Source organism: Ambystoma mexicanum, chromosome 7p, assembly GCF_040938575.1.
Source record: "Ambystoma mexicanum isolate Mex_15411 chromosome 7p, UKY_AmexF1_1, whole genome shotgun sequence".
NCBI lineage: Eukaryota > Metazoa > Chordata > Amphibia > Caudata > Ambystomatidae > Ambystoma > Ambystoma mexicanum.
Genome location: NC_090939.1, coordinates 618994207 through 619138385, shown reverse-complemented (window position 1 = coordinate 619138385; position 144179 = coordinate 618994207).

Sequence of the window (144179 nt, the reverse complement as noted above, 5' to 3'; positions counted from 1 at the left end):
TCTTTTAAAACAACCATTCAATGTGGATAGCCCTAGGCGGGTTCAATCTTGTCAACACACTGTATAAGGGGTATCACTGTTCACCCCAATTCGCAGGCATCCCTCAGTCAGGTTCACATTTGCCAATATCACAGTTTCACAATCTTTTCAGAAAGCGGGGCTCCTTTTCCCTAACTTTCTCTCTGCATTTCTCAGTCATTGGGTTCACATAGCCATTCTAACACAGTTCATGATTTTCTAACACAGTTCATGATTTGCTAATCTCATTAGAAAGCAGGGTTCCCTTGCCCTAGCTTTCTCTTGGGCTCCATACGTCGGGTTCACACTGCCAAGGTTCACAAGGCAGTCCTTTTAGAACCTTTATGTTATTCCTTTACTGAAGTCTGGGTCTCAGCCCCCATCAGGATTTCCTTAAAGCCCCCTGCCAGGCTTCATACAGTTCTATTCATATTACAATGTTCTTGGGTGTGTTACTGGTTACCCAACGTGTCAAAGACTTTCGAGTTTACGGGAGGTTTTGCTGGACCCTCGTATCACCACTTTGACACCTCGCAGCGGCCGCTTCCAAGGCCTCTTGGTTCTCATAGTTTCAACAAAACAAAACATAAAGGATCCAGTCAGAGTCCTTCGAATGAGCGCCCCCGCAACGCCGGATCACTCTGGACCTTTAGTGGGGTTTCTTTTAAAGTTCAAATACACAAGTTCTTTGTTCAACAATGTTGCAGCTTGTTGGAGTTTCTTGTCTCTGGAGTCAAGAACGGCACCAAGGCGGCAAATGCTTCTCACCGCTTTGGCTATCAGCGCGGGGGGGCTCTGTGTGCCACTGACACCTGTCACACCACATGCCAGCTGGACTTCCCATTCTTAGTTTTCCCTTTCGGAGGCTTCACGGGTCTGAGTTGAAAAGGGCAAGGGCAATTCCCTCCTCGCCACCTTTCTCCTCCATTTGAACAGCCGGTCTGGAATAGCTGCTTCCTCGTGCGTTCGGCCTTGCTCAAAGTGTGCTCTCTTGCTCCGCCCTTTATCCCTGTGGGGAAGGGAAAGGGCTGTCAGGTGTTCATAATTATTGTCAATTGCCTGACTCTGCCTGACCCTTGTGTTGGGACATTTCAGGTGGACGGCTTTGGTGTTAGTCCGTTGTCTGTCACTGTGTGAGAAGTGTTTGTGTAGGAAAAGGGGGGCAGAACTTCTGAATATCAGACAGGGTAGGATGGGGAAGAGCTGTTATAAAAAAGGGGGTACTGCATCTCACCCTTTGGTGTCCCATTTCCACTTTCCGTAGACCCACAATCCAGGTGATCTTCCCCCACTGGTCCACCCACAGGAACTGGATCCAATAGTGATGGCCATGTCCTGGCCACCTGGATGACGGAGACTAGTAAGTGAGACACCTTTAGGTTTCTCACAGTGGATAGAGACTTTATGACCTTGGAACCCCAGAAGATGCCATGTCAGCCCACCTCACCTCCTGACATGTATGAGTCTGATCTACTTGATGGCCCGGACCAATTTGGAAAAATCCAATTTCGATACTGCCATCGATTTTGCATAATTCAGCAGAATCATCCCACCAACCATCAGAAGTAGTGGTGGCCCCTGCAGATGGCATGGGTGGTCCTCAAGCAAGCATATATGATTGTTTGCTGATGGCGCCTCAATCTTGCAGACCTAAAATAGGGATGAATAACATTACAGCTTATTTTTCAAAGACATCAGTTATGGTACTAAATGAAACATCAGCAAAAGCTGTGGCTGGTGAGGAGATATCAGATGACTAGATATTATAGAGCACTGCTACGATTGAGGCCCAGGAGCACTCACCTGTGCCTAGCACCTCAGCTGATACTGCTGACACTATATAATTGGTCCCTCAAGCCCCTCAAACATCTAACCTGGTAGATCTCTTAGCCCGGGATATTGCACGTATTATAAACATGATAGCCAATGATGAAAAAGAGGCACACTCTGAGAGACCAAGTAAATCAAAGGAATTGGGTGTGGAATCTGTGGCTGTGGTGACAACATCCACTCCCCATTTTGGACAAAGTGTGTCTCAAAATCAAAAGGTTCCTCGAAGTAATTTGATGGAAAGAGCACTTGGGAGCAGGTGCTGGTGGATGATGTGGAGCCCACAACGGATAGGGCACAACATTGCATTCACTTTAAAAACAGGAAAGTCTTGGAATGTTCTTCCAGCTCTGTGTCCATGGATGACACAACCCCTGAAGCTAGGAAAGGACTCCATAGTGAACAGAGTAGAGAAAGGTTTAACCCTATTAGACGAGGTACCTTTTATATAATGTGTGCATTAACTATTACGTTGGCACCATTCTTAAAATTATATGAAATCATAAATAAGAATCTCAAGGATCATGCAATCTTGCTTGCAATGTTACACTAAAAATTTCTCTTTATTGAAGGGTTTGTTACTGCGGTCCAAGCTAATTCTGATACTCCTGCGTCATTACTTGAGGTACTACTCCTGATAATAAGTGAAAGAGCTGAAAAGATAAACCAGAAAACCCACACTGATTTGAGTTTAGAGAGAAGTATGGGAAAAAAAGATCTGACATATTTCTTTTTCTTTTTATGTGGGAAATAAAAGATCTGATGTGATAAGGGAGGGGACAAATCGCATGCAGTCGCCAACCAAGTCTGAACCACCAAATGTATTTGAGCAGATAGGCCCTATTCTGACCCCATCACAAACTCCATTACAGAGGGAAGCTGCCATGGATGTAGAGGAACATCCTCTGGGTGAGCTGGAGCATGCGATTGGGCTTGACTCTGAATGTCCAAATGCTGTAGAAAATGACTTGGCCTCTCAAAGAGATTAATGCATTTTCTCACATACGAAAAAAAAAAACAAGGGCCAAAGGCACAGTAAAAGAAGTCCAAAAATGTGTGCCAGAGAAAAAAGCCTAGAACTAATTACTCCAGGAAATTCCTAAGAGGCTTTGACATAACATTGTCTAGAAAAGAACTAGCAAAGTCTTCTTCAAGAGTAGCAAAAGTAACTGTTGACAAAATTCAGCTAGGAACAGTGCCTCAGGCATCAAATAGAAACCAGCCTCCATTTGCTCAAGCAAATATAAGAATGTCTCAAGATGTTCCTACTGAGGAACCTATGAACATGATAGTGTATTCTGTTGAGGACAACCCCATTTTTTTACACCAAAGAGCTAAGGAACCAGCAGCATTTTGTGAATCTCTAAGATCAAAATTCCAAGATGGTGTTGCTTTAGATTGGACTGTGAAGGGCTTATTGTCAGCCAACGAGCAGAAATCCTCCCAAAACCTCTTGACCTTGGAACAAAAAGGACTGGTGGCCGATATAAAAAATAAGGTAAAGACAAGAGAGAAGACCAAAGAAAAACCTGAAGGAATGTTTTCTAGTTATTGGGAGGGCAAACTGGTGTTGTTCAGATTGAACTGTAAAGTCGGTCTGGATAAATGCTTGTTGCTAGAAAGAGTGCTCTGTAAGGACGATGTACTAATTGTGAAACACACTAATTTCCTCAAGATTTTACACTGTATCCCAAAATTAAGAGCAATTAGATCAGATGATATTGCACCAGTGGAGTTCCTAAATAAGAAAAGGCTTAACAGAGTATTGATCCATTTAAATTCAACACTGATTAAACAAATACTATTAGAAGCAGCACCGTGGATGTGGCCTCTATGCTTTCATTTAACTGAGCCAACTCGAGAAAACCTATTTGCAGCTAAATCTGTAGGGGGCCCTAAGGCACACTTCTCGAATCAGGATAAAAATTGGAAAAACCTGCAAATCCAGAGAAGGCTTGCTCCGCTGTTTGGGAGGGGATACAGCGGAGAGGAGAGGAGAGTTCAAATTTTTTCTCCCACTTTTGTACGTCTAGTGTCACATTGAAAGGTCAGGGAAGTCCAGAAAGAAAAATCATGATGCAGAGGAGGGTTACAACTATGATATCGAAGAGCGCTCATGGTGCTGTGTTTCTAAAGCCTTGGTATTCGAAAATAAAGGACACTAACTAAATCTAGAAACTAGACCAAGGTCCATATCAATAGGTTTCTGGACCACTAGAGTTTTTTCTCACCTGTTTGGTATCGACCAGTCTAAATTTTAGGGGTTTGACATATTCTGCTTAAGAGAGACTTGGTTGCGCTCTGTCCCAAGTTTGGATGGATATTCAATTTATCTGAACTTGGCAGTAAAAGGACTTGGAGGACGACCAGCGCCGGGCCTCTTGATAGCCCCTAAAAGTGGGATAGGAATAGACGTTTAAGAGATGTACAATCGCAAGTGAAACATTCCAACGCTAATATTAAATTGAATTAAGAAACAAATTAGTGGGATGTGTTATGGATCTGGTTGACGAGTGCTATGTACATTTAGAAAACCCAATCATTCTAATCTGTGGGGCCTTAGACATCACCTGCTTGGATAAAATGGGCCAGCCCCTGTATGAAGAGAGGTCTCTATCTAAACACACTTTGCTCTGTCTTGTAATTATCACCCTGGGCACATTACCAGACCGGCAATACCCCCCCTTGGGTTCTATTGTGGTGTTCATTCCCCATGGGATAATGGCCCAGCAGCCCAAGTAATTGGCCTGACCGAAGAAAGGACGCATAACAAGGGCTCTGAAGGCCATTAGCAACCGGGGTTACCAAAGCACCGTCCCGCTGTAGGAAGTTAAATCCTTTCCCAACATAGCTGCCATGGAAAGGGAAGGCGGGGCTCCATATGGAGCCCCTCTTCCCTATTCATGGTGGACTGCTAGAGGTGAAGGGAAGGAGTGGAAGTGTCGGCAGCAGGGTATGGGATTAAAAAAATGGGACAGAGAGTGGGGGGGAAGATGGTGGCTGGGGAGCTGGCCGTCAGGCAGCTTGGAATGCGGGCTTGTACCTGTGGTTCAAGCCGCTTTCCTAGCCATTTGATTGGCTGGCTCCCCCCATCCGCGTGCTAACGCTTCATCATAACATTGGAATCTTGAGGTGGTCATTTTGAACAATGGATATGTAGAGGAACTTAACCACTGTTACAAAGCTTCATGTTTCTCCATGCTCATTGTCTCCCTTAGCCAACATTCCACCAGGTCAATGCTTACAACAAGATTCAGAACGCCTTCTTAAAATGGTTTATTTTGTTTCTAACCTGCTTTTAACCTGTTTTTTTTTGAGTCAGCCATATTATAATGGCATTAAAGCCCTAGGGGAGAGGGCTGTAGCAGGTGTTATAGCCCCTAGCCCTTGTTGTGTGCCCTTGGCTTCCCATGTGGACCATAACGTTGGTATGTTCCTAAAGCACATTAAAGCCCTCTCCCAAGGGCTGGAATCTCTCAGTAGAATGTGGAAAATTGTGTAATTTGCCATGGCATCAAAACAACATACACCAACAAGGACTGTACACTGGTATAATCAAAGCACATCATCTGGTCTAGTGGAAACAATTACAGATTAAGTCAATCTTCGTCAATGACTAGCCTTTGACACTTCTATATGACTTATGTACTTTAGTAACAGCAGAATTGAATCATTAAGAGACAGCTAGCTGTCATTTTTGCAGCCACAGTAGGCGCTAAAACAGCATTAAAAGACATACTACACAGGGCAATGGCAAAGCCGTACTCTATACAAAATATAATTGCTGAAAAAATGATTTTTTTCTCCATTCCAGGACTCAGAATGACTATAGAAATCAGTCAGAAACCATCAGAAAATTACCGCTGTTTATACATACATATGTATTTTCACAGGAACAATTTCCATGCAGAAGCAGTGCCCCCCTCACTGCAGGAGCAGTGGCAGCCCTCGCAGCTATATGGAGTGGCTTTAAGTAAGCCATCATTCTTATTGCTACCTCAGCTGATCTTCAGCTACTATTTCTAATACTTGCAGAAAACAGACAAACTTTGTCGCAATTACCAGACTAGACGCCGCATCAACTGCGTTCACCCTGAGTGCAACAACACGCCATTGCACACCATGAAGGCAGCTACATGCTAAGATGGCCGCCAATATTCACCCAAGCTGCGTCTGAACTGCAGCTACACACCCTCATCAACATTTGACTCTGGATTGGCTGAGTGAACCCTCATCAGCTCCAATCCAATGCCGGTAGGCATAGCCGGTCCACCGCTCCATGGACCAAGATCTAAGGATATCTCCTGTCCTGAGCCTGTCCGATGCCGTCCGGGCCGTGGGCCAGACCCCCCTGGTTAAGCAAGCTCAGCGCACCTATCAGTACGGCCCCAAGCTAAAGCCCTCTCCTCGCGTCACACAGCCTATCTCTCTGTCACTACCACCCACAAGCCCCCCATATGAGCAATATCTCTGTTACCAGCCCAACTACCCTAAACATGGCTCCCCACAGCAAGGGCCAGCCACTTCTGCTGTCACCTATTCTGGTATCTGCTGTGGCCACTCTTTCCCATATCTAGAATCACGGAGCAACCACCTCCCCACAGGACCCATTCTCTAAAATGAACTAAAGTATATTCCACGCACCTGAATTGAGCCATCGCCTGATACTTTGAACTGCCTACCCTAGCACTATATGCACATACTTCTCGCACGTACGGCACTATAGAAATGTCCTGTGTTACTCTATTGTCTTGTTGTAATTAGCCTTTTACCTGAGTGTATCAACCTACCTTGCCCCAGGGCTTACTCTTGTATTGTATTACCATGAATGCACTGACCCACTTTGTCTAAGAACTCACGCCCGTATTAGCCCTCTCTTGGCCTACATGTACCCTGCGTGATTCCTGTTATCGTCCTGGCATAATAGCCACTGTGCCCTGACTTGCACCAGCACATTTTGCTCATATGATTACTGTAATAGTCTATTTGCATATATCATGTACTAGCTCCCGGAATAGCCACTGTGCCCTGACCTGCGCCAGCACATTTTGCTCATATGATTACTGTAATAGTCTATTTGCATATCTCATGTACTAGCCCCCAGAATAGCCACTGTGCCCTGACCTGCGCCAGCACATTTTGCTCATATGATTAATGTAATAGTCTATTTGCATCTCTCATGTACTAGCCCCCAGAATAGCCACTGTGCCCTGACCTGCACCAGCACATTTTGCTCACTTCTTTTCTGTAACAGTCTACTTTTGCTTGATTATATCAGCCCTCCATGCCCACGGGATCAGTGCTGAAACCTACTCTACCTTGAATCCGTATTAACCATCCGAGACTACCTTGTTGAAGACACCATCTTGACAACTACCCATCTATTGCAGCTAGCAGCCCCATCATGACCAGCACCTCCTACATCATCCCGCTGATACTCACCATTATTAGTTACATTACTAGCGCACCTCCCTGCCTCACGATGGAACCCCTTGGCAACCCCAGCCCAAGGGATCACTCTAGATCCCGCCCCACATCCATTCACACCATCAAGTCCACTATGTTCCTCCCAGCAATAAACCCTACCTACTGGGACTCTAAGATCAAGCTTGCCCCTTTTCTCCCCCCTCTTCTCTCCTGCACCCTTCCACAAACAAAACATGGTGCACCCAGCCTCCCTCTTACTGCCCCTCTACTGCCTCACTCACACACTAACACTCTCACATAAATCCCAGACACCACTGCTCGCAACAGCAGAATAGCCACCAGACTCCCAATATGCAGCAACATACCTAATACAGGCAACCCCAACACGACCAGCATGCACTACACCAACTCCACCTGTAATAAACAAACATTCAAAAGATCTTACCTTGGCCAGACTAATAAACCTGTCGCCAATACCCCAACCCACGGCTACAAAGACACCCAGAAGCCTTCGCTTAAAGGAGCCCTTCTAAATGCTAGATCCCTCGTTGCCCATGCAACTGAGATCGCAGACCTCATTCTGACCAATTACCTTGACTTTCTTGCTCTGACAGAAACATGGCTGCACGACGCTGCAGGCCCTTCCGTCACTTTAGCGGTTCCAGACAACTACTCTATCATTAGAGCCGATAGACTTAATGCTCGAGGAGGAGGAATTGCCATCATTTTCAAAGCCACACTTGACATAAGAGCTGTCACCTCCCCCTCTCTGACATCCTGTGAACTCCTCTCAGTCAAGCTCCAAACTTCTCCCAAAAGTACCATCAACATCCACCTCATATACAGGCCCCCAGGTCCTCCCGGAGCCTTTGAGGAGGATATCTCTTCACTAGCAGCCAATAATTCAAAACTAACAACGCAAAACATCATTTTAGGGAATTTCAACCTTGGCTATAATGACCCCATTGACATACCGGCCACCTCCTTAGCCATTGCATTATCCGAACTAGGCTTCACTCAAACTAGCACTCTACCCACCCATGCGAAGGGCAGAATACTTGACTGGATAGCAGCCATTAACTGCAACATTACCCTCAAGGGTACTACTCCTCTTGTATGGTCGGACCATCACCTGCGATCCTTTGAACTCAATGCCAACAGCCCTATCATACGAAACTTTTCAGAGGCAATATGTTGTCTCACTAGAAACAAACGAAATATCACAGCTGAGACAATAGTACCACTGGTCATCCCCACTCTTAATGCTCTACCAGGCACAGCTGATCTCAACCTAATGGTTGACACCTACAATAACATTATGTCGAAAGCTATAAACACCCTTGCCCCCCTCAAACTACGTAAAGCCAAACCTAAAGCAAACCTGAACTCCTGGTTCACCCCTGAACTTAAACTGCTTTGACAGAAAAAAGAAAACTTGAGGCACTCTGGAAACTACTTCCCTCCCCAGAAAACAAAACCAACCTCATTAATATCACCGCGCTATACAAAAGTGAGATCATTCGAACGAAAAAAGACACTTACAATGCTCGAATTAATCAAGCAGGAACTAACACTAAGGAACTTTTCACCATCCTTAGAGAGTTAGAAATAGAAAACCCCAACCCACTATAGATCCGAGCAAAAAGGACAAACCATGGTGCACCAGCATCCAAAACGCACTTGCAAATAAAATCTCTGGCCTCCAGACCAAAATAACCAACAAACGGCATCAACTGCCATCAGCTAATCCATCTACCCCGACCTTGCCTCCTTCTACATACCTCAGCTCTGTTTTCAAATTTAACAAGGTATCCATTCCTGAAGTTCAACAAATCATAACTTCACTTAAACCTTCCAATTGCAAAAGCGACAGCTGTCCAAAGCAGATCATAAAAGATGCAGCTAGAGACCTAGCTCTCTTTATTACCAACCTCATAAACTCCTCATTAACTAATAATCTAGTCCCAAGTAACCTCAAACACTCATGGGTCCTCCCATTACTCAAAAAAACAGACTCTCGACCCAGCCATTCCCACAAACTATAGGCCTATTACCACAGTCCCCTTTTTACTAAAAATCTTAGATAGAGTAGCCCACAAGGCTCATGTGTATCACATACTTTGTACAATATTTTTACAAAGCCCCTTTTCAACAAACTGGACCATCTGGGTGTCACCTACACTAATTACGCAGATGACACCCAGATACTCCTACCTCTATTAGGCTCCTATGACTCCGACGTCCTCCGTATCAACGAAGTCTATTCCATTAATCAGGCATGGATGGCCACTAATGGCTTATGCCTAAATGATGATAAGACAGAACTGCTCCTGGTCGGCTCACCCAATAACCTACTCAAACTAAACCCCAAATACTCAAGCATCCAAATAGATGGGAACAACATTCCTATTGCCAAAGTTGTTAAAACATTAGGGTTTTACCTTGATGCCAACTGCAACCTCACTAAACAGGTTAACATGACAGCATCAGCCACCGCCTACAGAGGCAAGCTGATTAGGGCCTGTAGACCACTCTCATCCCCAACAGATGCCTCATACTGACCAGAGCATTGATACAATCCAAACTGGATTACTGCAACAGCCTGTACCTCGTCCAAACTGGATAACTGCAACAGCCTGTAACTCAGCGCCAATAAAGCCATAAACAATAAACTGCAAATTCTGCAAAATAATGCGCTCAGAGCAGCATTACACATACCCAAAAGAGAACACATATTGGCTACTAGAAAACACTGCAAATGGCTCTCCATCCAAGAAAAAATCGACTTAAAAACCCTCTGCCTCACCCACAAAGCGCCCAATCACCAAGCCCCACCTTACATTACTGACACATTCACCTTAAAACTGTCTTCAAGAACCAATAGATCCTCGAACACATCCTGCCTCCTAGTACCGCGTTATAATCTTAAAAGGGCAGGTGGAACCAGTCAATTATGTCAACTCACTCCCGTTGAATACCAAATCTACCCAGTCATTCACAGCATTCGGAAGTCTGGTCATCTCCTGGCTTCTCAACAGAACATAATCCAGAACCTGCCTAACTTGCTGCCCTAGCTAAGCTTTTACACACTATACTGAACACGGATTTTCTGCTTATTAGCCTTCTCTACTGTAGCATGTATTGTTTACATTTCTGTACTTTGCATTTGCTGTTTACCTGGAACCACAAACTATACTGTAAGCGCCCAAATACCTCCGGGTCGGGAGCGCTATATAAATAAATAAACAAACAAACAAACTGGATTTACTTTCATGAACTGTCCTATTCTGCCATCCAACTCTGTTGTCCTTCCTCCCAGCATACAACGTTTTGAGTTGTTGAACCTGTGCATGCTTAGGGTAACTGCCCGCGAAGGCAGCACCCGTTGTTCTTATCTCCTTGATGAAATCACAAAATTCCGCAGCCTCACAGCAGCCGCCTCTGAAAAATAGCACACACTGTTTTTCGGGGTATTTTTTGACAAATCTGCACCAGTTTACCAAGTCAGGGCCCAGCTTTAAAAGTACATGTACATTATTAAAATAATCAAACTAATAAAAAGGATTTGTTTTATATACCGACACAGAATCAAAGAATAAAGTGAACAGATCAAAATGAATGTTATTCTTCATAGGTGATTGGCTGGGGGACATATGGTAAACAAAGAACGTTTCAGATAATCAAATGAAACTCATTTGAACGGTAGAAACTCCCTGAAGATAAAGGTCAACTTGGAATAAGTGTAACATTGTGTAATGTCCTCAAACCCTTACCCATGTCAAAGAAAGCCAGATCCCTCTCTGACCTACTCTACAAGCAAGCTGCCATTTTGGACTTTCACACAATACATACCTCCTGCCCACATTTGGGAAATGCAGAATTATGTCTTTTTTAGTAACCATGACAATGAAAAACTAAGTACAGTTATACTTGCATGACCCAAAACAACTGAATATCTAAACATAACAAGGCATAGAAGCTATGACTGCATCATTTGTGGCACAGACAAAGAATACAATGGGAAGGAAAGGACAGCACATATGACTCTCATTTCGAAGTAAATGCAAGAGCAAGTATGCATTGGAGAAAAAAAACAGATGTGCCGTGAATTGTTGTTTTAGCTCTTTCACATAAATACCTGACTTTATTTCTTTTTAACAAGGGCTTAGCTTAGCAGACAGTCTGGGTTAACCTCAAGAGTGGACCTTAAAGTGCGCTGCAGTGCAGAGATCTGCTCCACGGGGATAAAGTGCCCGCCCCCACGGCAGCGGAAGCCATCTAAGACCAGCTTTGCATCTATTGGTTTCAAATTATTTACAGCATTTGGTATCCCTCCCCCTTCTTTTGTATTCTGTGCGGTCTATGCACCCCAGACAGTGTGAAAAGGCAGGTTAAAAGCAGTGTAACTGTGACATCATTTAATTGGTATTTCCTGTATGTCTGTGTGCTTGAAATGTATACAACGCGCTAAAGACTAAAGTGCTATTCCCTGTACATTATTGTTGCGTCCTTCTAATAGAAATAGGCTACAGGCAGAAGGTTTTCAGCCCTACATTTGCCACCTGGTTTAGGAGTCAAGGATCAGACTAGTGGTTCATCCTGTCGCACTGCTTGTTTCCAACACAGAAATCGTCGCCTATGTAGTGTGGGGCAGGTTGTCACCTGAGGGTTGGCAAGAGCAAGTCACCTCATTAGGCCTCACTCTGAGTTTGGCGATAATTTGATGGTAATTCCGCCGAATTACCAGCAAAATCTGATACTGTTGGTCCTGTGGGTTCACCACAATATTACAAGTGGTGGTACAGTGGTGTAAGTCCCCATCCGTTGGGGATTTCTGGTGGAATGACCACTTGTGGAATTAGTCAGCGGTAATTCACCGATTTCTAGAGGAAAAGTGGATGATTTAACCCATCGTTTTCCCCCTGAAAATCGTTGGAATTACCACTCAGTAATTCTGCCAGTGGCAATTCTGCCAAAACTTGTAATCTGGCAGTGCGGGAAAAGCTGAGGTACATCCGTTACCACAAAAAAAGTGACAGTAACAAAATTACCTGCACTTTTTTCCTTCACAACCAAACTCGGAATGAGGCGCCTACATTTTCTCTGCATAAGGGGCTTGCACACCCCAAAAGGGGCTACATAGCATACCTGTCACTCTGGGACTCAGTAAGAATAATTAGTGGGGGCTAGGACAAGCATGCAGCTTTTCAAGTCCTAGTTGCCTTAACTTAACCTTCCAACATCTACTGCACACCTCTAAGTCTGCACAGGATGTGTAGGCGGTGCGCGGCACTACCAACAATAAAACCAAATAAATCTCCACCTCTACCCAGTACTCAATCATCCCGCCAGGCTGGGCTTGGCGGTAGAGCGGTGATTCCACTAACCAAGTTGTTAAACAGACACTTTTGGACCAACCGAGCAATATCTTGTTTTTTTTTTCACTTTCATAAATTAGTGACAGTTGGGGGACCTAGAGTATAATCAGTGCACCATAAGAAATGTTACTATGCCCCCACACCATTGTGCACAGCCAGCTGTTTGAGTCCCTGCGGATACATTTTGCATACAATAATTTGGTTCCATGGAGTAGGCCATCATGTGCCGTGTGCAAAAGGAAAACCTGTGGCACAGAAAAAGTTGGGCAGAATGTGGGGGCGAGCATCAAAAGAAAGTGCATAAAAACACAACTTTTCCATGGGTCCAAGTAAACACCACACCAACAGGCACAGAACAATCTGCCTTCACTGCTCTGTAAGCAGCTAACTCATTTTCAATGCGCTATTCGCGTGCTCAAGAGCGGAAAGTGCACACCACAACAATAATCACCATTATTTTATTTGTGTTTTATTTGAATTTCTTGTTTAGCGCTGGCACTACCCAGAGGGTCTCGGAACGCCTTACAATGTTCGAATTTGAAAAGGTGGGAGCTGAAAGTAGAAGTTACCTAATGTTTTCATGAAAGGATAAGTGCATTAGGATAGACAAGTGATAGCAGTGGAGGAGAGAAGAGTACTGTGTGGGGGCACAGGTATGTTTTGATGCTCTTTCTGAAAGTGGTATGGAGGGTGCAGTGTGTACGTGGAGAGGTACAGTATTCCTTGCCGTGGGTGACCGGTGGGTAAACTTGTTTTTGTGTGCGTGTGAGCTTGCAGAGTGGAATGGGTGGACAGTGTTGGCTGGATTGTCTGCAGACTATATACACTAACATCAACCCCCAAGAGGGGGGTTCATGACCTCCCGGGTAGAAGAATGCCAAATGCGGGCAGTTAAGATTGGTTGCTGAGTTAGTATCTGAGCAGAGAGAGAGGCACTGTATGGTGTGGCACCAATGAAGCCCATTTGCCATGTGTTGATAACATTTCCCAATGATCAGGTCCTCTTTGTGTGCATTGAAGAAATCTGCATCTGGGGTATCTTTACTCCACTGGGCTGTCGAGAGTTTGCTGTTAGCCTGAGTTTGTGACCTGGCGATAGCTACCATTTGTATTTCACCCAGCAGGAATTCTGTTTCTATGAAATCCCCCTGCAGAGCTCTGGGTTTAGCCGGCTGGTCAGCCAAGTCATTCTTAGTCTTATCTGGCCCCTCTATCTTGGAATGACCTCTTATCTTCCTACAATAGATGGTCATCTCATTGGTGGTCACCAGATCGTTGATTGACTGGATCCGTTTGGCATGCTTTAGGGGTTTGTTGTTGTCACAAAGCATGCCTCGACTCTTTCAGTTAATCAGGTGCTCCACAAACCCATTCCTGACATAATCAAAGTCAGTGATTATGACCAGTTCATTGAGTTGGTGGTGCACTGCAGTGAGGATTGCTTGATAAACAGCCATCAACTCTGCAACCTGACTACTTCAGGGTCCTATTTTATAAACAGCATAGAGTTTCAGAGTATCGTTCACCTAGGCATTCCCAATGCCAGCCACCAGCTATTTTTCCCCATTGTTATCAACATTGGAAGAGCACCCATCCATATAAACTGTGAGTATACCTTGACACGTGTCCTTTTCAGAGACCTTGTGTGGGGAAGTTAAGTTTGCCTCCATGCTCTTGTTGGTCATTAGACTTTCGTCCCTCAGACCATTTTCGTGAGCACAATCATGCAAGTCTGTCATCCCTTGCAGTAGGGGACTCTTCTTGTTTTGCCTATATCTGATCACCACAGAAAAGCCTTCCATGGACAGAATCCAGGAAGTAATTTTGGAATTACTAACATTCCCCGCCCGGATTCTGTCACTTTGTAGATATTGCAAGGGTTGGTAAGGAGTCTAGACAATACTGTGCTCCCCCTGTATGAACGGGCAGTCATTTCTCAGCACCCGCACCGTTGCTACAAGTGCCTTCTAGCAGTCATTTAATTTTTCCTCCAAAGAAGACAAAGTCTTGCTTGCGTATGAAATGACTATGTTGACCTTGTCATGCTTTTGGTACAATACCGCTGTTAGACAAGTATCTGAGAACCCTGTCTCCAAAAAGAACTTGTTGTTTATGGGGTAAGAAAAACAAGGAGCCAGGGAAATGGTTCTTTTCAGTTGTTTAATTGCCTCAGATTGTTCTGGACCCCACTCCCACTTGACTCCGGCTTTCGAGTGACCTCTGGGTAGTCTTCAATGAACTTTCGACTATAATTAGTAAGTCCAAGTAGGCTTCTTAATTCTCACAGAGTGGTAGGGTCTTTAAATTTCAATAAACCTTCCACCTTCTTTGCCTTGGGATTAAGACCCTCAGGGGAGATCTCGTGCCCTAAGACGTTCACTCGGGTCTTTCACCACCGTGGCTTCTGAAAGGACAGTTTTGCTCCAGCTTTCAACAACTGTGTTAGAACATAGCAGATTTCTGCTATATGTTCCTCCACAGTTGAGCTATGTGGATGATCAAAACATCATCCACATAGGCCAGGTTTCCCCTTTTGCCCAAATCTGGCATAGCCTTACGTAGGAAGATGTTGAACTCTTTGCCAGAGTTTATGTATCCAAAGCGGGTTTGGGTCCACGTGTACTGCTGCCCACCAAAGGTAAGGGCAAGCTTGTACTGGTCTTCCCTACTCACAGGTACTGCCCAGTAACCGTTGGTCAGGTCAATGGTGGTGTACGCCTTTGACCCTTGAATCTCGGCCAGTCCCTGATTGATGTAGGGAAGGGTCCATCTTGACATGTGGACCCGTTTGTTCAACTCCCTCGGGTCTGCACATAATCTCCATTGGCTGTTTGGTTAGAGGATCACCAGTACCAGGTTGTTGAAGGTACTGTGGATAGGATGAATTATATCACAGGATTCTAAATTATTAATAATCTCTGTGAGTGACTACATGGACGTGAGAGGTAACCAGTATTGTTTCACAAATACTGGAGCCATCTCAGGGTCCCTGGGAATGGTGGTTGAATGAATGGATGTGCATCCATGGTCATACGAGTCCACTGAAAAGATATCTTGGAATTCCAGGAAGACCTGTTTAAGCTTTTGTCTTTTCTCCTCCGTCTCACAGGCATCAGCAAGATTGATCCTTTCCTCGACCATCTGCTTGAAACCTGGAAAAACCTTGGGCTTGGCAATTTCAGCAGTATCCTCCAGTTGGGTTGAGAGATCTCTTTTAGTGGGGTTGACCCGGACAGGGGATTCGAGGTAGTGATCCAGACTCTCAACACTACATCATCTCTTCTAATATCACAGGTCCCCTATTCCACACGCAGGGGCAGGAAGAGTACACCAGGAGTTTACTACCATGTCTAGTAAAAATCTTTTCTGGAGAAATACCATCACTGATGTCAAAACAGTCCTTTGGGATTGGTCCCATGATTTCATTACTAAATCAAAAGAATAATGTTGGGCATCAACCGCCATTCCAATAAAGGTGTCTGCGGCCCAAAGTGATACTTCGAGGATCGCTGTTATCCACCTATATTCAAATGGTGTTGTGTTCTAGGTCTACTAGAGGTGTCGGATTTAAATGCAAACCTTGTTGTTGGAGATGGGAATTAGATTTATATATGTGCCCTGGTGTTTGAGGTTCTGTCCTCGCTTAATTTTGAGGGGGAGAGTACATTGTTGGACCTGCACTGGGTTGTAAACTCTTTTTGCACTTGAACTTCAACAGCATAAAGCAGCAATTGAGCTGACAGAATGCTTTTTCAATGTTGTCAAAGTCCATGGGGTTACCCTCCAGTCAGGTCCAAGCTTTATGGTTAATTATGTCCAAATTGATTGCAAATCGGTTGAGAATGTCACTTTCCAGATAAAAGGCAGAAGGGACTTCTCCTACGACCCTTCAATTATGGTCTATGCTTTAATTGGCAATGGAACTTTTTAGCATATACATGCTAGGCAGGAGATGTTTGGAATTTTCCAGAACTACTTCCCATTTGCCAATCAATTTAAATGTGGGAATTGTCTGATCTTTTGGGAGTTTCCTGAATAATTCTTCACTGATAAAGCTCCTTTCCATTATTCAGGCATGCTCACTCTACATTCTCAGAGCGTTGATCAATTACGTGAAAGCTACTATTCAGGCTTACATAAATGGTACACATTTTTTACTTAATGGGGCAGTTAGTCTGAGTCCAGAGGACCTTGGTTACACAGTCTATCAGAGGTGAAAACCTTGTAAGGAGATCGATCCCCAGTAAACAAGGTGTGTTCTCAGGAGTCCCAACCATCATTGGATGTTTCAGACGGTGCTGTCCAATTTTTATGTCCAGATTTGCAGACCCCTCGGCGAAAATATCATGCCCGTCGACATTTTGGAGTTGTCCGGGAAGTGGTGTGGGTAGAATTTGGTGGCCCTCCCCCCATGCAGCGATTAGTTGGTCAAAGGCCCTTGTTGACAGGAGGGTGGCTTGGGATCCAGTATCCACAAGAGCTGATAATTCACACTGTCCCTGCACGGTGCATAAAATGGGCCTTCTTTCTCCTCAAAGGTGCAAAGAAAGTGTGAGTTATTTGACAGCCCAAGGGTAATTTTCTTAATTTTGAACTTCAACACTGTGTGATCTTGGTCATTTTTCTGTGTCGGAGTTTGGGGATCTGTAAAAAAATAGCAACTCGCAATGGGAGTTGGGGAATCTTCCTTTTCCCCCGGATACTTTGCTGTCCCCTGTTACCTGGCCACAGTTCTCAGTACCTGTTTGGAGAAAGGGCACTACCTCAGTTTCACTTCTGTCTGGCTCACGTGTTTGGGGTCAAATAAATTCTGGTTCTGAGTGAGTCGGTCTTCATACTTACACTGACCCACTCAGGGTCTTTTGGGACCCATTTTTCTTTGGGAGGGATCCACCTGTTTTCATAAAAGAAGGTCTGCTTACCTGAATCCTCCAGGGATTATCCTGTTTCAAAGGGGATAATCCAGAGTTCCTCCACACAGTGGTTTTTTTCATTGGCCTCTCCTTCTTACCCTTTGCTCTTTGGGTTTGAACATTTGGTGGGTAGACAAGACTCTTTCAGGCTAAGATGTTTTTAGGAGTTCTGTTTGAGTGAGAAAGATATCTTCCTCTAGGGCTTGGCATCTCCCCTCCACCTGGGCCCCCCTCCTCCGGAATCTATGGTTTTTCAGAGGTTTCCTCCTGTCATTTCTCCCCTGGGGAATCGGACCTGGGTATTGGGGAATTCTGGGAAGCGTGGTTAGGTTGAGAATTGGACTGAGCCCTCAGCATGCACCCCAGATCATTGGTGGTTGCTGGACCTGTCACTCCAGTTACAAGACCTTGTCTGGGTGGTAGGGGGCTCTCAAGTCATACATCTGCTGCTCCTGAAAAGGGTAACTGTCCCTTCTCCCGGAGTAGCTTGGGTCCAGGAAATTCCCCTCATAGTTTTCCATCCTGAATATTTCTTCTCCAGGGTTCAGGGATCTATTGTCCTGGAACCAAAGAAAGAAAGGAGGATTGTTTTGGAAGATCTGATTCGGAGGATATGTGGGGAAAAAGTTCAGATTGGGAGGTTGAGTGATACTTCTCTATTGAGGGAAGTTTGTGGGGAAGTTTCCTGGGGCAGTACTTACCTGATTAGTGCCCCCCCTTGTGCTGGGGGGGTGTATACATATACCAGGATTGGTTTAGTACCCTTGTATCTAGAATCTATATAGGTGGCAGGGTCAGAGGGATCATTGTTCTGGGCCCCCACCTTACTACCATTCGATTGGCCCAGGTTAAGGGGTGCCTTCTGCTTTCCATTTTGCTTGTTGGCAGGAGTGTTACTTTTAGGCCCCCCGTCTCTGGATCCAATGGAGGGGTTGTTTTTACCTCTGCCACCTTTGCAGCAGCAGGGGTGTTAGATGGCTTGGGGGTTTGGGCAGTATTTCTACCCTCAGCAGGCTTTTGGACCTCATAAATCCTGGTGGCCTATTCAATCACCCAATCCAGGGTCCTATGCTTGTGAAAGTCGGGCACCAACTGAGTCATTATGTATTTGGGGAACGCATGGAAATATGTAGTTATGAACTCCCTACTATTGGTATTCACCTGCTGGGTGTTACACTCACCTGGTCTCTGCAGAGGCATTGGGGCACGGTTGCAGCCCTCCCGGGGGTGAGGGCGCTTGGGTCCGACTTCGCCCTATACGCTTATGTGGTGACTGGTGGTCATAGGTGATGCTTCTCAGAACTGCTCCAGTGTGGAGAATAGGGGGTGTGAGTATGCCAGCTTGTGCGCCTGATCCCCTTCCAGACCTTTCTCCCAAATTGTGGTACCCGTGGGATGAGCTGTCCCTGGAAAGCTCACCTGTTGATTAGTTTTGGCGAGCACTCCATCCTGCTGCTTCTGGCAGGGGTGCTTGTATGATCTGGACCGAGTTCCTTCACTAGTCCCTTGCACGTGGTAGTCCAGTCCTGCTACGACTAAGCCACTATACTTCAGGTAAGTGTTCCTGTTTGCCTTTGTCTTTCCTCATCTGTTTTTGTTGTATTGTAAATTGTGTTGTCTTGTATTGCTGTCCGTTCCGCTTTTGATGTTTGCTCTTTTGCTTTCTTCCCTTGCAGGTGATGTTGCCTGCCCGGCAGAAGCTGCGGAGCTGGAGGCGGCAGCTGGAGGGAACGAGGAACGAAGCTGCAGCGGTACACTAGCTGGTAAATTGTTAACCAGCGGGCGCGCAGGGTTCAAATGCGGCATGGCCCTAGGACGGATGTTCTAACATTGTCTTTCTTCTTCTTCACAGGGTCCGAGTTTGTGGATGTGGAGCACGGTGCTGCAGCGTCGGGATCAAGATCACTGGATGTCAGGAGATGAGTCTGCAGGTGAAGCGATGAAGCACCGTTTTCCTGGAGGTGAGTATGCAGGAGAACGCCTGGTTTCAAAGGTAAGTAAACTGGTCCAAGCGGCGATGAGCATCACGTTGCACGCGAGTGCACAGTAATGCGAAGCACCAGCCTTAAGGATGGAGCAGCTTATATAGCTGAGCTTCTGAAGGCATGCCCACCAGGTTTAGCCTGCCTGCCACACCCTGCCACACCCGATGAGTCAGCATATGAAGACCAGGCCTAGGGAGCCACACCCGATGAGTTAGCACATGAGGATGTTCTCTGGAATAAAGTCTTTCAGCTCCTGGAAAGTTCTTGTAAAATAAAAGCACTCCTGCACTGAAATAAAGTAAAAGCACTCCTGCACTGAAATAAAGTGTTCCTGCTCACACCTCTATATGAGTCCAGCCAGGGCCCCTGTGTTTATGGGTCCCAAAGGGACATAAGTGAGTCAAGTGACCCATTGCCCCCATCACTAGATGGTGTGGTTTTTGTGTTCTGGGGCCTGTGGCCATGACACTGGGAAGTCTGAGCAAATGCCAGCTTTAACTCCTGCGCAAACTCCCTAGGGGCCTGATCTTCCCCACATTGCAAATTATATGCAGCCATACGTGCCTCTGGTGGGTTTCGGTCGGTGGACATTTTTTTTCAATATGGCCACCTTATAAATCGACCATTTATGATGTTCCTGGTCCTCCAGTCCGGCAAAGAAAATATAATACTCAGGTGAGAAAGTCCAGTTAGCAAATGCTATACTATTCACATCATTCCTGATATGCAATTATGCCATCATCTGCTTCTAAAGTTCCAGGTGCTCCCATACTGAATACTTGGCATTCTTGTGGTATGGGGTCAGGAAGCTCTTTATGGCCTTGATCTGTCTGATTGGATCTTTGCCAAAACCCTTTCTTTGTTTCCCTGTATTTTTCTTATTCTGCACCAGCGTCCATTCAACTTCTGATTCAGAACTGCTACTAGTACTCCCTTCCCTGTCTTCTAGGCGCTCTTATCTTTCTGAGACTGGGAATATCTCCCAGAACCACAGGGTCTGGACTCCTCTCACCTGGACAGAAGTGAACTCTCATAGTCACTCTCCCTGCAGCTCCTTTCTGGCCCAGGGTAGAACTCAGTTTCCTCATCCCTCCTACCAGGGAGTCTGGGGAATTCCCCCCTTTCCCCTGAATATACAGAGGTTTTTAGAATGCCCTTCCTAGGCTGAGGGTCTGGATTTTCTCCTTCAGTGAAGCAAGCAAGGTGTTCTCTGTGTAGTGACATATTCAGCCAAATTAACTCCCTGACCTTCTCCTCATAAGAGTTCTCATGGTCTGAAGTATTTACAGTATTGTTCCTTACTACACAGGACACATTGGTCCGACCACTTTCCCTTCTGGGTGGTAGAGATGAATATTCATTAATATAAGACAGGAACTGGCCTTCTTGATCAATTGGCCTTAGCCTAGGAAAATCTAACTGCCTCATGTCACCCTATTCTTGATAGGTGGCATGCATGAGGTTGGTTCCCATTTGTGCATGAGAGGTTGTAAATGACTGGCATGAGGCCCCTGTTGGGATGGGCGCCTCACCTAGATCCATGAGCCTTGTTCCATATCCTGATTCTCCATGGTGCCTCATGGCCTGTTTATCATTTTCAATTTTCTTGGTGAGGCTCTGACACCTGTGTCTCTCTTTATTTATTAGCTGTTGGTAGCCAGAGAGCTGGCTTTTCTATTCTGACACTAAGGCCTGCTCTGAGCTGCCATCCAGTCCTTTGTTTGGTGCACCTCATAGTGAAGTGATTCATTCTCCCTCTGTGAGCCTTGTATGCTAGGTGCATATTCAAGATGGTTTTTCCTTCAGAAGACGAACGTCTCTCTTATTCATCCCTACCATTCACTGCCTCTGATAGTTCAGCTTCTATTTGTCTCGCATGCCTTTCTAGCTCCTTCCTTTCTTCTCTCATTCTGGTCAGTTCCTGAGGCCCTGACTGCCTCTTTTCTACCTCCATTTCCAACTGATTTATCCGCTATAATAGGACCCTGTTATCCTGATTCAAGATGTCTTTTTACTGAGCCAGCTGCGTCCTCTGTTATTTCAGAGTACTTACCTGCTGATGTATCTGATCAAAGTCATTTTGGGAATCAACCCCTTTGATAATAAATTGACTATTTTCAGTTTTGAATTGTTTTATTTCTGATTGGAATGCGATAATGTCCTTCAAAAAGACTCTTTTATGAGCATCCTGGTCATTTAGCTTGTGTCGCAGTGTGCTCAGATTTTCTACACACTCTTCGTGTGCATTTATCAGTGCATACAACTGTGTTACACACTCTGCACTCTCTTGCTGCTGGGGTTGTAACTCATTTTTGAGCTGTTCAATGAAATCCTGGGCCTGTGACAGGTCTCCAGCCAGATTCATCCTCACTATTTTGCCAACGCTCTTCCAATAACAGCAAGTGAAAATATAACTGAGCAGTTAGCTGATCCATTTCTATCTGTTCATCACACGCAGTTGTGGTCATATAAAATGCCTGTAGTGCTTTGTGCAATAGTCCACCTTCAAACCAAATATCATTGCTACTGAGGTAACGTCTCACACAATTCTGGTTTGCCAGTTTCCTGCATCGTCCTCAACCCATTCTACTTTAGGAATAATTTAGCTAGGAGATGCTTCCTGACTTCTCCAATTTGTACAGTAGTCTTTTCCAAAATTGTCTTTTTGCACCTTAGTAAAACTTTCTTTAAGTGGTGGCAGAAATCACCCTGTTCCTGCTTGACTTCCTCACACGAATACATTCTTACACACTCTTAATTTGTTACCTATACATCTCCCTGTAACTCAGGGCTCAAGTCCCTGTGGCACTTTCACAAAACAAAGATGACTTTCCCTCCACCTTAATGCAATTGCATCAAAATGAATAGTCTGTCACAATTTACTGGTCATGGGTCAGAAATAGGCAGCTAAATCCCGGGCACGAACCCCCAATTTGTAACAGTTTATTGAGCAAGCACCATCAACACAGGGATTTCCTTCGTCCCCACTCGAGGTGTCACGCATCAAACTATTTAACTGATTACTTTCTTCAGCCCTTCTTTAGACGCATATCATGCCCCTAGGATCCCTCCCCCTGAGCTAACAATGAGACAAGAACCAGGCCGGTGTACAGGAAATATATTGGTATTTATTTCAATTAAAAGTTAAAGAAATTAGCACAAAACTGTCAAACACCACTTTATCCATGGCACAGCACAATCAAATGCTCTCACCATAAATAAATCACAAAAGTGAGTTGAAAAGAACACAATCACAATTATTCACATTCTGCACATTTTACTTGAAGAAATAACGAAAGCAATTATAATGTAGTGTTGTGTCATTTTAATTTTCCTACGAGCTTAAAAGTTTAGCAGTAGGATTTCAAGGTTGGTACAATACATATTGCAATTGTGATTTTTCCCACACTTTTCCCTTAAAATAAATGCAGGGTGATTAAGCGGTTTGTTTTTAAGACCCCTCCTACTTTGGTCTGTTTTGAGGAAGTCGGACATAAAAATTGGAATGATTTGGGGAATTCTGGATTTCAAACCCACCTCCCCTGAAAGGCCTGCTTTGGGAAAGCTGGGTATAAAATTAGGAATGATTTAAGAACAAAGAAAACCCTTGTCCTTAAAGAAGTCAGGGTCGGGGGGAAAAAAAGGATAACGCAATTAAATTATAGGCTATAGTTTTCAGCGCACACTGGGAAGTGAGCTTTGTTAATTTCAAATTTTAACAAAATTCACCCTGTAGTGTTCAGCCAAATGGGAATTAATTCAATTTATAGTTTTAGTTAAATAAGCTTAGGATCTGCACATTTCCCTCCCACCTGCCTACTATAAAGGGAAAGGGTTCAAGGTAAGCACACTCCCCCACCTTTTGGTTTTCCAGGGCTCAGTTCTACTTATATATAAATCTTTGTTTACAGTTCAGGGGCCAGATTGCAGAAACCTTGCACCAGTACAAGTGTAAAGTTTGCATGGTATTAGCACTAGGCCAAAAACTGCCCTATTAAAAAAAAAAAAAACTAGGACACATTAAAAAACCATTGCACCTCGATAAATTCAGTTTGACATATTAAAAGCACCAAGGCAAAAATTGGCCTAGTGCAAAAAAAAAGCATGTTGACTACATTTTTGTACCAGGGCAAAGTTTGCCCTAGTGCTAATACGGAATGGTATTAGAACTAGGGGGAACTTTGCCCTGATGCAAAAATGCATCAAAAAAGGTTTTTTTTTGCACTGAGACAATTTCGGCCCTGGTGCTTTTAATATGCCAAACTGCACTTGCCGAGGCACAATTGTTTTTTAATGTGTCTAAGTGTTTTTTAAAATAGGGAAAACTTTGCCCTAGTGCTAATACTGTGCAAACCTTGCACTTGCACTGGTGCAAAGTTTCTGTAATCTGGCCCCAGGAAAGCCAGCTGCATTTCAGAACTCTCTAGAAAGATAGGGCAGGGGTCTGGTCACTCCACTCTCACAGATGGCCTCCCACTCTCCACCATAGGACCCAGTCAGCTTTGAGGCCTTCCTAGAAATAGCTCCACCCAAATGTACTCTCAGCAATCTCCTCTGTTGTTTCCTTAAAGATGTCAGATGTTAGGTTTCAACAGCCCTCTTTGTCTCTCTGTCTGTCTGTTCCTGTGTCTCTTCCTCCCAGTGCAGTCTCCCTTATATAGCAGCGATGACACCACCAATTTTACAATCTTGGGGAAGTACCCTGCAATAATTCCTGCAACTAGGATTGGACAGTTACCCTTCTCTCTCCTCCCAAACCCAGTCTCCAAATCAGGATTGGTTTTAGGGGTCTGGAGCAACATATGGCAATTCCCAAATGGTAATCGGGATTTGTTCTCCTTTCAACTTTTTGGAAAAAACGAGTTGCGTATCACAACTTCATAATTTTACTAGCAACTGCCATAATATACCTATTTTCTGATTCAGCTAATCATGGGGTATTAGATAAGCTGACCACCAGGTCCGTACCATGAAACATGGCCATGTGGCACCTTTCTGCCATTTCCATAAAAAGCATATCAGTGTTACGCTCACCTGGTATCCACAGGGACGCCACCCAGCCAATTGGTCGTTGGTGCCTTTCCCCATGATTCCCTGTGGTGGTCTCGGTGTCGATGGGATTCCGCCTGGAAATGAAGACTATATTAGGACTGGGCGACCAAGGTAAGTTTCCCCCCACCTCCCTTGTGTTTCCAGCCCCTCCAGATTCTCTTCTCACCTGGTTGTCGGAATCGGTGGGCTTTCCATCCTGCTCTCTGGGCAGGGGCGCGTTGTCTTTTGTGGGCGCGGGCGGTCCAGTTACTTCACTGACTGCTGCCCTTGTAGTGTCTTTCAACTAGGTCTTCTTGCGATTGATGGCGTCGTAATTCTTGCATGCCTTTCCTCTGTTCTAAATGTCTCTTTTTTTATCTCCCTAGGAGCGTGGATTGTCCGCTTGGAGAACTGGATATGCTGGTTCTCACCAGGAGATGATAGCTCGCTATAGCGCTATGATGCGGTAAGGAGGCGCTTTGCGTAGCGCAGTGATGTCTTGTCCTCACTGACCTGTGCTTTTCTCTTTTCATAGGTCGCGGTGAGTTCCCAGCGCAGATGGAGTTCCGGAGCTATGCCGGGCGAAAAGCAACCAACCAGGTAAGTCTTTAAGCGCTTTGTGGTTGTAATGTCTCCACTACTTCCTTTAATTATGTCTTTCTCCTTTTCTCAGGTCCTTCGATCCGGGCGGTGAACTCCACCAACAGAGCTGCCCAGGAGCTGCGAGCAGTGAAGGATGATGAATGCTGGTAAGATTCTGCTGCTAACGATGTTCTTGTTTTTTCTGCAGGTCCGGAATTCACCAGGCTCGTGAGAAAGCTGGACACGGTGAACGTCACGTTGCTAGAAGCAAAGTAACGCAAAGTGTGTTGTCTTGTTCGGGTGTGGTTTAAATAGCCACTGTAAAGTAGTCCAGGTAAAGTAGTCCCTAGGCCACCACACCCAAAACACTAGACCGCATAGCTTGGTTCTAGGAACCAGCTATGTGGATGCCTCCATGTTGGCTGAAAGCCTAAATAAAGTAGTTCCTCAAGCAGATGTCTTTCCTTACTGATGAGCCTGGCACCAAAGGCGCCAGGACTGGCCCCAAGAGGGCCTGAGAAGTGGATGCCAGGCCTTATTAGTGATCCGAGCCCTGATTCCACCTGGCCAATGGGCTTGCCAGTGGGGATCAGGGCTGAGGGTCGTGACAATCAGTTATGAATATGTAAGTTATTACCCATATCCTTAATACTATTCTCCACCACCTCACCAACACTCATATTTGAAACATGTTCAGATCAGCAGGAACCATAGTGTAACTGGCTATTGCAGTTCCCTGAGTCACAGGTGGAGGAATTGTATATCACTACAATCACCTGGAAATTGCATACACAATGGTGTACAAATGAAGACAATCCACCCTTTGGTTGCTGAGAAAAATGCCTAAATGATCATTGTAATTTTAAATTAATTGTGAATCTTCATGTTGGACAAATGGCCATCCTCTTGCCTTTCAGCCATTTGTTTTCACTGGGTCAGTCTGTAACCAGAGTTTTTTTTATAAGTCTCTTTGTATTGTTGTAGTGGAAGCTTGCTCTTTGAAGTTGCTGCCCCCATTTTTACACATATTGGTCATGCTCCAGCCAAGAGGAACTTCTCCTGCAGTCAATGCCTTCAGAGCCAGCAGGTCTGTAAAACACTGAAATTGGACACCTGTAGCAGGACACTTTACAGCCGTTGGTAATTAGATGGGAAATGTGACATCCAGACTGGCATAGGGGAATTTCTTTGTGAAGTGACCCACAGCCACCAAAAGGGTTTGTCTTTGGCTGGCATGTTTCCATGAAAACAAAGCGGATTTTCAAATGTCACTGGTGTTTTGTATGTGAAGCATAATATACATTGTTTTTTGTAAACCCACACATCCTGTCTTTTCCCTGAACATTTTCTGTGAGCAGTGATACATTTTCACATTTAAACTGCTTTAACTTGCACACACCTACGCAAGCGGCTTTTGTGTCACTGTTTAAAAATCCTGTTTTCCATGTGAAAGGGATCTTTGATTCCTCCTTCTTTTGTGAATTAAAATGCTGCTTTTACTTTGGTAGGCCCATTTTCCACATGGCTATTCAATTTTACATGAGGAAAAAAAAACAAGGCTTTTTTGTTTCAGTATTTAAAATCCTGTATTCATTTGAAAGGAACTTCTGTTTGGGGCCTTTGAATGCATGTCACAGTATGGCTACTTTATACATAGTTTAACAAATGCCCACAACATCAGTTTCTATCTAGACCTGGGCAACCACACTTCAGACACCCAAAAACACAATTCTGGCTTTACTATACTGAACCAGCCCGGGGCCAGTGTCCTACAGGAGAGAGTGGTAGAGGCTAGATACAAGTGGGCATATAGGGCCTCATTACACGGACGGCGGTGGAGCAAGGTGCTATGCCAGTAAAATACCGGCACCGCCTTGGTGGAAAGGGGAATTACCGCCCTATTCCAAGGTTGGTGGGGCAGTAATTCCACCTTCCCCCATAGGGCATAATGGGAATGGGGAAGGTGCTAATTATGGCACCGCAAATTGCGGTGCTGTAATCAGCTCCCTGGTCCCTTTGCGGGTTGGTTTTTAATGCCTGCAAAAAACAGGCGTTAAATTCTCCAACCCGCAAAGGGACCTCGTAGTAAGGCGGTAAGGGTTTACCGGTACCGGTATTTTACCGGTACCGGTAAACACTTACCGCCGTCCGTGTAATGAGGCCCATAGTGCCACTTGCACAATCTAGTGGCACTTGCACAATCCAGGCATATATTAAGTGCAAGTCACCTAAACATAAACAGGGATTCTGTCACCGCTAAACTTCCTTGAAATCGTAAGATGACAGGGTTTCCTGAAGCAGGTGCAGTAAAGCTAGCAAACTCAGGGTGGTCAATAGCCATAGGCATTTACACTGGGCTGCTATCATATGCCACCATTACTGAACACAGTACTATGTCCTCCCTTCGTAGACAGGCTTCAAAAAAGGTCCTCTCTAGCACATCTATAAAATCCTGTCAGACACATATAGCAAACATTGTCAAATTAATGTAGGGAACTCCATATCATATATGCGCTCAATGCCGTGGAACAGCTTAATTGATCCCTCATTTGACCACTGACAAGAGAAAGAATGGGTTCCCTTATGGGCTCTTCCCTCCTCAGAGCCAAGCTTCGTATGGAAGAGAACATCTAAGCACTCCATTATACAGAAACGATTCCAGAGGTTTGCCAACTCATCGGGGGTGATAGCAATGTTCACCTTCCAGAGGCATGGCCCCCCACAGAAGACCGATTATGGAAGAGCTGGACGTGTTTCAGGTCAGCATCAAGTAGATGGATTATGTGTTGGGCCCCTGTTTTAGCACTTGATGGGTTCACATCCTTGTAGAACAATCTTGGGGAAATAGAGCAACATCATGGAGCCCAGCACATGCCGCATGATGGCATGTCCACATTCCAGGATTTGTTACCATGTTGGGTAATGTGAACATGGTAACCCTGATGCCTGACTCCACTAGTATTGTTGAGTCAGGCCAAAGACACCCCTCTTTTCCAGAAAAGTAAATACAAAAATATGGTATTGTGAGTTCTACTTTTTCTATATTTTAAATGGTGATGAAATATATTGATGTCTTGTACATTAACTAATCTCTGTTCATTTTATTGAAGATGTTAGTGCTCTTAAATTGAGATTCTAACAATTGTTCTGTAGGAATAAAGCAATGCCATATTATATATATTTTTTTACTTTGTGAGCATTCGTTTATGACATGTCTGGGGATTTTCCAGAAGCCCCCATGTTTTAATGAGAATAACACTGCTTTAGGTAAAGGTGTTTGAAAATATGTATGGGTAGACCCTACAGCCCTATTCTGTTTGTTGATAAAGTTACCCCGGTGCAGTTGGGGCTAGAGCTCTGGGACCACCCCTGTGTGTTTTGAAGATCATGGGTATTGGCAATGAGTTGGGGAGCCACCAAGCTTCAGTGTGACGCATCTTCCGTCACCACCTTCAGCTCACAAAACCATACTTGCAGCTTGCTCCCTAATAGTAATTATCCCCCCCCCCCGCCCCCCGCAAGTCAGGATCACTATGAAGGCCTCTAATTCAGTTGTACCTGCACAGTGGATCCCAGAGTGCTAGATCACACACTTTCAAGTGTGGAATTAACTCCAACTATGCCATTACCACAGTGAGCACTTTAACTGTGATTGGTGAGAAAAGATACAGTCTGGCAATTGACACGAGCAGTTATAATCCAATCTATATTAATAGGATGCATCTAGGTGGAACCATTTGCCCATTTATAGAAATTGAGATAAAGAGAAAGTTGGTTATGTCCACACTAGAATACTGAGCTCCTGGATGCAGAGGATTTTCACTGAACTATGAAGACAGAAATGGAATTCACAGCAACATTTGTGGCTGTCAAGAAAGATGGTACGTGGAGCAGGCTGCAGAGGTTAAGCTGCAATACGAGGCACTCAGGGACGTCATTTGGGGGTCGCCAGGGGTCGCAACTGCGACCTCTGTGGTGTCCCTTGCGACCTCTGTGGTGTCCCTTGCGACCTCTACTAAAAAAAAAAAAAATTTTTTTTTTTTTTTTTTTTTTTTTTAAGTTATGCAAGCTCCTGGGCTGTGGCTCTTTACTTCTGGGGTGGCTGGCTTTCTTGTTCAGGCCCCTTAAAAAAAAAGACTTGAGGCACTTGTTCTTATTTTTCTTCTAACACTTTCAGCACTGACCCTAAATAAGAAAGAATAGGAATACCAAATAATGTGTCTTTCTGGAATTCTATACAGTAATTGCTGGCCTCATTAAATGTTTATTTCAGGCACACTTCAGGGGGTGAGTCACTGATTTAGTCTGTTCTTAAACGCCTCACTAAGCCTAAGCCGTTCATCCTTCTGAGGTCGATAAATGAGTACCAACACAGGTTGGGTGATATTGGGTGTATATTTTTTCTATATAAAGCGCTTAATGATGTGTTATTATATAGCACTTACGCTTATCATTTGGTCATGGACGTCTGCTTGCATACACAGTCATTTGGTAATACGGGCCAATAAACACTGAACTTAATGATACATATGGCGATCCATTCTTGTATGAATGTACATCATATAGTGATATCATAACTATATTTTTCATAGTGTACAATGCTATGTGATGCCACTTCCTGTTTTGTCAACGGGTGAAATGTCGTGTTCCATCGCTACCCGCTATATCACTTTGGGGCGGGGTCTAATGACATCACTTCCTGTGATGTCATCAGAGGGTCAAGGGTCGGGTGATGTCACTTCCGCTACCCCTGGCATTTTGGTGAAATGACGTCCCTGGAGGCACTGCCAAGGCGTTTTGATATGCATTGCATCACTGAGGAAGAACATTAAGAGGAAGAGCCCATGACCATAACCTGAACTTTTCCAGCACTTACATGTCATTCCCAGTGCTCTCTACGCTTTTAGCAGTCATCCGAGTGATCTTCTCCTCGAAAACCTGATCATGTAAGATGGATGCTGATCCCTCATCAAATGTACCCTGCCCACCTGACATGTCTGCTGACTCCTCTGCTACAATAATTACCCTGACAGCATTGACCAAAACAGCTTTATCCATACCACTGCTTCCTTGTGCACTGTATAGTGGTGCCCCAGTTACCAGGGTCCCTTCTTAAACGCCGCAACTTGGTATCCAAACTCAATGGTTTAAACACACAGAAGAGCACAAGTGTCCCATTTATGATTAACAATTTTGAGCCGTTGCTGTGGAATATGATTAGGTCATTCTTAATCATTGCCCAATCTGAGGACTACAGTCCTGTCATGTGTACACACACGCTTCATAGGAAATCACAACCAGCATTGCAAGTAAACGGTGCATTAGTTCTCGAGTAGGCAGTACCAGCATGCCTGCCCAGAATTGTGTCACCCCCCCTCCCCAACCTTTTCAGCTATCCTTCTCCCCCTAGTCTGGCAAGGTCTCTCCCATCCACCTCGGACGAACACACAACATTACTTGAACTTCTAGTGACTCCCCTGGACATACCACAACATCCCCACTCTGACTGAACACCACCTCAATAAATGCAGCCTTACACATATATTTATGACAACATTCCTTTTGAATCAATATACAGAAATAACGAACAGTTTACAACTATGTGTGTGTACTCTCCTTGTCCATCTGTGAGCATAAGCACAGGGCTTCAGAGCTGCAGGAAGTAAAACGAATAAAGTCACTTGACAATACTAAGCACCAGGGTACGCTAGACAACATGTGGTAAAACGATTATCTGTGGCTGGAGGATCGAATACAACTTGCCACCAAGAGAAATTAGGTCTGCAACCCGAGTCTCGCCAGATGTTTACGACTACAATTCCCACAATTCCTCTGCCTTTCCTATTCTGTTCTGGGTAGGCTGATGTCAGTTGAGGGTAAAAACTGTTGGTTAGCCAAAGATTGTGCAGAATGCTCCCATAACTAGCAGCCATTATCATCAATGGTGAGGGAATATGGGAGTTGTAGCCTAAACATAGAGTAAAGCTATTTTTTACAGTGGCTGAATGACTGCACATGGAAAGGTAAATACCCACAGGGCACTGGAAGTACAGTGGACAGGGTGAAGCCCTAACAGGCTAATTTTGTAACACAGTAAAGAAGGGCATCACACAACTGTATGTTATTAAAAGAAGGCAGCATGGGGAATCCCATTGTGAACATACCAGAGGCGCTACATAAAAGAGTGGCCGAGGCGATGCAGGGTCAGTTTTTGAAAGACAGCAGGATAGGGGGAAAATCACTCTATGTCCCTATCCTATCCCAACAAGTGTGGAAAAAACTTTCCTTAGAAAGCACTGATGTGCCGCGTACAAAAACGAAGACAGGAAAAGAGATCACAGAGAAATCATTTTTGAAGAACAGTAACAACATCAAGGTTGTTAGACTCCTGCATGTCCTAGGTCAATGTACAACCCCTAAGGGGGAATAAAAGCAGAAATATATAAAAGTAAAGTTTACACCTTGGACTGAGAATACATATACAAATACACAGGTAACTAGTCCGAACTGTCTATTATGGGTACATATTATTTTTACTATCCCATAGACCGCACGAGACTTCCCAAGGTGACTCTACACTTAAAAACAACTTCAAAAGTTTTTTGGAAGAGAAAGGCTTGAACCAGTGTTGTTGTACTGCTGCACTATAGGTTTTTTAGTATAATAGATTCTCCACATGGGAATGGGCCAACTTTCCAGACACATGAAAACTAACATGTAGGCGACATAGCCCTGTCCAATGGAGTGTTAGATAGTAGGACGGGGCATAGGGCTACAAATCAAAACATATAAAAAAGACATATGTGGGGTTGTTCATGATAAGGTAGAAGGTATTTTAGTTCTCCATCATGTAACAACCACTGTCTACCGGTTTCAGCGGTGTATTTTTGGTGTAACCACTTTCATCAGGACAGTCTTCTAAAACAAAGGGGGAAGAGAATCATACAGTGATGCTTATAAACCGTATTTCTGCCACAGGGTTTAAACTTTACCCCGTTTTCAAGCGCCAATGCAGGAAAGTTCAGAGGAGGAACCTATGGAAAAACAAATTCATAATCCAAGGTCAAAAATCCTCAAAGACTGCCATGTGTTCTAATGCTAGGAGACAGCCAGCTCAAATCACTGCGTCTCCTCATGAAGACCAAAGACAACAAAGAGAATCCATTGTGCTCATTTTAGATACATTAGGATACAGATTGAGTTATCATCAGAATAAAGAGATATATTATGATTATGTTTGTAATCACAAGTGCCAAAACATTATTGATTGTTAATTACTAAACCCCACTATATCTAGAATGCCCACCGAAAAAGGGTGGCCAAATAGCCATTCTTCAGGGGGTACACGCCAGACACTGACCTTATTCACTGCAATGGGTGTATGCCATTATAGATTGTGTTGAAGGCAGAGAAACCAAAGTGATCCAGGGCGGAGCCGCTAAGCAGAATGATGTGCTGTAAAAATTGGAAAAGCCGTCATCACTGAAGCATATGAGGTATGTATATCAGATGTATACTACCCTCCTTTAAGTGAGTTAAAACGAGGTCAGGACAGGCTATCTATAACATCAAGCCGATAGAAAGGGACCCATTGGGGAACTATATATTTTGTAGTTCATGGGGCAGGCCGAGAAACAGCAACAATCGCAACAATCAAACAGAGGGGGGAGGCACATCTACAGCTACGGCACTCAGCGCGCGCGCAAACATCATGTTTGGACAGAAAATGCAAAAGAATGCAAAAAAGATGCACACGCGTGCTCGTGTCACGGTCGGACATTGTCTCCCTAGTCGTGGTGGGCATAATATAGTTTACTTACTTGTCATTACTGGCTCCGACACACAGCTATCACCCCCGAAGATCCGGGTGATTGTGGCCGAACCGGAAGCTAAATGCAAAAGCTTCACAGAGTCACGTGTTCCCAGTCACGTGTGCGTTTTTTTTCTTTTCTTTTTACGTGTCAGGCGTGCCAGGAACGGAAGTACAAGTCCCAGCGCTCTACAGCCTAAAGCATAGACTGCAAAGTCAGGCAAAAGCAGGCGCCTCATACCCGCGAGGAAAAGAGGCGTCGTAGTTACCATTGTCAAATGTTTAAACCAGTTTGAAAAAGCATGTGCCTCGTGGACACAGGGAATTTTAGCGTCATAGTTACCAATATCAAGTGTTTAAATCTGTCGTATTTAGGGTACATATTTCAAAGTGGTGCACAGGCGTGGCCACTACTCACAACTGAGCAAAAAGACCCATATTTATTTTATGTAATTTTGAAATGTAATGTTTTTTATGGATGTAACGCGGGGATAGAGAGCAGAAAGCTTGGAGCAGAGTCAATTACCCATAATGTGGATGTTCAATCGAGCTATGTAGGCACAACACTAACGGGGGCGAATGTTATACCCACATGAGTGGGAGGTGTTAACCCTTACAGTACTTAATACTACTTCAACATTTCTAGCACCCAGGGTAGAGCTCCTGGGTGTGTGGGACTCAAACCAATTCACAATGTGGTATCCATAGTGGCCAGGCTTGCATGCTAAGTTAATTAAACATGGACCCACTAGAGATTAGGAAATATGTAAGCCATGCTGACAACCCAAGACTACACGGTGTCCGGGCACAGATCGGGCTAGCAAACTGTTAGGTCATCATATTATAACCGAAAGGGCTTGCCAGGGAATGGATTCATTGAAGCCCCTTGTATCGGTCATAAGGCGAAAAATCCAGTTTTGCTCTCGTTTGAGAAGCATTCTTGCAATGTCGCCTCCTCTTCTGGGGCACTTGACCCTTTCTAATATGTTCCATTTGATGTCCTCAGGTTTGTGTTTTAAAGCCCCAAAATGAGCTACCAACGGTGCATTTTCCCGTCTCGTCCTGATACATGACATGTGTTCCTGTATCCGTTTTTTATGGGTCTACTAGTCATACCTATATACATAAGTTTGCAGGGACACATAATCATGTAGATAGCATGTGCTGTGTTACAATTCGTCAGGGTGTTTTGTCTCCAGGGGGTACGAAGACCCAATTCTAAGGTTTTCGTCCGTGTTGTCAAATTGCACACATTGCATTGGCCACAAGGTGTGTGTCCGGTGGCCGGTGTGGTGTTCCATAGGGTGGTAGATGTTTCATTGGCCTGTTCACTCTAGGAGTGCACTAGAATCTCTCTTATGTTTTTTCTTTTTTTAAAAGCAAAACGGGGGGGAGGAAGGTCTACAGGCCCCACGTTAAGAATGGGCCAGAGTTTAAGGATTTCCCTTTTAATTTGATTCATTTTGGAGGAATATCCAAACATCGCTGTTATCATTTGACGTCCCTCAGGGCGTTTAGTCTGTTGTAATGTAACTTCGCGAGGGATGTTTTTGGCCCGTTTTCTAGCTTGCCTAATGATCTTATTAGGGTAGCCTCTTTCCAAGAGCCGTTCTTTCAGGATTAGGGATTGGGTATCATACTCCTGCACACTGGAGCAGTTCCTCCTATATCTGAGAAACTGCCCAAAGGGCAGGTTGTCCCGCAGGCTTTTCGGGTAGAAGCTTGAGTATTGTAACAAAGAGTTACGGTCTGTCGGTTTTCTGAAGACACTGGTGGTCAAGGATCCAAGATTCGCTTTTATTTCCACATCAAGGAATTGTGTGGTCTTTTTGGCCGCACTGTAAGCGAATTTAAGGTATCTGTTTTTGGAATTAATCCAGTTGATGAAGCCATTGAGAGTGGCTTCATCCCCTGTAAAGACTAAGAGGATGTCATCAATGTATCGAGCCCATACTGTGATGTTATTCAAGTATGGGTTCGTATGAGGATATATGTGTGTTTCCTCAAAATCGGCCATGTATAGACTAGCCAGGGATGGGGCACTCTTTTATGTAGCGCCTCTGGTATGTTCACAATGGGATTGCACATGGAAAGGTCCAATAGGGTGCACCCAGGGTCTGCTTCCTGCAAAAAGCTTAGCCTAGCCCCAGAACCTGCTATACAATAAAGAGACAGACCAAATGCATACTGTTCTGTCTGCAATAGATACCGCCACAGTTGCAGTATGTTGGTGTTGCTTATCAGAATGTGTGTGGCTCATAAGCACATGGGTGTTTTCCTTATTAAAGTCTTCAAGTTTTAGCATATGTTCCATTGCCAGGTGCATAACAAACATGTTATGGTCCATATTAGTGAAGAACTTCAGAAAAGGAAAAGCTTTACGTCTTACTGCCTTGCGAGCCTTAATATTCATCCATTCAACTAATAGACCAGCAACTTGCTCATACATCCTTGCACTGTCCAGCTCTCCCCCACCATGTATGCACCAGTGTCTTTTGCCCTTCAAAGTTAAAATCCCAAAACAGCTATCCTCTTAGCAGCAGAATAACTGGGATATTCATGTTTGTCCTTTGCATCCTACGGGGACAGAAACATCCCATTGAATATGTGCAAATCCACCCGTTGCAAGAGGGGAGAGACAAGAGGACGGAGGGCACAGGCAGCTCAGTGCAGTACCAGATATTGTAAAGGTTAACAAATGGCCCCATATTTTATTAAAATATCCTGAGAGAAAGACATCACAACATGGACTCTGAAATCTAAGAAAGTTCAGACACACATGGCGTGAGACCGGGTCTGGCCAGCAGGTGGCTGTTTGAGTGGGTTGAGTAGAGCTCTCATGGCTGATAGTGGACCAATATATACTATTGGTGGTATCTTTTGGACCCTTCCTTAGTGCCTCCCTGCAATCAACACCCTATTGTCTATTTCTGTTGTTTTATGTATCTCTGTTGTTTTATTTCTTTTATCTCACAACAGCAATGCTAGATCACCTCAGAGCCCTACAGCTACCTATCTGTGATTCAAATTGCTCCCAAAAGAGAAATCCATAACATATATGGTATCACTAGTCTTGTTTGATTTGCAGGCCAATGTATGCATATTCAAATTCATGCGTTGGAGGAGGTGAGGTTTGAATGCAGATCCCTGGCTGCTCCCTTTTTCGGATGTGAGAATTTAAACTACTTTACCAATGTCATGACTATAAAGCCCATCGAAGCACACATAAACGTGCATACAGGCTGGTAGATCACCATACACCACCATATGCTCGGCGCCAACGGGGCCCATATTATCTCACAGACAAAATACTTCTCCATCAAATGCACTATGGAACATGATGTTCGAAATAAATTACATGATATCGAAAACACTCAGCAAAAACATTAGCTCACATTTCAAGCTGTGAGGCTAGTTTCTTCCATAAATGAACACATCGTACTGTACATTTGATTATGAGAATTGTATTTTTAACTTCAGGCATTAAAGGAAATCTGAATGTGGCTCCTAGGCAGCTCCCTTTTTGGGGATCAGCACTCAAACCCCCAACCCGCAGTACCAATGACTTGACTAAGAAGTTAATTCAATCATGCATTACTCCAGGCACAGCTCAGTACTTCCTTTTGCATCACCAAGCACTTGGACAAACAATTGCTCAAGGGCAGTGTCGTTTACATCTAGCAACAAACCGTGGAGAGAGTGGAGAGGTGGAGTTGGTTTGTTTTTAGGTGTATCAGAAAATGATGTGTCAAAGGCTGCTCAATGTAACAAATAGGGCCTCATTACACGGTAGGTGGTGGACCAAGGTGCTAACAGCACCTTGGTCCATGCCGGTAAAATACTGGCACCGCCTTGGTGGAAAGGGGAATTACCGCCCTATTCCAAGGTTGGCGGGCGGTAATTCCCCCTTCCACCATTGCCCTTCCCCATTCCCTTTTTTGCCCCATAGGGCATAATGGGAATGGGGAAGGTGCTAATTATGGTACCGCAAATTTGTGGTGCCGTAGTTAGCACCAAGGTCCCTTAGCGGGTTGGTTTTTAACGCCTGCTAAGAGCAGGCGTTAAAGTACCAAACCGCTAAGGGACCTCGTCGTAAGGCGGTAAGGGTTAACGGTCACCGGTACCATTACCGGTGACCGTTAACCCTTACCGCCTTCCGTGTAATGAGGCCCTTAGTCTTGTATCATGGAAAAGCATTGGCCACGCATTTGACGGTGTTAAAAATGTCAATGTCAGCCTTCCATGCTGGCTGGCTGGTGCTTCAGTGGCATTCACATGTCATTATATTTCTTGAAAGGTCCAATTGGCATTCCCATGAAAAGTACCCCAAATGGCTGCAAAATATGTTTTAGTCAATGTACACAGTTTGCAACAGGTGGGCAACCCCAATCTAATACATGCCAATTTTACAGTGCCACCCCACAATCCCGGATAAGAAACAGGCAGTTTTTTCAAAACTTAAGGGTACTTAAATACAGAAATTAAAGGTAAAATCAAGTCAAAGGTGGTCCCCAGCTATACACAGAGGGTGTCGCCACAATATTGACAATCACAGACACCTAGCCTACAACAACGAAAATGGCCTACCTGCATTTATCTCACTGTTTCTCACACACAAACACCCATTTACAAAGTCAACTATATATCTATATTAAGTTTAAATTACAATAGGGCTGCTAACATCATTTCTGCCGCTTATGGGCAATATTTCAACACTTCTTGTACATTAACAAAAATGTCAAATTACATATGAAGTTACATTTGCAAATAATGCTAAAAGCTTTGCCTTCTCAAATGGTACATAGACATGTTAACATCAAAGAACATTTTCAGGTCTCTTGCTTTCCTTGCACCTTGTTGATATGGTGCCAGGGGCTGCTAACGTGTGTGCAGTTTACAATGGCCCTCATTACGACCCTTGCGGAAATTGACTGACCGGACCGCAACAGCGTAAATAGCGTTTCCGCCATTGCACGAAGGAGCAAAGTGCGGCTAATTACGACCCATCGGGCACGAGCATTACGCCATGGCGGAATCCGAAAGGCTGCGATGGCGGAAATGACCCCAAAACGGCCCTTACCGCCGCCGTACGCTGCACCAGGTGCAATACCGCCACCCATCTTAGCGGTCACCGTAATGAGCGGGCACCGTAATGAGCGGGCACCGCAAATTACGGGCACCGTAAATATACGGAAACGGAAGTAAAAGCATGTGGCCGGAACGGGAAACAGCACGCCGCACAACTATAAAATCCGAATCCCAACACAACCATTAAAAATCCGACCCTGACACACATCCCAACCCGTTAGCAACCCCAGTTCAAAAAATAAATATGGGAAAGGTAGCCAAGAAAGCGTGTGATCGCAAGCGGCAGGTCCACTTCTCCCGAGAGGAACTGACCGTGCTGACCGAGACCCTGCAGGAAAATGCCGCCGTCGTCTTCTCCAGTCAAATGACCAGGACGGCCCTTGCCAACAAGAAGGCCATATGGGCCCTTGTGGCACAGCGCGTAAGTGCGGTGGGGACAACACCCCGCACGCCACAGCAATGTCGCAAGCGGTGGGACGACCTGCGGATCCGCGTACGCAGCATACTTTCTGCGAACAGGAACATCGCCACAGCTACCGGGGGGGGATCAGAGTCGCCCATCAAGTTGACCCCCTGGGAGGAGATCTGCGCCTCCACCATAGGAATGGAGAGCATAGAGGGAGTCGGAGGGATGGAGAAAGGAGTGCCGACATCCGGAGAATCAGGTAGGTTTGCCAAGAGAAACAATGCGAAATCCACAAACCACGAACATGTGCAGTACCATGTGACCCCATAGTGCAATACATACTTTGCCCTGACAGCGCCCTCTAAAAGTCAGAATGAATAAACAAATTAATCAAGATGCCATAAACAACCCCTACATGTGCAGCATGCACCCCCTAACTGCAGGCAGCCAAATGAATGCATCCTCAATCCACACGAAAATGAGACCACCTCCAAGGCCCAGTCCCATATCAGCCTCATGTACCACCCCAATGCATTTGACACGTTGCCATTCCAAATCCGACAGACCCATAACTAACGCTCGCCCCTCTTTACTCCACCACAGGGTCCGATACCAACGACGAGCTGCAGGACACCCCTACCAGCACGCCTGCAAAGAGGGCCAGGACCAACGTCCCAAGAGCCTCCACCTCAGGTGCAAGGATCAAGACACGGCAGCAGCAGGAATCAAGTGCCAGCACACTGGAGGGGACTGCAACAGGCACCCCAGCAGCCAGCAAGTCCACAACCCCAGCACCACAGGTCCCCCCAAAGAACGTATCTGATGGCACTGCCTCTGGTGGTAGCAGCACCATAGGTGACACAGCTGTCATGCCAGCATGCTCCGACACGGAAAACAGTGCTAGCGACGTAGGTACCATCCATGACCTTTCCCAATCCCCCTGCATGTTCCATCCCCTACACCATGACGAAACCACGCAGGGGCACCCTGAAGACGACGACTGGCCAACCCCCACAAGTCCTGTGCCAAGGCTACATGTGTTGAGCAGCCCCCCTGTCACACCACCGCAAATGTCCATGGCCCAGCAGAGGCAACAGTCCCTCGACCTGCTGATCGAGCAACAGCAGGAAGCGTCCACGCTACTCAAGGACCATGCAAATGAATGCGGGGGTTCCAGGGCAGCCATGGAAACATCCACCGAGACACTCAGGGCACAAATAGAGAAAAGTAGTGAGAGCCTCAGGGGAGAAATGGAGAGAAGCACCGAGAGCCTGAGAGCACAAATGGAGAGAAGCACCGAGAGCCTGAGGGGGGAACTGCATGCGACGTCCAAAGACGTTTGTGCTGAACTTGCTGCTGTGCGCCGTGTGCTCTCGGAGCTCTCACAAACCCTCAGAGACATGCATGGACGCGAGCAGGCAGAGACGTCATCCGTGGCAAGTTCCGTCCAGGGCAGCCCCCAACGCAGATCTGGCAGGAACCTGCGCTCCACGGGCAGGGGTGCCCCTGATACCCGTAGAGGGGGCTTGCAATAGCGTCTACCCACGGGCAGCATGCATATCTGGACACTGGTGTTGGGGGGGGAGGAAGTAGGGTGGAGGGGGTGTGTTGGGCTTCACTGGGTGGCGGGTCCATAGGGTGTATGAATCAAATCACATTAACAATACAGCACTTCATTATCATCCAATGACATGTGTGGACATTGATATTTGCGTACGAGGCCTTCATAGGCGTACAGTCCACTATGTGCCTGTACTACACACACACAGTGCCACAGGTCCCCTTTCCGTGTAATAGGCACCATGCGTGGTTGCTAGAAGCATGCATCTATGATGCTCTGTCGGATTGCACGTGCATCCTGTGCCTCATGGACTCCCTGGCGTCCCTCCACATCCCCACCCTCATCATCATCATCTTCAGGTGCATGCAGTACAGCGTCAGGGGGCATGGGCACATTCCTACGTATGCACATGTTGTGCAGCATGACACATGCCATGACCATCTTAGAAACCCTCTCATGGCTGTACATGAGTGCCCCGCCAGACCTGCTGAGGCTGCGGAAACGAGCCTTCAGTAGGCCGAATGCCTGTTCAATGACCACACGGCTACGTGAGTGGGCATGGTTGTAGTCCTCCTCATGCTGGTTCTGTGGGTTCCGGATTGGTGTAAGGAGCCATCTCTTCAGTGGATACCCGGCATCACCTGTATGGGACGAATAAAGGGTGTCAGTGGAATGATAGTGCTAAGTAGCCCCCCCCCCCTCCTGCAAGGTCATTGACGCATCAAATGGGCCACGATGTCATGCATGGAATGAGACTCACCGAGTAGCCAGGATCTGTGCCCTGCGTGTCGCTCCATGTAGCGTGGTATTCTTGTGTTCCTCAGGACCATAGAATCATGGGTAGATCCTGGAAATCTGGCACAACAATGCGTAAAGATCTTGTTGGAGTCACACACCATTTGCACATTGATTGAATGAAATTGTTTCCGGTTGCGGTACTGGACCTCCATGGCATGTGGGACAACCAATTCAACATGGGTGCAGTCGATGGCACCAATGCAACCCGGGATGCCGCCAAGTGCATGGAATCCCACCTTTGCGTTGGTAATCTCCTGGTACGTGCGTGGTAGTGTGATGTGGTCGTCGGCGTGCTTCAGGAGGGCATCGTGCACTTGGGAGAGTGTCCGTGAGAACAGTGGCTGTGAAATGCCATGCAACTGTCCCACTGTGTGCTGGTAGGTGCCTGTGGCCAGGAAGTGGAGTACAGACACCACCTTCAGTAGGGGTGGGATGGCGGTTGGGCTATCTATCATGCTCACGAGGTCAGCATGTGTCATGTCCACAATGGCGATTATGGTGTCCCGGTCCAAACGGTAGAGGGTGTGGATCTGCTCAGCAGTGAGGTTGAACGGATCAGCTCGGAGGCGTGGGATTGCGGGCCGCCTGCGTGGTGGTAGTGGCAGTGCTTGTGGGCCTTGCTGACCCTGCCTTGCCCTCCTCCTCCTCCTTCTTCTCCGTCTCCCCTGTGCGCCCGGTTGTTGTACCTGTTGTTGTTCGTCGTCTTCTTGTAGTTGTAGCACTTGCAGTGCTATCTGGTGCCCCAGGCCCAACATCGCTAGTCCTGCCGGTAGCATTTTGGAGTGGGAGTGGTTGTGGGAGGGGTTTGGGTCTGCTATATATGTGCTGTCGGCCTGTATGGCCTCCACCTGTGCTGATTGAATGAATCTGTGGCAGATGCAATCCCTTCTGGCCGAGCACGTCCCGCACGTAAGGCTGCATTTGGCCGCATGGCATCTTGGGATTGGAATCATGTATCAAATCCCGATGGCAGTGTGATGTACTTTGACTGATTTTCATGCTATGCTCCCATTGTTACACATGCTATGATTGCAGCCGCTTACATACCTGTGAAGAGTCAGTGGTATGTAGGGCTCGATCGATGGCCGACCCTCATGCAGCACAGTATCGTACTTCACCGACGGGCGTGGCGTCCCATTTGTGATTGCAGCCAGTTAGCATTATGACACACAGCCGCACTACATTGATGTAATTGTGAATGCAAGCGTTCACAGAAGCCTTTTCGACGTAATGTTGCAAGTGAGGAATTCGAAGGCCAGGATTTTTGGTTGCGAAGTAGCGGTGAGGAGACGCCCACAGGTCTGCCTGGAAATGTAACGTTCTATTGTTGAATGTCCTTGGGACAGGGCCCATAACGAGCAAGCAATGAATGACATGAATTGAATGGGATGCGCAATAGCGTAGTGGACGATAAGGCAGGACGTTCCCAAGTCCATCTAGCTTCACGACACTACAGATCCGGCCAGGAGCACAGTGGTTTTTGCAGACTGCATTACGCACAGACGCGATGGAAGTTTCACATATTATGTGAGTGAATGTTCATGCGTTTTCATTGCGGGATGAGGGAATGATGAATGGATGCATGGACAGATGATTCCATTTAGGGTCTGCCATGTACATGTGTTTTTTGATTCAATCCCCTTCCCCTGCGCTATGTGATGCAAGGCTGCCATAGTGGGACTTACGTCTATCTGCCCTTGTCGGATCCTCCCTGTCTCGACGCGCCTTCATACACTTGTGTCTAGGCACGTTACTAATCCCATGTCATGGGTTCTATCTTGACGGACGCATGCACAGTAACCGACGTTGCCAATGGTGTATTAACCTCGATTGGTTTCGTTATGTATCGATACTGATTTAGGGGTGTGTATATTCCTTTGGAGTGGGCTAGCATGCATATGGGTGTGGATTTGGTGTGTTGAATGAAGATAGTGATGCATCATGTGTCATGTAGTGCAATCGGTTAATTTGTGTTTCATTTTGGTGACAGGTATCTCCTGCCCTATTGCAGATGCCATCTGTACGCCACTCCTCCAGATGGTTTTTACTCTCGACACCTGCAGCTTCGGGTGAATCAGTGGAGCAGCATTACGATCTTATGGGACGATCGCCAATGGGCCACATGCCCTTACGCTGTTCTGGTGGCTAGGTGCAACATTTCGGCCTTTCAGCTGGACTAGTGCCTGCCTCATGGGACGGACCTGCGGTTCTTGCCGCTTCCATGTTGCCTTTTGGAACGTTGATGTTGGCCCTGTGTGCCATGATGGTACAGGGCGTCACACAAGTGGAAGCTGGTCAATTATTGCAGATGCAGCCCTCGGTGATGATGGATGTTTTGGTGTTATTTTACAAATTGCTGTGAGGCCTTTGTCATTTGGATGTGCATTTAAATTGTATTCCGATATTTGGCGTGTTGCGTTATTCTTTGCAGGTGATGTGGCGATTTTCGATTTGTGGCGGTATGTATTGCGAGATGATCTGCATTGTGTTCCGCCTTCTGAGTTGAGTTGTGTGGTACAGTACTGGCCGCTTTTGCCTACGTAGCACAGTGTGGTCACGGATAGGGGCTGCCATTGTGACTGTTTACATGATGTGCTGTTCAGGGGCGGGGGATTGGCTTTTGGCCGACTGGTGCCTGTCAGCCAGGTCGATTGATGGTATGATGGGATGTTCAGAATGTGGCTGGTCACAGGTGCCTGTGTTTGCGTGCGTTTGTTGGAGGGGGACTGGGGTCATGTCCATTGGAATAGCTTCTGTATTCATGCCATCTGTGCCCTGCAGCTCCCATCGGCCCCTCTTGGGATGTGCCTGGCTGCTCAGTCACTCTGCCAACTTGTGTGGTACATGCTTCTGCTGATGGTTGGTTTGTTTACTGGCAAGAGTACAGGTCTGGTGCAATCCCCCTCAGGATGCTGTTTTGGATGTTGCCTTGCGCTGGTGGCAAGCGATGGGGGACTACTGTTGTTTTGTGTCATGTGTTCTTGATTTCCATTTTGATGTCTTGTACCTTCACATGCCTGTGCTGCATCAGTACGGCTATGGTGAAATGCCGTACATGGATGCCCACTCACGGGGCGCTTCGAACACCTGCATGCATTTCTACGTTGGCATGCATGGGTGAATTGTAGATTTCACTGGTTGCATGGTGTGAGTACATTGCGCCTGCCAGGAGTTGTGCAATGTGGCCAGGGAGTGGAGTACAGGCACTCAGTGGGCCATTTACGGTTGGTTCACGATGCCGTATTTCTCGCCATGGCGGAATGGTCCATTCCGCCATGCCTGATGGCGTTAGGTACATGTCCGCTAGGGTCGGAATTGCCGTACCGTTGCACCATGGTGGTGTTTGCGGTTTGGCATGGTGCGCGCGCGCGTGCTTAGTGCAGTTAGCGTTGGCGTTCACTACGGTGTCGCTAATGGCTTCGTACTTTGCGGTGACGGGTCATAGTCGCACCGAGCGCTTTTCGATGGCGGTATTGCATTTCCGCCATCGTTTTCCCCTTTCCGCCAGGGTCGTAATGAGGGCCAATGTACGTATAATGACTTGCATTCAAATTCTGCAGATTTTGGGTTAGGGGAGTAATGTTTTCAATTTTGAATGCACAGATTATTTTGAATAACCAACCCAACCTGACAAATTGGTTTTCAGTTTGTTATCAGATTGTTAAATACCCCTCCCATTTCAAACCACATATGAATCTTACTGTGCAATTTCAGAATGAAGGTTTGCATGGGATTAACTTTGCACCACTTTTATGGGAATAGAAATGATTCCTTTAAACGTTTTCTCATCTCTTCTTAAATATCTATCGCCTTCGCAGAATACACATTATCAAACATATCTTCATTGGATCTGCTACAGACATTTTCATATCAAAGCCAAGTGTTAACTATTTCAGTGAAAACATTTGAGATGCAATTTAATGAGAGTATGATATGTAAAGCGCGGTTTGACAAATGCACAGAAGTGCTATCAGTTTGACATTATGCTAAAAGTACAATACAATCGGTTTTCTTGAAAGGAAATATCACTTGACACTTAACTACAGTGAAAATCAAAATGTATTTCACATTACAATAATCCTGAATTTTATTATGAATTAGTGCTCCCTAGCACTTCCAAACCGCACACTGATGGGACTTAGCCTAGAAGAGGATCAATGGCAAATCTTTAAAGGATTTGTGTACTTACTTAAGGGTAACTCTTTTAGTTCACAGAACCAGCATCAGTTAGGCATCTTGTCCGCTCCTGTTTTCTGGCACCCTCTGGCACAGGTGAAATCTGTCACCACCAGCTTCAGTCTCCCTCCTGGACAAGGGTCCTCATTTCCAGATATTCCCAGCTCAGCACCCTTCCAGTGTGGTAGACAGTGTGTTGTGAATCATAGAAAGGTGGTCCTTTCCAGCAGCTTTTTCCAATGCAAGAATGTTCTCCTTTGTGCTCACACTATTTTTAGAGTCCACAATTGCCACACTTATGTCATAATTACGTCACACTGTTTATAATTTTGACCTAGGTAAATGAGGAGGCTTATTCCACTGTTAGACTGTGCATGCTAAATTGTTTTTCTTCCATAATTCATAGCAGCAACAAACTAATTCAATGAAATCAAACTTATTGAACTATGTGCTTGCAGACAAACATCTGGGTATGTGACAAGGTATGTGGCATATTGCTTCATAAAGGTATGAATGTTTCTCATTCTCACAATGTCTAATTAATGTATAAAATAAGCCTAGTGTCAAATTAACGAGGGGGTTTCTGATCTTGCACCATGTTTCTTGTCACCAGGTCATATAGTGCCAGAATTATGAATAATATACACTTTTCCATATAGAGTTCATGGTAAATAGCATGCGCTGTTTGACACCAAGGCAAATATGTATGTTTGGACATGCTCTTTAATTCAACTTGACTCTCACACTTGGCACGTGAGTTATGTAACCAGCTCTTTGTGGGGCCTCGTTTAATGATTTATCAGGAAATGTTGACAGTCTCCATTGTTCTCATTGCATTAATCCCAGCAAATTGCTGATTTGTATGAGAGAGAAAGGTAAAAAGTTGCCAGTTAATGGATACATTTGCTTCAAAGATGGCTTGAAAATCTGTTCACTACAGATGTCAATTTTGTATGAAGCCCACAGATATCATACTCTTGGAATTTTAAAGTATTTTTCCAACATTCTCTAGTAGAAGATTCCCAAAGGTGTGAGAGCCAGCTGGCTCCAAGTTGAAACCCAGAGCAACTTAAAGGTAGCACAATATCACCAATGGTATTCAAGCTAACACAACTGAACCACTGTTTTTCAACATAGTGTGATATTATCTAAGTCCACTATATTATTGTGAGCTATGTACAATTATCTGACAGAAAGAAATAAAAGATAACATTAAAAGACCCCAAAATGAATGATGGTTCCTTGCCTTCATTTGATATAAAGAAGGAAATGCATAAGTGTGCCATTCAGAAAATTTGACAACATCCTACTACTGGAATTTTATAATGTTTACATTTCTGTGACTTAGCCTGCGTTCTCCTGTTTTCAACTGTTTCAGGCCTCTTCAAACCTTTAGAAATGAAGTCCCATTTTAAAATCGTGCATTTTGCCTCCGCTGTTTTCCTTGACATTGTTAAAAACACAGGCTTTGGGAGGAATGCACTAAAAGTCCCAATGTGCCGAGTGCTATCTCTCACATGTGCTGGCTGTGTCCTAAGGGTTAGGCATGAGATCAGGAGCACAAAGAGACCAAAACTTCAGAGGAGGTGGGGTCTAATGTGTCAAATGGCAGGGGAAGGGCTATCTGCAGAGACTTTGTGAGGGCAGGGAAAATGTACTTGCATGGTGCCACATTCCCACTGTGTCAAAGGAACATTTTGGGGACTAGTTTCAATTTAGCAACCAATGTTGCAACTAATGGCGCTTGGGCCAGTAACATTGCCCAAAAACATGTTAGGATTTAAGGCCAAAATGTACATTTTGATGGTAACTTTCAGCATAGTATTGCTGTGGTTTTGTTGAGGTACATAGCTGGATCTGTCAGTTGGTAGTTCATGATGCAGCTACATTGTGTCATCATCCCATGTAAGATTGAGTGGACCTACCATTTCAGTATCTTTGAGTTGTCAGTGGACAGTAAGAAGAGAGGCACCAGGAAACTGACTAGATCCTGTGGGCCCTGAATTTTTGTTATGGCATAGTGCCATCTGACATGGCATTCCCTAGTCTCACAATACATCTTGTAACACAAATCCAGCAGAAAACTAACACAGATTACACAATGGATTGTACACCAATTTAAGAAAAATATTTATGCCAGATTTCGCTAAACACCACAATAACCCACGATATATACACCAACACAACTCTCCACAGTCCTTAAACACAACTCTGACAGACACCACAGTCAACCACACAATTTACGTTAGCAAACTGGAGCGACAATTAAATACTGCTCTAGACAAATCACAAAATAGCTCAATCATACTCAATACAGAGAGCTATAACTTTTAAGATCTGCAAACATCAATTTAGCAACAAAGCATCCTTGCCCTGCACTTTTTTAATCCCATAGCCCACAGCGTACAGATCCTGAAGTGCAAGAAACCATGAAAAAGGGAGAATGCGTGTTATGCAAGACTCAGAACTCTTGCACAACCAAGCATAGGGAAGAGTGTCACTCATTCTCATTTGGAGTAGTACTCTGAACGACATAAGCAACATAACTGGCAGCAGATGGCCAGGTAATTAATGTCAGTTTGCTATGCTATAATCTCTGGAGTGACTGGCTTGTGAGACTATGGGGGTCATTACAAGGTTGAAGGTAGCCATGGCGCCATGAGTGCCATGGCGACCTCCTTACCGCATACCGGGTCCGGGTTCCCTGAATGGGGAATTTCCGGACCATTCCGACCTTGGAGGACCCGGTATTTCCCCATTCAGGGAACCCATCCCCATTCCCATTCGAGCCCCCATAGGGCTCAATAGGAATGGGGACCATTCCGTTGTATTCTAGGTTCCGTTGTTGGCATGCTGGTCCTTTACCGGCTCCCACTAAGGGCGCCTGGTAAAACCAGCCACCCTTAACGGGACCCGGTAAAGAACCTTGTAATGCAGCGGTAAGGGGTTAATGGCACCGGCACCTTTACCGGCACTGTTAACCCCTTACCGCCAACCTTGTAATGACCCCCTCTATATCTGCCTGTCAAACTAAGTTATAAGTGATCTGAACAATAATAGAATTCTAGGTGGAAACATGCGATCATGAAATCAGCCCCATTCTAAGGCAGTCTTTTTTCAAAATGGTGTGAGCTTAGTCATATCTAAGGAGTCCACTTTCTGCAATTAAGACACAGTGGGCCTCGTTCCGAGTTTGGAGGTAAACACGCCCCTATTTGCGGCATGGATGCCTCCGAACTCGTCCAAACTCCGGCCTGGTGAATGGAGTAATTACCAGTCCATTCCGAGGTCGGAGGGACCGGTAATTCCCCATTCACCAGGGCCATTCCCCATTCCCATTTGAGCCCCCATTGGGCTCAATGAGAAGGGGGAAGGCAGCAATAATGGTACCATAAATTACGGTACCGTTATTGACCCCCGAGTCCCTTTGTGGGTCCGTCCTTAACGCCTGCTAAAAGCAGGCGTTAAGGAAGGACCCGCAAAGGGAACTCATAGTAGGGCGGTAAAGGTTTAACTGCACCAGTCTCGTTACCGGTGACCGTTAACCCTTACCGTCCTATTCGGAATGAGGCCCAATGAAATTACACACTTTGCTTAATCGGTGAATCCAGGATTATAAAACCCTCTGCAAATTAGGAGCTTGTTCACACCCTCTGAGCTCTACTTGGTACACATATTTAGGTTTTGGGTTTCAAGGAGTAACGTAATACTGTCTTATAGTGTTTACTTGAAAAATAACATCCCATAGTAATGCAACCTGACAATATGCAAATACCTATAGAAACATATTAAGCCAAAAGAATATCCTTGTTCCTTTATTTTCCACTTCTTGAATGGAAAACTACACACCCTAGAATACAAAATAATGATAGCCTGAAAAATCTCCTATTGTAAAGCACTGTGATTTCTGTATTTCAAGAAATACAGGGGATATTTTTCCTTAAAAATGAACATTGCAGGGGATCTGTTACCTTTGCCCTTATGTGCAAACAGGTCCCCTGCATGCAATTTTCGTCATTTGCCCTATGGCGTGCAAAACAAAGGTGTAAATGCAGGCGTAATCACCTGTTCACTTATAATTTCTTTTCACTTTGTAGTGCAAATTGAGTAAATGCCACTTACCATTTATGCATGGCAGGCTGCATTTGCAATGTATTCCTTTGAAATCGACTTGCTTTTAGCTGGTGTAAAAAGCTGGCAGGTCCTATTAGAATCTAAAGCATTTGCACAAACATGAAAATGTCACGCTGGAGTTAATTCTTGTGCCTTTGTATAACAGAAAGAACAGGAGTGACAGAAAAGACAATTTTATTCTCTACCACTTCTCCGCCATACAAATGAATGAAAACATGGCACTGCGTAAAAGAAAATGTGTAAAACTTGTCAGCACATTTTACACATGCTTTTTTTCTACGTCATAATATATATAATCCACACTCTAAAGGAAATTGTTTAAAACGTCACCTGGAATAAAGATTATTTGTTACAAGTTTCCAGCTTTCTGTAATGCACGATATTAAGAATATTTGATATTCACATAAACACAAACCATTTTTTGCATGTCAAGGTGGTGGACATCAGGGATATAAACCAATCTTTGAAAGAGAGCTTTATTTTACACACTTTAGTCGTCTTGGAAGCAAACTCAGATTTTCAACTTTATTGGAGCTGCACATGAGTCATTCAGTTGGAAAGGCTCCTTTGCAGTTCCAATTGCCTATTAATTAACGCTGAAGAAAGGCACTGCTGGGAACAGTGGATTTCGTACTCCTCGTGATGGCTCTGAAGGTCAGCAGGTCCTTCAGGAATGACCCAGAATTTGTAGGGGGCACGATGGTATTGCACCCCTGAATGGGATGCATTGGTATAGCATTGTGTGTGGGTCATAATCCTGGAATAACAAGAGGTGCTTGTGTCTATCTTGCGGTACCTCTCTTGACCTTGGGGATTTCTATGTAAGAATTCAAGTGCACTTCAGCATGGAATCCGTTGGAGCAGTGCATTTATCTCAGTCTGGTTGGGAGTGCTGGAACAGTGAAATGTGTTGATGTGATCTGACATGTTTGTGGGGGGTGGTGGGGGGTGGTGTGTGTGTGTGTTTGTCCGTGCGCGCGTGCGTGTGTAATTCAAGATTAAGGTGTGCCTGAAACTGGGTTTTAAGTGAGTACGGACTAGCTTGGACTGAGCCCCGACAGTGTCCAGAAACTGCTTATGAGCCAGAGCTCCCCTCACGTGGCCAGTGCCACGTTTATCAAAATATAATTCTAGGTGCAGTCTGCTGTCCCCTACACTTAGTTTTTGTGTGTCCTTTCTGTGCCACTGCAGGTTGGGTACCATGGCACAATTATCAGCATTTTTTCTGCATGGATGAGAGGAGCTACGCTGCTGGGTAATCCTTTATGTTTTGTTTGATTGCTCTGAAAGGGTTATTTGTGGACAATAGCATACAAACGATATTACTCAGAGGTGTGTTTGCGGCCTTTAACACATCAGCAGGAAATATTCCACCTTCAGCAACAGACTATTAGCTCCCAGTACACTATTGAGGATTATGCCTTGTCGGTTGCAGGCTACGGTTGTTCTGCATTAAGAAATGTGTTAGACTTTATAACTTTACAATCTATTTATTAAGAGGTTAGAATACGGTTTTATCATTCTGAGTTAATACTTTTGAACCTGTAGGCCCTTTAAGCGAGGTAGCGCTCTATGGGATGGATGGGGATGCACATTTTACTCTTACACCAATAATAAGATCGACTCAGGAAGTTGGAAAATCATAGCTGTTTTATTAACAATTATCTAAAACAGGGAGTACAACGAACTTCAACAGACGTTCGCTCAAGTCTCTCTTTACATGAAAAAACACTGTTATATAGTAACAGTCATCATTGATGTCATACTATGTGTAAAAAAAAGAAAACCTACTTGAAGTTGTGATAGGCTTAAGGGGAACATCTAGTCTAGGTATATTTTCTATGGGGGGTAGGATTATGATTGGGTTTCTAAGGTCAGGTGGACAGCTGTGCCCACCCCTAGTGCAAGTCATCTTCAGAGTCATAAAATACACAACGTTTCCTTGGCTTTCAAACTATAGGGCTCTTTGCAATGTGGCCCTCTACGATGGGTTGGCACGCTTGCACCCTTTTGGAATATTCCACTCGCTAGCACCACGCAAGCTGGTACCCCATGGTGCTGGAAGTTTTGGCTTAGTTATACCTCCCGACCCAATTAGCCCAACATTCATCATCACACCTGCTATCTGCCAATCGAATTGTCTTTGAACTCGGCCTTGCAAAGTATCACTGTGCCTGAGACTAGAAGGGAGTTTGAACATGGTCTTATCTTCAAGTCTCTGTATAGCTTGCCCAAAGTGTATTTTCATCTCGACCATGTGACAGGAGACCGTGTTTGAGTTCTTTTTTTCGTATTTAACACTATTACATGAATGAAACCTGGCACTTCTAGTGTTTTTCCGTAACACCTCAACATGAGCTCACCTGGCTTCTCACATTCATTGTATCTTCTCAAATAGATAACCAGTTTCTTGGCTGCCCCAACCCTTGACACTGGGACGGACAACCTTTCTCGATCTTCCCTCATCGTCAGATGTTTTCTTCTACTGCGCTACACTTTCAGCCCTTCTGTTCATGGGGTCCTAGTTTGCTAAAACACAGCGTTGAACATCCAGATGTATATACATATATATATTTGCGGCACCACCTGTAGTCTTATTCACTACGTATAGCCAGACTTCAGGATTACTTAGTCTACTTGCGTTTCAGCATCTGTACAATTATAAAATGGCTTGCATTTTCTTCAGTGCCCTCCGCACGTGCAATCTTCATTCCGCACATGAAATGTTGCTCAATTCTTCACTTCGCCATCAGATTCTATAAGGTCTTTTCACCTTCATCATTGGTATCTCTTCGGGGTGCATCATTTCTGCTTCATGTGACGTCACCAGTCTTCTCTTTCATTCATCTTCACAATTCATCCGGAACCTCCTTTAAAAGACTGTCATTTCTCCGCGGGTACATCATATAGGACTTTCTCAATGGATATCTTGTTTTGAGGATTCTTTGTGGTATAGGGACTATTATTGTCGTTGGGCATGTCACAATTTCTGGCTTCCAAAATATAGGCAAAATGGGGGCAGGACTTCTGGGAGAGGCACTTGGCACCTCCTCTACACTTGTTTTTATACAATTGTGTATAAAAGGTATTACCGTTGAAGCTCCTGTGTTTTTTTTAAGCAATTGCATTCTGTGACAACACGATATTCCTGATTTATCTAAGAAATATGAAGTGGTGGTGTTCTTGTCACACACCACAACGAAGCCAGCAGGTAAGTTTCATAGGTAAGTTTATTCCAAGTATGCTACTTGGTACAGAAACACTGGCACATCCCATCCAGCCAGCTTCCAGTTCTTAACTGACACACCTAGAACCCTCAGAGTCCCTCACACATCAACACTCCAACATGACATAGGTACATCCCACACACCTTGCTGTCCATGATATCATGACCCATAACTCTCATTACAACACCTTTGCCTATGTACTACCTAAAACAAAGGAAAACCCACCACCAGCAAGCTCCTCACAAAATCCAATGTGTGACCAGCACACTGATCAATAAGAAACCACTAACACACTAATCCAGATGGATACATGGGCCAATATTCAATGACCCCCGGAGCAATAAGATGCACAACTTCCCAAAAATCACATGGAGATGGAATACTCATGAAAAAAGGAAATGCACTCACCTGCACAAAATACAGGCAACACACACACACCACGCAAGGAAAACCCGCTACCACTGGCTCGCAAAGAAGACTCGCTACCAAGACAACTCCCTAGGAAACTCGCTCCCACAAGTGAAGTCCCTGCCTACCTCGCTACCACAAGATAACTCACTACGTATTACTACCTACCTTGCTACCACAAGGGAACTCACTATGTATCACTAACTCCACTAGCACACTCCCTCCCTCCTTATAACCAAACGAAAACGTCAGTGAGAAGGCATTCCCGTGACATATAACCAAAATATGCCACGACTGTAACCAACAGTCACACCAAACTACACCTCCCACTGTAAACCAATCATCACACTAGCCACTATGCCTTGACTGTAACCAACAGTCACCAAAATAAACCATGCCTGCAACCAACAGTTACACCACACTCACACACACTCACACACCCTGACTGTAAGACAGTCACACCACTCCACACCAAATACACCTTTGCAAATATAACACCCTGCATTCAGCAGTCGCCCACAACTGTAACCAACAGTTTAACACCACACCACACTCACATGCCCTAACTGTAACAAACAACCACACCACACTACAGAACCCGGCCGGCATTCTGTAGCAGACCACAACCAATTCATGGTTAAAATGCTCTACCTCAATATGCCTTGTCTGTAACCAAATCAAACCAGACTACAGAACCCACCCGGTATTCTGTTGCTACCCAGGCTGTAACCAACAGTTTATCAATGCACCACTTCTCTACTCTCAGCCCGACCTGACTGTTAGAACAGCCACACCAATACAGAATCCGCCCTGGCGTTCCATTGTCTCACACAACTGTAAACGACACATTAATGATACACACCCTCACATGCCCTGATTATAAGCAACAGTCACTAGAACACAACACTACAGAACCGACACACCCTCACATGCCCTGACTGTAGGCAACAGTCACTAGATCACAACACTAAAGAATCACCCGTTAATCTGTAGGACCATAACCAGATAGAAACACACATCAGAAACACATAACACATACAAATAGCATTTGCTGTGCCATAAACCATGAAAGACAACAGAGCGTAACAGTAATGCTTGAGGTGGAACATTTGAACCCTCTCGCGTAAATCCACCAGAACCCTGCACCTTCATGTCCAAAATGTCCCCGACCTCAGATGGAATCCCTGCACCCACATGCCCATGGATCACACTGGGAGGAGAAAACATGTTAACCACAATACATCTGGCAAACACCCAAGTCCATGAATCCCCCTGATAAGGAAAACACAATACCTTGAGTAGAATTATACGACCTAACTGGGCACCCAGGGGCCACAACATCCACATACACAACAGGCCCAGAACAACATTTACCCATGGCCACCCACCTAATGCATCCTCTAACCCAGAGGTCACTACACATACACAAACGAAAATTACTGTCCTCTCGCCAACACAATAACAATTAAATAATTACCGTTCCCACATCCATGGGCCAAAAGGCAGCGAATATGCCCCCACTGTCACAGTACAAATTAGGAGCCTTCATGTTTCCACTTTGAGATGTCTCAGCATCACAATCACTTACTCCTCACCGGTTTCATCCTAAGTACAGGTGTTCTTTCCAACGCTGCCACGTGACTGTTGCTCCCCTCCCTGCTGCCAAACAAGTACTCGCTGTCTCAAACACCTCATCCTCATCCATTATGGGAACCGCAGAAATGAATTGGCATAATCCAAAAATGTCATTTGGAAACACTGCCCTGCATCACGAATGCGCCCACACACAGGCATCTCTCTCATCCGCTCAGGACACCAGATTCGATCTCTGTTGGAACCTTGCTCTCTATGGCAACCATCTGCCGGCATCGCTGATCCGCAAGTTGCAGGGTAGTCACATGGTGTGTGGACAGATGTGCCAATGCTCCCCAAACACAACATCATCATTCTTCTATCTGCCACGGACATGGACAGGCCTCTGCTCTGCCTACAAAGCGGCAAGGGTCTGCACTGCCCAGAGACCCCTTCTGCTCTCCTCCCAGCAGCGCCTTCTGCTTTCCTCCCAGCAGCGCTGCCCAGCCACTGGCACACGGTGCACGGGCTGCTCTGATTGGTCCTGTTAAAATGGATTTTTGAACTCTGACCTGGTGGGCAGAGTTTCAGAAGGCCAGTCCAGTTTCTTGGAACAGAGTAATCTTCTTGACAAACCAGACCATTCAAGGTCTGGTTTGCATTAGCAGCTGTCACTAGTTCTTAGGAGGGGTGAGGGTGATCAAAAGCCAACAATGAGCACACTCAGTAAGCAACACCACAAATTACTCTCGGTCAGGTGTTTATATTAAAAATACATATACATTTATTAAAGGCCTTTTAAGTCAAACACAAAGTAAATATTCAGTAAGCAAGTATTACGAAAACCAACACAACACTAACTATGAAACATATATACAGTAACCAATGGCTTAAAGGGATATTACACAGTACTGACCCACAACCTGCAACGATATGGGTAACAAAGTGAAAATATCTTTTAGGCAGTTCTTCACAATTTAAACCCTATTTAAGAGTAAGTCCAGTCGCTAGGATGAATGGAGCCTTGAGCTCAAAAGTACATTTGGTGATGGTGCACGGGAGTGTACGGTTAAGTTCAAAATGGGGTCTCTTCAAGGGGCTGTAGAGCCTCTTAGCTAGGGTTTGAATTGTGAAGGACTGCCTAAAAGATATTCGCACTGTGTGAACCCTTTCTTTGCAGTTTGTCGATCTGTACTGTGTAATATCCCTTTAGGCCATTGGTTACTGGTGTACAGCGGTGGGATAGGATCCACGGTACCCAGTGTTGCGCACTGGTAAAGGTACCCAGATTACACTTACCCAGGACACATAGTGACCTTGGTAGTAACTTAACTGTAAAGGCTAACAAGCTGTCTTAAAATATGGAAACAATAACCAACATAAACCTGAATGCTTGCAAGTCTGAAACACTGGGAATGTTGTGTACAGAGAGAGGCTTACCTACTCAAGATACCAACAGTGAAATGATCCAAAGGATCATGGATTGGCAAGAGGTGCAACTCGAGGCCATTCCCTCGGATGAGAGTGCAGAAGGTGGTGGGGCTGCTCTCACTGACAGCTCTAGCAGAGCTGTCTCTGCACTCATCCATGGGGTCCATGAAGACAGGGATGATGTAGAGTCCCAAGTTTTATCTGCCAGCTCTGATGCTGAAGCCATGCTTGAATTCAAGAAGCAAGATCTGCAGTTTAAGCAGAAGGAGCTTGAGTTCAACATGGCAAAGCTGAGAGTCGATCAGGTAGAGAACCAAATGGACATGGGTTTGGGTCCTCCTCTCATCCAAGACTTCCTAAAGATCTGCTCAGTATGTAAGCACCTTCAGCCCTGCAATATCCTAGTACTACAGGGTAAGCAGCACGAAGAAATACCCCCAGCCCACTATGCCCGCTGATCACTCTGTGCTGGGTTATCTGATTGCACTCCACGAGGGAATTGCAACCAAAATGGCAGCATTCGCCTTTGTTTACATGTTGCCTAGCAACATCTACGGCCGCCGATAGGCCTGTGCCCTACTTCCTGTGCTGCGCGTCACCGGATGGGGCTAGCCGGGCCCACAATCCCAAGGGCCACTTCCTAAGGGTTAAACCCTGTCTGCACCTGTCCGAACCGGTACGGTGCGGAGGTGCCACCACTACCGCTGTTACTCAGCTTGCCACTAAAGTCCCTTATGCCTTGTTATCTAACTGCAACTACGAGCACTAAGAAAGACACCTATCTAACATCCAGCGTCTCTATGCGGCGGTAAGTACTCTGGTTACTGTATCCGGTGTCCACCTCTGGCGACATTTGTCTTTCAAGTACACCGGATGATGCACGGCGCGTTTATTATGAACCATTAACACCCAGGTACATTAAGACTTCCCCCTGCTCCTAGTGTGCCAGCCCTTACCATGCTCTTGCCTACACCCTGCCAGAAATCTTCTCGCTGACGCAACCGCTCCTAACATTTTCAGCCTGACAACACTTGATGTTACTCTGGTACGCCTCAGCCACCACTGTTTATCTCCTATACTATTGTTACCTGATTTGATTGTCTCAACATGCCTACACGTCTTGACACCATGCTCTTTGTTAACCGTGCTGCCCTCTCCCTTTAGTTTGCCTTGATTAGGATCACATATGCAGGATTACCTGCAGCACATGATAGCTAATGCACTATCTTCAATACAGTAGCTTTAGGCACTACTTGTAGCTACATCGATCTAGCATAGCGGTTGCTATTCTGATGTAACATAACCTTGCTACATCAATGATTCACTCACCTGACCTTAGATTAAGTGTTGCTAAAACATACTAGCTGAGCTATATGCTGCTAGTCCATCCTGTATGCTCGGCTGATTACTATCATTATTATTATATGACTATTTGCCATACTATCTTAAAGTAACCTACGTTGACTGATGTTAGACTGTACCCCATGATGATTGTTGCTAAACTGCATTAGCCTAGCCCTCTGCTGTTACACTGCATTTGCACATAGCCTTTATGCTGTTACTCCATCCTGTATGCTCCTAGGCTGACCACTATCATTATTATTATATGACTATTTGCCATTCTATCTAAACTGCGTTAGCCTATCCCTTTACTGTTACACTGCAACTGTATGAACTTTCGCTGACCTTTACCATACTGCGCTAACCCACTCACAGGCTACATACCTGCCCTTTATAGGCCAACTTACCTACCAACACCGCTATGACATCTCCTATGTCTAACCTACCCATCTGCTAATTAGCCATACTCTCAACACTTACTGCCTTATCTCTTATGGCAGCCCTCCACCACAATCTGCCCACAGAAAGGGAACTGACTAGAAAGATGTATGCACAGCTGCCACCCCAACAGCTTGTCTCCCTTACCCAGACTCAACCGAGTTCACTGAACTAAGGAACTATAGACTAGGCTCCAGACTAATCAAGCCACCACTAGCCTACCCGCCTCACCGCCACTCCAAGACTGAGCCAATACACACCATGTGTAACACGTACAAAAGGAAACCCAGCTGCAATCAATTACCTTGTACCATATCCTCTGAAACCTTGCCCAACAAGGCCCACATTAGCAATAGCCCAAAAGTAACACACAACCTCAAGGGAGGTCTCATCAACGTTAGATCTCTAATAGTCCACGCTTCTGAAATTGCTGACATCATCACCTATAACCAACGCGACTTCCTAGCAGTTACTGAAACCTGGCTGCACAAAGCTGCTGGCCCTGCCCTAATGCTAGCCATACCCCCAAACTTCCCATCTTTAGAAAAGACAGAGAAACTTCCAAAGGAGCTGGCATAGCTTTCATCTGCAGAGCCAATCTTACCATCAAAGAAATAGATAGCATTACTATGCCGTCAGCTGAACTACTCCCCCTAAAACTAGAAATCTCTGCTTCAAGCACTATCACGGTGCACCTTATCTACAGACCCTCTGGTCCATTAGGCACCTTTGAAGAAGACATAACCACCCTCCTAAACACTAATGCTAAACCGGGAACACAAATCATTCTACTAAGCGACTTCAACTTAGGCTACAATGACCTAAAAGACACTATTGCCTCCACCATAGCCAACACCATATTGGAAGCAGGCCTCACCATACGGAATAATGGCCCCACGCACTCTAAAGGCCACACATTGGACTGGGTCGCAGACATCAACTGCGTTTCCCTCATAACGGCAATTGAACCATGCATCTGGTCTGATCATTATCTGATCTCATTGACCATTTCAGACCTTCCCCAACCTAAATCTACTAAACTACATGCGCCTCCAGTCCTCACCCGCTGCAAAAAAATATAACACTCTCGAACCTCCTCCCATTGATCCAACCTATCACTAATCACTCCAACCTGATCACCAACCCTAACGATCTAGCTGACCTGTACAACAACACCATCAACTCAGCGATAGACGCCATTGCGCCTTTGAAGCTCACCAAATCCAAACCTCTTGCCCATCTTAATACCTGGTTCACTCCTAGCCTAAAAGCCCTATGCAAAGAGAAAAGACATGCAGAAGCCTGCTGGAGAAAAAACCCTTCTCCCCACAACAAAAACCTCCTCACTGCCCTCACTAACAGTTACAAAAAACAAATCATTCAGGCAAAAAAAGAGACCTTCAACGGCAGAATCAAAAAAGCAAATTCTAACACCAGGGAAATCTTCTCCACCCTGAGAGAATTAGAATCCCCAATTGCACCCATAGACTCTTGTACCAAAGACAAAGCCTGGTGTACAAACATTCAGCATGCCTTATGCAACAAAATCACCATGCTACAAGACAAAATATTAGCCAAAAAATCCTCCCTCTACAACATTGCCCTCTCCACGCAAGAATCCATCCGTCAGGAACTTGCCGCCAACCAAACCAAACCCCATAACCAATTCAGTTTTAGAGCCATTTCTATTGTGGAAACTAAGAATATCATTACGTCTCTTAAAACCTCTGGCTGTCTTGGTGACACTTGTCCAGCCCCAATTATCAAAGAGGCTGCACATGAACTAGCCCCCTTCGTCACATCATTTATCAACGCATCTTTCAAATCATGCTCTGTGCCTACCAACCTTAAAGATGCTTGGATATTACCTCTCCTAAAAAAAGCAAACCTGGACCCTAATATCCCAACAAACTATAGGCCCATAACAACAGTCCCGTTCCTCCTCAAAATCTTAGATAAAGCTGCATATCTACAGATCCAGTCTTACCTGGAGATCAACAACCTAATAGGCACAAGACAATCAGGATTTAGCCCGAGACATGGAACCGAAACGGCTCTCCTTGATCTCAAAACCAACTAGATGAGCACAAAGACAGATGAGACATTTCTATTTTCTACTCCTAGACCTATCAGCTGCATTCGAGCTGGTAAATCACAAGGAACTCTGTAACCACCTCAAATCGGCTGCCAACTTCTCCACAAAAGCCACGGCGTGGATAAACTCATTCTTGGATAAGAGAACCATAAGAGTCTTCTCACCTACATCGGCAGCGGATCCAGACCACATCACCTGTGGAGTCCCTCAAGGGTCATGTGTTTCCCCCACTTTGTACAATATTTTTACAAAGCATCCCTTTGATATCTTGGACAAACTAGGGGTCTCATACACCAACTACGCTGATGACACTCAGATTCTTATCCCAATCCAAGGAGACTATGACAATGACACCAGCCTCATAAATAAAATCTACCAAATCATCCAAACCTGGATGGCCACACATGATCTATGTCTCAACAACGACAAAACCGAGCTTTTAATCATTGGGTCCACCAGTAAACTTAACAAATTATCCCATTTGTACAATTACATCACTATTGATGGCATCAAAATCAAGGTAGCCAAGGAAGTTAAAACCCTAGGATTCTACTTAGATTCAGCTCTCACCCTTGACAAGCAAGTAAACGCTACAGCCTCAGCAACCAGTTACACTTGCAAACTTATTCATGCCTGCAAGCCATACCTGTCCACTGACAGCTGTACTACCATAGCGCGAGACCTCATTCTATCCAAACTAGACTACTGCAATGCACTGTACCTAGGCACCAGTAAACACAACACCAACAAACTCCAAACCCTGGAAAACAATGCTCTCAGAACAGCATTAGGCATTCCTAAAGGGCAACACATATCTGACCAAAGAAGAGCCGTCAACTGGCTGGCCATCAATGACTGTATCAAACTTAAAACTCTGAATATTACACACAACTGTCTTAATAATAAAGCACCGGCATACCTCACAGAGAAATTCACAAAGTATACCTCTGGACGACCCATCAGAAAGGCCCAATCAAATAGTATCAAAATCCCCAACTTCAAACTGAAAAGAACTGGAGGCTCCAGCTTCCCAGTACTAGCAGCGCATCTTTGGAACTCCATCCCAGATTCACTCAGAGCCACTCCATCCTTCCATGTGTTCAAAGTCAATGTCAAACTTTGGCTTCACACCAATGACTTCTAAAGCCTAAACTGTACCTAATATTCTGTATATTAATGTAACATATTTGAAACTGCAACATATGCTATTTGTAAGTTATGCAACATTGTAACATAAGAAATGTTAGATATGTGATTCTGTAACATAAGAAATGTAAAATATTTATGTACCTGTAACCTAAGATTTTATTTTTTGCAAGCGCCCAGTTGCTTAACGGCCCGGTGCGCTCTATTAATAAATAAACAATACAATACAATACAATACAACAATAAGATGAGAAGAATGACATCATGGACTGATTAACTGAATTGGAGTATGGATGTGAAGTACAAGAGGTTGTGGATGCTGAAAGGATTGCATGGCTGCTCAGTGGACTACCCCTTTCTGGCAGCAGTACCATTATGAAGCACCAAACACACACCAACCGTTACCAGCTGATAGCCCTTTGCTGCACTCCTGATGGGACACAGTCCCCGTTATTATTTTTAGAACCTCGTGAATCGGATCCCATTCCAAAAAGGATAGGTATTGGATCAAGAGATTCAAAACTCCACTATTATACTGCCGGGTGCCCCTCCTCCCGCCACTTATTAGCTTACCCTACATTAAGACATCCAAAATGTAAAGCGCCAGGTGGGGGCACCATACGGTTATTACTGTATTGGATGCCCCCTGCTCCCGCCTCTAATGCTTCACCACAAATTACTCAGATACGCATGTCCTCACCTTGATGCACTTATAGGCACAGTAACACTGCTACCTCCCATATTCACACTTTCCATGACTACTACCTCATTCCACACGTACGAGAGACATCATATATGGACACTCACAAACTGATGTGGCACTGAGATCTTTAATGCCCATATGCCCATGCGCGTAATTATCAGGTCGACCCGATCATCAAGCCATGGGGAACCAGTTTCCACTTGGAATTAACTTTTAACACATAGACCCGGAGATCGCTTCGGCTGAACAAAGAGCATATGCGGGTGGGAGCGGCCTTTTGCTATCTGGGTGCTGCTAGCGCCCAGTCCCACACCAAGATGGAAGTCTGGAGCCGAGACGTGCATGCGCGCCGGCTCCATGACGACAATGTAAATAGAACACTTCCGAGCAGCGCGTCCTAGCGATGGGCTGCTCGGTTGTACTGGGAGTTGCATGACGTCTAATGGTGAGTGTCAGCAATGAGAAATCCGAAGAACCCATATTATGACAGGTAGTTAATATATTGAGCAACTCCATTACTATAGAACATGTCAGGTCTCCAACACATGTGAGTCTGAAATAGTCTTCGTGCTAACTGGCCATAGTTAACCCACACGAGTGGTGTTCTCCGCTTGTATCCAATATATTGTGCAACTCCATTAGTAGAGAACACGGCAGGGCTCCAACACATGAGAGTCTGAAATAGTCCTTGTGCTAATTTGCCATAGTTAACCCATACAAGTGGTGTTCTCCGCTTGAGGTATGGACAGCGTTTTAGCCTAGAGTCTAGGTATGAGCACATTGAATAGAGCGTATCTTGGCCTGCACCGTTGGGTAAGCCCTTAGGTTGCTTCTAAGTGGATTTTACGTGCAAAAAACGGGTAACATAATTGATCCGTGACAGAATTAATTCAGTTACTCTACCAAGTTTAAAGTTGTCACCATTGCAGGGTAACACGTTTACAATACATTAAATGCACACCTTTGCTCTCCTTTTGCCCTTAGCCATCGTTCACTGGAGGTCGCAGCCTATCATCTTCACTTTACCCGGGGAGAGGTACTTCTCTTCTTTCCGGGTAAGTACATTTTATCACATTTGTACCAGGTTAATAGTTGACATGTAGTTCAGAATATATCCTTACTATGCACTCTTACACGTTTACCACACAGGTTGATACCGGTTTTTGCTACATACACAGGAATCAAGGTCAGTGCTACTCTTCACTGGAGAGTTACTTGAGAAATATCTCTGTTTCAATAGAGGTCTAATTAGTTTATCCTTCCATTTTGTAGGAATTAATGAACATTTCTGAAACTGTAACACACCCCGCCCTTAAGAAGGATTTTTGTTTATTCCGAAACGCATCTGCACACATGTTTTATATGAGTGTGTTTGGGAAACTCTGAGCAGAAAGAATTATACTGCCCAGAATGAGAATCAAGTCAATGTGGTCTTTCTGTGTTGTTTAGCCACAAATGCGAATTCCTTGTTTAATTCAAATCGAATATGCCATGGTGTGTATAATTGTCTGAACATATTTCGGTTCTTGTGGGGACTGTTAATCAGCCCAAAATACTGTCATTGTTTCAGTAACTGTCAATATACGAATTTTGTTGTTAACGGTTGTCCACATTGTTAAGTAATAGTGTGGCTGCATACTGGTTTTTAGGTAAAATTTACATATATAAAATAATACTTTATCTGTCTAAACTCTGTTTTGTCTCAGTCTTGTGGTGCCTTTCTGTAGACGAGCAGATAGACAGAGCCTAATATACTTTATTGATCAAATGAATTCATTAGGAACTTAGTTAATGCTGATTGCATCGTAACAAACCTGGAGTGTTGACTCTCGTGATTCAATACCTATCCTTTTTGGAATGGGATCCGATTCACAAGGTTCTAAAAATAATAATGGGGACTGTGTCCCAACAGGAGTGCAGCAAAGGGCTATCAGCTGGTAACGGTTGGTGTGTCTTTGGTGCTTCGTTTTAATGAATCCCGAGTGGCCTCGAGATTCTCCCTGCTGCACCTGAAATCTTGTATGAATTACATATGGAATTATGATCATACCTTAACGTAATAATCTAAATACATATTTTTGACATAGTTGTGCCTTCCACCCCACATTTTGTTCTCAGCAGTACCATTATGGAAATGTCTAAGACTGATAGAGTAGATTTTGCTAAATTGAAGCAAACGCTCATGTTTAAGTTTGGGAAGACTCCTGCTCAATACGTAAAGCGATTTAGAGAGTGACCTATGTTACTGATTCCTTGAAAAACTTGACTGGCTGGGTTGTAGGCTATAAGGTCACCACCTTTGAGGGTATGATATGTTAAGCAAAACAGAGGGGGTCTGGGAAACTCTCTACCAGCACGAACACAGCCCATTGTCTTGTTCTTGGGTGGATGGCCCCTGGGAAAGTCTCAACCAAGTCTTTAGCTCACTGTTCTTTTCACAGAGAAGAAATGTCCCCACATATCAGTCTTTGTCCTGCCCAGGGGGTTCCATGTGATAATTTCGCCGCAAAAATATTTCCATACAAAAATATCACCATATTTTTGCGGCGAAATTCACAATGGACCCTGCGGGGGACACCCCCGCAACCCAACATCACTTTTTAATGTGCGGGGGACACCCCCGCAACTCCCGCTCCCACATAATATCCCCAATAAAAATATCGCCTATGGCGAACCAAATGGCCATATTTACGGCGACATTATTACCTGATACCGCCCAGGGGCAGTCCAGCACCAAAGTGCTAGGCAATTCTCCTCTGAACAAGAGTACCACAGCAACCCCATACACGTGTTTCAGCCTAGTTGGCCATCATCAGTGAGGTGAAGCTATGCCTCTCTAAGAGCAGTGAGCAAGGGGTCGACGTCTGGATTCCCCTGGTGACTTAGGGAGAAACCCAAAGTTACTTGGTATGCAAAACAGAGTGGGGTCTGGGAAACTCTCTACCAGCACGAACACTGCCATTGACTTGTTCTTGGGTGGATGGCCCCTGGGAGAGTCTCAACAAAGTCTTTAGCTCACAGTTATTTTCACAGAGAAGACGTTTCCCCACATATCAGTCTTTGTCCTGCTCAGGGGCAGTCCAGCACCGAAATGCTAGGCAATTCTCCTCGTCTGCTGGTAGAGAGATTCCCATACCCCCCTTTGTTTTGCATAAATTAACTTTGGGTCTCACCCTAAGTTAAAAGGGCAATCCAGACGTGGACCCCTTGCTCACTGTTCTTAGAGAGGCACAGCTTTACCTCACTGATGATGCCCAACAAGGCTGAAACACGTGTATGGGGTTGCTGTTGGTACTCTTGTTGAGAGGATAATTGCTTAGTATTTTGGTGCTGGACTGCCCCTGGGCAGGACAAAGACTGATATGCAGGGAAGTTTCTTCTCTGTGAAAGGGACAGTGAGCTAAAGACTTGGTAGACTCTCTCCCAGGGGTTACTCACCCAAGAACAGGTCATTGGGCTGTGTTTGTGCTGGTAGAGAGATTCCTTGACCCCCCTTTGTTTTGCATAAATTAACTTTGGGTCTCACCCTTAGTTAAAAGGGCAATCCAGATGTGGACCCCTTGCTCACTGTTCTTAGAGAGGCACAGCTTCACCTCACTGATGATGCCCAACAAGGCTGAAACACGTGTATGGGGTTGCTGTTGGTACTCTTGTTCAGAGGAGAATTGCCTAGTATTTCGGTGCTGGACTGCCCCTGGGCAAGACAAAGACTGATATGCAGGGACATTTCTTCTCTGTGAAAGGGACAGTGAGCTAAAGACTTGGTAGAGTCTCTCCGAGGGGTTACTCACCCAAGAACAGGCTATTGGGCTGTGTTTGTGATGGTAGAGAGATTCCCAGACCCCCCTTTGTTTTGCATGAATTAACTTTGGGTCTCACCCAAAGTTAAAAGGGCAATCCAGACATGGACCCCTTGCTCACTGTTCTTAGAGAGGTGCAGCTTCACCTCACTGATGATGCCCAACACAGCTGAAACACGTGTATGGGGTTGCTGTTGGTACTCTTGTTCAGAGGAGAATTGCCTAGTATTTCGGTGCTGGACTGTCCCTGGGCAGGACAAAGATTGATATGCAGGAACATTTCTTCTCTGTGAAAGGGACAGTGAGCTAAAGACTTGGTAGAGTCTCTCCGAGGGGTTACTCACCCAAGAACAGGCCATTGGGCTGTGTTCGTGCTGGTAGAGATGTTCCTAGACCCCCCTTTGTTTTGCATGAATTAACTTTGGGTCTCACCCTAAGTTAAAAGGGCAATCCAGACGTGCACCCCTTGCTCACTGTTCTTAGAGAGGCGCAGCTTCACCTCACTGATGATGCCCAACAAGGCTGAAACACGTGTATGGGGTTGCTGTTGGTACTCTTGTTCAGAGGAGAATTGCCTAGTATTTCGGTGCTGGACTGCCCCTGGGCAGGACAAAGACTGAAATGCAGGGAAATGTCTTCTCTGTGAAAGGGACAGTGTGCTAAAGACTTGGTAGAGTCTCTCCCAGGGGTTACGCACCCAAGAACAGGTCATTGGGCTGTGTTCATGCTGGTAGAGAGATTTCCAGACCCCCCTTTGTTTTGCATAAATTAACTTTGGGTCTCACCCTAAGTTAAAAGGGCAATCCAGACGTGGACCCATTGCTCACTGTTGTTAGAGAGGCGGAGCTTCACTTCACTGATGATGCCCAACAAGGCTGAAACACGTGTATGGGGTTGCTGTTGGTACTCTTGCTCAGAGGAAAATTGCCTAGTATTTCACTTCTGGACTGCCCCTGGGCGAGACAAAGACTGATATGCAGGGACATTTCTTCTCTGTGAAAGGGACGGTGAGCTGAAGACTTGGTAGAGTCTCTCCCAGGGGTTACTCACCCAAGAACAGGTCATTGGGCTGTGTTCGTGCTGGTAGAGAGATTCTCAGACCCCCCCTTTGTTTTGCATAAATTAACTTTGGGTCTCACTCTAAGTTAAAAGGGGAATCCATACGTGGACCCCTTGCTCACTGTTCTTAGAGAGGCGCAGCTTCACCTCATTGATGATGCCCAACAAGCCTGAAACACGTGTATGGGGTTGTTTTTTGTACTCTTGTTCAGAGGAGAATTGCCTAGTATTTCGGTGCTGGACTGCCCCTGGGCAGGACAAAGACTGATATGCAGGGACATTTCTTCTGTGTGAAAGGGTCAGTGAGATAAAGACTTGGTAGCGTCTCTCCCAGGGGTTACTCACCCAAGAACAGGTCATTGGGCTGTGTTCGTGCTGGTAGAGCAATTCCCAGACCCCCCTTTGTTTTGCATAAATTAACTTTGGGTCTCACCCTAAGTTAAAAGGGCAATCCAGACGTGGACCCCTTGCTCACAGTTCTTAGAGAGACGCAGCTTCACCTCACTGATGATGCCCAACAAGGCTGAAACACATTTATGGGGTTGCTGTTGGTACTCTTGTTCCGAGGAGAATTGCCTAGTATTTCGTTGTTGGACTGGCCCTGGGCAGGACAAAGACTGATATGCAGGGACATTTCTTCTCTGTGAAAGGGACAGTGAGCTAAAGATTTGGTAGAGTCTCTCCCAGGGGTTACTCACCCAAGAACAGGTCATTGGGCTGTGTTCGTGCTGGGAGAGAGATTCCCAGACCCCCCTCTGTTTTGCATAAATTCACTTTGGGTCTATTCCTAAGTTAAAAGGGCAATCCAGATGTGGATCCCTTGCTCACTGTTCTTAGAGAGGTGCAGCTTCACCTCACTGATGATGCCCAACAAGGCTGAAACACCTATATGGGGTTGCTGTTGGTACTCTTTTTCAGAGGAGAATTGCCTAGTATTTCGGTGCTGGACTGCCCCTGGAAAGGACAAAGAATGATATGCAGGGACATTTCTTCTGTGTGAAAGGGACAGTGAGCTAAAGACTTGGTAGAGTCTCTCCCAGGGGTTACTCACCCAAGAACAGGTCATTGGGCTGTGTTCGTGCTGGTAGAGCGATTCCCAGACCCTCCTTTGTTTTGCATAAATTAACTTTGGGTCTCACCCTAAGTTAAAAGGGCAATCCAGACGTGGACCCCTTGCTCACTGTTCTTAGAGAGGCACAGCTTCACCTCACTGATGATGCCCAACAAGGCTGAAACACATTTATGGGGTTGCTGTTGGTAGTCTTGTTCCGAGGAGAATTGCCTAGTATTTCATTGTTGGACTGGCCCTGGGCAGGACAAAGACTGATATGCAGGGACATTTCTTCTCTGTGAAAGGGACAGTGAGCTAAAGATTTGGTAGAGTCTCTCCCAGGGGTTACTCACCCAAGAACAGGTCATTGGGCTGTGTTCGTGCTGGGAGAGAGATTCCCAGACCCCCCTCTGTTTTGCATAAATTAACTTTGGGTCTATTCCTAAGTTTAAAGGGCAATCCAGACGTGGACCCCTTGCTCACTGTTCTTAGAGAGGCGCAGCTTCACCTCACTGATGATGCCCAACAAGGCTGAAACACGTCTATGGTGTTGCTATTGGTACTCTTGTTCAGAGGAGAATTGACTAGTATTTCGGTGCTGGACTGCCCCTGGGCAGGACAAAGACTGATATGCAGGAAAATGTCTACTCTGTGAAAGGGACAGTGAGCTAAAGACTTGGTAGAGTCTCTACCAGGGGTTACTCACCCAAGAACAGGTCATTGGGCTGTGTTTGTGCTGGTAGAGAGATTCCCAGACCCCCCTTTGTTTTGCATAAATTAACTTTGGGTCTCACCCTAAGTTAAAAGGACAATCCAGACGTGGACCCCTTGCTCACTGTTCTTAGAGAGGCACAGCCTCACCTCACTGATGATGCCCAACAAGGCTGAAACACGTGTATGGGGTTGCTGTTGGTACTCTTGTTCAGAGGAGAATTGCCTAGTGTTTCGGTGCTGGACTGCCCCTGGGCAGGACAAAGACTGATATGCAGGGAATGTTCTTCTCTGTGAAAGGGACAGTGAGTTAAAGACTTGGTAGAGTCTCTCCCAGGGGTTACTCATCCAAGAACAGGTCCTTGGGCTGTGTTCGTGCTGGTAGAGCGATTCCCAGACCCCCTTTGTTTTGCATAAATTAACTTTGGGTCTCACCCTAAGTTAAAAGGGCAATCCAGACGTGCACCCCTTGCTCACTGTTCTTAGAGAGGTGCAGCTTCACCTCACTGATGATGCCCAGCAAGGCTGAAACACGTCTATGGGGTTGCTGTTGGTACTCTTGTTCAGAGGAGAATTGCCTAGTATTTCGGTGCTGGACTGCCCCTGGGCAGGACAAAGACTGATATGCAGGGAAATGTCTTCTATGTGAAAGGGAGAGTGAGCTTAAGTCTTGGTAGAGTCTCTCCCAGGGGTTACTCACCCAAGAACAGGTCATTGGGCTGTGTTTGTGCTGGTAGAGAAATTCCCAGACCCCCCTTTGTTTTATGATATGTTTAGTCATGCTTGAACATATTTTTGCATCTTGTTTCCCTGAGCTTAAGCATCACTTGGCTGGCTCAAAGGAGATAGATCCCAAGAAACTGGCTAGTGCAGCAGATTTGTGGGTGTCATGCAAAGTGTCCCATAAGGACAAGACTACTCCTGGTAAGCAGTAGGAGGAGAAAAAGAACAAAGATAAGGATGGTGGGGGATCTGATAAAACTTCCTCCCAATAGAGCCACAAAAAGAAAAAACAAGGGTAAGTCCTGAGAGAATGTTCAGGGTAGTGGGAGTTATACTCCTAGACAGAACTCTGGTTATAGTAAGCTTCCCTATGTCCCAAGTCCCAGTGAATCTTGTGTGGCTTGTGGCGCAAATGACCATGTGAAGGGGGACCCTGATGTAAGGTCAAAACCATGGGGGTCACCTCTGTGAGTCTGGCCTTCCCCTCCTATGAGCAGGAAGAGTTCACAGGGGCATCCTTCTCAGACTCCTTCCCCAGTGGGATAGAATCTGAGGTAGTCCAAGTTTCCCTGGGTTCCTGGGAGCCAAAAGTCTCAGACGCTCATGCTAGCATTCCAGACAATAGCAAGCACTACTCTAAGGATAGTGTGCTAATCAATGGAGTAGATACTCCTGCCCTTAGGGATAGTGGTACCAGCAGAACTGTGGTGGATTCCACTTTGGTAAACCCAGAGGAGCTTGCCAGAGCTCCCCCAATGCCCACCAAGTTAACAGATGATCCCCCTCTCAAGTTCCCAGTAATGCCTGTCAATCTTACTATAAATGGGGCTATGGTCAGGTTTCCCGTGAGCATACAGAGGCAAGTCCCAGGTAAGGTCCTGCTGGGGAATGATATCAGGGACATAGGTCTTGTGGGTGACACAGCAGAGAAACCATGCACAAGGTCACAAACAAGGGCTGCCTTAGCCAAGACCCAGGCAAAGCCAGGTCAAAGGCGAAACCTAAGGCTAAAGGAATCAAAAGAGACAAGAGAGGGAAAGAAAATATTCCCCCAAACTCACCTGCCACTGTGGTGGAGGTAGTTGGCCAAACATCTGACCCTGATGAGGAAGAGGTGTTCCCTGAAATTCTCAATCCCCATGACCATCCTGAACTCCAAAGTTTATTGGTTGAAGGTGGTCCTGATACGGTTGAGTTGAGTAAGGACCAACGTGAGTGCCCATCTTTGGAAGGCCTAAGGGCACATGCCTGCTTCCAGCTTGAGGGTGAACCTCTCGGGAAACGTAGGCTCTATTGGGAAGGTGGGCTCCTGTGTAGTGAGCCCACAGAGTCTACAGAAGGAGACCATAGGAGTTTGGTGGTTCCCCTTCATGTAAGACCCTTCCTCTTGTAGCTTGCGCATGAAGTCCCCCTTGCTGGTCACCTTGGCATCAAGAGAACCAAGCAAAGGTTAGCCATGCACTTCTACTGGCCCAAGATGGGGTCCAGACAGAAAGTCACTGCAGTAGTTGTGCCACCTGCCAGTTATCTGGAAAGATTGGCACAACAATACAGACTCCATTGATACCACTCCCAGTTGCCGGGGTACCATTTGAGAGGATAGGGATTGACATTGTTGGTCCCCTTGACCCTCAGTTATCCTCAGGCAATAGGTTTATCCTGGTGCTGGTCGACCATTCCACCAGGTATCCTGAGTCCATCCCATTAAAGACTGCAACTGCCAAATCAGTTGCAAAAGCTTTGCTTGGTATATTCAGTAGGGTTGGCTTCCCTAAAGAAGTTGTGTCTGATAGGGGCAGCAACTTTATGTCCAAGTACATGCAAGCCATGTGGAAGGAGTACGGGGTTACTTACAGGTTTTCCTCTGCATATCACTCCCAAACCAATGGCTTGGTTGAGAGGTTCAATAGAACCCTCAAAAGCATGATTGGGGCTCTGGAAGATCCCCAGAGGAGAAAATGGGATATCCTTCTTCCATGCTTACTTTTTGCCTACAGAGAGATACCTCAAGAGGGGGTTGGTGTCAGCCCCTTCAAGCTTCATTTTGGTCACCCTGTCTGGTGACCCCTGGCTATAGTCAAGGAGGGGTGGGATATGCCTACTCGCCCTATCACTACCAATGTAGTGGACTATGTGCTAGGATTAAGGAAGAGAATGGTCCCCCTGATGGCTCGGGCTAGTGATAAGTTGAAGGCTGGGCAAGCTCTGGTGAAACACTAGTATGACTAGAAGGATTCCCTTGTCAACTTTACACCAGGTCAGCAAGTCCTGATCATTAACCCTATAAGGCCTAGAGCTTTACAGGATAAATGGTCAAGCCCTCACTCAATAGTGGAGCCACTGGGTGAGGTAAACTATTTAGTTGACCTTCGAAGGGATAGACAGGCTCCAAAAGTGTTCCATGTGAATAGACTGAAGGCTTTCATCCCTAGGGTTGAAATAGCTGAGCTGCTCTTGGCATCAGACGTAGAGGAAGAAGAGTCAGACCTCTTCCTGATTTGTTCCAGGGCAGTCCTTCAGACAGCTCCATTGAGGGTGTCAAAGCAGTCCCTTACCTCACTTCTGGTGAGCAAAATGAGTTGAGAAGTTTGCTGAGACAATTCTCCCCCTTGTTTTACCTAGTTCCTGGTTTGACACATTGGTGCAAACGTGACATTGGAACAGAAGATAGAGTACCTACTAAAAGTATGGGTTACAGGATGTCAGATAAAGTGAAATATTACATCAAGACAGAGGTCAACAAGATGTTGGATCTTGGGGTTATTGAACTCTCTAATAGTCCTTGGTTCAGTCCTGTGGTTCTGGTACCAACGGCAGGTTCCTCTGAGTTGAGGTTCTGTGTGGACTACAGGGGTCTGAATGCTGTCGCCAAGACAGATGCACACCCCTTACCTAGAACTGATGAGCTGGTGGATACCTTGGGTGCCTCCAAGTACCTCAGCACATTTGACCTCACTGCAGGGTATTGGCAAATAGCCCTAGCAGAACATGCCAAGGAGAAGACAGCATTCTCAACCCCAGGAGGCCTTTACCAGTTCAGGGTAATGCCATTTGGGTTAAATAATGCACCTGTCACTTTTCAGAGGCTTGTGAATCATATCCTTAATGGGTTGGATGAATTATGTCTTGCTTATCTGGATGATATACAAGTTTTCAGTGCCACTTGGGAGGATCATGTGAATTGTTGCAGGCTCTTCAAAAGGCCCACTTTACCATAAAGGCCAGCAAGTGCCAGATTAGTCAAGCTTCAGTGGTCTACCTTGGACATGAAGTAGGTGGAGGGAGGATTCAGCTTCTACCCAGCAAAGTACAAGCAGTACAAGACTGGCCTACCCCCACTACACAAACCCAGGTGAAAGCCATTTTATGTCTCAATGGGTATTACGGAAACTTCATGGCAGATTATGGTACCATATCTGCCGCCCTGACTGCTCTCACAACTCCTAAGAGACCCAAGAAGGTCTCTTGGTCTGAGGAGTGCATAAGGCCTTCAATGGCTTAAAAGGCTCCTTGTGTCAGGGCCCCTGATTACAAAAAACCTTTTATTGTGCAAACAGATGCCTCTGACACTGGAATAGGTGCTGTACTATCACAGGTAGATGAGAAAGGCAAGGAAGACTCAAATGGATTCATAAGTTGCCAGTTTAAGGACAGAGAGCTCAGGTGGTCAACAGTAGAGAAATCATGTTTCTCTGTTGTGTGGGCCCTAACGAAGCTGAGGCCCTACCTCTATGGGAACCACTTCACTCTGCAAACCAACCATAAGCCCTTAAGTGGCTCATGAACATGAAGGGAGAGAATCCTAAATTCCTCAGGTGTTCCATAAGCCTGCAACAGTTTGACTTCACCATTGGGCATAGGCCAGGTGTCCAACATAGCAATGCTGATAGGTTGTCCAGAATGTTTAACCGACCTGAACAAGAAGCTCATCCAGGTGTGGATTAGTTCCCCCTGTCCTTGGCCTGGGAGGAGCGAGTGTTATGGAAGATTTCCATTTATGGATAATTTTCCCTCCAGTTGTGAACCCCCAAACGTTTTGCTGTTGTCTGGCCATCTTAGCCTGACTTTTACCAGTGGAGCCCAGCCTTCTGCTGGGCTTTTGCTAATTTTGTTATGGGGAAACTGACATGCCCTTAAGACAGTCAATACTGGGAGACTTTGTTTCCCTTACTCTCAAACTTTGTTATATTCTATTAGTAACATTTTATCAGAGCACAAAGTACCTTACAGTACAGTTCGCTGAGGTCCTTTTTTATTTTCAAGGCCCTAGACACCCTTTGGTGATTTTTGGTGAATGTACAAGTATGCCCTGGACAGAGCTGATGACAGCTGTTTACTTTTAACATATTTTCAACTCTTTTCTATGGTCCATACCACGTTTACTGCATTTGGCCGAGGACAGTGGCCAGTGGCTAAAAGGGCCAGTGCCTAAAATGGTCATGCCACGAGGTCCTTTGTTCTGTCCTTTGGTCAACTTGTCCCTTTGCCTTCCCCAGGTCGAGTAGACCCAGGAAATTACTTATTTGGTGATGCAGACCCCTGCGCAAACCAAAGCTTTCTTGGGCTTCTGCATGCCTTGTGTGTGTGCCTCCAGGATGTGGGCTGGAGCTGTCTAGTTCAAATACACATCCTGGGTTCCAGGATGTCTGGTGTGCTGGGATGACTGGGACCACCGTGGTCCATGATTTGTCCACGTCTGGGATGGCTGTATGTGAGCAGATCTCTTATTGGTTTCTCTTCGTTTTGACATGAAGGAGATTTTGGACAAGAGACGGCAACTTACACCCATTCCAGGTCGATCTTTGTTGTTCACACCAAACTTAGTAAAGGAGCCAAGTATTGAAAGAAATTAAAAGCAGCTGTGTGCAACCATTGGTGACCCGCTGGTTTGGCACCCTGACCCCACTGACATCCCATCAGACCCCCTGTTTCTGATCGAACCTATAAAGCCTGAAAGGGCACTTTGACCCATTGGAATAGTGGGAACCACTACTCTCGGCACCTCCTGCTAAACCTGTAAGCAAGCCTTTTCAGAAGTGTTCCTGGACTGCCCAGTGAACTGACCAGCTCGTACAGGACCTTTTTCCTGGAGCCTTTGGAGACTGTAAGCTCTGGTTATAAGGCACTCTCCCGCCGAGTTTTGTACACCTAGCTTTCCTAGGTCTGGAATTAGGACATTACGCCTGAACCTGAGAATACGCAGTCACCGTGTTGCCCAGCTGTGGTGATGAACTTTGTGGGTGCCCTGCTGCTGTGCCCCCCTGTGCCCTCAGACTCATTGCATTGGAACTGGCCTGATCCCTTCACCAGGAACAGAGAAATTGCCACTGTCTCGCCACAGAATCGCTTCCGAAATGCAGCCCTGGATTTGAACCTGCGACCGATCTGGACTGGATTTGTGAAGTTTGGTAGGAAAATGGGCTGAGGGTCGGTAAGTACTTGCATCCCTTACCAGTGGCCCCTGGTGCATCCATAGACATTTACACAAAAGTGTCCCCTGAGAGCCACACTTCTTTATCGAGTTAGCCTGTGCTACCGAGCTATTCCCAATTCTTGGGTCCTGCTCTGCCCTCTTGGGGAGACCCTCCTCGAATATTGGGAACATATTCTTCACTGCCTTACCCAACTTCCTGAATTGCTACAGCCCCTTGAAGAGACCACATTTTGAACTTAACCACACAACTGCGTGCACCAGCTCCAAATGTGCTTTTGAGCTCAAGGCCTCTGGTATGGCCCTTATGCTCCACTCACCTTAGGGACTGGACTACCTCTTAGCTAGGGTTTGAATCGTGAAGGACTGTCTAAAATAAATTTTCCCTGTGTGACCCCTTTCTTTGCAGGTTGTGGATCTGTACTGTGTAATATCTCTTTAGGCTGTTTGTTACTGTATATCTGTTTCATTGTTAGTGTTGTGTTGTTTTTTTAATAATGCTGAATATTTACTTTGTATTTGACTTAAAAAGGCCCTTATCAAATGTATTTGTATTTTTAATATATACACCTGACTGAGAGTAATGTGTGGTGTTGTTTACTGTGTGTGCTCATTGTGGGCTTTCGATCATCCTCACCCCCCTCTCCCCCGAGACCTACTCTTGACTGCCGACAATGCTACCTTAATTAGTCTGGCTTGTCCAGAAGGTTCCCCTGTTCCAAGAAACAATGCTGGCTTTCTGAACCTCTGCCCACCAGGTCAGACTTCAAAAATCCATCTTAACAGGTCTGTATTGTAAAAAAATAAACAGTAGCTTCCTAGGCTCTCTTTACACCGGCAGCGCCCGGTCACTGGTGCTGGGACCACTCTGCAGGGTCAGGATGGATCAGAAACCTTCTCTGCACTCTATGGACCAGTGCTGCTCGGCACACGGAACGCACATGCCAGGCCAGTCCTCTCCCTCAGCCTACGGGCACGGAATGTTCCTGCAAACTTCTCCTGCGTGGCCTGCCCGGGCCTCTGCTCTCCACGGCCGTCCTTCACGGCCTTGAGCGAAAGTACCTTCTCCAGCACCACTCGGCCTGCTGGAATGCCCTAGACCAACTCCTCCTGGTTCCAGGGGAGCTGGCACCTTCTTGGGTGGGATGTGAATCTAAGAGGGGAGTGTCCTGTCTTCTTCCGCAGCAGCTAAGCATCCTCGTCACCAGTGAAGTGGTGAGGTTCTTTATGTCACACAACACGCCGAAGCCAGCAGGTAAGTTTCATAGGTACGTTTATTCCAAGTATGTTACTTGGTGCAGAAATATTGGCACATCCCATCCAGCCAGTTTACAGTTCTTAATTGACACACCTGGAACCCTCAGAGCCACTCACACATCAACACTCCAACATGACATAGATAAATTCCACACTCCTTGCTGTCCATGACATCACGACCCATAACTCACATTACAACAAAATACTCTAAATTACAATAGGTTAAGTTACAAAGTAAAATAGTTGGCTTAAAGTGAAAACCACCTTTCAATTTTCTATACTTTACTACCATATGTAGTGTTTTGTGGGAATGTACACCAGGCACTGTTTGGCCACACCCATCAATCATTAGGCCATGCCCTTTCTTAGAGCCATCTCTCACGATTTCTCATTCCATTTAAAGCACTGACTGGCAGATGCGTTTATGGGGTTAAATGCTGGGCTATTAAGTAAGAGGTGCTGTGGGTCCCTATTAATTCATATTTCCACTCGGCATGTGTGTGCACGAGTGTTTGTGAGAGGGAGAAGAAAACAGATGAATTGTTCACTAAACAAATGTCAAAACGGTTGGCTTTGTAAATGCTTTTTGAAGGATGCAAATGTCCCAACCGAAATTAGAAGAGGGCAGGACAAAAAAAGCCAATTTTTAATTTCCAACAGTTCTTAAAAAAGTAATCCAGAAAATGTCTTGTTGTGGTAGACTATTCAAGCCCTTTCTTAATTGAGACGGTGGACGCAGTCTGTAGATTAGAAATAGTTTTGTGACCAAGGTACTATCAAAACGTGAACATTGTACGTCCAGGCTTGTTCACGACCACGCGGCACGAGAGTGCAATTCGTCATTTATTTATGACAAGTTTCTACATCATAAAAAACAGTTTTAAACCAGACGCCATGCTGGGATGTAAAATGGACACAACACAAGCATAAAATGGCGGGCCTCCGTGGAGCAGCGTGGAGTGAAATAAAATGAAAGATTGTACTTTTAGAGAGGTAATTAGAGATGCCCATAAAACGGATACAATGGTTGCATTTAATGGGAGCTGTGTTAAAAGATGTAAAGGTTTAATGAGCCCCCAGGAAAAGAAAGTTATTTAAACCGGTTCTTTATAAGGACACGCACTGTTACTTTAAGCTCTATAAAGCAGCTGGGTCTTGTTAAGAGTCACACTCGACTGTGGCCTGAGAGGCAGAAATCTGAACACTTTTGTGCGGTTAACGTTTAGGCAAGTACTGCTCTCTGCTTTCCACATGACCTGTTGAAAGGAAACTTCCTGAAAAAAGAGGGTAGAAAGGAAACCAGGCTTACATTGAATTTCTTCCTCCTGTCTGTAATTGTTCCCTGAGCGCAAAACAAGCCATGAAGCAGCTTGCCTGCAATGGGCTCCTTGTAAATGATCGAGAGATTGAAGAAATAGAGAAATACATGTTATGTTATGTTAAAGGATTTTTATACTGCGCACTATCACCACCTGCGTGGTCCCTTGGCGCTCTGGCGGATCTGTAAAGCAAGGGGGTGAGGTGAGTTGGAATGAGCAGGAAAAAAGAGCAAGAGAGCTGTGATGTGCTATTGGCAGCTTTCGCTGAGCGTAGGTGTGAATTTTCCATCAGTAGCCGTCATGTGCTGTTGTGCAAGGCTATGTGTGGTTTGTTTCGATGTTGCGGTGTAGTTAAGTGCTGTAGAGGTATGGTTGTGTTTGGTTAGGAGTTTGAGGGGTGTATGCAAAGGGATGAGTTCGTTAGTTGCGATACTTTATTGTACCCCCTCCGTTTTGGCCGCCTGCGGCACATATTCCTTTCCCGGGAGGATAGCTCAGCAGCAATGTGCTTGCCTTGGAAACAAGACGACACAACCAACACAGGTTTGATCCACGGATCCGCGCTTTAAGAAAAAAACTCTGGGTATTAAGCGTGTTATAAATACGCAACCAAGAGACATATTCCTATAACAGCGCCTCGATGCCCTCGGCTGTGTGAGCGCTTTAAAAATGCAAATTAATTAAATAAATAAATCCCTGCCAGTGTAAATTGTCATGTGCTACAATTCCCACTCCTATTTTCTGTGCAGAGGTGTGGGTTGTTAACAGGGCTGTTTAGTAGTGATACCTTCTCCACCCCCAGTGTTCAGACTATTGGATGTCCACATCACTTTAATCCCTGGCACATCTCGGTGTGCAGCAACCATCACCTCCACGCGCTCCTTGAGGAGGGGCACCTCTTCCCTGTGCCCTTAAGTTCCCTGTGCTCTGTGGTCCTTCTCTATGCAGTAGAATTAGGCTGGTCCCATCTCTCTCTCCTTTGTTTCTGGTATGGCCCTTATGCAGGAACCGGGGGCACCTAGGTCTCCCTCCCATTTGGAGGCCTCTCTGCTTCCCTGCACTTCGCTGTTGTCTGGCTTAGTCCCCTGTCTTTCATGTGTGTGTTCATTCCATGGGGTGTGGGTGTTGCTCATGCGTTTTCATCCTGTTCTGAGTTGAAGAGCCAAGCTTTCTGAATTTTAGATGGTCCTTTATGGTTCGTATTTCCCTGGGGAGGGAGTACCAAAGTTTAACAGTTAGGCAAGTGAAGGCTGGTCCACCAAGTTGTTTTACTTGTGTGCGGTTTAGGGTCCAGGCGGATGTTGTCACTGGATCTAAGGGTTCTGGTCAGCTGGTAAATGGTGATTTCTTTTGTATGAATTCTACCCCCTAGCCGTGATTGCTCTGTGTTATCCACATTGTTTTGAATGTAATTCATTTTTTGACTGGCAGCCAATGTGGCATCTTTAGAGCTGGAATGATGTGGTCCCTTCGTGATAGTTTGAGGAAAAGTCTGGCAGCTGTGTTCTGTATGTGTTGCAGTTTCTTCAGCAAATAATCCGCCATTCCGAGCTATAAGCTGTTGGCGTAGTCTCTCCTGGACATGATGAGGAAATGTTGGCCCGTGTTTGGCGTGTCTTCACAAAACGACTAAAATGATTCTACATCCCTCTCCTTCGAGAGGGATGGTAGAATCGTTTTAGTCGTTTTGTGATAGCAATAATACAAGAAGAGTGTACATTTTAAATTTATTTTTAAGAGTAATTTTTTGCCGTGTTCTTTTACATTGAGTTCAATTTATGAACCAAATAATTAACACTATGGGCCTCATTACATGTTTGGAGGTGTTCCAGCGGTAACACCACCTTAAAACCACCAAATGGAATTACTGTTACGGCTACTTGGTCTTGTGGGTTTACCACATGATTTTAAGTGGTGAAAAGGTGGTATTAGTCCCCATCTATGGGGATATTTGGCAGAATTACCACCAATGGAATTACTGAGTGGTAATTGTATCAATTTCTGGAGGAAAAGTGGAGGATTTACCTCCAGCATCAAGCTGTGTTAAATTGTCCTAACCAATAATTTGGCGGTGGCGGAAAAGTGTTGGTCACGGAACTACCGCCACTTTTTTCCCGCCCCGCCAACCTCGTAATGAGGCCCTATTTATCTGCCTCCTCTCTGAGAAATGCAGCGATTGCCTCTGAATCGTTCATGCATCCTCTTTTCCAAACGGTTTCAACCTTCATCCTGTTGTTAACGCCATCAGGCCTCCAATTACAAGACTGAACAGTATTCGACTCTGGCTTGTATGGACTTGGAAACTTTCAGTGTTAAGGATGAAAACGTTTGACTAAGACTATAAAAGGACAAAGCAGCTGGGACCTTTCTTCAGCCATTGATACTTTCAGAGAGGAGTGTTGTAATGTCTCATGGAAGTAAGGTAATGGACAGGATACTTTTCCAGGCAAGCAGACTCTTTTACCAGGCGCAGGCTTAATTTGTCTTCTGTAACAACCTATACACTCACGCAATTCAAGTAATGTAATGTAATGTAAAATGTTTTTGTGTTGCACACTTCTGGCATTTTAGTAGGCTCGCTGCACATTACCCTGCAAGAAAAGGGGGAGGGATTGTTAGTGGGATAAGCGGAAGGAAGAAGAAAATCCTGTGATGTTGATGCTTGTAGGCTTCAAGTACTGAGTCCTGAGTGTCTGTGTGATTCTTGGTGGGTTGTGGTGTGTGTTACATCCAGAGAGGAGTGCTAAAAATCAATTTGTTGATGTCAATGCTCTGCTGACCTATTCATCTGGTAGTGTATGTGGGGGAGAGGGTAATAGGGCTAGAAAGGTGAGCAGTGGAATTTCCTCTGTAGTGCAGTGTGTTTGTAGGCAGCTTGCTGTCATGTGGGAGGGTTGATTGTGTGATTAGGCTAAGGTTGAGAGAGATTTATTTGTGAGTTGGTTGGTGTCGGGATGGGGGGATGCGAGAGATAAACTTTTGTTTCAAGATTGGTGGACCAGCTTTGTTGGAGAATGTGTTTGTTAATGTTGTACGTTCTCGCCGTCTTGTACAGGGAGACTCACCTGAATATTTTCAGTTTCCCCTGCTGCGTTTTGTGCAAGCCGGAGGCAGGTTCATTGAAAATGATTCCAGAAAATGATTTCAGATAATCATTACAATTCAAACCCCCCCAAACCTAGCCAGCATAGTCAATGGTGAGAAACTGTCCAGTTTCAAATCCCTGATTTAGAGGTCAAAGGAAAGTCTGACCCAAATGAGTCTGATCTCCCATAGTCATTGTCTGACACATTGTCTGCAGGTTGATCTGAATCCATTTTAGGCCCCAGGGAGACCAACCTGAATTAGTTGATGTCTCGTTATCCTTGGCTACAGTTGTTTGTGAAATCCTGTGGCATGTTTGTGTTATAGGGCAGATGAAGTTCTGTCTGGTCAATGTTACCAAAAAGAGCATTTTGTAATAAGCTAGGTTGACAGCAATTAGGTTCAGTTGTTACTATTATCATGCTCTTGTTAGTTGAATAAGCAGGTTTTCAGGAGTTTTTTGTGAAGGCCATGCTTTCCTTTGTGTACAGATGTCTGGGCATATAATTTCAGGGTTCTTTGGACAAAAAGGAGAAGGATGATGATCCACTGGTTTTCTTTGTGACAATGTTGTGAGTAATGCAAATGTCAGTGCACTTGGATGTAGAATTAAATGTATGTATTTTATATAATTACATTATTGAACGATGCTACCTAATATATTTAGTGAGTGTTGTCATATAGTGGTGCAGTGTGAGTTAGTGTTTGTGGGTGGGCTTCTTTTGGATTAGAATAGAGTTCATTTACTGTGTTCCTAATAAACCTAAGTGTGCCGTTATCAACATTTGCAGACAGTAACTCTGATATGTAACAACCTTAATTGTTGGTGGGTGTACGTGAATGTGTGTGTGTCTATGTGTGTGCATGTGACTGTTATTTATTGTTTTCCACCACCCCACAGTCACAGTTGCCTCGAAATGATTTGTTTTTCTTCTCAATAAAAATAAACATCTCAGTGCCTTGGTGTTCCTCTTCTCCCAAAAAATTTAAAGTGCATATCAGTAGTTCTTTGTTCTCCGGCTGCTGTAAAAATGACATGCACCTCTCAGTAGTTTTCCTCGCCTTAAGATAAAGTGTGTTTTTACTCCCCTAACTGGAAAATCACATGTGCCCCTTACTAGTTTGGTGTCTTTCACCTAAAAATCACATTTGCTGCTTTTTGTGATTTTTTCTGCTCTCCTAAACCTAAAAATCCTGTGTGTCTCTCTGTGATTTTTCATTCTAAACTGAAAAATATGTGTATCACTTAGTTATTTTTTGTTCTGCTAGCAAAAATCATGTCCCCCCTCTCTATAGTGTGTTGTCCCGCCCCACCTAAAATACGGTCTGCCTCACAGTGGTATATATTTCAGGCCCACCTACAACATGTATTCTCTCTCATTGATTTGTTGTTTTCCTCCATCCAACGATCACATGTTTTTAGTGCTCACCACCACCAGCCACAAATCATGTACCCCCCACTAGCCTAATTTACTAACACTTCTTAGACCCTAATGTCAATTTAATTCAACTTTAATGCAAACTATGTTTAATCCTACATTGCGCCTATGCTAGCTACAAAAATCACTTCGATTAATAGCTCCAACTTTCCAAACGCCATTTAACTAGTGACACAAGGTTAGAATTTCACATGTTTCTATATTTGTGAGTTCAAACTTGTTTGTACCTCATTTACAGGAATCCCTGAAAAAATCCAAAGTTCAGACTGGTTGAACATGTTGAATTTCGAGAGCTTAACATGTTAGTCAAATCTATTTGCCTATTATTTCCAGAATGAGCATAAGGTAATCCCCATGTAATACTATTCAAATATTTAGAAATAATTGGAGACTAGAGTGGCCAGGATTTCCTTCACTTTGTGTGTTTGTGATGGGTTCTTTAAATGCATTTTTTTTCCAATTGAACTGTTAATAAGGGTTAGATTTCAGTGTTTTATGTTGCTATTAGATTGCATGACTAAAGGCAATTTTTTGTGATATTTGCCATATACACCTATTTATTGATTATCGTTAGCTACTGGGATTTCTAACATAGAGATTATGGAAAATGCCAGTTTTCATGAAACGTGTTGTTCATAGTTCATGAACACTTGTTGCTGTTGATAATTGTGATGGGTTTTGTTTTATTTGAGTGATAAGGGTCCATCTGGCCAGAGTGGCTTGCTATTGTGCAGAAAATGTGGATTTGATGTAAATATAGAGTTACATTTGCAAAGCAGTTTACCCCAGAACTCTTAATAATGCTGTTTGCTGCAGCACAGCCTGGTTTGTTGTGCTTTTCTTGGTGTTGATTTTGTTGTGGTTGTGAATGGTAGCTGTTGGTTTTGTTTTTTGTTCTAATGCATTTCTTTCGCATGTACTTATATGTACTACATATACCTCACATTCATAGCCCGAAAAGAGTAATCAGTTGCATCATTTTGCAAAGAGTGTCATACATGTATATTATTAAACACTTACTCAGCCTCAGCATTATATATGGCACTCATGCAGGATGTATGGGTGGAAAAATGCATTGATGGATGAAAGGATTTTTATGTTAAATGTTGTGGGCTATAAAGGGATCTGCAACTGTCGTAAATGCACCTGCAGTTCACTAAGACATCTCTGGCAATGTGCTTCTTTACATAATCGATAAACAACACTTTATTAAGATGCATCGTGGACAAAAAGTGTGAAAAGCATTTTGATGACATAACTCTCTCCCGATTTGTTCATTTACAAATACTGTGTGTACCATTGTTCAATTATTTATCAACCGTTTTGCTAATACATGGTTTATCAATACTTGTATGTATAGGCCGTCAACACTAGCACATTAGTTTTGACCCAGCCTCTTTAAAATGTATTATAGCTGGTTTGCCTGCTTTTCTGCTTCCACCTGAATATAGTGACGAAGAAAATGCATCAAGACAAAGTTAAGAACTCCCAGTGTAAGGCTGTGGCATCGAAGAGGACATTCCTGTACCTCAACCCATCAGTATGCATGATGCATCTAGTTGGTGCCAATGCCAGATGTGTGAACTAATGCACACGTTGCTGGAAAATAACTGTTGCGAGGAGACTGTGATGTGTTGGCAGCACATTGCCAAATATTTTCCACAACAGCGCATTACTCAGTAAAAAGGACCTTCAAGAAGCATGTTTTACCAGTTCTGGTCTTTGTATGCTGATTACATTGATGCTTGAAGCGCAAGACACTGTTCATATGTGGGTACTCGCTAACCACTGAGTATTGCACTGAATTAATACAAAGGATTGAAATGTTACTGTACTCTAGCCAACCCAACTGGCCTTCTTCTGATCCATGGAATCATGTTTTACATTACTAACTCATATCCTCCAGCATGTATCACATTCAACAGCAATCCATACATACATCCATCCACCCCACATACATCCTCATGTGTGATATGATTTTCTATTACTTTAGTAAGTACAGTTGCCAGTGGCTCTTAACAAAACCCAGAGTATCACTGGGTATTAGAGTGGAGAGTACAAATTCGGTCATTTAACAATAGAAAAGTGGTACACGCTCCCAAATGTCAAATCATTCCTCTTGAAGTAGACTATTTGGGTAGTGTCCAAGTCTTCCTAATTGTGCATTTTTAATTACATTAGTTCAGAGACACTGGTTGTAGCTGCCCAGTGAAGTAAATCATCAAAATAAAGCACCGATAAAAAAGAAAGTTGACCATGCACTTTGTGCTTCGCTCCTATGCATTGCCCTAGTGACCTATCCAGACCCGATTCACCTTGTGGTTGGCAGGCTATAAGTAGAGATGTCTGCCAAGTGTAATAACAGGTCTCAAAACTAGTAAGTTCAAACATTTTTTTACCAACATCAGCCACTGTACATATCTTTACTCAAATGAACATGGTATATCCTCTCAGCAGATGACTACTGTCTTGTGGTCTATTGTGCATATGCTTGCTTAGTGCATTTACTGCAGACTTGGAACAAAGGTGCATCAAGTGATCCCAGCATATATTGTACATTACAAATGCAAAGAATTCCCAGTTCTTCTGGACTTAATGTCAGCTTTAGGAGTCTTGAAGAGATCAAATGAGCATGGAGCATATAGCATTACTTTGTAATTTGATCCTATCATTTATATAGTGCTGTTAAATATTTTGGAAAGTATAAATGTTGCGTATTATTCTTCCTCACCTGTTCTCTTCTCTTTACAAATAGCACCTGATGGAAAAACATGAAGAAAGTTTGTTATTACAATTTGAGGAGCTATTTTGGTAGCATTTGTTTTTAGTTGATCTGCTATGAGGTATGTTAAGGATTCTAATCGGGCGTCACACACCAGACCAGGACTCTTGCCACTAGCCTGGGATGCAGCGCACAAATAAAAACTTTTACTTAATTTCCTCGAATTCGGATTGAGCTGGCACCCAACCCGTCTCACACCCCCTTTTACAAATACCCCGGGTTACAATGGACCATGAACCAGGCCGGTGGGTGGTAATACAATATTTATTTAACTTAAATTCAAAGAAAATCACACAAATGTAATATTGGGCAGCAATCACCAATAGGGTGATAATTACAAGGTACATTGATAAAATTCAATTAGCTTGACCTTCTACTATAACGTATCCAAAGCACAAATCAATGGGAGCAATTTTACTGTTCGGGTAGATAGCAACCGAGTAAAGATTTCCCCCTGCAATGCTCCTTCAACCCCCCTATTAATCGAATTTTGAGTGGATATAAAGGAGCACCAAGGAGTCAAATTAAAATCCAACTTTGCCCCACGAAATGGGAGGTAAAATCGGATTTTAAAACCTTTGCAAATGCATAAAATAGCATTCGGAATTAGTAAATATTTAATTTAAATGTGCAGTTAAATGAATGAGGTAAATATGAGTTATCACAGTATCAGGGATGTAAGAACACTAGCAACTACAAGGCGAAGTACCAACAACTGGCATACAGTTCAAAATTCAACTTTGAAGTGACAAAACAGTGCAGCCAAATCACACCCATAGAAATTACATTTGCTAATTTACACAGGTTTAAATGTCAAAACAGTTTAAAAAACGGGTGAAATAGACAGAATTGGAATGCGGTTTATATGCTGAATGACAGATGCACATGATATGATATGATATGTTATTTTATTTGTATCGCGCTCGTACACAAGTGTTTCGGAGCGCGACTAGGCAAGGGAGGGGCACAAGGGAGAACACAGCACAACATAAAAATGATCTTACTAGGCACAGTGACATTGAGAATGTGCAAGTGCATGGGAAAGGGAAAAGGGATAAAGTGCATGGAAGGGGGAGAGTGGAAAGTGCAGAAGCTGAGGAACGCAGATAAATAACATAAATAGAAAATTGAGGCAAACTGTGGTAGTGCAGCCAGCAAGTGGCAAGTGCTGTGTTTAAGGCAGTCTGAATAAGTGCAGAAAAAGAAGAAAAATGGGGGGGCTGTATGGGTACAGATACAGTCCCCAGTGCAAGGGGTGGCCAGGAGGCAGTGCAGGAAGGTGGCAGGGTGAGCAGGTACCTGGGCCCAGGGGACAGAGGGTGGCCAGGTGCACAGTGCCAAGAGAGCAGATCAGCAGGGGAGAAGGGGAGCGAAGGCAGAAGCAAAGAGGAAGGTTTTGAGGTGCTTCGGAAACCGGAGATGGTTCTCCTCAAGTTTTAGTGTGGCAGGGAGGCTGTTCCAGAGGGAGGCCCCAGCCGAAGATAGTGATCTACTCCCAGCTCGTTTCTTTGAAAAACGACTGACCCTGAGGGAGTTAGAGGTAGAGGAGCGAAGAGCTCGAGAGGGGAGGTATTTGCGGAGGGATAGCTGAAGGTGTTTTGGACCCAGGACTCAGAAAGCCTTGTGGACGATGCAGAGGGTTTTGAATTTAATCCTTGCATCCACTGGGAGCCAATTGAGAGATTTCAAAGCTTGAGAGATACGATCCCAGGGCTTGAGGCCAAGGACAAGTCTTGCAGTCCTGTTCTGGATAAGTTGTAGAGGGCGGAGAGTAGAGGCAGGTATATTTAGAAAGATGCTGTTACAATAGTCCAAGCTAGAGAGAACCAGAGCTTGGGATACCATGAGCTTCTGGGGGAAGGAGAGGAGAGGCAGAATACCTCTGAGGAGGTGCAGTCGGAAGTTTGACTTTTTAGAGACATCAGAGATATGGGCCGAGAAGGAAAGTTTGGAGTCAAAGATGACGCCAAGGTTCTTAGCCTCGAAGGTAGGGGTAGGAGGAGGGCCAAGGGAGGCCGGACAGAGAGTGAGGGAAAAGGATGGAGATGGTGTGCCGATGAGGAGGATCTCCATCTTGCTGGCATTCAGACAAAGATCATTGGTGGCACACCAATTTTGAATGGCAGTTAGGCAGTCAGAGATGAGCGAGTGAGAGGAGGTGGCCGAGGGCAGCTGGAAAATAAGTTGAGTGTCATTAGTGTAGCACTGGAAATTTGAGCAGAAAATGGCAATGCAGTGAGCGAGAGTTGCCAGGTATTGGTTGAAAAGCCAGGGTGAGAGGTTAGACCCCTGGGGAACCCCACATGTGGAGAGGATGATAGATGATAGGAAAGACCCCAGTTGGACCTGGGAGGGTCGATCAGAGAGGAAAGAGGTCAGCCAGGCCAGAGCCAGATCAGTGATACCCAGATTATCACGGAGACGGTTGAGCAGGATGGTGTGGTTGACTGTGTCGAAGGCAGAAGAGAGATCAAGAAGGATGAGGACAGAGGGAATGATAGAATCATCACAGGGATACTATGCAAGTGTAAGAGTGACTCTAAATTAATGACAGGATGAGATTCTCAATGGGAAAGGAAATTCGGTTATAAAATAAAAGCAGTTTACAGAGAAAATCTGTTTAAAAAGGAAAGGACAAGTTTTCTAGAAACTATATTTCAGTGGCTAGAAAAGAGAGACGCCGCCCGTGACGCAGGTTACTTTACAAGTGTAACCCCTTCGCGCCGTGTGGCTCTTTATGTGGGAATTAATTAGTTTAATCAAAATAGTACTAAGGACTTACACAAGGCAGAAATTAGTGGAAGAATGGTGCTAACACTTAGAAATCACAGACAGGATGCACAGAGGATTCTGACAGTTTTAAGGATTTCTGCTAAGTCAGTTATGGGATTTATATGGGATTGGACCTCATACAAGGTAACAGAGCAAAGGATGCAGTGTTGTTGGGCAAGGGAATACTCACAACAAGCACTTGAATGGGGTATTTTGGACAGCGCACCAGGTTTCTGGACAGCAAGGCAATATCTGGTCACTGGTCACAGAGGCGAGCTCTCCCAAAAGAAAACAGCTGAACAAAGGTCTGGTCACGTCACAGCGACACCTCAGCTGGATAGAGCGGATAGCAGGTCAAGCAGGCAGCACTGGATATTCCCACTGAGGATTCAGCCATCTTTCCCCTTTCTCCCTGAATTTCTTGGGATTTTTTATGGGGTTTTTCTGCATCAATGGTCCTGCCAGGATAGGTTCATCTATGCTCGGCCTGGCAGTGGAATCTGGAATCTTGCAGAATGAATATGAAATGTGTGGATATGCAGACAAGTTTCTTTGTTATTTCACAGATCTTGCCTGACACAGCCTGCCATTCAATGAGACATGCTGCCTTTTTGCTGTAGCACAACCTGAATATGGAGGGACCTAGCTGGCTCTCACTGGACCACAACTGTGTGCCGTTGAAAATATGAAAAAGAGCATCAGGGCGCAGTCATTTTAAAAGGCAGAATATTTAATTTTTCAGTGAAACAATTTTGAGCTGGCAGTATAGCAGTGATGCCTTTGTATTATTTTCTTTGGTGCAATTGAAGAAAATTCTGGCAGCAATTCTTGGGGTGTTCTGTGTTTCATCTTGCCCCATGTTTGGCTGGTAAGACGGCACAGCCACCGTTTTGGAGACTGCAAAGTGCAGTTTTAATGCAAGGCGATAGTGCTCAACAGAGCCAGCACAGCCATTCTGCTGGTGACTGCTGAGATTTAGTTTAGTGAGGTAGGGGAGTTCTACTGGGCTGGTCAATGTACCCCACAGATCCCCCCTTCTACCCTGAGACTTGTTGAGGGAAAGTAAGGGCAAAGTGGGGTTCATCAGGCAGAGTTCTTTTTTCCATCAGGGGGCGGTACACCACAATCCTCCCTTTGTCTTTCGTTGGAGTGTAGAGCGACACCCCCTTTTCGGGTCCCTTTGGCTTTCGTTGGAGTGTGGAGCAACACCCCCTTTTCGGGTCCCTGAGGAAGTCCTCCTTTGTCTACGAAGGATGGAATTGGTACTAACTAGTGGATAGATAAAGACAGATTACAACACATTCCCACTTACTGTCTTCTCGGAAGGTTGACATCAGTGGGACAAACAGACATTACATTCCTTAGAGTATTTACCAGTATCAGCAAATAATTCCTTAACCAGGCAAAGATAGCTATCAAACTTTTTACCCCATGGGTTTTTGTGATATCATTTTGCAATGATTATGAAGAAATGTACTCCCTGTTAGATAGATCTACCTATGTACCTACCTGTTCCCTTCTGCTTTTTCTTTCGCTGGCTTCTTATTCTGCAGGGGTCTCCTCTATTTGTCTTTCCCTTGGCTCCTCAATCAGCTGCAAAGTGTGCCTGGGATGACAACTCTTTAGTTGATTAATGTGGACCCATTTCTCTTCTGTCAGCTCTCCTTTGAGGATGTGGATTCTGTAGGCGACAGGTGAAATTTTATCTACAATTTCAAACTTGCCAGGAAGGGAAAAATGTTCTCTCCTTAGTCTGGTTCCTTTGAAAATTGTACAAGTAGACCCTGTCTTGAACTTGGTATTCCTTTTTGGTTGTTTTTAAGTCATATTGAGATTTCATCCCCTCTGCTGATTTTTCCAGATTCCGCTGAGCGTACGCAAAAGCATGTTGAAGGTGTTCTCTTAGATTCTTAACATATTCATGTGTTGTGGAGGCATCTATCAGTGTCTGCTCTTGTGTTCTATAGAGCAGATGCTGAGGTAGCACCATCCTTCGCCCAGTAATTAGCTCAAATGGAGATATTTTGGTCACAGAAGATGGGGTAGATCGGATGGCCATCAGGACCAGAGGTAATCGGATGTCCCAACTTGGCCCAGAATCTGCCACAAACTTTTTTAGGATGCTCACAATTGTTTTATTGTACCTCTCAACTCCCCCACTAGAGGACCGGCGGTATGCAATATGAAGTTTCCTTTTTACCCCAAGTATCTCCCACATCTTTGTCATCACTTCGCTGGTGAAGTGACTTCCTCGGTCTGACTCAATCCTTTGTGCTAGGCCAAAACGTGAGAACATGTCGATTGATCATCAGGGCCGGGAGACATTCCACCCATTTGGTAAACAAGCATGTTACTGTTAACATATACTTGTTCCCCCAAGAGGAGCAAATCTGTCATTCGCCGTCCTGTTTGGCGTTTATATCCGCGTTGGCGGTTACGCGCTGGAAGGGCGAGCGGAAGTTCCGCTACGTGATTTCTCCTTTACGCACCCTACGGTCTAGTGGTTTTCCAACATGGCGCCGCTGGGAAGTATTTCTTGCCTCCTCTCCCAGCGATCGCCGCGTTGCAACCCCCTTTACTGCGCTAGCTCGCTTCTTTGGGTTTAGACGCTAGTTTTTCCAGCCTCGACCGCCACGGTCACTTCTCTGTACCTTCAGTCCGCCTCCCTCGGACTACCTTTCCCTCTCTCTCCCTTTCCTCGCCTCGCCTCTTCTTTCCGCTTTCTCCTTACCTTCCGGCTTGTTTCCTCTTACGGTGCGCTGTCCTCCGCGCCCGCCTTCTCTGCCTTACCTTCGGCTGCGCTGTCATCCAGCCGCCCTGGTTTCTGTTGCTCCGGAGTAGTTTTCTCCGCTGGTACCCTTTCCGGTGGCTCTCTTTCTCTCCGGGTCCTTCTCTACTTTGGATGTCCGGCTTTGCCTGCTCCCATCAGCTACCTGCCTCAAGAACTCCACTACAACTGCTTGCTCCGGATCCTCTCAAGCCGCTGCACTCCTCGGAGGGTTTTTTCTGCCTGAACAGGCTTTTTCCCTTCGCACTGTCTGGTCTCGGGAAGGGGGCCTCAGGTTTGCTATACTTTAGCGCTCACTTTGGCTTCCTCTCGATACAGATACGTTCTACACAAAAAGGAGAAGGACTACCTCTCTCACAGGCAACTGCAACCAGAGGATTTTGAATCAGGTGAGGAGAGTGGGGAGGAAGGGGAGTTAGCGGAATCGTCCAGCCAGGACAAAATCACAGGCCCGATGAAATCTACTTGTAAATATGACCAAGGCAGTGTCAGCCCCCTCTTCTGGAGTGGAGCTTGGTGTGTGAGTGAACCTGGCTGAAATTGTGCACACACAAGACACCCCTTCAAATATTGGTTGAGGTCCTGCCCCATGTGTTGACTAGTATGAAACCCCTGCTGACCGGCTGTGTCGCGTCATGGGCATGACTTAGCATCATGCTCCGGAATGAGATAGGTACCATCCAGTGGTCACAACCGGAGATGGATCTCCTTACCAACAAACCGTCTTCGATTCAGAACATTTTGGGACACTTCATCAACACCCTGAGGTCCTCTTTCCCAATGTAATCGGCATCCATCAGAGGAAAGTTCTCAGGGTCCTCAATGTGTTGATAACTCGATTTCAAGGAGATCCACCTGGATGGCTCCAGTTTTGGCCAGCTGATCGGCTAGGTCATTCCTAATTTTGTCTGGCCCCTCTCTTTTGGAATGACACTTAATCTTCTCCAAATAGATGGTCATCCCATTAGAGGTGACCAGATCATAAATATTGTGTATTAGCTTTCCATGTTTAAGCAGTTTGTTATTAGCACACAGCATGTCTCTGGTTTTCCAATTAACCAGGTACTCCACGAACCTGTTCTGGACATAATCTGAGTCAGTGATTACGACCAGTTCTTGGAGTTGGTGTCGGACGGCAGTGAGGATAGCCTGATGAACTGCCATCAACTCTGCCACCTGACTACTGCGGGGTCCAATTTTGTATCCAGTTAGGGATCCGGGGCATCATTCATCCAGGAATTCTCAACGCCGGCCACCAGTTCCTTTTCACTGTTGTTGTCAACATGGTAGGAGCACTCATCCACATAAACTGTGGGCATTCCCTGGCACGTGTCTTCTTCATAGACTTTGTGCAGGGAACTCAAGTACGTCTCCATGTTGTCAGGGGTTTTGAAACTTTCGTCCTTGCAACAGTTTTCTCTGGCACAATCATGCAAGTCAGCCAGATCTTGCGCGAGGGGACTCTTCTTGTTTTGGCCATATCGGACTTCCACAGGAAAGCCTTGCATAGGCAGAATCCAGGAAGTAATTCTGGAATTACTTACATTTACGGCCCGGATTCTGTCGCTTTGGAGGTAATGCAAAGGCTGGTGTGGAGTCTCCACTATGATGTGCTCCCCCTGGATGAACGGGCGGTAATTTTTCAATGCCCACACCGTTCCCAGGAGTGCCTTCTCACAATCGTTGAATTTTTCCTCCACAGAGGATAAAGTATTGTTTGCATAGGAGATGACTGTATTGATCTTGTCATGCTTTTGAATTAATACTGCTGTCAAGCATGTATTCGAGAACCCGGTCTCCAAGAAGAGCTCCTTGTTTTTGATAGGGTAAGCTAGACAAGGCTCTTGTGAGAGTTGCTTTACTGCCTCGGCTTGTTCTGTACCCCACTCCCACTTGACCCCCCTTCAACAGAGGGATCAGGGGTTTTGTGACCTCTGCGTAATCCTCAATGAACTTCCTACTGTAATTAGTCAGCCCAAGGAGGCATCTTAGCTCACGCAGAGTTGTGGGGTCTTTTAGTTTTAGGAGTGCTTCCACTTTCTTCTCCTGGGGACAGAGACACTCAGGAGTTATTTCATGTCCCAAGAAGTTGACACAGGTCCTGCACCACTGTGCCTTCTGAAAGGACAGTTTTGCTACGACAACCCTCAACTGGGTCAGAACATAATGGATTTCTGCGATGTGTTCCTCCACAGTCGAGCTTTTTATCAAGACATCATCCACATAGGACAGGTTACCCCTTTCACCCAAGTGGGGCATGACCGTCTGTAAGAAGATGTTGAATTTGTTGCCGGAGTTTATGTATCCGAAGGGAGTCTGGGTCCACGTGTACTGCTGCCCCCCGAAGGTAGAGGCCAGCGTGTATTGGTCCTCCCTACTGACAGGCACGGTCCAGTATCCATTTGTCAGGTCAATAGCGGTGTATACATTTGACCCTTGGATCTGGGCCAGCCCTTGTTCAATGTAGGGAAGAGGCCATTGGGACATGTGGACCCGTTTGTTCATCTCCCTGAGGTCTGCGCAAAGTCTCCATTGGCCATTTGGTTTTAAAATCCCCAGCACCAGATCATTAAAGGTGCTGTGGACTGGAAGAATTATCCCACGGGACTCAAGGTTTTTGATGATTTCCCTCTGGGACTCCATAGATGCGAGAGGCAAGTGAAATTGCTTGACAAATACAGGAGTCATTCCAGGGTCCGTTGGAATGGTGGCAGTATGGATCTCGGTGTGACCACAGACGTACGAGTCCACAGCAGAGAGATCTTGAAAATCTAAGAACACCTGTTTCAACTTTTGCTTTTGCTCCTCAGTCTCACAGGCATCAGCTAGATTGACCCGCTCTTCAACCCTATGCAGGAAGCCTGGAAAGACTTTAGGTTTTGCTATCTCAGCGGCCTCCTCGAGCTGGGTGAGAGGTCTCTGGTTAGAGTATTGACCTGGACAGAGGGTTTCAGGTAGCATAGGCAGTCATTATGGACCTGGAAGATCACCTCATCCTTCCTGATGTCACAGGTCACCTCTTCCGCCCCGTAAGGGCAGGAAGAGTAAACCAGGAAATTCCTCCCTTGTTGGGTGAAGATCCTGTATGGTGGTATGTCATTGCCACTGTCATTGTCGTAGCAGTCATTGGGGATTGGTCCTATCAGTTCATTTCCTAGATCCATGGAAAAATGTCAGTCATCAACCGCCATTCCAATAATGGTGCCTGCGCCCAGAATGATACTCTTAGGGTAGCTGTTATCCATCAATATTGAAATGGTGTTGTGTTCTACATTGACTAATAGTGTTGGGTTTAACCCCAACCCCTGCTGTTGGAGATGGGCATTGAGATGGACATACGCATCAGAATTGTGCAGTTTCTGTCCTCTTTTAATTTTTAAGTCGAGTGGGAATTGTCGGGTCCGCCCTGGCATGTGGACCTCCTCTCCAATTTAAACTTCAACTGCATACAGCAGCAGTTGGGCTGTCCAAAATGCTTTTTCAGAATCATCAAAGCTCATGGGATTGCCCCCTTGTTGGGACCAGGCCTTGTAATGTATATGGTCCAAATTAATTGCAAACCGTTTGAGACTGTCACTGCCTAAATAGAATGAAGCAGGGACATCTCGCACAACCCAACAATTATGCGCTTTGCTTTGTTCACCTATAGAAATTTTGAGCATACACCTGCTAAGCAGGAGATGTTTGGAAATGGGAGTTTCCAGGCCCATTTCCCACTTATAAATCAATTTAAATGTGGGAATGGTTGGATCTTTTGGGAGCTTTTTGAACATGGCTTCGCTGATGAAGCTCTTCCCGTTGTTCAGGCACACTCGGGTGAGAACAGACTCCTTCCCCTCATTTAACTGAATAGGGAGGAACAACTGTTCTCTAATAATAATGTCAGCTAAACTTTGAGCTGGTTTTTCATCACTTTTGACTACAGGGATGGGATTTTCAGATTGTGAATTGGTATAAAATGTCTATGTATTTCCTTCCAGTGTGGAATGCCTCTTGAAAGTGGAAGGAAGGTTGATTTTCAGGAATGAAGAGGAGTTCCCATACCAGTTTGTTGTCCTACAGCAATTATCGTAACATCAGGTATTTGATTTTTTTGGAAATGAAACTCAATATGATCAGATTTTTGTTCAACCATGTAGCATGTGCCATTTAAACTAACATGGTTGACACTTTGTTTTAATTTTATTGGCCAGTTAGTCTGAGTCTAGAGGATCTTGTTCACACAGTCTATTAGGGGAGACAACCTGCAAAGGATGTCATTCCCTGATAGACAGGCTGTTCCCTCTGGAGTCACAACTATGACCGGATGTTTCACCTTATGTCACCCAATTTCTATTTCCAGGTCCACAGTCCCCTCGAAAGGATTTTCATTCCCGTCGAAGTTCTGAAGTCATCCAGGAAGAGGGGTGAGAGGGATCTGGTGTCTCTCCCTCCTTCCTGAATTTAGCTGCTCAAAGGCCCTTTTACACAGAAGAGTGGCTTGGGATCCAGTGTCCACCAGTGCTAAAAATGCACATTGCCCTTGCACTCGAACGGGGGCACAAAATCTCCCCTACTTCCTCTCAAACGAGCTAAGGTAATGGGCATTTTGGGCAAGCTGGGTGGTCGATTTCTTTATTCTGGACTCCGATGCAGTGGAGTTTTGGACAATTTTCTGTGCCGGAGTCTGGGAATCTGTAAGAAAAATGTGGCATCCTGAAATAGATGGGATTTTGGAATCCCCTTTTTCCCTTAGCTCTGTGCTGCCCCCTCTTACCTGGTGGCAGTCACTAGAACCAGTTTGTGGGGAGGATCCCTCCATTCCTATTTTTTTTCTCAGGATGACAATTCTGGGCTTTAGGGATGGGTGACTCTGAATCAGTCCCCACACCCACCCAGTCTTCTTTCAGATCTCTTGGGACCCACTTTTCTTTGGGAGAAATTCCCACGTCCCTGAAGGAGAAGATCCTCTTCCCAGAATCCTCTAATGATTCCTCCCCTTCAAACTGGAGGACACTAACTTCCTCCACAAAATGGGCATTTTGATTTCTTTATTTCTCCTACCCACCCTCTGTTCCCTGGGTTGCAGATTGTCGGGGGTAGGAGATTTTAGTTCCGATTCCGGTGTGTCTAGGGGCTTTTCACGGGTGAGGAAGTAAGCTTCCTCTAGGGCTTTACACCCCCCCTTCCTCCCATGCCTCCTCCTCTGGAACCTGTGATTTGTCGGGGTTCTCTCCCTGTCATTGTTCTGGGGTGCCAGACCCTTGTTTTGAGGGCTTATGAGCTGCCATGTTCATCTGAGGGTTCTGCTGAGCCCTCAACATGTGACTCAGATCCTGCGTGAGGTTCTGGACCTGGCGCTCCAGTTGGGACACCCGTTCCGGCTGGTACAGAGGTCTTTGTTCAAACGTAGGTGGTTTGCAGGAAGGGTAACTATCCCTTCTCCCGGAGTACCCTTGGTATTGGGGATTTTCATAACACTCCACCCTTGGCCTCCACTCTCCCGGATTGGGTGGTCTGGACTCTTGAAACCGGGGAAAGAAAGGAGTGTTGTCCTGCAGGTTGGGGTTTGGAAGATACCGGGAAAGAAACTTAACCCTGGATTTGGGGGATTACTTCCCTCCTGAGGGGTGCCATCATGCTGGCCTATTTAATTCTGATGGCCTCATAGTTTCTGGCTCATGTGAAACAGTAGACATGAAGTCAGCAGTGCACAAAGTATTAAATGGGTTTGGGTCCCTTAGTACAGAGGGCATCACACTGTGATCAGGGGTAGCCTTGTCCCTCTCTATTTGTTCGGGGTCCCTCAAGTTTGGATTTAGCCTGGCATACTCTTTCTCCAAGTTCTCTGGTTTCTCCTTCTCAGCCCCTACCTCTTGATAGTAGGCAAAGGTCTGAGCTTTTTGCTCCGCTATCAGGGCTTGACTGGCCTCTATGACCTGCTCTTGAGTTGCCACCTGCTTGCGGAGTCCATTGTTCTCCTCACAGAGTACCTCATTATCTCTTTGCACTACCTGTATGGTCTGGGAACACTGAGTATAATATACAGAGCACCAAGGTAGGAGGTAATACACAACAGCAATCCTGTCAATTTCAACAGATATTCACAACATAATTGTTCACAAAAATATATAAATTGTATTCAAGAGTTATAAAAAAACACAATAAAAATGCAACTTTGAAGTGACAACACAGTGGAGCCAAATCACACGCATAGAAAGTGCATTTGCTAATTTACACAGGTTTAAATGGCAAAACGGTTTGAAAAACTGGTGAAATAGACAGAATCGGAATGACATATGTACTTCACAGGGATAATATGCAAGTAAACGGCTGACTCTAAATTAATGACAGGATGAGATTCTCAATGGGAAAGGAAATTTGGTTTTAAAAATAAAAGCAGTTGACAGAGAAAATCAGTTTAAAAAGGAAAGACAAGTTTTACAGAAACTATATTTTAGTGGCTAAAAAAGAGAGACTTACACAAGACAGAAATGAGTTGAAGAATGGCGCTAACACTTAGAGATCATGGAAAGGATGCACAGAGGATTCTGACAGTTTTAAGGATTTCTGCTAAGGCAGTTGTGGAATTTCTATGGGATTGGACCTCATACAAGGTAACAGAGCAAAGGATGCAGTTTGTGGCTGTTGGGCAACGGAATACTCACAACAAGCACTTGAATGGGGTATTTTGGACAGCTCACCAGGCTTCTGGAAAGCAAGGCAATATCTGGTCATGGTCACTGGTTGCAGCGGTGAGCTCTCCCTGAAGAAAACAGCTGGGCAGAGGTCTGGTCACGTCACAGCAGCACCTCAGCTGAATAGAGCGGATAGCAGGGCAAGCAGTCAGCACTGGATAATCCCACTGAGGATTCAGCTACTGTTCCCCTTTCTCCCTGAATCTCTTGGGATTTTATTTTTGTGGGTTTTTTCTAGATCAACGGTCCTGTCTGTGTAGGGTCAGCTATGCTCTGGCCTGGCAGTGGAATCTGGAATCTTGCAGAATTAATATGGAATGTCTGGATAGGCAGGAGCTAGACATTTCAGAAGAGAGAGTCTTTTGTCTCTGTGAGGTTCTACCTTATATAAGGTGTGTGACATCACAGAATTTACCATGGGGGCAGGCCTTTGCCTTGACATGCCTCTAACAAGTGGATTGGTCAGGGTTTACTGTTACCGCCTTCCTGTCAACTAGTTGGGCTTCAAGGACATGACATCAGTTTTATGGTGTGAGCTTAAATTGCCTGGCCCCACCGTCAATTTTGCCAAAAATCAGTTATGACATCTATTGCACATTTTTACAGTTGTGGCATTTTTGAAAATCACATAGGCAAATGACACATTTATACAGAGCATGACATTCCGACTCCCAAGTCTGTACATTGTCATTTCACCCTCCTAATAATGTTTCGCACTTTTCTGTGGGAAATATTTCAGCTAAAATTCTACAATTTTATATATGTGTACCAATTATCACAGAGCATGTTTGCATTAAATTTTAACGTTGCACCTGGTATACTTTTACCACGATTTACATTTTTCTGCCGTTTACTTCTCCTACATACTAGGGAAAGCCACAATATATTGTTTTAATGCCACAAAAATTAAATTGAAACTGTTAAACTTTTGGATTCCTGCGTTTCCCGGTTGTAGAAATAAGTCTTAAAGTTTATTAATTCAGAACAGTCTTTTGCAACAAATGGCCAGCATTGTCTTCCAAATAAGGGCATTTTATTTTCAACCCACAGCCAACTTTCGTGCACTAGCCCTGTGTGCTGTAAGGACTTGTATAGCATTTTGAAGATCACGTTCTTTCTCGAAATGTTCTTTTTGTAAAACTTGCACTTCCAAAATAACCTCGTCTTTATCTTGTCTAATATGATCTACCAATCCTTTCAAGTGTTTTACTTTTTGCTCACTATCATCAAACTGTTTCTTTCTTTGGGTCAATTGAGTGTCGAAGTCTTTACACTTCGACTACATGTCCTTTTGACATACGTCCAGTTCTGCTCTTAACTTTTCCTCTTGTTCACTAGCTCCATCTAGTTCAATTTTAATCTATTAATCAGCTTGGAATCATTTTCTAGCATTCGCAGGGACCTATTTAAAATGAACCATGTCTGGGCACATAGCGGTATCAGACAATCTTTCTCTGCATGTTTATCAGCGGCATTTAATAATCTCAAAAGACAGACCTGGATTATGCTACCTTCTGCAAAAATGTTGTCCAATGGTTCTTTCTGCACTTCCCCATAGATACGGTCATGCCACTCTGTGGCGTTATTTGATGACCATGTTCCATGTGCATATAACTTTGCCTCCAGATATTGCACTAACTCTGGGAATGTGGCCTCCATTTGAGACATTTTGAGATTCACTTCCAATGTCACACTACTCTCATAAAATGGGTTCCCTTTAATGCGCGCATGGTAGTTTTAGACATACTTGCCATGCCCAGTAGGTGCTCTAAGGCCACTTTCCTGGCCAATGCACCATTATTTGTAATAGATTTTGTTCTATTGAGGTAAATTTGGGATTTGGCTGTATTTTCTTACCGTAAAAATATTGGCGGTAATTTGGTGGTAAATTAGTCTTGCATTTATATTGGGTTTGGTATCACACTATTTTAGTGATCATACCTTGTTAGCTTATATTGGTGGTAATTTTATTGGTATCTAGTTTTGCAGTATCTATACCTGTGGTATAGCGGTGAGCATGGTTTTCTTTTTATACTATAACCCCATCACAAAAAAAACCTTTCCTTTCTATTAGAATACCTCCTAGTTGTCTGTAGAGAGCTCCAGACTTACGCACTTCAGCAGAACCCAAATGATTTTATTCAGAGCACCACCTACAGTTTGTAGCTGGTGCTACTGGCTTATGTACATCCAGTAATCTATGTGCCATGAGACATTACTGGATTATTTACATCCAGTAATCTATGTATCAGATTAGATACCTTCCCCTCAGCATGCAAGGAAGGAAACATTCATTATACCGCACACAAACCTCTGCTTTATAACTGTTTATTGCTAGCTTTTTCTTGTTTGCTATTTTACTTGCATTGGTAAACTGGCAAATGCACTACTGCACTGATATGAGCCTCCCCTTTATACATCACAGATGTAAAAAAAGAAAATGCATGAATGACACAAAATCCCATTGGTTTTTATAAATACAAAGAGTATTTTATCTTATATACAAGTCACCATGTCTTACCATGAGTTAATTTACAGCACCATCTGTAATACAAGAGAATAAAACAGAACAAGCAGGTATTTTTGAAACATGGATTAATGTTCACACATTCTGAAATTGAAGAATAATAAACATACAATTATTTCCTAACTTCCCTACACTGCAATAAATCTTAGTCACACACACACAGTATTTCACATGGTCCTCACTTGCACTTATCTTTCCAAGATTGGTATTTCTTTGAAGTCCCCCACACAACCTTGCTGTGTTTGCAACTGCATGCCCAGAGTCAGCGTGAAATTCTTCAGTAAGCTTGTGTGGGGAGCGCCAGCTTATCAATGTCCCATAGCTAGCGCTGTAAACCTTGAAAACCTATGTCAGTCTTCTCAGCCCAGCATGAACTAACTGCTCTCTGCATTTCTTGTTACTAAGAAAGCTCCGATCCATCCCCTTATTGATGTGGCTTGTCTGCCTATAATTTCCCCCAATCAGGTTAACAAGAATGTGTTCTGTATCAACCCTCATTTTCAGAACAATCAAAGCTTTAGGCCTCCTTGTTACTGTTTCACTCTGTTTCCTGCTGCCTGCATTTTTCTGCTCTCCATAAACTGAAGAAAACGCCAGTGTGCATTTAAAATGAATCTCAGCAGTGCCACCAAAACATAGATTTCATCTCTTTTTGCATAGAAGACTGCATTTTAATGTTAGAATAGTTAGAATTAGTATTTTAGTAATGTTAATAAGGTTAGTTGGTTATATATTATAATGCAGTTTCCATACATGAAGTAGCCAAAATACATGGTGCACTTCATTATTTAAACCTGGCAGCACACTAAGCTTCTATGCCTGTTCTGAATATCTGCAGTTTCAAATTGGGCCTGGCTGTGTTGTAAATCCTGTACTTTGCATACCACCAATAATGTTATATATTATACTGGCAAAAAATGCTATATTACATACTGGCAAAATACCACTACATGCTGGCAATAAAAAAATGCCATTACATTTTGGCAAAATGCTATACATATCCTTACAGTGCCATGGATTTGTCGTTGAAGCTCCCCAGTTTAAGGTGAGGGGAGGTGCTTCTTAAAAAGTCATACCTTCGTGTCCCAGAAATCCATTGTACCCAGCTGGAGCACTGCCACAGAGTCTGATGAGGGTGTGAAATGCTTCACCTGTGCCTATTCATATGCCCCCGATGCTGGTACACTTGGGGGAAGGTAGATCCTGTAGTCAGTCCTTTGAAGCCAGGGCCTAAAAAGCAGACCTGCTGGTTTCACAGTAACTTTATTTATTTATTTATACATTTATTTATTTATTTATTTATTTATTTAATTTCCTGAACCAGAAAGCAAGACTGTTGGCATTAAACATCCTCTTTATGTTTTAACACAAATCCCCATCACATTTCTATGCAAGCAGAGGGCCTTTTTTCACTTTTAAAAAGAGATATTCGTCGCACTGTTGCAAGCGAGGCAACTGTCCCTCCAAAGAATACCAACTGCCCCGATCATCTCACAAACACAGCTGAACCTACTGAATGGTCCTCCTTCCCTATGTTTTCAGAGGATACTGTTCGAGCAGCAATTGAAAAGATTAAACCCTGCTCCCCATCAGATGCCATTCCGATCGATATCATGAAGATAATCTCTCCAGATCTCTTGACAATACTGGTCCCGCCTGAACTTAAAGCGGCTAGAATTCTCCCTCTCTTAAAAAAGCCATCACTTGACCCCACAGTTCTGGATAAATTTCGTCCCATTTCTCTTCTTCCTTTTCTCTCTAAATTAATTGAATCTTTGGTATCACCCCTTCTTTCATCTTTTCTTGAATCCTCTCATCTCCTCGACCCAGCACAAGCCAGTTTCAGGCCTGGTAGAGGCACAGAGAGTGTACTGGTTGCCATTCAGGATGATATGTCCAGGCTGGTAGACTCAGGTGGGGTGGAGCCCTGATATTGTTAGATCTGTCAGCAGCATTTGACACTGTCGACCACCCCATCCTGTTGTCTCGACTGGCCCAGAAAGGGTTATCTGGCCAGGTGCTAGCCTGGTTCACCTCATTCCTGGTGGATCGTACCCAGACTCTCTCCTTGCCACCTTTCCTATATGCCCCTGTCTTCTCACTTGTGGTGTCCCACAGGACTCTTCCTTGTCTTCGATTCATTTTAACATCTACATTTGGGCACTTGTGTGTCTCATCCGCTCCTACGGCGTCAGATGTTACTCATACGCTGATGACACTCAGATCCTGATCCGGTTAAATCTCGACCAGGCTGAGATGTCTTTGCTCCTGCAAGGATGCCTGGCGGCCGTGGGCGTATGGATGAACCACAATTAGCTCAAACTGAACGGAGACAAGACAGAGGTCTTGGTGGTTGGGTGTCCCCCAGACTTCACTTTGGATCTCCTCTTTTTGGCCCCCTTCCCTTGGTGTTCTACCGTCCCCGGTGAGCAGAGTAAAAAATCTAGTTGTAGTTCTCTCGGCTTGCCTTGCTATGGCTAATCAAGATGCGACTGTATGTCAGTTGGGGCACTTCCAGCTGCGAATTTTGAAGAAGGTTCTCCCTTTAATTCCTGCACCTTTACGCCCTCCTGTGGTAGCTGCACTGATATTATCTCGGCTGGACTACTGCAACGCTTTGAATTTAGCCCAACCAAAGAGGCTTATCCAAAGACTGCAACGTCTGCAAAATCTGGTGGCCCAGATGGCAACTGGCACTCCTTTCAGAGCCCACATATCCCTGGTCCTGCGATCGTTACACTGGCTGCCTCTCAACCAGCGTATAAGATTCAAGGCTCTATGCATAGTGCATCAAGCCACTCACAATCTATGTGCGGAATTCCTACAGACTAAATTTACACACTATTACCCCAATCGTCAACTCCACTCAGCTTCGGCTGATTTGCTCATCGTGCCCCTCTATCGCTGCACGAGGATTGGAGGTAGATCCTTCTCTATAGTCGTTGCAAGACTATGGAACAAACTTCCAACTTCCCTAAAGAAACTAGCTAATCATATGGCTTTTAGGAAAGCGATTAAGACATTTCTTTTCTAGTCAGCTATTTTCCTCTAGTGATTTTGTATACTGGATGTTACCTCACTCTCTAGCGCCAAGATACCTTTTGGTGACCGTCGCGCTTAAGACATTTCTAAATCAATCATCAATTTTGTTGCAAAAAGGAAAGTGTTTTGCGTATGGCTTGAAATGAAGTTTCTATGTTATTTGACAGATGTTGCCTAACACAGCCTGTCATTCAATGAGACATGACCCCTTTTTGCTGGAGCATAACCTGAACATGGAGGGACCTAGATGGGTCTCACTGGACCAGAACTGTATACTGTTGAACAGATGAAAAAGAGCATCAGGGCGCAGTCATTTTAAAAGACAGAATATTTTCTTTCTCAGTGAAACAGTTTTGAGCTGGCAGCATAGCAGTGCTGCCTTTGAATTCTTTTCTTTGGTGCAATTGAAGAAAATACTGGCAGCAATTCTCGGGTGTTCTGTGTTTCATCTGGCCCCATGTGTGGCTGGTATTATGGTACAGCCATCATTTTGGAGACTGCAAAGTGCAGTTTTAAAGCAAGGCGATAATGCTCAACAGAGCCAGCGCAGCCATTCTGCTGGTGACTGCTGAGATGTAGTTTGGTGAGGTAAGTGAGTTCTGCTGGGCTGGTCAATGTACACCACAGGAATAATGTCTAATATTGCTCGGAACTACCAGCTGCACAGTACCCTGACACATAACATTGTCCCACAATATCCCAAAAAAGATTTCCCCTGCTCCAGCCAGATCTTCCAGCACTTCAGGGACTGTCTTAATTCTGCATAGGGCAGTTAAAGCCCATTTGCTCACAGGTTTTTGTTCCCTATGCCAGCAAAGCCAACTCAGCCTTCCTTCCTTATTCATTTGATAGATTAAGTACCAGTTTCTATGGACTATGGACACGTTTCACTAGCAGTATCTGAACTCTACAACTGTTCCACACCCATATAGACCGCCTTCTGGGTTTGGTGTAGTTCTGGGGGTGATCAAAGAGCATGCATTCACACAGCAGCCCATCTGGGCTTTTGAGGCACCCCAGCAGAGTTCAAACACTGAAAAGCTGTGCCCATGGGCAACCTGAGGGAAAGAGATGCAGTGGTTGGGAGTGGGGGACAGCATGCCAGCAACAACGCATTTTTTGATGTTTAGTTTAGTTTAGTTTATTATTTATATTGCGCAGTTATACCCAGGGGTATCAGGGCGCAGCATGTACAAGAATATGCGAAACTTGGTTACAAGGTGTAAAAGTACGAATTGGAGTAGGGAGAATGTACAGAACAGCAGAGAAATAAAGCAATATACACAATATATACACAATAGAAGTGGCATGCATACCAGTACGGATCACATGAGGAATAACCTTGGCATTACAGGGCCTCGAATGTTCAGTGAGGAACTTGGGGGGCAAGCATTGTTTTTATCATTAAGCACAAAAAGAGGAGTGGAGGGTTTTAGAACACATGTTTTTTGCACAGCTTTTAGTATTGTGAGTGGTGTGCACAATTTAAAGGCAAATATGTCTACTTAATGCATCCCATCCAAACCTACAACAATTCTGCTTCATCTGGTCTGACCAATAAGATCTCACCAGGTATCAAACCTAAAACACATAGAGAACAACTCCAAAATGAAGACAATAAAATACACAGAGGAAACGGTGGAAAAGTGACCATGGCGGCCTGATTCACAGGTTACGGGCACTCATTGTCAGGAGACATGGCGGTAGGCAAGGGTTCAGACAGCAGGGAATGCTAGGGGCTTCTATGCAGGGTGTGAGCAGTAGGGAAGTATATACATGGAATCCCAGAAAAGGACATATGACTCACAATAGGTGCCACATTTGCCATTTATGCCAGGGTAGGAAGTGACAAAAGACAACAAAATACATCAGCCAAAAGGAGCCACAGACAACAGACATGACAAACACATGTGTATTGGGAACTTGGGGGTAGTGCAACACTCCCCAGCAGCCTCTGCAAGGCAAGCATGCTATCAGGGAACACCCCGGCCCGTGTCCGCAAAAACACACATGTGCAAGCAATGAAAGACGTCCGTGCTTAAGGCTTCCGAGCGAGCGTATGCACTACAGAGAGACTCTGATCTGCTGATCAAGTCACACCCTACAGCAGGGCCGCGACCTGCCTGAACTTCTTCTCAGGTCTGCAACAGAATAAGTACTGCAGCACTGCCATCTAATCACTTGGGAACCCTACTAAGCGCATGGGGGCATTGCTATTGAATGCATGGGGAAAACAGTCATGCTAACCTGGGAACCAGGGATTTAACCAGTGATTGTAACCGAAACCCTGAATATTGGGCTTTGGAAGCATTAACAACATGTTACAGTCAGAAAAGCCTAATTGTGCTATTATTTACAGACTCATAGAACACTTACTCGCAGGGACATTGCAGAACTCACATACGAAGCGGGAAGCAAAGACGGAGCAACAAAGCTAAGTATACTCATTCCAATGTTGTAAATGCATGTGTGTTCTTTTTGTGTTTACCTACATACCTAGATACCGCATGTTGAAGGCTACCAGAGATATCCAGTGAAACAACTGGAAAGGTGGTGGTCACCTACAGAAGTAACTGGGATGTGCAGAGGTCAAAGTACCCAGTAAAGCAAACTGGGTCTGAGTGTATGTATGTGAATGTTAGTGGGCACATTACCAAAGCCTATCAGTACTACAGACCCCAACCAATATAGAGCCAGTAAATAGGCTCTCGCATGAATGTGTGCATGAAAGGTGAATGCATGCATGTTAGGAAGCACAGCGTGCCAATACAAGAGCCAAGGAGCATACCTTTCCTGACTACCCCATACCTATACATATCCTCTTCCTTATCCTCTACCCGGTTACCCTAAAGCCCCTTACCCATCCAATCTGTTGACCCTAATCCTCTTTTCCCACGGGGGTTGTGACCAACCTGTCTCACTACAAGCGTAGATGCCAAGATACCCCTGGGGGGAGGCAGGAACACGTGCTACATCTGTGTGCTAACTGGGACCTGACAGAAGCATGGACCTAAGTATCTTTCCACGCCTGGGCAGCATGTACTCCATCATGGAAGATGTATTAAGGGCATTGCAGGACCTAAACATAGAACTATCCGCTACTTAGCAGGAGTATGCCAATCTGGCCTCACGTGTACAAGACCTAACAGCCCAGGGCACGCCACTAATGGCAAGACCCTATACCCTTACCCCTGTACATGTACAGGTGACGGCAGAAACTCTGTTACCATTGCCACACCCTGGCCCCCGAGCAGTATCAAGGAGATCCACAAAAATATGGCACATTTATATTGCAGTAGCAATTACACTTTTTGACCAAAGTAGACACATTTCAGGCCTCACAGGCCAGGACGGCCTTTGTGATCTCTTATCTTGGTGGTGGGGATGCCTCAGTTTGGGAGACCCCCTTAGTCCAGAAGGATGACGCTATCTTGTACAATTGGGGAGGATTCCTGGAAGAATTCAGGAATATTTTTAACCATAAGACAGCTTCCCTCATAAGAGACTGTGAGCTACTCATGTTACGCCAGGGAAACAAAAACTTGGTCACCTATGTCATCATGTCTAACCATTTGGTGGTGGAGTCAGAGTGGCCACATGAGAAGAGACTGGCCTGGTTTTACAAAGGTCTTTGTGAGAAGCTAAATGAGCTCATAGCACAGATAGAACTGCAGTCAACCCGCCGTCCAGCCATGCTATGCCTGGCTCTAAATTTGGATCATCGCCAGAGCGAACAAAAGCAAGACAGGAGGCATTTGAAATCCAGGCTGATCCTGCATGGCTGGACTTCCAACAACCAACAAAAGGGCCAGAGAAAACGACAGACAGCAAACCAATGCAGATCAGGATGTTCAGGGTGCCACTAACTAAAGAAGAGAAAGAGAAAAGATGGCAGGAGAAATTGTGCTTGTACTGCTTCCAGGCTGTGTATTTCATAAGGGAATGCACAAATAAACTCAAGGGGGCACCGTTGGGGGGGAAACTCCAATGCTCATGAGTAGTTGGGGTGAAACTGCCGACCCCATAGACCAATAACACTCTGGTACATCACTCAGCAAGTACGACACAGCCAGTACTTCCACATGTCACCTTGTCTGGGTGGTTACATCAACTCCATAGGAAGATCCCAGTAACACCCAGGCTGGTTCCGGGGCACAAGAATTGGGTCTGCCGCTGCAACAGAAAGAGCACCATGAAGCAGTATGTTGCGTTCATGGTCTCCCCTCATATCAGGACCTATCACACAACAGACTGAGGAAGTCGTCCTGGATGCCCAAGATCACACAGAAACCATCAGTTGTGATGTAATAGCTGCCCCTCAATTCCGGTTGATCCCTGACTTGCCCTGGTTGCATCGCCATAACACATTGATTGACTGGATCCAAGGTACAATATGCTTTTCACCCACAAATTGTGCCACACGGCAAAGGGAACCAGGAAGAGACCATAAAAACAAAACACCTAGAACCTGCACAGATTGCCAGCAACAACACTGTAGCTCTGCCTACGGGTGTGAGGAGTACTGAGAGGTTTACAGTAAGGTGGTGGCTGAGACCTTACCACCACATTGCTCCTTTGGTTGCCCCATTGACTTGGAGCCCAGGGCAGCACTGCCATGTAGACAGATCTATGCACTGACAGAGGCAGAAAACAAGTATTTGAAGGAATACAGAGACGCCTACCTACAAAACGGATTGATACAACATTCAACTTCACCTGTTTCTTCACCATTGTTTTGTGTACTGAAGAAGACAGCAAACCTCTATACCTGAATCAACTACCGTGCTGTAAAACAAATAACAATAAAGAACAAGTATACCTTGCCACTAATTCCGGTGCTATTAGACCACAATTGGGGAGCCATAATTTACATAAAACTGGACCTACAGGGTGCATATGATCGGGTGCTGGTGTGTGCAGCGGATGAGTGGAAGACTGCGCTCAGAACAAAATTTGGACTGTATGAATATCAAGTCATGCCATTAGGTCTCTGCAATACACCCGCCGCATTCCATCACTTCCTGGACAAAGTCCTACGTGGAAATCTCAATGTGTTTGCCATAGTCTATATCGACGATATATGAATCTATTCACCGTCCAAGGAACATCATGTCCATCATGTCAAGGCTGTACTACAACAGCTGTGGGAGCACCACCTCTATGCAAAGTTAGAGAAGTGTGATTTCCACTGTACGATATGGTGTTTTTGGGATTCATACTATCGCCAGATGGAGTCCGGATGGACAACAAGAAAATACAATCCATAATGGATTGGCCATCTCTGAAAACAGTGAAGGAAGTGCAAGCAGTTTTGGGCTTTGCAAATTGATATCACCGGTTTACTAAAAACTAAAAAGTCTTACCTATCAGCAGGCTCAAGCGAAAAGGGTTTCCATTTGTGTGGGATGCAGCGGCCGAGGAATGTTTCCAGCGTTTGAAGAAGGCATTTACGACAGCCCCGATCCTTTCACATCCAGACTCCACGCAATCCTTTATCATGGAGGCAGATGCTCCAAGCTACGTCATAAATGCCATACTGTCTCAACGGGATCAGGGCAGTCACCTACACCCAGTGGCATATTACTCAAGGAAACTCAATCCTGCTGAACAAAACTACATAATATCTGGTATAGAACTCCTTGCGATCAAGGTGGCGTTTATGGAATGGAGGCATTATCAGTTGGGATTGAGACACACTGTCACTGTGCTGACTGAACACCAGAATGTACAATTCCTAAAAGCAGCTACAACATTAAGTCTGCGCCAACTATGATGGGCTATGTACTTCGTGGATTTTGATTTTGTAGTAACGTACCGTCCAGGCCAGGAAAAAAAGGGCAGACATAATATCAAGGTAATCAGAAGAACCAGTCGGTGAGCAAAAGAAGGAAGCAACCAGACTGATAGCATCACCAGCCTGTATAATAGGAAGCACTAGCCATTACCTTTTGCACGCATTAGTAAAGCCATGTAGGCATAAGAACCAAGCCAATGGTGGGACCCACAAAAACAACAATCAAAAGATGGGTTGCCATATCATGGTGCAGCCCTATACTTGCCCACTGAAGGTCTGAGAAACCAAGTTATGCAGTGGTGTCACAAATCTCCAATGGCATGACACCCCGCGATGGCAAACGAAAAAGACCCGGTAAAAAGACACTACTGGTGACCAACAATCCACAAGGGTGGTGAGCTGTATATAAGATCTGTGAAACATGTATCCATAACACACCAGACCATCAAAAACAAGCAGGCCTACTATGATCTTTAAAAATGCCCACGGCCCCATGGCAGACCATTTCCATGGACTTCATAGTGGAGCTACTGCCCGATCAAGGAAATACTGCCATTCTAGTTGTCATAGATTCTCTTACCAAGCTAGCACACTTTATTCTGTGTAAAGGTGTTCCCACAGCAAGTGTTTTGGTTGATCTTTTTATGCAAAGCATCATCTGTTTGCATGGTATGCCTCAGCACAGTCTCTTACAGAGGACCCCAATTTATGTCACAGTTCTGATGAGCCTTCTGTGAGCACACAGGCATTTCCATGAGAGTTCTGGTGAGCCTTCTCTGAGCACACAGGAATTACCATGAGGTTCGCAACAAGTAACCACCCAGAGACTGACGGGAAAACCGAGAGACTGAACCAGACAATAAAACAGTACCTCTGTTGTTTTGCTCATGGTGCTGAGGGAGCATGGGTAGAAGCCAACTGTGTGGCCGAGTTAGCAGATAACAATGCACCACACTCTGCTACCAAGTATTTACCTTTCCTCAGTACCTACAGGTTTCATCCATGTATACATCCATCCATAAAATCAAAAGCCAAAAGCTACCTCCCGTCCGTACAGGCACGTAAAGACCAGTTGACGCAAATGTGGAAAGACATACGCACCAATTTAGAGATTGCCAAAGAATATTACAAGTGGTATGTAGAGAGGAAACATAGACCAGGACCTCTCTACAAAGTAGAGGACAAAGCGCGGCCCTGAACCCATTATTTACAGCTGCCAGACCCCGATATAATGCAACCCTGTTAAGTTGGCCCTTTTGTGGTTGAGACAGTGGTTAATCCAGTAGCCATGCATCTAAAACTTCCAACACAAATGAAAGTGCATCCCATGTTTTATACTGCCCTCCTGAAGCCTGCTTTATCCGCCACCTGGACTAAACACCCACCGTCCATCCTAGTAAAGGGCTATACCAATTACAAAGTGAGGACCATCTTGCATTCCCACTTTAGAGGGGGTCAGCTCTATTACCTAGTAGACCGGGTGGGTTTTGACCCTGAACACTACTCATGGGAACTTGTGGGTAACATCCATATTCCTCGGCTCTTACTACCCAAGTAAACCTGGTACTTGCCCGGGGAGGGGGTGTACTGTCAGGAGACATGGGGCTAGGCAAGGGGTCAGACAGCAGGGAATGGGAGGGACCACTATGCAGGGTGTGAGCAGTAGGGCTGTATATGCATTGAAGCCCAGAAAAGGACGTATGACTCACAGCAGGTGCTGCATTGGCTCTTTATGCAGGTGTACAATATTGAGTCAGGGTAGGAAACGACAAAAGACAACAGAAAACAGCAACCAAAATGAGTCACAGACACATCAAACACGTGTGAATTTGGAACCTGGGGGAAGAACCACATTCACCAGCAGCCTCTGCGATGCAAGCGTGCCACCAGGGAAATCCCTGGCCCACGCCCGCACCAACGTGGATACGCACGCAGCAAAAGTCGTCCATGCTTAAGGCTTCCAAGTGAGTGGACGCACTCCGGAGAGGCTCTGATCTGCCAATCAAGGCAAGCCCTGCTGCGGGGCCATGTCCTGCCTGAACTTCGTCTCAGGCCCCACAACAGAAAAGCTAAGTATTGCAGCACTGCCGTCTAATCACTTCGGAACCTTACTAACCTGAGGAAATGACTATGGCATGCACAGGAAAAAAAGTAATTCTAACCTGGCAACCAGACATTTAACCCGCAATTGTAACCAAAACCGTGAATACAGGGCTCTGGCAGCATTAAAAGCATGTTACAGTCGGTTAAACCCACAAGGCCCAATTGTGCTATTTTTTTCAGACTCATAAAATGCTGACTGGGCTCCAGTGGCATCACACGCAAGGACACCACAGAACTCGCATACGAAGCGGGAAGCAAAGACTGAGCAACAAAACTGAGTTGTACTCATTCCAATGCTGTAAATGCATGTTTGTTCCATTTGTTTTGCCTACATGTCTGGATACCACATGTTGAAGGCTACCAAATGTACCCAGTGAAGCACCTGGAAAGGTGGTGGTCACCCAGTGAAGTAACTGGGATGTTCAGAGGTCACAGTACGCAGGAAAGCAATCTGGGTCAGAGTGTATGTATGTGAGTGTTGGGGGTGCATTACCAAAACCTATCAGTACTACAGATCCCAACAAATACAGAGCCAGTGGGTAAGCTTTTACATGAGTGTGTGCATGCAAAGAGTATGTATGCATGTTAGGAAGCTCAACATGCCAACTCAAGAGCCAAGGAGCATACCTTTCCTGACTACTGCATACCTATCCATAATCTCTACCTTACCCTCTAACTGGTTACCCTAAAACCCCTTACCCATCTGATCCATGAACCCTAACCCTCTTGCCCCATGGGGGTTGCAGCCAACCTGTGTCACTATAAGTTCAGCCGCCAAGATACCCCTGGGGGGAGGCAGGAGTACGTGCTACGTCTGCATGCAAACCGGGACCTGACACTCATTTAAAGAGTCAAAAACATGAGTCTCAAAAGTACTCTTCAAACACGTGAGGCGTAGTCATAAATGGATGACGGCAAACTACTTCTACACACTCTACCTATCTCTCCCAGTACAGATATCATTAAAATAGTCAAGGGAGAAAGGTCAGAGGAGCCCTGGAACTGCACTGGGGACACAAACAGTGAAATGAAACAACTGCCCAGTGGTATTTCTTTGGGGGATGAAGAATCTGTACTGAAGAGCATTTTTTATGACTTACTTCCACCCAAAACACTGATACTATTATAAATGTCTATCTTAAAACACTTAAATTGTGTGTAGGTGCTATGTAAAATACTTCACACACATGATAATGTAATTACCATAAAGAAAATGGGTGTTTCTATGCACCAAAACACCTCATGACAAAAATTACAAACAAGAGAATTGCTTATCAAATAAAGTGCAAATGTCATGGTGCACAAAGCTTTGTAATATGCAAAGTTGTGGAGGTTTCTTTATAAGCAATGTTTGATCTGTCTGAAACTGGCAGTCCAAATGACTCTGGAGCACCTTTGAAAAAGTTTGCATCTAAGAAACACCATGAGTAGCTGAATTACAACCCAAAGCCCTTGATCAATTAAAAGAATTTGTAAAAATGTTATACATACTAACCTTTCCATTGGCATTTCTCTCCTCTGATGTATGTGACTGGCAGGGAGATAGTAAATATCTCATTAATCAAAGAGATGATGCTCTGTTCAGTTTTCGTGCTACCCCTGGAATCTGATTGTCCACCCTAGGTGCGACCCCATCCTAAACTATGATCATGATGTGTGTGTGTGTGCTCATACTTCATGCCACCCCTGTATACGTCAGTGCCCCACTTGGGCCACCCCAGTCCAAAGATTCTGGACACGCCACTGGCTGAAAGTTAGATAGCCAAATGCTGTAGGAAGATCTATTGCATGAAGTGGTTCTGTCAATTCTTTAACAATGTGTTCGCATGTTAATTCTAATTAACTAGAAGGACTGATTACCAGCAGGGAATCTTTTGCACTCTCAATGTAGCAACAAAGAGATTGTTTTTCCTTTGGCTATTATCTACTCTTCATATGTATGAGATTAAATGGCTCCTGCCCCACAGTACAAAGATGAGTAGTGGCTAAACCACTTAGCACTCATCTTCTACAAAACAAGCATGATCCGGATCATAAAGGTGAAACAGGCACAAACAAGAGATATTTCTTGTTTGTGTTTTTGTGGAGGCGTAGGCTGAGGGCAGGCGATATACTCTTAAGAGGGGTGTGAATGGGATTCAGTAGCAAAGTACAACAGTTCAAAATATAGGAATGTCCAATCAAGGTTCTATAAAAATATGATACTTTACGTAACTACACAAAAACCCACTGCTACAAAGAAAGGGAAATGCAGCATATTAGAGTTGCAAACACTCTTTAGTGAGGAGGAAAAAGGCAGCAAGTACCACAACTTTCAAAATGGATATACCCGGTGAGACAAATGGAATCAAAGTTGACCTAGCCATTTTCTAGAACCCAAAGAAAGGCCTTGGGGCAGTTAGAAGTCAATTTTACTTTTTGCAATGTTGGTAGCATTTCAGCAGTGTTGAACCAGGCCTTGTATTGTTGTGCAAGTAGCTTAAACCCAGATCAGGTGAAGCAAGTTGTGACGACTCAAGCAGCGACCGTGTATTAAGTCGGTTCGAAGCAGAAGCTCAGAGTAGTTTGACGGAGGACTCAAAAGGGTCTATCTGAAGATCAAACAGTTTGAGACCTGGTAACGGCTGGTTAGGATCCACAAGTGATGCTCCAGTGGTTTGAGACGAGGTACATTGATGGCTGAAAGCTGTGATCCTAATGGTCTAATGTGTGGTTTGCAATTCAATGTCGAGCAGGTTTGAGCCATTGGTAACCACTGATTTGGATCGATGCATGATGCGGAGTGTCTGTCTTGCTAGAGAGAGGTGTTACCCAACCTCACAAACGATCAACGGATGCACATGGTCTTTCATTCTCTTGTCTTGATGGCTGTCAGGAACAGGCTGTCTGAGCAGAATACACACTAGCCTCCCACAATTGGCCTGGGATTACAGTGTTGACAGCACAATGGTATAAATCAGGTATGGCACCACCATATCACACAGTGTATGGCTTATATTTTCAGTTTGTCATAATCCTATGGAATTTGGAACAGATTTGCAAACTAAAATAAATCCAATGCACCACAGCGACCTGGCTATCACAGCAGCTGTAAACCACGGCACCTATGACCTCTAAACCTACAAACGGGTGTGATAATCAGATAGCAATTGATCACATGGTATGTGTTTTTTTCTGTGTGATAAGTCTGAAAGTATGGATTCACAAATGCCATCTGGTAAGGATAAATTACTGGGTCACGAGATAATTCTTTGTAGATGACATAGCACTCACTTTGGTAGTATCTTATCTTGAGGTTACCGTGCAATTTTTCAGGGAATTAAGCACTTGGTCTAAAAACATTTGTTTACCAAAGGTATAATGGCTTCAAAGTCCTTATACTATCCACCTCGCCTCACCGGTGGGTGTCTTTACACATTTGGTATTAAGCAAGGAAAAGAAAAATTTGCAAAATCCACATAAAAATCAGAGAACTTCCCAAACATGATCCACCCAAATTTTGTTTAACCACGTCAAGACCCCAATGTATACAATAGCACCTACTAAATTAATTGAACAGGATGTCCCACCGGGTTGTGGAACAAGTCTTAGAAGATGTCACACACAAAAAGCCTCATTGTGTTGAAAATTAAAGTTATAACAACTTTAAGGACATTCCAAGATCTGCCTGCCCACACTGGTTGGCATCTATACACATCATGTGTCTAGTAGTTCATAGATGGATGAGTAAAATACACATAAACCAAAGGTCCACCAACTGGTTCAAGACAGTTCAAGGGTTTCTTTTGTTCAGTTTTTAAGGGCTCTCTAAGGGACAGCCGTCTCCATTGAATCTAGGAATGGGTGATCCCTCCCTAACCCAGGTGTCCCTCAACCCCTGACTGGTCACTAGAAATTGGTAATGCTTACTGTCTAATGCCTCTCTAAAGAAAAGTGATGGCCTAAAGACAAATGCCCTATCTGTCTAAGTCTCCCTCAGGGAACGTTGTCCATGATTTGACTGAAGCGCAAAACTTCAAATTCGAAATTGCTGAATGGGGCACTGCTGAATTCAAAATGTTGCACCTGGTTCAAATAATGCTCTCCCACCCGCCCCCCCCCCTACTTATCTGATGGCGGCACGCCCTGTTGTGTGCCATCGACTCTTCCATCCTTCTGCGACGCTGGGTCCTCTTTTCTTTTTTTTCTTTTCTCTCAACATAATTCTATCAGGAGCGGGAACACCCCTGCATCCCCGATGCCATAATAGTAAACAAGAGTGCGCGGGACACCCTCACCATCCACGCTCCCCTTGTTCACTATAATGACACCAAATGAGATTTGTTCAACATTTTTAGCTGTACGAAGTTTTCATACAGTCGAGTCGAAATTTGAACAAATCTCCCATTTTTTTTATTCAAACATTTAAAAGGATATCTCAGGGAACAATCTAAGAAGTCGCTGCTCTAAGGTCCCGGGAGGACTTAAGTTGGATTCTGGTGCTGTTCAGATGCTCAGACCCCACTCTGTCTTATCCTGACAGATCAATCTGTTCCTCTCCCTAGATCTAGCTGTCTCTCTCCCATAACTCCTCCTACTCTCCTGCACTCTATTCCAAACACCGTCTCTCCTTGCTCTCTTTCTTTCGGTTCAACCTCTGTCCATCTGATGTTTTCTCTCACTAGTAACCACCTCCACTGTCACTATTACTCAATACTACACTCACTCACTTCTCTATACTACTTCATCCTACTCCACACCACTACGACTCTCCCCTGTGCAAACAACTACTACTTTTCCCTCCCTATACCTCTGTACTCTCTTTTCTCCACACTACTACTACTCCCTCTCCACAATACTACTAAAACCCTCTACTCCACCCACCCCTTCTCCCTCAATCACCCTGCCCTCACATCCCCCTCAGTCACTTTCCTTTCACTCTCTACTCTTCCACTACCAATACCATTGTCACACCTCTCATGCATACTCAAACTCCAATACCACTCTCTCCCACCAGCCAATACTTCACATTGCAAACTCCTTCAATAAGTGTCCTCCACTCTCCTCTACACCCTACTTCCTCCAGTTGATCTCTCGACCTCCCTTGAATAACCCACGCATTCCTGCAACCTGTTCTCCCTTTGACCCTTGATTGTCTCACTCCCTCACCTTGTTCCTTCAGCCAACTGCTAGCTGTTCTTTGCCTAGGAGAGATGTGACAAACAGGCACAAATTCAATTGGTTTGTATGTTGTGCCCCCTTTTAGTTCACGGCACCACCGCACCACAGCAGTGGCGGCCAACAACAATGAATGTCCCGGTTCATGTTAGAGTCTTCTGACATCCCAAACATGCCAGATTGGTGAGGGTGACACTGTGTGTCCCCCTCCCGGAGGTCAGTATAATATTAAAGTGAGTCCCAGTTTTGCTGGGTGTTATGTGCCCTGGCTTGCACTGGTGTTTCTACTGGTGCAGGTTCTCTCATGGTGTTTGGATTGTGAAGGAGCACTTCATGCTCTGGTTCAGCATGCTGCTTCTTCAGAAGTGTCTGTTGAAGCACCCTACTTGGTCCAAGCTGCTGTGTGGTTCGTTCAGTCTCGTGTCTGTAAATCTGGGCTGCTCTCTGGGTATTTGCTGCCTGTGTCATGCCGCTGAGGATGGGGTGACAGGTTCTGCAATACAAGGAGAAGGACGTTGGCAAGAATGGTGCTGTACAAGCATTGTGTGATAGACAGTGGTACTACTACCATCCAACCAAGCACAAGGCAAAGGGGGATTTCTACTCTGCAGCTAAATTTACATCCCTCAGCGGAGCTGCTGGTTCATGAGTGTAATGAAAAGAAAATGTCTCCTTGCCAGTCAGCTCCTTTGAAGAAAAAAAGTTTCAAATGTGCACATTTGAGGTAACAAATCTGCCAATCAACAACTCAGATTTCCATTGCCTTATATATGCCAGCATCCTGCTTATCCAGTTATTTAATATAATACAAGATTTTTGCAAATTGTGCTTCTTTCAGTCGCTGTTGTGTATGGCTATTGTGCTGAATTGTGTTATGCATATGAGATTCCAAGCATATTATTCCGAGGTAATCAATGTTGCTGATGGTATGGGATTACGTGTTGTACCCATTGTCTCTACCTTTGTGCTGAATTTTATTTTTCACATGTTATTTCGCATGTATTATTCCATTCATATTCTGGGTCATGGTGTGCTTATGGTGGGTGCTGATAAGTGCATGAGAGTTTCATAAAAGTGCTATGATTTCTACAATTCTCCTAATGATCATGTATGAGTCTAAAAAAATCGTTTTCTTGAAAAGTGAATATCTCAACTTTGGGTGATGCTGTTTATAAAATGTTTATGATGTGCATCACTCAAAGCTGAGGGAAAGGTTTCTACCAAAAACCTCAAAAATCGAAGCAGACAATTTGGAGGTATGGAAAGCTTTGTTTGTGTGTGCATATGTAGATCTCAATACAAACAAACAGCTTTAGTTGCATTCAAAAACATTTTAAATGTATCTACATAAAGCACATTCAGTTTCTCAAAATTCAAATTCCACTACTATGTTCAGTAAACGCTGACTTGAACCTACCTGGGATAGCCTAACCTTGCTATAATTGTGTAATGTTCACCAGACAGGGTCTTATGCAAGACAGGGCCTCATTACACGGACGGCGGTAAGGGTTAACGGTCACCGTTAAGGGCAACGGTGACCGTTAACCCTTACCGCCGTACTACGAGGTCCCTTAGCGGGTTGGTGCTTTAACGCCTGCTTTTTGCAGGCGTTAAATACCAACCCGCTAAGGGACCTCGGAGCTAATTACGGCACCGCAAAATTGCGGTGCCGTAATTAGCGCCTTCCCCATTCCCATTGAGCCCTATGGGACAGAAATGGGAATGGGGAAGGGCAATGGCGGAAGGGGGATTTACCGCCCCACCGACCTTGGAATGGGGCGGTAATCCCCTTACCGCCAAGGCGGTGCCGGTAATTTACCGGCATGGTCCAGGGTGCTAATAGCACCCTAGATCACCGCCGTCCGTGTAATGAGGCCCTGTATGTATTAACCCTGTGGGAGACTATACCAGCCTTGTCCTCTTGGCAATAAGGAACCCAACCTTTGGTATAGGCCTGTACTACACAAGTTTGTACAGTGACTGAGCAGCCAGGCTTATCTCAAGAGGGGTCAATGTGAGCTGTAGAGGTGCAACACAGAGATTCACAGTGACAGGTATTCAAATAACACTTATACTCAAGGTTTCTTATTAAAATAATTATTTATTAATTTAACAGTCGGTTTTAAAATAAGCTTTCTTTAGAAAGGGCAATATGCAACAATAAAATACACTCCAAAAACACACTCCTTCAGTTTCAGTTAAGTAAGTAGTTACCCTGGGGGGCTGTCACACACACCTCCTACACCCTGAGGTGACTTCAATAGCTAGGACACTGTGGACATTGATATATCACATTAACACTTAATGCAATACTGGCATTATGGAAAAAGGAAAAGGTTAGGGAAGTAAACAAAGGAAAACAAGTTATTTGAACAGGTATTTTACAATCCCCCAATGCAATATAGTTTAACCCTTTCCCAGCTATACAAGTAACTTATGTATTACTTTTTGGAGGGACAGATAAACACAAGGTCAGAGTGTAAGACGAGTCTGCTGGGAGCCAGGAAAACTAATGTCAATTGAACAAATTCTAGGGGAGCTGAGGCACTTCTTGAGGATAGCACAACACAATTCTTGAACTATGTTATATAGAGAGTTTGTAGAAAAGATCACTGTTGGGCCACAAGCTGTGAGGCTTGTTAAAAGCAAAGATGCAAGCAACTCTGCAAAGGGCAGCCAATGCAAGTCTCCAGTGAGAGCAAGCAAGCTACACACAACAAGAGGTAAGTAGCCCTAGTTACACAGTACCTTAGGTATGAAGGAAAGGTTCCAGCGGGCTTCTGTTCCTGTTGTAGTCCTGCAGATCCTGTGTTCCTGGGCCTCAGTCACAGGGATAAGAGGGAGGATGTCTGGGGACTCCTGCACTATGGTTTGAAGGTCGGCGGTAGCAATGGGTTTACTCCAGATCCGCAGCAATTTGCGGTTTCAGCTACCAGTCAATAGAACCACTGTGGTTCTTGGACACCTTGCGGGCTCCCCTTGCTTCTGGGTACAGCACTCTGTTGAGGTGGCTCAGGCTTGGGTTGTACTGCTTCAAGGGAGTCCTTAGGATCTTCCTGGAGCTCAGGTCCGGCTTAAAAACAATGCACTTGTTCCTGGTGTTCCTATCCCCTGGCACTCGGTTCCAGCAGCAAAGAAGTACAGCCAGCAGGGAGCCCGGTTACAGTCAAGTTCGTCTTGGGGTCAGTTGGTCCAACCAACCCAAGAGAAGAAATTGTCTGTTCCGGGCTTCCCTAGGCGATACGAAAATTGGAGCTTCAGCAATGCAGCAGTGCTTCGCCGGGAAAACCAACACAGGAGGGTTGAGCAAGCTTCTCTTCCAATTTCTTCTTCAGTTCCTTTGTCCAGTGGTCGACTCTGCCTTCCTTGGAAAAGACCCTGCCTTTAATTCAGCGTTCTCCCATTCATTTGCAGCCTAGCTATCACTCACACAACAGGGTGGCAGTCTTCCAAGGACAGCCAGCCAACCAATAACCTTTGGGTGCATTCCTGTAACCAAGGAGACTAAGCACAGGGAGTTTTCGGGAACCTCCCACACTTGCTGCCCTGCCAGACACGCTGGATCCAGAGGCGGGCTTCACCAATGAATCCTGCAAAAGACAAAATGAACAAAGGGACCAAATCTGGTTTGGCACACAGAGAAAAATGCAAGGAGGATCTCACAAGCAAGAAATGGTGAAAGAAGATGACCGGGGCCATTTTGACAACTGCTGTGGCTTTAACTTTTACATGTGGCAACGTTTCAAGTTCTTTGCATGGCCTTGGCTTCGACAATCCAGTCTCTGGACTTAATGTCCTTAAAGGCCTTAGGGAATGTGATGGTTTGTCTCTCAAAAATTACTCACATCTCCCAGGTAAACCCTTTCCATGGTAATGAGCAAGAGGCAGATATTTTTGCATAAAATAACTCTTTTGAGCAATGCCTCTCTATTGAAACACTTTTTGTTCTCTGTTTACTTTAGGAAAATTATCTTCGGCACCATCTTTTCTGACAGTATCATAAGTGCTAGGAGAAGGGTCAGTGCTAAAGAACCAATACTGTAGTAGCGAGAAGAGCAAGTACATAGAATTTCCATCAGGTCTTCAAACGCAATAAGTGTAGGGACTCAGAAGTCTCTGTGTAGGTAACTGAACTAAGTGTACCAATATCAATTCATAGAGGACATCCAGATAATCAGAGGGGGAGATCCCATCTACTCCAAGGGCTGTTCCTGAGCCTCACTCTAAATTGACAGCAGAATCAATTCACACTGAGAAGAGAACATGGTATGAAGAGACAGTGCCATACATACAATTTAAGTATCAATGTCTTTGTTATGGAGCAAAGTTTCTAACTATCTCAAAAATGTCAGATGATGCTCTTCCTAAGGCAGTGGTTACAAATGGTAGGTACTACAATTGCAATGTTTTGCCTCCCTACCTCTTTTTCTCTGCTGTGACCAGCTTCAGTGTCCTGGAGTTTGGGGATCTCAGCAGTCGGTGGATGGTGATTGTTTGCTGCAGATAGGGTAGTATTATACCCTATTATGCCCTGTGGATAAAGCAGAACGTTTTTAACTCAAATATTTCTCCAACTGGAAGCCATTGGAGAGACTGTAAACATGGGTTGAGGTGCTCTATAGCTTAGCGGCTTTGAATGAGCCTTGCTGCTTTGTTCTATATTCATTGAATTTGACAACTATAGCAGTAGTCCAAATGAGCTAGGACCATAACTCTTGTCCATTCCTCTTTTAAGAAAGGAAAGATTCTTTACAAAATGTGTAGGTGGTAGTGGGATGTTTTTGTTTGATAATGCTTGTGTTTCATTTAAGAGAGGTGATCATCTAAAATAAAGCCATGGTTTTGGGTAGCAAACACAGGAATTGATGTGGGGGGCATCATGCTCAGTCGAATACACTTGAGTTGCATAGGGAAGGAGCAACCAAAAGAGATATCTTTTGTCATGTCATGCAAAGACTATTATCTATCATTCAATATTTTCAAAGAGGGAGACAGGCTGAGATGCTATTCGAATTGAGGAGGAGAGATCTAGTCTGAAGATTACCTTGGTGTCATCAGCATGTATTGCAAACGAGGCAGAAAGGGTTGATGAGGTTCTCTATAATCTTAGTGGATGCATTGGATAACCAAGGGAATAACACTCACCCTTGGGACACTCCGCATTTTGCGACAATAGCCTTAGATTTAAAAAACCCTTATTTAACTTGGTACTCTGTTGTCACAGAATGAGGTGATCCATTTAAAGGCACAACTCTTACAACCCACAGAGGATCCAGCCATTAGAATGGAGTAGTGTCTCAAATGTGGTTAACATGTCTAGAATGATGAGATTGCAGGGGGGTTGTGTACAAGAATTGTACAGGAATTGCAGGGCTTTTTCTCTTCATACGTTTCTTTTTATATTCTGAATCCTGATTGGTGATTATTGAGCAGGTCCAGTGATATAATGCATTCCAATGTTTAAATATGTGCCATCCTCTAACCATTAAATGGAGTGTCTATGATGGGGCAATACTAGAACAATCTTTCAGGGTCATCTGTAGTTTTTTTCAGAAGTACAAATGTTTGTTCAGGGGAAAAGGGAAGCTGAGTTTTTTGTCATTTATGTATTTATTGTTGTTTTAGGAAGTCCCACAAAAGGAATGCAGTTTCCTAATGGTGCCCAAAGTGGGTGCAAAGGGACGGAATGAGGACTGAGGTGTGGTCTGAACCTCACAAGTCTTGAAATGTGCAGGAACAGTTAAATGCCAATGGTAAATTGAAGAATTGAAATGGCATTACAGGTAAAATATGTCCATAAGTGCAGACAGAAAGATAGTTGGCTACCAATGGGTGTAAGGAGATTGCACTGGGCCAGATAGCTTTCTCTCCAAGTTTGGTGATGTTCTCTTTTTGAGGAGTTTCTAACCATAGGAGAAGGTTTTTTTAGGTGAGGCATTCATTTTCTTGCCAACTTTGAAAAAGTCTGTAGTGTTGGTATCTTTATCAGACGAGAATACAGATAAAGCTTTAGATTGTTTTAGAGGGGTGATGGTGGGTCTGGTCTTGAGGTTAGATTGGACCTTGTTGATCTTTTCTTGGAGGAACCGAAAGCGGTTGTCTCACCTTTCCTGTCCTGTGAGACAACTTTATTGGTGGGGACTTCTAATTTGTTAGCATATAGAAAAGACTAAGGCAAACGTCTTTGAGGGTTGACTGATGCATTCTAGGAGGTATGCTTTCTTTTTTTTTGCTCATGGTCACATAGTATCCTCTTATGTGCAGGAGGTATTTCTGTTATCCTTTGCCAGCTTTTGTCATTCACAAGTGTCATTTCATGAGGCAGTTTCTCCAATTCAAAATGGCCAAGTCCGGGTTAAACCATTTATTGGTACCTTTGGTAGAGGTTTTAGTTTTCTTGCAAATCATGAGTGCCAACATATCAATCGTTCTAGTGTGTTCATGATGGCGTTTATGGAGGTGGTCTTCAGGGAAGCCTATCAGGTCAGCTGGCGGTTTTAGGATTTCTGCAAATTTCAAAGTGGTCTTTCTTTCCATGGGTCAGATTAAGATGGAACCTTTATTTTGTGGTTGTACTAGAGCATGAAACGTTTCTACATAATGTAGTCGTGAAGAGAGGATAATGTGATCAGAGCAAGGAATGAGACAAAATGTGATGACTGTGAGGATCTGGGCACAGATTATCTAGCATTTGCACCGGTGCTAAAAGGTGAACAAATGCTTTGATGATACAGAATGGCACAAACAGGTTTTGTCACAGTCCGTATTATCTGAAAACGATTGCACTAGGAAATAAACCAGACTGTCTTTTTGTACGATGCTTGATGGATAACATCAAATGAAACTGTTTACTACATTTCATTTAATGTTACTCACCAAACATAGTAAATAATTTTGCCCTCATGAAAACACGTTTAGATAATACAAATTGGGGCTAAACCTGTTTGTTCCATTCCTAATTTTTTAATCAGCAAAATTGGGGCTAAATTAATTTGTTCTGATTTCTTGCACAAGTGCAACGCTTTGATAATCTTGGCCTAGTTTGAAAGGGATGAAAGTATGTAGAATGGGCCCGGATAGCTATAAATTAAGGTTCAAGGTGTCAGAAAATCACAATAGTCCAGAAATAGAGCAGTATGCGTGTTACTGTGTCCATCCAAATGACAGATTCTCAAATGAATTACATATTGTCAAAGGTGGATTGAAGACTCTAGATAAAATCCCACATTCTTTAATGAAGGTAGAGGAGTTTTCAGGGGGTGACAATAGCACCACAACTGGTAAGCCTGTATGAGTAATGGTGAATTTACAGGACACATTTTCAAAGGAGGGCCTAATGTTGGCATCGACCCTGATAGAAGGGAGATATCCAGGGAGATAAGGGAAACCCCTCCCACACCTTGGAAATCCTGTTGTATTTCGGTGGGAAATGTGAATCCACAATAGTAGAGTGGTTATCTGAGAACTATTCTTTTGGTTTTCCCCAGAAAATCCAAAAAAATTGTTCCAAGAGGTCATAAATGTTTGACACATGTTTGTTTGCTGATCTTGCGTTCATGGTGCCCACATTTCAGCAGCTTTTTTTAGGATAAAGAGTAATTTTACTACAAGGACACTGTAATGAAAGGGGACTGCTTCTGTGGGCTTAGTAGGAAATGACAGGCAATTGTAGCTGGAGAATTATAAAATTGGTTTCAATGTAGATCTAACACTTGGGCTGTGACATGTGGCTGGGAGTTATCTTACGTAGGCAAAAAGGCATGTGATTAAAGTGAGAGAGGGAAGGACGCAAAGGCTGGCAGTTTTCTAAGGTTACCTTAACCCATCATTGTTTCACTTTTACAAACATGAATCACCAACTTCATATATAGCTTTGCTGTATATAATGTGTTCTGGCAAAAGAACAATTTTTAAAAAACAGGATTATAGTTATCAGGGTTTCTTCTCTAGTTCCCCTGGAGATGGGGAATTCATGGGGTGATTTGCCATTTATCAAAAAGAATGCAATGGTATTTTGAAACTGAATCTGTTTTACCCATAGCATATTTTTTTACTAGCCCACATTTTATCAATTACTCCCACAGACATTCCAAGCACACTCTACCAAATGCTTTATTCTGCAATGGTCATTCAGACACTGTAATATATTGTGGCGTTACAACGAACATTTTGTGGCATGAAAAAGCAGATTTTGCAGCACAATATTCGGTTTGGTGCACCACTTTTCCAGCACATTTGTTATTTTTTTTTATTGTATATGGTTACCATTAACCTTTTACAAATAATTCACAGTAATTCCAAATTGTATACAAAACTAACTTATATCACTTGAAACCTAATAAAATCATATATAAAATCAATTTTTAAATAAAACATCCTTTCCAAACCAAAAACAGGAGAAATCAAAATCATAGCAAAGACACAAACTCACTCACCCTCTTTATCTTATAGGTAGAACCTGACAACCAGTTTTAACAAGGTAAACTCCCAACCATTTCTTGATAGCAACTCCCCCTATCTAGAGCTAAGATAAGTGGTTCTATATGTGTGCTCCTATATCACATCTAGAGATCGATTTTACAGCTCTCTAGCATTTGTATCACTGCTGTTGTCATTTCTCGTGATTGTCCACCAGTCAACTTTTCCAGCAAATGTTCTTAGTTCAGGGTATGTAAATTTGCTGAAGTAGATCTGTCTGGCCTCCATTGTGCCATCACAGGCTAGCAATACATGTTTAATAGATTGCAGTTCTGGATTTTCACAGGTCTGGCACAACTTTAATGCCAGATCACCCAGTCCACTTTTTGTCAAGATTTCTCCTGTTTTGGTGACATTCAATTTTAACCTTAAAAATTGGTCTTGATTTTCCAGTCAGGGAACTTTACCAAATAGGTACTCAGGAAGCCCAATGTACGATCTACTACCGGGAAGGGATTTGGGTTGGACCCTGATCTTATTTTCTCAATTGTCTGGATCCAATCCATTTCCTACCATTTCTTTTTGGCTTTCGTCGGGTCTTCTATTAATAATTTACTTTCTATGTCTGCATTTGAAAGTAATTTTGCCACAAGAGAAGTTAAATCAACAAGTAGGTTTGATTTACCCGATTCCATATGAGCGTTTACAACTGAGTATAATGAGTCTTCGTGTGCAGTGATGATTCTTTGCTGGAGTGTTAAACTTTCCACCCTGCCTGTGACTCAGAAGACCTAAGGCCCAATTCACACCTAAGGTTGTCCATTGATAAACACAATGGGAGCCGGGAGCCCCAATACCCGTTTCCACAGCAGGCCTTCCCATTTTTGCCATTGTGTATTTCATAGCTGAGGTTTTGCCTCCAACCCATAAAGTAAGATGGGTACCACTTTTGCTTGGTAGAATTGTATTAATGGTATGATGGAGAATTTTCCGTACCTACCTAGTATCTTTTTCATCTGTGCCACCAGGGGTTTTGATTTCATAGAGATCTAAAGCTCCATTTTGTATACTGCTGGGTTAGCATATATTTTGAAGCCGAGATAAACAAGTGCTTCTACTCTTGTTATTTTTTCTCCCCCCATTGACCATTGATGAGATGTGATATGTTTATTTTTCTGCTTGAAGACTAATATTTTCGATTTGACAGATTGAGTGAAAGCCCATTTTCACTCGCATATTTGATGGAGTCCACTTAGTAGATGTTGTAATCCCATTGCTGTTCTATCTAAGACTACAGCGTCGTCTGCGTAGGCAAGCCAGTGGATTTTTACCCGATTCTCAACTGGACTTGCCTACGTATAGGACTCCAAAAAATCTCCCATGTCAGCTGTATAAAGATTGAAGAGAAATGGAGCCCCCAGTAGCGCTGCCTCACCACCCAGATCACCCTCACTGATTCTGACAGATGACCCTCCTCATCCAACCAGACTCTTGATATCATTCTTTCGATGTAATTCCATCAACATGCCCAACATTCCCTCTGGAATCCCTTTTGCCTTCAATTTCTGCCAGAGCCTTCCCATATCCACTTGATCAAAGGCCTTAGAGAAGTCCACCCATGCCCCATACAGTTGTTCCTCACCACTCATTTGTGTTTTCTCACTTAACAGATTTAACACTATACCATTTCGGGTAGTGGAGAGCCCTCTCCTAAAACTTGTCTGGCATCTTGATAGTATCTTTACTTCTCTTTCCCAGGTCTCCAACTCTCCCACAGGATCTTCATGAATATCTTGCTATCTATGTCCAAGAGGGCAAAAGGATGGTGGTTTGCTGCCACCATCCTACCCCCCCCCTTGAACAGAGGGATTATGGTTGCAGAGCCACAGGAGGGTGGCAATTGACTTCTAGCAAGGATCTCCCTAAAGAGCCAGTTAAGAAGTTTTGCCAATAGATCCGGTCTATTCCTCATTACTTGATAAGTAAGACCATTTGGTCCCACTGCCTTTGAGGAGGAACCTTTCATAATCAATTCTTCTACATAGGTTTGTCAAATGACAAGTGCCAACTTGCTTAAGTATCACACTCACAGATAGTTTTTACAGGTTTTGCAAAGGCTGATTTTAGGTAACTGATTCAGTCTTCTTCTTTGACCAGATTGAATTGCTGTGGCGCCAATTTCCCCTCCAGCTTGTCGGATAATGGACCACAATTCATTCCAATTCTTTTTTGCTAATAATTCTTTTGATGTCTATCTATGTTCTTTGATATAGACCATTCTTTATACTTTTTGTCAATAGCCTTACCTCTTCTTTTATGACCTCATTAGTACCCTTGTTGGATTTTTTTGTCAGCTGTATATTCTTATTTTGTTCTTTTTTCTTTATCATTGTCTCTTCATCATATGCATGTTTGTGCTTATATTTGGACCATCTCCATTTACTTTCAGTGTCAGATTGACCAGATTAATGTTTATAAAACCTGTAGGAGAGCTGTTCTCATATTGAGTGGACTCACGCAGAGCTGATATTTTTTTGTTTAGTTTCACCCCCCTGCCATATATTTCAGTGTTTATACTCTTCCCTTCCTACACTCCAATGTTTGTGTGTCTCACATCTGGTAGTTCTGGAAAAGAGAGCTCTAACCTTAGATGGTCACTTCCACCCCCCTCTTGGATATCCAGCCTTCCCTTCTGTTCAAATAATCCACTAGATAGAAATAGATAATCAAGTGTTGACACCGAGGTGCCCTGAACTCTTGTTGGTTTTGCTGGCATGTCCCCTGGGAGATTGCCATTTGACATTTTCAGGTCCCACATCCTTAAGAAATCCACCCATGTGTGACCATTCTCTGTCACCCTCCGCTCCGTTTTCTTTTTTTGCACTTTTGATAAATGCAGGCATTGGGAGTTCAGATCTCCCCCCCCCCAATATTATTTCTGCTCCTGCAAATTGTATTTTCACCTTTTCCAAGGACTGTGATAGATTATCCAAAAAAGCATTCAAACCAGAGCACGCTGGGTTCCAATATACATTACAAACTATCACATCCAGGTCCTGTTTCTCTCTTCTCAATGTTGCTTTACATAATAGCAGTCCTTGCGTTTTACAATCAATTATTATTATTATTATTATTATTATTATTATTATTATTATTAATTTTACAATCAATTATTATTATTATTATTATTATTATTAATTGGGTATATATCCCCAAAATTAGACCATTTAAGAGCTATAAGCATCCCCCCGCTTGGCCGGCCTCTTGCTTTTTGGTGTGCCATTTGTGTCTCTAGAGAAAAACCCTCTACTGCCATTTGGTTTACCATCCATATTTCCTGCAACATTATGACATCTGCCCCCACCCCCCAAAAAGATAGGTTTTCATGGACCTGGATATAAAGTTATTCAGACCTCGCGTGTTCCAACAAAGGTTTTTTAGACCATCATTCTCAAAGAGGCTTTTGGCTCAACCCTAGTTTTTGCAAAACCTCTGTGAGAATGCTCGGGATTAGAGACAGAGCATTTTCATTTGTTATCACTCTGGGGGATACCATTGGGCTCCCTACCGCCTATGAGGCCAACCTGGGGGATTTTTTGCTGATACTTCCCGAACCTCCTCCTCCCTGCTGAGTCAGAGTCTCTGGCCTTGTGTTTGAAATTAGTAGGTTCAGATTCTTCAGATCGTCCTTTGCCCCTTCAATGGCCACGAACACCTCTCTTGATGCACATCCAACCTCTGCCACCAGGGGATGTTCTATGTCTGGGAATTTCACAAACTCAATATCATTGCTATTAAGGAGATATAAGCTTGGCACTTTTTTAAACAGTGATATGATGGTCCCTCTATTTAGTGATTTTATCTGGATTTTATTCACAGTTGAGGATAGCCAAATGATTGGCATGGTGAATGGTGATGGTAATTTTACTTCTACATCCAACTGTTCTTTTGGGGTCTCTACAGAAACTGTTCTCACTGAGTCTGTAGTGGGAGGCCCCCTCACTTCTTTTGATTTCTCTGTTCCATTCCCAATTTCACCAATCATCCTAAACTTTCCTTCCCCCATCTTTATTTCTTCTCTAGTAGCCGATTCTTTTTGTTCTACTTTGACCTTTTTCAGAAATATAGATGCAATCTTCAGAGTGGGCTTCACTTCTCCACTTTGCTCAGCTTTTTGAGTTTTTCTTGATGTTCCTGATGTTTGCTTCATTCTTAAGAATATTGGTGCAATGTAGGCTCTCCTTGGTTTTCACTAGTTCTACCGATGGTGTCAGACTGGCTTTTTCGATTTCTTTTTGGCAGCCTGTTGACTTCCTTGGTGGATTTGTATCTTCTGACAAGACAGCTGGCTTGCCTTTACAGATTTTCTTTTTTCCACCAAGAATTTTTAGTTTCTTCGTCAGTTCTGTGTTCCCATAGGATTTTTCCTCAGGATCTAGTTCAATAACTTCCTGTTCTCCTCCTGTTTGGGTTGACAATGTATTTCACATTTTCTTCAGGAAGTTATTTGTTTCTGAGTGATTATGTCACTTTTTCTTTTGATTTTTCATTTTTTTTCTCCTTTTTTTGTTTAATGTTTTCTTTCAATCTTCTTTGTATCCTTGCTTCTCTTTTTATTTCTCTTTTACCTCCCGACAAGCTGGGTGATCGGAATCTTCATCCTACCCCTTCTTGTTAATCTCACTCTCCATTATTGCCTTTGCCATTTAGGAGGTTGGTATCTCCTCTTCTTCTTGAAGAACGTCACCCACATTTGCCAATCTCCTGAACTCCTCCAGTACAGATTCCGACAATGGGGTATCATCCATCAGGGATTTTTGGGGTTCTTGGTCTCTTTTTTCATCTGTATCTGACTTTCCTTGATTCAGCATTTGGAGCTGTAATAGAATATCCTGTTTCAGCTTGAGGTCTAACTCCTCATGTGTTTTCCTGGATGCCATTGATTGTTGTATGTCAGATAAATCCAGTCCCTGTTTGGTGCATTCCACTCTCACTTCTTGAAGTCCATGCAGAATATTTGTATTTAGCACATTATTGCAACCCACTCCATCCAGGTTTGCCAACTCTTCTGTCATTTCTAGGAGGGTGTCTGTTTGTGATTGCACCTCTGCCTTTAGTAATTCAAATACTGACACCAAGGAGCTCAGAACATAGTTTAATGCAGCAAGTGTATTTCCATTTACTTCATTTTCCTGATCTTGTATTTTCTCAGATTAAACAATACTTCTTTCCATACACCTTAGGTGATTTTACACATTTTCTTCATTTCCCAGTATTGTCGACTCAAGAACATTATCTGAACTAGGCATGATTTGTTTTTCTAAAGACAATTCACTTGTATTTAGACCCAGTATTGTGGGGACTGTCATGTATAGTGTCCCCCTATCTCTTTTGAATCTTTTATTGGGGTTCGAAAAGTTATTTTCCATCCATATCAGTTCTTCATCATTTGCACTTTTTGATCTATTTTTGCCAAAGTGGTCTTCTATTTTCTTTTGTATTTTTGTAGTTGTAACAGTAAATTCAAGCCCTTTTTTCCAATGATCTCTTCCAACATGTTCTTCTTCCCTCATCTCCCCCTTTTTTTTGAAGGTGTAAGGGATGCTGCTCCTCTTGTGCTTTGACCTTATATCTGTCTTCACAATTGTGTTGTATGCCGCCCAACCTGTTCATCATTTGCTTTTGGGATATTGAGGGCTACAACCTCTTCCAATGTATTTCCATTCCATTCCGGGGCTCTCCTGTCATCTTGGCTAAAATTGCTCTGCAATTTCATATTTCACTTTTGTTTCCGCTGTCTTCGATTTGTTTTCCCTTTGGATGGGTGGTGTTTTCTCTTCTTATAATGTTTTAGTAATTGGTGATTTTATTATAGTTAAACTTTCTTAGCGTGTTTTCTTGCCTCTGCGGGCACTAGGACCCGACTGATCAGGAGTGGCTTCAGTGGGCGTGGTCAGCCTTGAACGCCGAACACCGGAAAAGCACAGCAGGACCTAGTCTCAGCTCACTGGCTCCTCCAACTGAGCTGCGCACCCCCCTGACCGCTTTGCTGGCCGAGATCAATGGATCTGTGTCCCACAGTCTCACGGCCAAGCAAAGGCCACACACAAGCATAACATGCTAAGTCCTGGTCTCAGTTCACCGGCTCCTCCAACCGAGCTGCGCACCCTTCCTAACCATTTTGCCTAGCCCGCAGTCTCACGGCCGAGCTAGGATAGGTGGGTAAGATCAGTGGAGGTGAATAGTTCTCACAGCCCGCAGGCTCTCTGTTCGCTACACGTGTTATGCATTTGTTATTGATTGGAGGGTGTATGATTGGCAACTTGCAAGAAAGAGGCATTTTACAAAAGAGCACGGTTGTCGGTATTTGCATCTTTTGTATCAATATATTAGGAAGAGCCCCAGGTATCCCTGGCTTCACAGATCAAGATCTCATGTTGGTTTGGCTCTATTTTTTTGTTTAATGTGCTTGTCTGTTTAATATTATTAGCTTTATTGATCATTAGCAGTTGTAATGGTGAAAACATTCCCCTTCTATGTTCTCCAATCCCCCAAGCACCCACACACACCACTCGACTACACCCCTCACACATCAATTCCCTGTTAGGCAGAATCACATGCAGTACCCTTGGGGAACACTACATGCAATTAAGACTAAAGTGTCAGTACAATTTCATCTTTGGTACAAGCCTGTACTACACAGTTATGTTGTAGCAGTGGCTGAGCAGCCAGACTTATCTCAAGAGTTGAGTGAGCAGTAGGACAAGTTGCACATAGGACTAACAAACACAGTGATTCAAACAAACACTTTACTCAAGGTTTCTTGGTAAAAGATTATACATTTATTTACACAGTCAGTTTGGAAACATTACACTAGCAAGAACATCTCAATAACATACCCTAATATACTACAAATACACAACCAATAAGTTACTGAACAAGTTCAGCTCTCCTGAAGTGGACGCAGAATGGCACTTTTTTTAAAAAGGGGTAAAAAGACAAGGTTATAAGAATCAACACTACAAATACTTTCATAGGCAGGGCAAAGGGTTTCGGTAAACTACAACCAGCAATTTAGTTCATAGGCCAGCGCCAAAGTCAATGGTTCAGAGTCTTTGTATAGGATAGCACAGTTCTGGTAGTACACGGTTAAGTCTTTGCCATGGATTTTACAAAAATTTGGCTAGGCGAAATGTTTGACCAATGTTTAGAGAAGGACAAGCCTTTGAAGTTGGGAAAGTTTCACAAACTTTCACAGTGGCCGAAAAGATTTCCAGACCGCGTTTTTCACAGTACCTTTAAAGTGAAGAAGAGCTGTAGCTGAGGCAGTTCCTGGCAGTTCGAGAAGATCTCGCTGTTCCTGAGCTTTAGTCGTGAGGACAAGAAGGAAGACGTCAGGAGGTACCTGCACTGCCCAGGGATGAGGCCACAAGCTTGGCAAAACGTCAGTTTAAGGTGTGAGTGCCTTAAAGTCCACCAGCTGGTTTACTTCCCCCTGGCTATCCGGTTTTCAACAGCACTCTAAAGAAAATTCGACCAGGATGGGGATGGTGTCCAGGTGGCTTGCGAGTTGGTTGTTCCCACCAAATTCAAGGGTGGAAGTTAACCTTGAAGGGCTTCTCTGTCGATGGAGTTTCAGGCAATTCGGACCTGCAGCAGGGCTTCACCAGTCGGCCAGGAGTTGCAGCAGTCCTCTTCCTTCAGCTCGTCTTCGATTCTTTCGTTCCAGTGGTCGACTCTGCTTTCCAAGTCCTAGAGAGCTGCTTTTAAACTATTTTTTCTCCCATTCATTCCAGCCTGGCTGTTACTCACACAGTAGGGTGGCTGTCCTTGCCGGACAGCCAGCCAGCCAATCATGCCAGAGTGCATTCAGGTCTCCTAGGAGACTAAGCACAGGGAGTTTCGGGCACCTCCCTCACATCCTGTCCATCCCAGACACGCAGGAACCAGAAGAGGGCTTCAGCACTGAAGCCCGCCAACGGACAAAGGGACCAAACCTGGTTTGGTGCGCAGAAACGAGCACAAGAAGGACTGTTCCTAAGAGAAATGGTGAAAAAAGTCGACCGCAGACTTTTTTTACAGATAGGTCTTGGGCGCCATATTGAAAAACATGGCTGGCCCGATTTTTAGCTACCCTTGTTCGCGGTCAGGAAAAATCACGGTAGTTTGATCTAAACCACTGCCACCAGCCATTTAAAGTAGGAAAGGGTAACATTTGACTGTTACATGAGTGTTTTGACTCAGGGGAAGCTGGGCAACCCCTCCAGCACTCTATAGGAAGATAGGGTGTGCTGGGTCAGTAAATTTAAAGAGACTAGTAAAGTCAATTTAACTTTACATGCTCTGGGAGACAGTAGTCAGTCCCAGAGAAGGTATTTAAATTTTGGGAAGTCTGAAAGACATCCCTGTGCAACTGCACTGAAGGTGCTGTGTGACACACAGAACAAGATGATGCCTATGGAGATGTTTTAAAAATCCATAACCAAAGAACACAAAAGTAAAACACACATCAAAATACATGGAAGAGTGGGAAGAAAGGCTTACAGTCTTCCCAGGTAAAAAATCAAATCCTAGAAATCCAGCAAAGTTGCTGGGAGTCTCAAAAGGTAAGGGAATTTTGCACATTCTTGAGAATTCTCCCTAACATTCCCCATCACAACTTACACTCACAAAGCTTTACTCTGCCAGTCATGTGCATACGTATGTGCTCTGTCACATTGCCAAGCCTCAACTCATACCCCCAGTCACTTCCACAGTTCCAGTCATGCTCCCATCTCACACCTTATGCTCCCAGTTCCTCCTGTAGTCTACAGTCCTTCATTCTTTCTCGCCTCTTCTGCATCTTCCATACTTTCACCCATTCTGTCTCACTCTTTTGCCCATCCTTTCTCCCATTCTCCCAATCTTCAGCTTGCTGCCTCTTTCCAGCCAACCACTCCGTTCCTGCGTTCCAACCCACTGCTATCCCTCTGGCGCAATGATCCATCTGCTTTCTTGTCTGCCACTCCCTCTGTGCTTCCTTTCCCACCACTGTCTCTCTCCTCTCTAGCCTACCACCCCACCTCTGGCCCACAGATTCCTCTGTGCTCCCTTGCCACTGTTCTACCTCACTGGCCCAATGCACTCTCTCTGCTTTGTTTCGTATCAATCCCCATCCAGCCCATCACTCCCCCTCTTTCTTATTCCCAACCCATATTGTGACTATTTTTTATGTTTTACAAATGTAGATTTTGGGCCAGATCCTCAAATAATCAGACATCTAAAAATAGAGTGGAGGATGTGTTGTTTTTAGATGTCCCATATGTGGAAATGAGCAAGTCACCTTATTCTTAAAGGTGCTCTGAGCATTTCCAGAGGGCTGAGCTGTAGCACAAATGATGTGCTGGCCTTGAATGCATTCAATCACTTGGGCAGTCACTGTAAAATGTGATCCAAAGAAAACATTGCTACCCTTGTTTTGAGAACAGAAATGCAAGTGAGACAGCAGTGGTTTATAAGTCTGCTGACAGTCAAACTTAAAAAGAATTGCATTACAGGGTCATGAAAGGGCCTATCATGAAATGTGCATCCCTTTGTGACTTCCAAACAGGCAAATGGGGTTGTCTGCACATTTAAAAGTGCATCCTGTTTGTGAATTCAGGGTGCACTTTTAAATGAGCGGAAACACACCCTGAAAGTGCATCTGAATTGGCAAATATAAAATGCACCCACTCATTGTTCAGATTATCAAATTCTATTTACTATGTTTGAGGAGTAACACGACACGAAAAACGCAAACAAATTTATTTTTATGTTATGCACAAAACTTAATCAAAAACAGTTCTGAAGGTTTTTAGATAATACGTTTTTTGACAAAACCTGTTTGCTCCATTTCATTATATCCAAGCATTTGCCCACATTTTAGAACAGGGGCCAGGTTACCAAAGATTTGCACCGGTGCAAAAAAGTGAAGCAAATTAATTTAGCACCAATTTTGCTGCTCTGATTATAGAGAATGGAGCAAACAGGTTTAGCCCCAATCGGTATTAGCTCGAAATAAATTCACCTGGGGAAATTGGAGCAGGCTATTTAGTATGCTTGCTGAGTAACATGAAAAGAAATGTAGTTAAACCTTTTGTTGTATGCTATGCAGCAAATATAGTGCAGAAACCCACGTGATTAATGTTTGCCCTAGTGCAAACGTTTTTAGACAATATGGATTGTTTGACATAATTGGTTTGCTCCATTTTGCATTGCCAAAGCATTTGCTCACTTTTTAGAACCTCTGTGAATCTCTGATTCACCAGTGTGAATCTCTGATAATCTGGCCTCTGGTGCAAACGTTAAATAATCTGGCCCCAGATGTCCTTTGCAGATTTAGCTGGCCCTTTTTTGATGTGAGAAATACGAAGCACAATCTCATTTGATCCCTTACACGCAAAATAACTTTGAGAACCTAGCCCTTTGCTTTTTATTTTTTAAACAGACATTCTGGCAAAAATAGTCGTTTCGACACACACTTTGAGGATCGTTTTGGTCATCAGGTGCCAGATTCTCAAAGCTTTGCACATGTGCAAAAAAGTGGAGCAAACAAATGTAGCTACTAAAATAATATGGAATGGAGCAAACTGGTTTAGCCTAAATCAGTATTATCTATTTTTTAAAAAAGAAATTGCCTGGGCAACATTGAAACAGGCTGTTTCATTTACTATGTTTGCAGTGTCTCGTGAACAGAAATATAGAGCTCACCTCTTGGTTTATGTTATGCAGGAAAGATAGTACAATATAAGAGTATGATTAATTTGTGCCCTGGTGCAAACGTTTTGTTTAGATAATATGGATTGTGACAAAACCTGTTTGCTCTATTTTGTATTATCAAAGCACAAGCTCAATTTTATTATGCATGGAATGGTAAACATAGCAAGCATGAATGTCAGTGGCCATTCCTCATTTAGATACCAACACACACACGTGTGTCTCTGATTATTATCCTGAAGCATTTTCCAGGTGCATGTTTAACCTTTAAGTTACTGTTTTTTTTTTTTTTTTAGAATATCTTAGCATCTTTAAACAAGGAAACTAACTTCTTTTTTTATTGTTTTACATGGTTAATTTAAATTACTTTTGATAATATATTAGGTCAATGGTTCTCTGAATGGTTTCTTTAAAGTTTTTCGTATGTGAACTAAATGAAAAAACTAAAAAGATAGCACTTTATAATGTGTGGTCACATGCATTGTAAGCAGCTTTTACAACTCCCTTCATAGCTATGTGCAACAATGAACACAATAACATGTCCTTCATGTTCATCCATGAAGATACATTACGTTGTTTTCTGTATGTATGAGATGTATAAAGTGCAAACCTAGCTGGGAAGCAACCAGGAAATATGGGAACATATCTATCCTCATGCATGCAACATAATTGATTTTGGTGCCTAGGGAAACATGTATAATATGATGAATTCATGAGTAGGCATTAGTTTACTTGCTAGTTAAAATGGAACCTTCTCTTGAGTCTTCTTGGAGAGGGTATAGCAAATAAGGCCACATTGGATGTAGAGTGTCAGTGATGAATGGGAACATCAGACTATGGGGAAAATTCATAGAATTCGGCGCACAAGTGGCGCACGCGGCTGGCGCACAGTGTGTGCGTGCGGTAGTCTGCGCCAGCCGCGTGCGCCGAAACACATTCAGGCGCACAGCGTATTCATGGATTCCAACATCCACAACCAGCCGTGGCGCAGAGTGGCGCAGCGACCCTGCAGCAGCGTCAGTTACGCCCCCAAGAACGCCCCTTGCGCAGGCAAAAGCCATCAAAATCCCCAATCCAGCGCAAAGGGCAGCAGCAAACGCAGAGCGGGGAGCGTGTATTTCAGGGGTGTGCGGGTGTCCCCACACGCGATAGGCCTGGGTACGTGTATTACAGGGGTGCGCGAGAAAATCTACACGCGATTGGCCTGGGTACGTGGATTTCAGGGGTGCGTGAGAAATTCTACACGCGATTGGCCTGGGTACGTGGATTACAGGGGTGCGCGAGAAATTCTACACGCGATTGGCCTGGGTACGTGTATTACAGGGGTGCGCGAGACACGCGATTGGCCTGGGTACGTGGATTTCAGGGGTGCGCGAGAAATTCTACACGCGATTGGCCTGGGTACGTGTATTACAGGGGTGCGCGAGAAAATCTACACGCGATTGGGCTGGGTACGTGGATTTCAGGGGTGCGCGAGAAATTCTACACGCGATTGGCCTGGGTACGTGGATTTCAGGGGTGCGCGAGAAAATCTACACGCGATTGGGCTGGGTACGTGGATTTCAGGGGTGCGCGAGAAATTCTACACGCGATTGGCCTGGGTACGTGGATTTCAGGGGTGCGCGAGAAATTCTACACGCGATTGGCCTGGGTACCTGGATTTCAGGGGTGCGCGAGAAAATCTACACGCGATTGGGCTGGGTACGTGGATTTCAGGGGTGCGCGAGAAATTCTACACGCGATTGGCCTGGGTACGTGGATTTCAGGGGTGCGCGAGAAAATCTACACGCGATTGGCCTGGGTACGTGTATTACAGGGGTGCCGTGAACTTTCACACGCGATTGGTTGAAATCCACGTGTGTTCTGTCATCACGTGCAATGAGGGATACACCCTCGCACGACACGTCACAGACGCGCTCACGCGCTGAGGGCCTTTGGTCCAATGAAAATGCGTATGCGTGCAGACGCGCTTACGCGCTCAGGGCCTTTCCTCGAATTACACGCTGACGTGCAGATTTTTCACGTGCCAAATCACTCCGTATCAAGCTGGCCACGCGAATACACACGGAAGACCACGCTCCTGCCCAGAAGGCCGAATCACTGCCCCCCAGTGCCCCGAGCAGCCTCCCACGTGCCATCTGCTGCTGCCTGCCTGCCTGCCTGCCTGCTGCCACCGTGCCCTGCCATTTGGTGCCTGCACATCAGCCATCTGCAGGGGTCCAGTTGCTGTGTCGACCCCTGCTGGAACAGTAGACTCCCGACTGGGATACCATCGCTCCACAGCCCAGCCCCAGGATCCAGTTGCCCACCCACGCCTGCCTCGGGGGTCGCCATGTCGGGGCAAGCACCATCTGAGACCAGTGGCGACCCCCAGCCAGAGAGGCAGAGGGCCACCAGCTTCAGTGAGAAGGAAGTTGGTGTCCTGGTGGAGCATGTCCTGGGGCATTATGATGCCCTCTTCGGAAGACCACGCGCCAACAAGGAAGGACGGGAGAGGATCTGGGACGATGTAGTGGTTGCCATCAACGCGGAGGGGGTGGCAACCCGCGACATCAAGCACATCAAGAAGCGCTGGGAGGACTTGAGGTCCAGGACCCTCAATAAGGCCCGGCGCCTCGCGGAGGGGGGCCGGGCGCGCCTGAGTGACATCCAGATGAGGGTCCTGGAACGCGTAGACCCAGCGCTCCACGCCCAGATCCTTCGGAGGCAGACCCATCTGGAGTTGGCCGGTAAGTGGCCAAGCATTACTGTGTGAGACAGGGCATGTTGCAGTGTGCTGGTTGTCTGATACCTGCCTGTATGTGTGACATAGGCCATGTACGTATGTGTGTGTGCAGGGACATCATGGTCAGGCATGTGAGTACAGTGATGTGTGAACCACATGGTTGGTGCATGTGTTCTATTGCAACATGGGGGGCTCTGTGCGGAATGGACACATGGAAGCATGGCAGTCTCTGTTCCTGGACATGGGTGGGGGTGAGGGATGGGTGCTAGTCCCATGTACACGTATGGTGTCCATGTGTGTGTGTCTGACCTGCGTGTCTGTGACTTGTAACTGCCATGGATGCATGACACATGTCTGTGACAATGTTCAGATTCACTGATGCAGCCTAGTCATCCTTGTATCCACTGCGTCTGTGGTGTACGAGGCCAGATGGATGGAACTACGGTGAGGTGTGTGCATGTGATGGCAAGACCCATGATGCATGTGAGTTTAAAACCAACATTGTATGAATCATGAGTCCCTTGGTCATGTATGCCAATGTCCATGGCATGCGCCATGCCTGTTACTGTATGTGTTTTGCCTGCACTGACCCATGTGTTGTGGAGGGACATGATGGAAGTGATGTATGACAGTGCCACTCATCTGCTGTTGCTTCCTGTCTAGGGGACCATTGTACAGTACCCTGATGCTTGTGTTCTATGTCTCCCTCTACACAGTGGCAAGTGAAGAAGAGGGCGGAGAAGGCGCTGTGGAGCAGAGCGGCAGGGATGCCACCACGGCTGCAGCGGAAGGGGTGGGTGAGCCCCCACAGGGGCTTGCACCGGCGGAAGACGGCGTGGAGACATCCAGGTTGGTGGTTTCCACAGAGGGGGAGGAGGCCGCTACTGAGCCACACATGGGGCCTGGTGGGGGCATCCCCGCTGGTGCAAGTGGTGCAGTCCAGGGCCAGGGGCAGGAGGCAGCACAGGTCGCCGTGGAGGTGCCTGTGCATGTCACTGTCCCTGACACTGTGACTGCACCACCATGCACCAGCAGGAATGCCCCATCCCAGGCCCGTCCGCAGGTAGGGGAGATGTCCATGTCATCTGACACTCCTCTACCTGCGGACGAGGGGACCCCTGGCCGTGTGGAGAGGGTCCTGATTGGTGTTGCGTTGCGCACGGCTGGCATTCGTGATGAGGTGCATGCTTCCCGGGAGGAGCATGCACATCATCACGAAGAGCACCGTGCATACGTGAACCATTTGGGAGCCGCCATGGTCGGGGGTTTCCTACATGTGTGTGGCCTTCTGGCGACCCTCTCCTCCTCTGTGGAGGCTATGCGCCAGTCGTGCTCCATGCCGTCTTCCGGCCCAGATGCCACCAGGGCCCCCTGTGGACCTGCCCCGACCAACGCAGCCAGCTCGGTGGGGACCCCATCCCTGCCACAGTCGGGAGTCGAAGGTCCAGCAGGGGTGGACACACCAGCAACTGTCCCCCTGCAGATGGAGGATGTGCCGGCATCATCTGGCAGGGCACGTGCACGACGGCATCGGTGGATTCCATCAGCCTGGATGCCGTCGTGCTGGCAGAGGCAGTGGCGTCGGAGGCAGCAGCAGGCTCGACGTGGGAGGCATCATGGCTCGGGGCCATCAAGATCAGAGGGGCAGGCATCGGCCGGAGGGCAGGAGAACCCTGGGATGGCAGTGTCTTCCGTGTGGGAGCAGTTGGTCCAGCGGATAGGTGCGGAGCGGCAGCAGGCGGAAGAGGAGCGGCTCACCATGGTCAGGGCGGAGTTCTCCATGCGTCGGGCGTTGAGGCGGGCTGAGTGCCTCGAGGAAGCTCGCAGGGAGTTTGAGGTGGACACGGGGTTGTCCCTGCGAGACCTCGGGGCCAGGACAGAGTCCCGCCTCCGGGACATCGACATGGAGTTCGAGGATGCCCTGGCCGGCAACATCACAGAGTGAGCCGCAGGACTTGCCCGCTGCCATTGTATATAGTTCTTTAGTTAGTTAGTGTTAGGTTTCCTTTATTTTTTAAGTTTTTTTTGGACCGCTCGGACAATGGCCACTTTTCTGTATATATTTTTATTATTAGTTAGTAGTAGTAGGTTTCATTTATGGTGTTGGGCTCATGGACCCTGGGATATTCTTGTACATAGTTTGATGTTTGGAAAACATTTGTTGGATTAATATTTGTGTTCACCATGAGGCAATGGTTTTTCCTTATTTTTTCCCCTATTATTTTGCTTTGGACTACATTAGTTTTTGGATTCCTTTGTTTTTTGATTTTTTCTATTAGTTCTCGGACATGGACCATTTGTTTTGTCATCCCCATTGTTGTGTGTTTTATTTTTTTACTTCATTTTCATCTTTAATACATATATTTATTACTTACATTTGTGGTATTTTCTCATTTGTTTCATGCATGTCATGATATGGGTTTTGACATTCACTTGCACCCATTGTGTATGTGTGTGTGACGGACATGTGTTCATTTACATACTTGCCATTGGGGTTGTATCATGTAATTGCATCTACTATGTGGGTGGATGCAATCCTTGGCTGGGTGTTTGTGCTGGGTATGCTGCCCATTACTGCCATGATTGCATTTCGTCAGGACCTGGGGGCAGGGGGACATGAGTGGGGGCCTGCTGGGGGGTGGGGGTGCAAGGGGACATGGTTGGGGGCCTGCTGGCAGGTGCCCCACAGTGCTGGGGGTGGGGGTGCAGGGGGACATGAGTGGGGGCCTGCTGGGGGGTGGGGTGCAAGGGGACATGAGTGGTGGCCTGGTGGGGGTGCAAGGGGACATGAGTGGGACATGGTTGGGGGCCTGCTGGCAGGTGCCCCACAGTGCTGGGGGGTGGGGGTGCAGGGGGACATGAGTGGGGGCCTGCTGGGGGGTGGGGGTGCAGGGGGACATGAGTGGGGGCCTGCTGGGGGGTGAGGGTGCAAGGGGACATGGTTGGGGGCCTGCTGGCAGGTGCCCTACAGTGCTGGGGGGTGGGGGTGCAGGGGGACATGAGTGGGGGCCTGGTGGGTGGTGGGGGTGCAAGGGGACATGAGTGGGGCATGGTTTGGGGCCTGCTGGCAGGTGCCCCACAGTGCTGGGGGTGGGGGTGCAGGGGGACATGAGTGGGGGCCTGCTGGGGGGTGGGGGTGCAGGGGGACATGAGTGGGGGCCTGCTGGGGGGTGGGGGTGCAAGGGGACATGGTTGAGGGCCTGCTGGCAGGTGCCCCACAGTGCTGGGGGGTGGGGGTGCAGGGGGACATGAGTGGGGGCCTGGTGGGGGGTGGGGGTGCAAGGGGACATGAGTGGGACATGGTTGGGGGCCTGCTGGCAGGTGCCCCACAGTGCTGGGGGGTGGGGGTGCAGGGGGACATGAGTGGGGGCCTGCTGGGGGGTGGGGGTGCAAGGGGACATGGTTGGGGGCCTGCTGGCAGGTGCCCCACAGTGCTGGGGGGTGGGGGTGCAAGGGGACATGAGTGGGGGCCTGCTGGGGGGTGGGGGTGCAAGGGGACATGGTTGGGGGCCTGCTGGCAGGTGCCCCACAGTGCTGGGGGGTGGGGGAGCAAGGGGACATGAGTGGGGGCATGGTGGGGGGTGGGGGTGCAAGGGGACATGGTTGGGGGCCTGCTGGCAGGTGCCCCACAGTGCTGGGGGGTGGGGTGCAGGGGGACATGAGTGGGGGCCTGCTGGGGGGTGGGGGTGCAAGGGGACATGGTTGGGGGCCTGCTGGCAGGTGCCCCACAGTGCTGGGGGGTGGGGGTGCAGGGGGACATGAGTGGGTGCCTGCTGGGGGGTGGGGGTGCAAGGGGACATGAGTGGGGGCCTGGTGGGGGGTGGGGGTGCAAGGGGACATGAGTGGGACATGGTTGGGGGCCTGCTGGCAGGTGCCCCACAGTGCTGGGGGGTGGGGGTGCAGGGGGACATGAGTGGGGGCCTGCTGGGGGGTGGGGGTGCAAGGGGACATGGTTGGGGGCCTGCTGGCAGGTGCCCCACAGTGCTGGGGGGTGGGGGTGCAAGGGGACATGAGTGGGACATGGTTGGGGGCCTGCTGGCAGGTGCCCCACAGTGCTGGGGGGTGGGGGTGCAAGGGGACATGTGGCTTGGCTGGGGGGCATGCCCATGGTGGATGGGCTGCCTGCGGGACATGACCAGGGGTGCAGGGTAGTCCCCTGTGGTGTGGGCTGCCTGCAGAGGTCGTGGACGGGGGTAGAGGGGAGACCTGGGAGGACCCACACTGGCAATTCACCTCTTCAACTTCCCGCACACCCACGTATTACACTGCCCCACTCGCACAGGCCCAATCGCGTGTAGGATTTCTCGCGCACCCCTGTAATACACGTACCCAGGCCAATCGCGTGTAGATTTTCTCGCGCACCCCTGAAATCCACGTACCCAGGCCAATCGCGTGTAGATTTTCTCGTGCACCCCTGTAATACACGTACCCAGGCCAATCGCGTGTAGCATTTCTCGCGCACCCCTGAAATCCACGTACCCAGGCCAATCGCGTGTAGATTTTCTCGCGCACCCCTGAAATCCACGTACCCAGGCCAATCGCGTGTAGATTTTCTCGCGCACCCCTGTAATACACGTACCCAGGCCAATCGCGTGTAGCATTTCTCGCGCACCCCTGAAATCCACGTACCCAGGCCAATCGCGTGTAGATTTTCCCGCGCACCCCTGAAATCCACGTAGCCCTCTCAATCGCGTATTTAACTTCCCGCGCGCCACTTTTTTGATGCGCTGGGACTCTACCGCCTGCCTTCGTGTGGCGGCCGTGTTTCAGCTTGTGCGTGTCTTTGGCTGTGCGTGGCTTTGCCCTATTCGATTCCATGAATACGTGTGGTTCGAGTGCGTGTTCCGTCTGCTTCCCTGCAGTACATCCCCAGTTACGCCCTTATTTTCGCGTGTTGTTCCCCATTCTGCGCGTTACGCCCCATGTCCCGCCCACTTTCTGGTGTGTGCGCTGAGGTTGTGCGCTTTCGCTGTGCGCGTTGCGCACGCCTTTCGCGATGTTGCAGTGACTTGTGCGCCATGCACGGGTTTGGCGCACATCCCGCGGTGAACACGCGCAGGGACTTCCATGAATCGCACGCGTGCGCGTGCGCCTGTTTTTTTCCGCTTGCGCATGCTTGCGCATGCTTGCGCGAAGATTTTCGGCGCACGTTTGTTCCATGAATCGGCCCCTAAGTTGCAAGAGTATCTAATCAAACTATACAATACGAAATATACACTACTCAAAAAGGCAAATGTTAAATGCAGAACACTCAACATCTAGCATTTTTTTTAAAGTGAAAAAAATGCAATGTGTACATAAAGAGCTAGAGGATGTATGACTGATAATGCGAGAAAGGAATAGAATCTAAATACAATATCTGTTGGTAGGAGTTAAGGGAGGGTAAAGTTGGTAAAGGATATGACTCACCCCCAACGTTTCCACCTGGTTTAAAAATAAGTTGGTTCACTTAAGTGCTTGGGTGGGCGGAGCCTACAATGATTCCTTAAGGTAATTCAGGACGAACATATGGAAACTTAACAGCACAAAAGGCACGCTGCACTCTGGTTAGGTCAACTGCTATTTGGTTTTTAAAAAAGTACAATAATAGTCCAATGCATTACAGGAGATTTTCGATTTTAACTAATGTTCGAAATGATTTATTCACTTTTATTGAAGGAATGGTAACAGCAGTTCTGTCTAATGGGATCTGACTTTTTAATACAAAGTTTTCTCAAGTTGGCTTGATATTCGAGATTTCACATGGAACCAGTTGTAAGAAATGTTCCCTTCTTCAGTGTTTATTGTACATGGGGCAGAGCTGGAAATGAAGGCATGAAAGCAAGGGTAGGACGTCCTTTCATTACGGGATTTCTTTTGCTGGGTTTTTTACCACTGATTTATTTTATGAAAAAAACTCATCTACATTTTTTGGGGGTTAGAAAAATACATAATTGGGGATGGCGGGTTTGGGGGGCACCCCCCCCCAAAATAAAAAATAAAAAATTTGTTGAGTCTTTTCGTTAAAACATCTGTGGTAAAGAACCCCACGAAAAAACATCCCACGACAAAATGACATGGAACCAAAGCACGATATAATGATTGTAAGTCTTCATTTCCCCCTCCTGCCAAATTGCTTACAAGACAGAGAGGGGGGCATGAAGCAGAATTTTGTTCTCTGCTGTATTTTCCTACTTTGTCTTGTAACTGCACTACGTTTTTCGTATACATGTGATTTTCATGCAGCTGCAAAGTTAATAGATCACTATGGAATCTGCCTACATTTGGCACTTGCTAATGCAGTTGGATTCCATTAGAATCCATTAGCAACAGGTCTTGATTTACCTCTCGATCGAATTTACGAGCAGTGACAAGGTGGAACAGGGGAACGGGCAGAGATAAGATCTGTGCTGTTCCATCCCTCCTCTGTCAGGCAAATGTGTTTCGATGTACGCCTGCATGAAATGTTAATGCAGGCGTGCAATGAGCAGATTTCTATTGAATCCGTCTGACACTAGCACCTGCTAATGAGCAGGCAGATCCCAAAGAAAGCTACCAGTAAACGCTTACCTTTCCACAAGACCGAGACAAGATGGAAGAGTAACTTTTTTCCTTGCTTTTACTCTTTCCTTTTGCCGTCCACCTTATGAACGTTTCATGTTGCATGAAGAGGGCCCAGCAGCAGGCAAGTGCCAACGTTGGTGTTCCCCTGCACGCAACATAGATTTATTTCAAAACGAGGCTGCAAAGGCTAATTGCAAAGCATCATTCGTAGGCATAATTTACTTTTTTAGAAGAAGGCGATGAAAAGTGAAAATCAAAAGCAATGTTGCCTGATTGTATTCTTCACTTTTGCCCTTCGCAGTGGAAATGTTTAGCACTGCATGCAGGGACCCAACCGCGCATTTGTCCGCCTGCCTGCAATTAACACGTCTACTGATATAACCCTTTAATACAGAGGTGAGTTAAAAGAGAATGCAAATTTCATGCAGTGGAACACCAACAGTTGCACTTGCATGATGCTGGGTCTCCTGCAAAAATATACAAGGAGTAGTGTGAAAGTGTAGCTTAGAACCAGGTGAAATCACATTCACGCTTCAGGTTTCTTTTGCCACGTACTTAGAGAAGCTGCCTGTTCATTAGCAGGGGCTAATCTAAGGAGGACTCCATCGAACTTGATTTCACTACACCTACGTGAACATCTCATGTAGGTGTAAAATCTGGTGGTCTTCCAAGACGGAGATGGAAAGTGCAGCAGAGATGCAAACTCCGCTTCAGGCTCCTCTTACAACTTGGAAAGGAACACAAA